Here is a 144,179-nt window from a genome sequence, read left to right on the forward strand (position 1 = left end):
TTCTATACATGTATGCCATCACATAAGAAAATAAAAGGTAGGTAATTCTCCCAAAGCGCAACTTATGGAAGAAATGTGAAAAACAAAATCTTTCCCTCCATTCCGCCTTGATAAGCAAATCAAACATGCGAGTTAAGAATTTCGGTGATTTAAGTAGAGCTATTGGCAGCTGACTCGCAACTACCGTTTACAGATCAACTGGTAAAGGCGTTGCCCTATACTCCTCCACTCCAAGCAACGTAATCGACAGATTGGCTGGCGGTTCGATTCTAATCGAAAAAGAAAATAACAAAAAAGCAATCTTGAAACGTCAACAAAGTACCGCCATATAAGCATAACAGAGAGGGAAGATAAAAAAAGGATGTACAATATATTTTTCGCATTTTTTTATGTTTGACGTTTTACCGTTACGCAACAGGCGTTACGTTTTATGACATTTGTAAATCTCCAAGCACTAATGTAGCCGGATATTTCGCCAAAACCGGCTTTCTAGCAGCTTTTTATAGGCATATTGAACTATGCTGCACGATATGGTGTGCACCATAGGCTAATAAAAAGCTAGATTTCTGCTTCTTTAAGTGCTCACTGGTTACTTGGGTTCCTCATTGAATCGTCGAGTGAAACGCTTCCATGGATTTGTTTCGACAACAAATCTGCTCGGCTGAAACGACACTAGTGCCTTTCGCAGAGCATCGCGAAACGGTCTTGGAAGCAATGGTTACACGATTTCTTTCCTTCGCTGACCCGCAGAATGAAATTGTACCATGAAGTGAAGCCAATTTACATCGACGACATCGTGGTTATCATGAATAGGATTTCTCGAAACCGCTGACCCAAAGGACGAGTGGTCGCTACCAAGGTAGCAACGGACGGACAAGTGAGGTGGGCTACAGTACAAACCATTAATGGCGTATAAGAGCGATCGACCGTAAAGCTCGCGATGCTCGACGTTGGCGTAGGAGATAATGCAACTCAGAAGGATCTCAGAGGATCAGAGAATCAACGGGACAGTGCTATTTAGGATCTCATACTAACACGAGTACGATGATTTCTCCTTCCCTATTAGCCTACAACCGAGATTACACAGGGGTTGGTTACCCGATCTGCCCTACGGCTGCTTGTACTCGTTAGTCGTTAGCATAGATAGGGATAGAAGTTACTGGACAAGTGGCAAGTACAGGTCGGACTCGATTATCCGGGTGAAAAAACATTTTTTTTATAATCTTAAACACGTTTTGAACGTAAGCACATTTCAAAAAACCTATTTAAATTCTGCAGGTACGCGAAGCACCATTGTTCAGTTGTTGACCATTCCATACATTACTTTTTCGAATTTAGCTCTGCTGAGGCGGTACAGTTGTATGTAGAATTGTGATATTGGTTTACATTCGATGTACTAACAAAACGTTGTCTCAAAAACATAAATTTCATATTTGCATTCAATTTGCTACTTACACATTCACCTTGACGTTCAGAGCAGCAGCAGGTACTGCTACTAGTTTTCAACCAAACGATTACAACATCAAATAAATATAACCTAATGAATTAACATGTTGTCCAAAACGTTGTTCCATACCGGTCCATTCATTCAATTCGCATAATACGGTTGAATCAGCAATATCCAAACCATGAGATAAGGGCAGTTATCAGCGTCAGTATGCTCAAACCAACATTCCGTCCTCCGATGGTAGTAGCACCATTACAAAGATCTCCTTGGCAGAAGCACATGTAAACTTTTTTGTAATTGTACACCGTGTAGGCGCAGCGGTCCTCCGAATCCGACGGACCCCGTTGGACACACATCCGCTGGGTGGCCATATCGTAGTCTACGAAACAAAGTTGGTTTATCGGTTAAACAATAGTCAATAGAAATCCGTGGAAAAACGTACCATCCTCTCGGAAAGAGCCCTGTCCTTCGATTACCTTTCCGCACCAGCCGGAAGCGCACGGCACGGCCGTCACTCCGTGCTCGGTTTCGACCTGCGTCGCATTGAAAGTGAACGCATCCTTACAACTTCCGAGCTCGCCCCGCGATCGGCATTGATAGCATCGTTTTAGCAGTGCTAAAAATGTGAACAATTAAATGTTAGATGTCAAATCGTGTGTGACCTTCAACAAACAAGCCTTTGTGGAATGTTTGGTTCGTTCTTCGTTGCTGTATGGAACTGCCACCGTGGTGAGTGGGGAATTTCAATGCATTATTTGAAACGTAAGCGACGAACTCCGACGTCGCCTACTGAGCAATAATTAAACCGAACAGAGACAAATCGCATTCTGATCGTCTTCAATGTTTACGTATTGAATTGGTTATTTCACTTACCATCCGTCTGGGCAATGTAATTAGAAAGTAGAACGAAACAAAACAAAACAAGGGTCCAATCTATCCATTTAGACATCACGGTGAAGTCAGTATTGCAAAACCGAAAAGAATTATTCACTACGACTAGGTCTAGAGTTGATTTAATTATCACAACAGAACAAGTTTGAAGTTGCTGTCCACAAAATTTACGATCTATTTTGATCTTTCGATTTTGAACCTTTCCATTCAGTGGTACGTAGACGTACGTCGATCTCGAACTCTTCTGATGTCGTGTGGGAGGGGGGTGTAAGCGAACGATTCTGCGATCAGGGTGTGAGTGAGCCGAGCTGGGCCCCTCTTGGCTCATACGTATATGTATGAAAACTAAAAATAATAGAAAACGATTTGCCATTCGTGCAGAGCAGTTTGGTTCTGGGCCCTTTTAAAAAGTTGGTGCCGCATTAATAAATTGATGGTTTATTCTCTCAGAATTTGAAGATCTCTTTACAATATTTTTTTTTGATTAATTTATTTTTAGGTCCTAATCAAAACTTCAAGCATCGGAACGTGCTAATAATGCTAGCATTAAAGCATTATTCTCCAGACTAGGAGCCTTATTCACTGTATGCGAAACGTTTTCTGAATGAACAGCTCTTGAAGTCATGCAGGTAAATAACATTACTAATCTTGATGAACTTTAGCAATGTTGTACATACGAACTCGGTCATTGGTAAGAAGAATAATAGAATTGTTAGTTTCGAACGGTTCGTTAGCATTTTGTAAGTGGCCTCCCATGCCAATTCCAGCATCGTATATAAACTTCAATAACACTGAGGCTATCTGGGAAAGGAAAGTAGTGGTCTGTGGGCATATTTTAAATGATTCTTCTTTAATTAGCTTGCCGTCCTAAGCCCATAGCCTGATGAACAAAACTTCTCGAATCCACCCGGTCGTGGACAACCGGTCTCCAATTTCTTGGAGACCCTCCAAGGGTCCACCCTTGGACACCCTCCATCTGTCTCCTCCGCCAGATCTCGCTGTATCTGATCTAACCATCTTGCACGCTGCGCCCCTGGTCATCTTGTCCTTACAGGATTTGAAGCGAACACCATATTTACAGTTGTCCGTCATCGTATCCGTCCACCTCAAAAGGGAAGCCGGTTTCCCACTAAGGCTGAGTTCCCTCAAATCTGTTCGCAATTGGTTCTAGTCGGCGTAAAATGATTTGGGAGAACACTTTGTAGGCGGCATTGAGGACGGTGGTCGCTCGATAGCTCTCATAGTCCAAATTTTCACGCTTGTTGATTGGGTCAATAACTCCATCTGCCCACTCCTCCGGTAGGTGTTCTGTATTCCGAATTCTACTTAATTCGCTGAATTCAATCAGCCGGTGAAGACATGTGGTCAGCTTTTCTGGTCTCATTTCAATAAGCTCCGTCAGTGTTTAATGCCAAAATCTTTAATGTTATACATTTGCTTTTCAAGACCAATCTGATTAATGCATTTAAGTGCTCTTAGGAGGGGCAGTGGATTATCGATAACACTGACAATATATTGTTAACATCGTGGCAGATCGATCGTGTATTGGAAGTAGTCAACATGCTGCAGGACACATAAAGCGCACAATAATCTGTATAATCCATTGTGCAAGCAAGACTGCAAAAGTCCTGAAACGACCGAGGAACATCGTATGGCTTCTACTTAAGAATTACCGTGTACCCCCGCTGGAATGACCTTCTTTAATCTGAACATTTTTAATCTAAACCCCGGCGATATGATGGCGTTTACATTAACCCATTTCCTCCCAGGTTTGCGAAAACGCAACGCACCTTTCTCTCGAATCCAGAGAAGCCTAGGTTTGAGATATTAACTTAGACTCCAAGAAACAGAGAAAGATTGGGAAAAAATCTAATCGACCTGTTTTTGTTCAAAGCTTAGATGTTACATAAATATAACAAAGTTACAGCCGTGTAAATATAACAGATCTTGCTAATTTTCAATCAGCTCAAACTAGAAACTTTGTCCTCGGTTGGTCCCGGTGAAAGCGGGAACGTCAGCGACAATATTTCAAGATTCAAATCTAATGTTTTAACCTCTCCGGAACAACAAAGCAATGTAAAAACTGCATACCACCCTCCCACCCCACTGTGGGCCCTTGAGTTTGCATTTTTTCAGCGTACTGTTGCACAAACAAAATAAAAAATACATCTCTGCGGTTTTTTTCTTAGTTAATCCAAAACAAAACTTTCCTGGAAGGTTCAGCTTTTAACTCAGGGCCGTCCAAACCTGTTCTATGCAGTTCCATGAGTTCTTCTCGATGGTTCTCGCTTCCAATCCACGACGGACGGCTATCAAAACACCACCGGCGTTAGATTAGCGTCTGTTGTTAGGGTTCCGATCACAGCGGAAAGCTTCGTAATCGGATCGAAAAACTTGACCGGAGATCGTCTGAGAGTTAAGCCACGTTTCGCATATGACTATGATATCATAGCAGCGTTCCGAGACGACTAGTCGGTAGTCTACAATATCGGAATTCATTTCACCGACGTTTTGAAAGACGATTCCGAGATTTTGCTTGCGACTTGGGGTCGGACGATCATTTTCCTCAATAATTACGGATGTGTCGGATGAATTTTGTCCATTAGCAAAGCTGGAGGAGCCCCCGCCATCGTTGTTGAGCTGCGTTATCCTCGCGTCAGTAGAAGGCCTGGCCGAGATGGAACTGTCTTCGCTGGGATTAACGTTGTCCGTAGTGCTGTGAATTGGACCGACATCAGGCAGCGAATGAACTAATTCTCGAGTACACTTGCCGGAGGTGGCAAGTTGGAAGACTCTTGATCCACATCTAGTCACAGTTCCGGAACGACTTACCTGAATACTGGTGGGAAACGGCAGGACTGGGTCAGAGGAACTAGGAGCTTCCAAAATGCAATCCAATGAACGTCCCGGGTGAACACGGGTGACTCGGGTGGTGAAACGGGTGTTGAGCATCGATGAACATAAAAGCAAAACGTATGTTGTTCGGTTGCGGGTGTGAAGTGTACGGTGGACTGTCGTTGCAAGAATTATTACTATGAACGGGGCGACTTTCAAAAAGCGAAGATGTACTGGTATTATGCTGCTACTTGCCCAAAGAAGCAAGTTGGAAATCATCTTCACCTGCACCGAGTATGGAAACGAAACGGCTCTGATGATAGGAATTAATTGTATGATCGAATGATATGCTAAAAACAAATGTGTATTTATCGGTAAATTCGCGGGAAAATTCTTGCAAGACACAAATTAGAGTCCAAGAAGTGTTCAAAAATAGTTCAGGAAGATTTCTAAAAGAGTACGAGAAAAGTCCAAGAAGACTAACAACAGTCCAGGAAGACCCCAAGAAGAGTCCAACAAGAGTCCAAAGAGTCCAGAAAGCGTTCAAAAGTCTCTGAAAAATCCAAGAAACGTTCAAAAGAGTCGATGAAGAATTCTGGAAAAGTCCAAAAAGATTTCAAGAATAGTCCATGTTGAATCCAAGACTCCAGAATCAAAACAAAGTTTATGAAGAGTCCAGGAAGGGTCCAAGAAGAGTCCAAGACAGATCCTAGAAGAGTCTAAGAAAAATCTAAGAAGGGATCAATAGTAGTCTATGGAAGAATCCGAAAAGAATGCAGCAAGACTTCAAGAAGAATCCAAGAAGAGGCTAAGAAGTCTCTAAAAAGGGTTCAGGAAGAGTCTAAGAAGCAGACTTGTGAATGCCACGCACTGCACCGGTTCTAAGTTTCTGCTCCGATCATAACTAGGACGCACCGGGCTTAGGTACCTTTTTGCTCGGCGGTCTGGTGCTTGCTTTCTCTGGTGGCGTGCCAGTACGCTGCGACGAAACTGCGTCAATTTTTAAAAGCAAGAAATAGAGCCCAATGAATTCAAACAAAAAAAAATTCAGGAAGAATCTTCGACCAACTAGATGCTCGACCAGGTTAAAAGCCATGTGCGACTTCAGAGACGCCTAGGCAGTTGACGATGAGTGGCCCAACCAAGATCGAGTTGAATGAAAACGGCTGCTTGAAACAACACAAACCACCCAGGCTCTATGCTGACGACGATAACGACGATAGCGACGTCGGAAAAAGCCCAAGAAGAGTTCAGGAAGAATTAAAAAACCTAGAAGACTTCTGGAAAAAGGAGTCCAAGAACACAAAGGACTGTTTGGTGTTTTATTTATTTCAAATTGATCAAATTGGTCCAGTTTGGTGAAATTCTCCAAGGAATTGAGGCGACAATGACGTTCGGATGAAAACAGACAACATTCTCAGTTTATTTTTTCATAATTATTTTATATTTGTATATATATAATATATTTTAAATTTTTCATATACTTAAGGACATACTTTTTGTTCTCCGATTTTCTTGTTTTCATTTGCTTCTTTCATTACAGTTACAACTTCCATTTAAATCGGGAAAATACGTGAAGTAACTTGTGTTTGCGTTTTTTTAATTCAACATCTTTTCGCTTTTTAGTTACTGGACTGCTCTAGCTTGCTTGCTTGCTTACGTTGCTACGCGTTGTTCGTTCGTTGCTTCCTCTGAGTCATTCAGTTGCAGTTAGTTGGTTTTGCAATCATATCGAATTTGGCACAATTTAATCTTTTGTTTTTCGTTTGGCACAAATTGCACACCGTTCAACGTTCATCAGTAAGTGAACTAATTAATCTTTGGAAGAATGAAATAATAAATCTCTCTCAATAAAGTTAATAAAAAAGTTTCAACGGGCAGATGTTAACTGAAAAATCATACATTATACCACGACGTACCTTTAAATAGATCTTAAACCTAGAGTTTAAAAAAAATAAAGAAGTTTACAACTACATTTTGGCTTCGGTTCTACCTTTTAGTGGGCTCTTCGTTTTCGCGCGCTTCTGTACAAACAATTTTGAAAACATTCGATCAAAATTAAACTAAGAGCACTAAAATTTTAGTTTCTTTGGATTGCTAGCTTTTGGGGGTCCGAAAATTGGGTTTTCGTTTTTCGCCTTATTTTTTGTACAAACAATTTGCTTGACTGCAACTTAAACGTACGTATACTACTTACGGTACTAAACTAAGCTTAGTTTTGGTTGAAAGAAGAGCAAATAAAACATGCTTGAGAGAAGAAAAGAAGCATCCGTTCAAGTTTCAAGTGCTGTGATGCTGGTGAAAGCCGGGAGAAAATCATTCTGTTTGTCCTGTTCTGTATTTGAGAATTTGGATGGGAGGTGAATGAAATAATTTTAAAATTTTAAAAGTTTCTGTTATTGAGCAAACCCAGTTAGTTAAATAAGGCAAAGCTAGCGATTGTGCTGCCCTCGCACTGCCTGATGCGTTCGGAAACGTGTTGATTGCATTAAGCGTTTGTTTGCTGGTTTATCGTTTGGCGTTTGCGTTTTGGTTTGCGCCTCAGCTAACTCGTATTATGTATGAGACGGCAGCAGTCGTCGTTGTCGATGTCGGAGTGCTGGTTGCTGCCTGCCTGCCGACGTTTCGGTTCTTTTCCAATTTGGCAAATTGTTTGTTTTTTTGTTTGCTTTTCTTCGCATTATTGTCTGGTGACCAGATTTTGGTTTTTCTATGCTTTTTTGTCGTATTAATCAGATACAAGAATGCAATATATTGTAATTTGTCTAAAGTAGTTGGATACTTGCTTGTAAAATGATTTCATTTTCAAGAGTGGCTTTCCCTCCCGTTTCTCGCTAATCAGCTTTTTTGCTTGAGTTCATCTTCTTTCTGCTGGAATGGTTATCTGGTATTTTCATTATTGTTTGCAAATTTTAGTTTTTTGTTGTTTTTTTTTCTTCTTTTCTTGTTGAGTATTCGTAGAAATATTTAACAGTACATTATTTTTAAATATAATATTTTTCACGAGTTCTCTTCTTTTACCCTTCTTAAGTAATAATTCAATAACTAAATAATGCTCAATAATAGTATTTCAGTAGGTAATAATAAAATTAGCAATTCAAGTTAATGTTAATTTAAAAGACACTTGTTTTACGCCCGCAAACGGAGTTTCTCGCTGGAGAAACTCGAGGCAATACGTTTTTTTTACTAAATTAACAGTTTCGTTGTCCGCTCGGTTCTGCGCTATTACTTATTTACTCTTTTTTTTGTTGTTGTAATTCTGCACTTTGTAAAAAAGATTTTCAATATAACTCGATGTTCTATTTTCATATTCTCAACCAGCTTCTTACGGATCTAATACGCCTTACAAAGTTATAATACAGCTTACGATTATACTTTACAGTAAGCAATTTTAGACTATTTCTTACACTTCTTCGTTCGTTCTACTGTGCTGTTTGTCCTGGTGCGAATTATTTACAAACACTTTTTGTTTTCTTTTTTTAAGGATTTTTTTTCTGTTCTTAGTAGAAATATAGTAAATCTGGGTAATCAGTGAAGCATTTGACTTTACACGCGTAGGAAAAAGGTTCAACTCTGTAATACCGAGGGGTGTTTGGGCGACGCAGCGTCTACTTCGATGCGCGTGTGTTATGTGCATTCTCCGTGAAACCATATTTTATGAATTGATATCGATCGAAGTAAACCTGCTGCGCGCGCGGTTCAATTTTGAACCGTTTTCTACCGATTTTTTTTGGTTTTGCAAAAGAGCACAATAGGATGAGTTTTTTTTTTGTTTTATGTTCAGGACAGGGAATTGCGAAATAGGTATTCAATTTGGAAGGAAAAGTAGGGAAAAAGTTGTTTTCTTCTTGTTTCATGTTAGCCTTCTAGAGAGAATTTGAATTACTTTTTTTTTGTTAATACGAGTTAAGGGTTAAATTTACTTTATTGTATTGTCTTGTTAACACCGTGTGGTCCAAAAATGCGTATATGTTTGTCTGGTTTCTTCCAGTTCACTTAAGGATAGTGTTGCGTAGGTTTTTTTGTAGACGTAAAATAAAATTAAACAAACAAAAATTGCTAGACCCAGCCTTTGATGCTTTTATTTGAATTTTGCAACATAACGGTTGTGTTAAACGCTTTCCTGTATGGCAAACAGAATTCACTCGAGTATTCTACAGGTGACGCCCACTAAGAAGAACAACGATCACTGATCGTCGATCAAATCGTAGTGTAACGTTGCTTAAAAATCTAAATCACTTAAATTTTAAAAATAAGTAAACTGGAAATTATAACGGATTAAGTTCTATACACTACACAAAAACCTTAGCGAAGGGAATGAGATTCAAGTTGCTTGCTTAAGAGTTTTGCTGTTGTTTTTTTTTCGCGGAACGAACCCCGCACGGGGCTCACCCACAAGAAACCTTGAACAAATATGAATTAAATGCACAGCTTTTTTGTTGTGTTACGGCGCAGCAAATCGCCAAGCCGTATGTCATACTAATCGATTGTTAGTAACTGGGATCAGTTCACTGCTTTGCTTTTTCTTCCATCTTGTATTCTTTCGTATTTTGAAATTTTAAGTACGATGATTCGTTGACTTGACCGTTTTGGATTGCGCCAAAAATACCTCGAAAACCTTACTAATCAATAATCAACACTAACTAAATGAGGATCCCCTACTTTTTCGGGGATCTTCTTCTTGGAGCAAGTTTTTTTTATGTACAACTTCGTTCAATGTACACCGCCCAGCCCACTTCCATAACCCAAAAAGTTTGGGTTCAGATAGCTGTCCACGAGCAGCCGTCGGTCGAAGTACGAAACCGGCATGGCGGGTGGAAAGGAACCAACCGGTGGTGGTCCCGTTCTCAGTGCCGGCGGTGGTGGAGGTGGCGGAGGCGGTGGCGGCGGCGGACCGGGATAGACCAGCGAGCCAACCGAGCCCGCTCGGCGACCTCGCCGACCGGGTCGATTGGCCTGCGGGTGCTGGTGGTGTTGAGAGACAGCAGCAGCAGCAGCAGCAGCCATCGCCGGGTAACCGCCGTTGATGACCGGGGACGGAACTTCCCGTCCCTGGTCCTCATCTTATTTACCTTCCCTGTACGGTTTGCAGTATGAGTATCGGTGGTTCATGTGCTGGCTGTAGGAACCGGAGTGCGAGAAGCGTTTCATACATTTGCGACACTGGAACGGCTTTTCGCCGCTGTGCAGCCGCTTGTGTTCCGTCAGGTGGTGCTTGTGTTTGAACGCTTTCGGACATTCCACGCACTTGTACGGACGTTGTCCTGCGGAAAGAAACGAGAGAAAAAGAAATGGGTTAAATTATTTTGCTCAGGATTCGGTTGGTGTGTAATAAGTAAAAGGGTGGAGCGGTGAAAAATTTGTGGAATTTGTCGATTAAAAAAATTGTACATGAACACCCCTGATTTTGCAGATGGGACGCACACATTTTTGTCATTTTCTATTCAGTTGTCAGTCAATCAGGTCAGGTCATCAGGTGTTGAAGCCAAAGGAACATCCTATCAAAATTTCGCTCGCGCATATTCAAAATCCCAATTATTTCTATACCGGTTTGACAAAATTGCTGCAAAGGTCGACTACGACAGATGTAATTGAAGTGTTCGAGAAACGTCTGACGGCTGCAGCAAGGTCAGGATCAGGAAAGAACCGAAATCAAGATGTTGCAATGACCGGAAGAATAGTGGCTAGTGTTTTCGAACGTAACCTTGTTCTTTCCATCGCAGATGTCGGGAACAAATAGGGAATATCATAAACCACAATGTAAAGAGCCAAGAAATGAGCCGGACTGTTAATATACAAGGTGATAGTGACAGCTAATCAAAATATGATAAGCCAAACAGCACGCCAAAGTAAGTGAGCTTAAGTTATTGGTCGACATTGTCGACCAAATTTGCAGGTGTCACTAGTGGACGATGAAACATACTCCGGACGAACCAAAAAGATTCGCACAGAATCTCTGGGATTCCTCGCATTGGAATCGTGTTGTGGAATTCCGCATAAGATTCGTACAGAATGCCTTGCTTATAGAACCAGGATTTTAGTATAAGAATCCAACAGGTGAATCCCGATGAAACTCGATAAAAGAATCCACTTCACTATGAAACAGGAATCCTCGGGATTCTGAAAGCAAGAATCCCATGTGTGTTAGTAAGGGACGTCAAGGCAGATTTTAAGCACTTCACAGCACAAGAGCTACCGGAAGAGGAAAGTTTGATGCAAATTCAGACAGAAAAAATTGTCAAAGTTACCGGAAAGATATTTGGTTTTGCTGACAATGGGGGCACGCTGTCAACCGCGTAAAGGAATGTAAAAAAAAGCTTTTCTCCAGATCTTGCTTTTTCTCACTACAGGAAAATGGCTCAGGAATGGTATACTGCCAACAAAGTGTAAGTCGCACTCGGATCACCGGTGCTGGTTAATCGTTAGGCGGAACTGCAAGAAAACTCTCAACTGGAAATGGGTAGCAGTTCAAAGCAAAGTCTGGTCCGATTGTGACTAGTGCTAAAATATTCGTCCAGCAACATTGGATGACCTTCCTTAAAGGCTCAAATCGTTGTGGCTGTGTTTCTGCGTATTGATCAACGATATACAACGATAAATTCTTAGATCCTCAATTGATTTGGTAGGAGTAACCTTTTGATTACCATGTCTGGCCAATTCTGGGCTGTCTGTCTTAGAAGCCAACTTATAAATACCTTTCTTTAAACAACATGGTTTGCTAGGAATCCTACGTTTTGGATAGATTTATCAATCGTCCTTCCTTTTATCAACTCTCCGCCAGCCAACTTCGGCGACTTTCTTAAGGTGCCCACTTAAGGACGTTACGGTCCCACTACTGAAATTCCGGCTGACGTAATTTTAAGGCGCGTATAGCCATCTTGCTGTTGCTTCCGCAGGAAGTTCAGTCAAGTTCAGTGTTCAGTCGATAGAAGCTTCTATAGAACCCTGAGATGAGTCAGACTAAAAAAAAAAGGTAAAGTTGAGTAGAATCGTTGACAATGAGTAGAGTGATAGTAAAGGAAGTGACTTCAAAACAAGACAAAGCAGCAGGCAAGGATGATATTGGAGCGGAACTTATTAAAATGGGCCTGGGCAAGTCGGCCTGCTGTTTGCATCAAATGATTGTTAAGATTTGGGATACGGAACGACTACCAGAAGAGTGGAAAGACGGGGTTATTTGCCCTATCTACAAGAAAGACGATAAGCTGCGTTGTGAGAACTATCAAGTGATAAATGCCGCCTAGAAAGTGCTTTCCCAAGTCATCTCACATCGACTGTCGCTAATAGTCAGTTGATTCATGGGAAGTTATTGGACCTGCTTCATGGATGGTCTGTCTACAACAGAACAGATCTTCACCTTGCGGCAGATCCTTCAGAAGTGCCGCGAATTCCGGTTCTGTTCATTGATTTCAAAGCCGCATATGATAGTGTAAACCGACGAGAGCTATGGAAAAGTCGGGACGAAAACGGCTTTCCGGGTAAGCTTACTAAACTTTTCATGGCTACGATGGATGGGATCCAGTGCTGTGTGAGAATCTCGGGTTGATTGTTTATTTGTTTATTAATTAAGAGTCAACAGATTTTTCTATCCTACTGACTGCTTAAAAACTAATAGCAAGAGTTCTAAATCGGTTTTTCAACATGTTGCGGCTAACGTCAAAGTCGAAGTAGGAGTAGGACACAAAACGGTTGAAGTTCCGTTGTAAGCCGGTTATAGTACCGAAAGTACTGTAATTAGTTCGCCGGTGCGGTATATGTAAGAAGGAATTGTTCCGCGTTAAGCGAGGCCGAGTTAAGATGTTAGTCTTTCTAGAATCCAAGGACAGCCAATCCGGAATGTCAGAACATCTGATACGAAGACGGCTCTAGTTACGTCCCGATGTGTTTGCAGGGTATCCAAGTTGATTAATCTGCAGCGCTGTTCGTAGCTCGGTAGCCGGAACGGATCATTACCATGGTAACCTACGGAGGGCAAAGCGGATGAACCTCCGTTGCACCGACTCTATTCGACTGACACCGTTTTGGTAATACGGGCTCCATACGGGTGCGCAATACTCGAAGTTGGAGCGAACCAACGCACAGAAGAGTGATTTCAAATAATAAATATCATTGAAGTTTTTGGCGATACGCATAAAGAATCCCAGGTTTCTGCAGGCCTTGTCGACAACGAATGAAACATGCTGTTTGAAAGTCAATTTAGAGTCCAGCAGTACCGCAAGATCCTTGACGCAATCTACACGGCGTAAGGGTACGCTTGATAATTGGTAATCGAATATTATAGGGTTCAGCTTTCTCGAGAACGTTATCACTTCACATTTGTCGGGGTTTAGTACCAAGCGATTGTGTTTGCACCAGTGGTTGGAGAATTCGCGAAAAAGTGATCATTTGAATCGATGAACATCCCTCATGAACATACACTATTCGCCTGCCTCGCCGATAATGCACGCATCAGCTTTAAACTTTATCACGAACAGAACCTCAATATGAACATCAGAATTCGTTCAAAAATTGAATATTGAACATTGAGTGTGTTCGATTTTTCGGATATAGAATGCCCGGGGACGTCGGAAAGTATTCAAAGTAATATTACCACGAAAAGGGAATAGTTTAAAGTAGTGTTAGTGGCTTTACAAGCAGCAGAAAGCGTCAATTGGCACTTTTGCGTTGCTCACGATATTCGTATATTCAGCGATGCTACGAAGTGTGAGTGTATGATGCTCATTGTTATAGGTGAATTGAACCACTCGCGTAGCTGTTTTATCATGATAAAAACCGTTTGCCGATGCTCGGCGTATCTATTCATTTTACGAGTTTTCCAATCTCTGGTTTGCACCATCCAGCGAATATCAACAGTTGCTCCTGGAGTGCGAGAGTCTCCGATGAATCGTTAACTTTCGAAAACAGTTTCAGGTCGTCGGCGAACACAAGCCAAGGACCTTTGAGCATTAAGTTGACGACATTGAAATAAATAAGAAAGACCAACGGACCGAGATGGCTACCTTGTGGGACTCCAGAAAAAGCCGGTGAGGTGAAGCCATTGATAGACACGTTAATAGGGCGGTTCGACAGATACGATTTAAACCACTGAAGCAGCGGCCCTCCAATGCCCAGTTTGTCCAGTTTTGCAACGGCGATTTGATGATTTAACTTGTCGAAGGCGGCGGTCAGTGAGATAACGTCTGTCTGGGATCGGTCGTCAAAGCAATCGAGGATTGATCATAAAATTATCAACAGTCAGGTTAGTGAGAGAATCGCTGAGATTTGAAACGCTGTCTAGAGCAGTCGATACTTCTGTTTCGGACAGCCTTTCATCGACAAAGACTCTGGAGAATTTCCGCGAGAACAGTTGACAAACCATATCCAATTTGATCGCAGTGTCGCTTCCTAGGAACATGGCTGATGGAAGACCGTCGTCTTTCCGTTGTGCACTAACATATTTCCAAAACGACAGGGGGTTACGCTTCAGTCTACGCTCAACGTTGTTTAAGTATTAGCGGAAGCAGTGTCGGCTTAGCTTTTTGTAGCGCTTGTTGAGAGCCTGATAGTGGTTTCGCAGAGATTGGGTTTTATACCTTGAATACCTCCTCAAGACAGCCTTTCTTTCAGATTTAAGGCGACGTAGCGTGGCGTTTATCCAAGGCAGATCCAGCTCTATGCGTATCGTCTTTTTCGGTACGTGGCGGTCGATGATGTAATTTAAAATAAGCGAGAAGGTCAAGGCGGCAGCATTTACGTTGTTCTCTTCCAAGACTGCGTTCCAGTCGATACTGTTTAATATACCTTGGATCGCATCAAAATCGGCACAGTTGAAAACGTAATAGACAGACAGCGGTGAGTCGGTCGTTTTGCATGGTGTATGTTGATGAATCGGAACTAATAGCGGTGGATGATGGAGAACATCTTTAACTAGTGGAGCAGGCGCCAACATACATTCTGGAGCCTGACTGCAAACACTAGCGAAGCAGAGATCCAAGCAGCGTCCGTTTTCATTGGTGATTTTGTTAATTTGCTGCACAGTGGCTGTACTATAGCAGTCGAACAATTTGGTGGTGATCGGGGAAGGAGTTACAGAACTGAAGTCGACGAACAGATAGCCGTTGCCGCGTTCAAATCTTCTAGAATTAGTAAATCATCAGAGCCGGAGGCTACCGAAGAAATTGTGGAGACCGATGCCATATGAGCCTTAAGGAGCGTCCCTTACTCGATCCGGTGGGAAATAGACAGCGATCGGATAAATTTACAGTCACCTGTGTTCTAAGACAGAGGCCTTGAGTGAGCGATGAACCGCTACTAAAACGCCACCGCCCGTTGATTTTCGGCTGTTGTGCGCACTCCGGTCACAACGGAAGACTTCGTAGTTCGTAGTTCCGAAGATTTGTGTGGAGGGGGTTCGTTCGTCTAGCCAGGTCAGGTTTCGGTTAAATCGATTATATCGTATGGACTATTGACACACGCTAGTAGATAGTCGTGAACGCATGCGTTCATTCCGCCTACATTCTGGTAGTACACGTGGATGTTTTGCTGGACGTCGCGCGTACTGTTCGGTAACCGGTTGGGTGATTGTCGGACCCATTCGAATATGGCTGGCTCACCAAATTAAAAAGCGACACAAAGAAGATCGGATTGAAGATAAATAGGTTTGAAACGAAGCATATGCGAACAGGCGGGACCGAGCGAGACCACACAAAACAATACAAGCCGTAAGTTTATAAGACGTATTATCAGCGGAATTCGTGCCTACTGTGGACAAAACACGTATTTGGGGTGAAATAACCCGACACTCCGTAAAAAAGTCACCTGCTGCTGTATACAAACTGTACGCTAATTCAACCGCACCGGCTGTGATCTGTACGCCTGAAATGTGGACGCTATTCGAAGTGAACCTCCAAGTGCTAAAACAATCCTATTATTTGTATCTCTATGTTTGTAAACCCCGGGCATGAGCCAAAGATGGTGCGGCTATGGCAGCAGATTATGCCAGAAAACTGGAACAGCTAGGTGCCAGCTAGGAAGCCATTGCCGTAGTACTGCACAGAATGAGGGTCCCCGACTACCTATGCAGAATTTCTAGGAGCTATTTCAAAAACCAGGTGCTGGTTTACGATACGCCAGATGGACAAAAATCCATCAGACTCACAGCGGAAGTTCGTCAAGGTTCCATGGTTCCAGCGCTTTGGAATAAAATGTACAACAATGTGTGGACATAGAAACTGCCTAAAAGTGGCGAGATTCTTGGTTTTGCAGACGATGTAATACTAAAACGGTCACAGGTGAATCGCTGCAAGAGGTGAAATTATTGTTGAACGATTGTTGAAACATCTGGGAATAATGTTTGACGACCGGCTGAGTTTCGATGGCCACCTGTGAGAAGGCGGCGATGGTCACCAACGCCTTAGCGAGGATAATGCTGAACAACTCTGGGCCAAGGAGTAGTAGAAGACGTCTGCTGGCCAGTGTATCCTCGTCTATACTAAGGTATGACGGTCCCGCTTGGATTGCAGCACTAAAAACTATGTGTAATCCAGCGAAGCTGGACAGTAAATTCAGACTCATGGCTATGTGGGACACGAGTGCGTATATGACCATCTTGGCAGAGGCAGTATGCGTCATCGCCGTCATGATTCCTGTCGGTATAACTTTGGGGGAGAATTAGGAAACTGGTGCGGGTGACCTCAATGGTTAAGTGGCAGCAACAGTGGAACAAGGCTGCGAACGGTAGATGGATCCATAGACTAATACCAAACCTCTCGACGTGGGTGAACGCTGAAATCAACTTCTACCTGACGCATTTTCTGTCTGGTCACGGCTGCCTTTGGTAGTATCTTCATCGTTTAGGATATGCAAGATCATCCCTCTGTTCGGAGTGTAGGAACGTAGATGAAACACCAGCTTATGTAATGTTTTACTGTCCTAAATTCGAGGCAGCGAGAAGAGAGAGGCTCACTCTTTACGCGAGGAATATTGTCGCCGAAATGTGTAGAGAAGAGGCCACTTTGAATACGGTTAGCAGAACAGTGACTCAAATTCTGTCAGATTGAGGAGAAAATGCAAGAACGAGCTCAAGCGTCAGCCAAATGTAAAATGATAATGTGCCTAGGTACACGTAAATGTTAGAAAAAGAACTGGATCAGATTTGGCAAATTTGATGAATTTACTAAAAAGACAAAAACCGACACTATCATCTTATCATCAGTTGTACAAGTAAATAATCAAATAAAGAACTGCTGATTAGAGAACAGATAACGAATCATTCAAAATTATTAGATCACAAGCCCAAATCTATACCTATAAAGAAGGATTTCTGTCTGTCTGTCTGTCTGTCTGTCTGTCTGTCTGTCTGTCTGTCTGTCTGTCTGTCTGTCTGTCTGTCCTGTGTTCCTTATAGAATCAAAAACTACTGAACCAATCGGCGTGAAAATTTGCATGTAGAGGTTTTTGGGGCCAGGAAAGGTTTTAGTGATGGTTAGAGACCCCTCCCCCCACTAAGAAGGGGGGCTCCCATACAAATGAAACACAAATTTCTGCATAACTCGAGAACTAATCAAGCAAATAGAACCAAATTTGGCATGTGGGTGTTTTCGGTGACAAGAATTTATTCTAGGGTAATTTGAGACCCCTCCCCTCTTTATAAGGGGAATTATAACTCCTCTCCCCTTTAAGAGGGGGGGGTTTCCATACAAATTTCCTCATAACTCGAGAACTAATCAAGCAAATGGAACCAAATTTGGCATGTGAAGGTTTTCGAGGGCAAGAAAATTTTCTATGTTGAATTAGGACCCCTCCTCACTTTAAGAGGGGGGGCTCCTGTACAAATGAAATACCAATTTCCTCATAACTCGAGAACTAATCAAGCAAATGGAACCAAATTTGGCATGTGTGTGTTTTTGAAGACAAAATTTTTTTCTATGATGAACTGGGACCCCTCCCCACTTTAAGAGGGGGGGGGGCTCCTATACAAACGAAATACAAATTTCCTTATAACTCGAGAGCTAATCCAGCAAATGGAACCAAATTTGGCATGTAGGTGTTTTTGGAGGCAAGAATGTTTTTTATGATGAATAAGAACCTCTCCCCACTTTAGGAGGGGGGGGGGCTCCTATACAAATGAAATACAAATTTCCTCATAACTCGAGAACTAATCAAGCAAATAGAACCAAATTTGGCATGTGGGTGTTTTCGGTGACAAGAATTTATTCTATGGTAAATTGAGACCCCTCCCTCTTTATAACGGTAATTGTAACTCCTCTCCCCTTTAAGAGGGGGGGCTTCCATACAAATTTCCTCATAACTCGAGAACTAATCAAGCAAATGGAACCAACTTTGGCATGTGAAGGTTTTCGAGGGCAAGAAAATTTTCTACGGTGAATTAGGACCCCTCCCCACTCTAAGAGGGGGGGCTCCTGTACAAATGAAATACAAATTTCCTCATAACTCGAGAACTAATCAAGCAAATGCAACCAAATTTGGCATGTGAAGGTTTTCGAGAGCAAGAAAATTTTCTATGGTGAATTAGGACCCCTCCCCACTTTAGGAGGAGGGGCTCCTGTACAAATGAAATACAAATTTCCTCATAACTCGAGAACTAATCAAGCGAATTGAACCAAATTTGGCATGTGTGTGTTTTTGGAGACAATTTTTTTTTCAATGATGAATTGGGACCCCTCCCCACTTTAGGAGGGGGGGTCCTATACAAACGAAATACAAATTTCCTCATAACTCGAGAACTAATCCAGCAAATAGAACCAAATTTGGCGTGTAGGTGTTTTTGGAGGCAAGAATTTTTTCTGTGATGAATTAGGACCTCTTCCCACATTAGGAGGGGGGGCTCCAATACAAATGAAATACAAATTTCCCCTTAACTCGAGAACTAATCAAGCAAATAGAACCAAAAATATTTTCTACGGTGAATTAGGATCCTTCCACACTTCAAGAGGGGGGGCTTCTACACAAATGAAATACAAATTTCCTCATAATTCGAGAACTAATCAAGCAAATGGAACCATATTTGGCATGTGGGTGTTTTTGGAGGCAACCATTTTTCCCATGATGAATTAGGACTTCTTACCTTTTTAGGAGGGGGGGGGGGCTCCCATTCAAACGAGATACAAATTTGCTCATAACTTTAGAACTAATCAAGCAAATGGAACCAAATTTGGCATGTGAGAGTTTTAGATGGCAGAATTTTTTTTCTGTGGTGTATTACGACCCCTTTCCCTTTTAAGAGGGTGGGCTCCCATACAAATGAAATGCAAATTTCCTTATAATTTGAGTACTAATCAAGCAAATGGAACCAAATTTAGCATGTAGGAGATTTTTGATTCTTGAATTTATTTTATGATAGTTAGAGACCTCTCACCCCTGTGGTAGGGGGATATGGACTCTCATACAAATAAAACAGAATCCAACTCGAGAAATTCGAGACTCTTCCATAAAACATTAATCAATAACAAGACCACAAAAACTATCTATAGTAACACTAGATCATTCAGGACGAGCCGGTCGCGAGTGTTGCCGGTGACTCGCCGTCGGAAGCGCCGCCCACTGGGGGGCTTGCAAAACTCGAGAAGTGACAAAGATCATCCGAGATTCATGATTTATGTACAACACAGGTTAATTTGTGGCAATACGAAGTTTGTCGGGTTAGCTAGTAAATTGTATAAATCGCATAGATAAGATTGCATCTTTGGCCTTTAACAAGTAAAACATTAACAAATTTGAAGATTTGGAAAATTAAACGCAACAGAGGAATTACGCACTTACTGCATTTTTAAAACCAGTTTTGCGAAGCAAAATATTAGCATACCTTCAACCTTAAAGGGCCAAACACAATGCATACGGATTTTACTACGTTGCGGTAATTTGACAGTTTTTCCATGGGTTTTCTGTCAAATTTCCGCAACGTAGCAAAATCCGTATGCATTGTGTCTGGGCCTTAAGAGGGAACAAACAGCGTTGCACAAAATCCCCGCCCGTATTTGAGTTGCCACTGCTCAAATAGGGGAAAACAAAAACAACACAAACACAAACAGCAGCGCACTGAACAAAACATTTTCCTAGCGTAAATCTTGAAACGTAGTAAGCGGCGGCTCCCGCCACCGCACCGCACTACTCCTAGGGCGCGCATAGACGGCCAGGCAGTGACGTCAGTGGTCGACCGTTTACGTTTGCCGCCGCCAAATGACACCCCAGGTCCAGGTCAGCTCTTATCAAGTGTATAGCAGTCGGAGGTCGTGCTCTAGTTTCTTCGATTTGGCTTGGCAGAACGGAATAGAACAAGAACAAGAAGCCACCCAGCATAGCAGCCGGCGCGCGCGGTTGATACCGCACGCCGAGATGTGAATGGACACACTTACCTGAATGTTCGTACTTGTGCCGCTGAAGGGAGCTGTGTTTGCTGAATGCCTTATCGCACTGGTCGCACACATACTGTCCCTCGGCGTCCGGCAGCTCTTTGACGCCGTGGTTCGCGCTGGAGTAGCCAAGAACTCGTTTCGGTACGTTCAGCATCGATTGCATCTGGAGCAGTTTGTGTTCGTCGTAAGGTGATTGACTGTGGAGTTTTACGGCCGCTTCGTACTGCTCTAGATCACGCCAGGCGCGTTTCTCTGCGCCGGGGCTAAGACTATCGGCTCGCACCGGCCCTCGTGCCATTTCCGGGGAGAACTGCTGAAGCAGTCGATCCATTCCGACGAAACCACTAGCGGTGGGTGTCATCGGCGGATAGTTGGGAACCGAGGCCGGAGGTCGAATTTGTTGCTGGCGCGGATGAGCGGCCGCTTCGTTCGGTGATGGTGTTTGGCGAATTAACATTTCCGCGGAAAATTGAGTGTACGACGGGTAGAGGCCCTTGTACGGTGTGGAGCTACGGGAAGACTTTACGCTGAGATTCATAGCTTCGTCCAGCAACGTTACGGTTTCAGGTTGAGTCAGCGGGGCGGTTCCGTAGCGGGGTGAACTAGACGGGTTGGAGTCGGTTTTCTTGATCGACAAATCAAGCGGTTGTTCCGCCGCTTCACCCGCGGTCGGCGCGGTTGCCGTCGGTCCTGTGGGGAAAATGGGTGAACTTTGTGTTTCTCTTGGTACGGGAGGACGTACCAAGTTGCCCATTTTGCGTTCCCTTGAACGGTTGTTCTGGAACCAAACCTGAACCACACGAGCTTCCATGCCAACTCGTTTGGCAATCATCTGAAACTCCTCCCGGTTCGGTTTGTTGTTTAGGGCGTAATACTTTTTCAATTCGTTCTGCTGTTCTTCGGAGATGGCGGTTCGCACGCGAACCTTTCCACTGCGCTCGGAAACCAGTTTGGAATTGTCGAAATCGCCATCGTCCTCGCTGCTGCTGTTCATTGGCAGATAGCTGTTTGCGGCGGCTGCCGCAGCCGCTGCTGCGGCCATTTGCTTTTGGAACATCAACGATTGACACAGCACTTGTTCGTGCTGAACCAGTTCCGTTTGATGGTTGAAGGTGGCCTTGCACTGTTGGCACTGGAGAAGAGGTGCTTTCTTTGCCGGCTGCTGGTTGTCGACATCGACGTCCTCTTTGTGTTCACGCTTGATTGCCATCATTGCTGGTGAAACTGGCGGGGGTGGCAAACATGTAGGGCTGTAGTTATCGGTATCGATGTTAAGTTCGGGCGATACCGATTCCGGCCGTTCTAGCTTGATCCGTTCGTTTTCCAGCGGAGCTGGAGGGGACTGTCTCTGTACGAGCTGATCTCCGGCCGACATACGATGAGCGACATCGAGAATTTTTTGTTTCATATCGTTCAAAATGTTGCGGTACTCGCTGTCGGATGAGATTTGTGAGAATGTTGAAGGTTGGGGTTCGGTCATTGCTGGAGAAATCTGAGTTGGATGCCCTGCGGACATTCTAACGGTGTCTTCTCCATCGTCATCTTCATCATCGTCGTCATCTACCTTGATGTCTTTTTGTTCGGACATCGTGACATCGGTTTCCTGACCACGCTCTCCAATGTCCTCCTCTTCTTCCTCTTCGTCGTCATCATCATCATCTACATCCATCACCAGTTTGGGTTCCTCCTCTTCGGTAGCATCTTCCACAATCTCGTCGATCATATCCTCCGCTTCCGATTGGCCGCTGGGGGTCTTGGAGTTGCTTTCGATGTCTTGCTTCAGCTGTTGCTGACTTTTTAGAATCACAGACTCCATGCCCTCCAGTTTGGGAGCAGATCCAGCGGCGGCGCCAACCGCCGAAAGCTGCAGCAGGCGCTGTATGCTATAGGGGCTGAATGCTGGATTGCCCGGATTGAGTGACGCCATCGGATAGAAGGGATTGTGAAACGATGCCAGGAAAGCTGCATTCATGGCTTCGTAGTTTGGCGGGTACTTGGGCAACATTGGTAGGAATGCGGTTGGATTTGCACTGTTGCTCGGGTTGTGGCCATTCGACAGCTGACTGTTGGACAGGCCAGCCGCCGCCGGACTACCTCCGGGTAAGTACGAACCGGAACGGCGACTACTTTTTTCCGATTTATTTCCGACCGGGCTGGTGCTGCCATTGTTATTGTTGTTGGTGACGCTGGTGCTGTTGTTGTTGTTCAGCTTCAGTCCCATGCCGATGCACTTTTTCGAGGTCGAGTGGCTCGAGTAGGAACCCGAATGGGAGAACCGCTTGCCGCAGTGGGTGCACCCGAACGGCTTCTCCCCCGAGTGGATGCGCACGTGCTCCTTCAAGTGATGTTTGAACTTGAACGCCTTATCACAGTCGGTGCATTTGAATTTTCGGAGCAGCGTCGATTCGTCGTGGGAGATCATGTGCCGCTGGAGCCGGTACACGTTGGCGAACTGCTTGTGGCACACTTTGCAGCTCTGAAAAGAAAGAGAGAGAGAAAAAAAAAATCATTGTGAGTGTCGGAAAAGTTTAAAACATTTTTGATTTATAAGATGGTATCTTCTTTGCTAGCTCTCAAACAGCATAGGCACAGGCAGAAGCGAGCTAGTTAATCATCGTCGCTGAGCGGTGGAAAAATGTTGGCTTCATTCACCTATTGAGGAGATAAAATTTTTCGTTGTAAAAAAGGTGGGACCGAGGAGACCTTTCAGATTTTTCTTTTTTGCGCTGGCCTAAAAAATGGAGTAATCGTAGGATGGCGAATCTCTGATTACTTATCAGCGTAAGTTTTAATTTACTTTTCTCTCACTTTCATAAAATAATTCCCAGCTAGAAAAGAATTGTCAACGAATTTGACGTCCTAGAATCACCCTTGAGAGTGTTTCGAGCGGAATCAGTACTTTTATCGATGAATAGCAACACTGCTTGAAATTAATCGTTCGTGTTCGTGTTTTCAGTTTCAATGTTCCGTTTTTCTTCGTTTTCTTTCCCATCTTTTCTTATGTTCAGCCCTGTTTTTCACTTGTTTTTTGAAATTTTATATCCCATTTTCTGGCTTCTCTTTTTTCCTTTTTTTTCTCGTTTCCAACTTTCGTTTTTTTACAACTCTTTTTATCTTATTTTGTTTTCTGACTCCGTCTGTTCCGTTTTTCTTCTTTTCGATACCTCGTTTTGCCGTCATTTCTGTCTCTGTCGTGTGTACTTTATTTCTGTTTTTCTTTTCTTCTTTTTCTTCCCATTTTAAGTACCGTCCTTTTATATCCCGTTTTGCCTCTTTTCTTTATTACGTTTCCTCGTTTTCTGTATCGATTTATTTTTTTTCTTGCGCTATTTTAACGTAGGACTACGTTTTATTGCAAGGTTTGGGGTAGGGTGTAATTCTAAAAAAATTAAAAAATGCGAGCGTTACAAAAAAAGGAATGATTTTGAGCGCTAATAGCTTAGTAGTTTTCCGATCGATTTCAAATATTTTTGCGCCAATCGTTCGGAAAATCTTCTACGGATCCACACCAATAAGGAAAACTAGCGGTTTTTTCCCTTGTTTTCTGTTCCGCATTCCCTTTCTGGTCTCGTTTTTTCTTTCTTTTTTCTCTCATTTTCCGTTTATTATCTGCCCGCTGGTTCTTCTGTTCCTTTTTTATCTTTTCTGTGCCGTTTTTCGCCCTTTTCCTGAGTCCCGATTTTCCGCTGTTCCATTGTTTGTCTTTTTCTTCCATTTCCGCTCGATTTCAGGCCCGTTTTTTCTCTTTTCTTGTCTCGTTTTGACATTTTTGTTCAACTCTCGACTTCTTTCGTTTCTTCGGTCTCGGCTTTTGTTTTGTCATTGTTGAACTCCCCTTTCTTTTTTGTATGTTCCTTTCTCGCTGTCATTATGTTCTGCATTTCCTCCTTTTCTGTCTTTTCCGTATTTAACGTTTTCTCCATTTCTATTTTGTTTCCGTGTTTTTCCTTTTCTGTACCATTTTCTCTGTTTTCATGCCCCGCATTTTCTCTTTTCCCCTTTCTATCCTTCTTTATTGTCCCGTTTTTACTCCTTTTCCGTTATCCTCATTTTCTTCGTTCCCTTTGTGTGGTTTTCGGCTTTTCTGTTTTGTTCTTCATTTTTTTCCAGTTTCCTCGTTTTTTGTTTTCCTTCTTTTCCCTCCCGTTTCCTTCTTTTCTACTTTTTCTCTTTTTATGTGGCGTCCCCCTCCCCTGTTTTCGTCTTATCTGTTATCTCTATTTTGTTTTGCTCCCTGTTTTCCCTTTCCTCTCCGGTTTTCCTTTTATTCTCCCTTTTTTCGGTTTTTTTCTTTCATTCCATTTAACTTTTTTCTTTAATTCATTTTTTCTGTTCCCATCTTTCTCCATTTATATCCCGTTTGATCTGTTTTTCACGTTTGCTCTATCTTTTTTGCTGTTCTTTTTTCTATTGCGCTAATTTTTTTTCTTTTGATTTCCTATGTTTTGTGTCCCGTATTTTCTTTCTTGTCTCGTTTTTTCTCTCATTTGCCGTTCTTTCTTCAATGTTCCTTTTCTTTTCTCTTTTCTGTCCCGTTTTTCGCCCTTTTCCTGCGTCTTGATTTTACGCTGTTTCGTTTTTCATCTTTTTGTTTCCCTCGATTCTAGCCCCTTTTTACTCTTTTATTGTCTCCTTTTGTCATTTTTGTTCAACTTTCGAGTTGTTTTTCGCTTTTTAATTCCTTTTCTTGCTCGCATTTCTGTTTTCGTCTGTTCCATTCTTCCTCTTAGTATGTCCTACTTATCCTCCTTTTTCAGTCACGTTCTGTTTTTCTTTTCCGTTTTATCCTTTTCGTCTTATGTTTTCATTTTTTCTCAATTTTATCCTCTTTTTTGTTTCGTTTTTCCACCTTTCATAGTCTCCTTTCTCCATTTTCATGCTCTCGCACTTTCTACTTTTCTTTTCCTCGTTTGATACCCTGTTGTGTTCCTTTTTTGTCCCGTTTTGCTCTTTTCCTGTCCAGCTTATCTTCATTTTTTTCGTTTCTTTAAGGTTTTTCATTTCTTTTCTCATTTTTCTTCTTTTCTCTTCATCTCTTTCTGTCCAGTCTCCCTCGTTTTTTGCTTCACGAACCCTCCTTTTTTCTCTCGTTTACTTCTTTTCCACTTTTTTTTCGTTTTTATGTCTGGTTTTCTGTCTGGGGAGACTGGATTGGGGTCCAATCTGTCAGTTTTTTCATTTTTCTTTTATTCATGCTGGTGTTTTTCTTTTTCTATCTCGCATTTTTTCTCTTTTTCTATCCCGTTTATCCAACTTTCGTGCTCTTTCTTGTTTTTCTCCTAATGTCAATTTTTTTTGACTTTTTGAATTAGGGAAAAATTGAGGTAAACCGAGTATATCCTCATTCTCTTTCTAGGTTTCGCAGTCTTCTTTATGGTTTTTCCTTATTTTGTTTCATTTTTCTTATTTTCTCTATCGTTCTTTATTTTTCCCGTCCAGTATCCTCGTTTTTTGCTACGTTCTCTCTCTTTTTCTCTCCCGTTTTCATCTATTCCACTTTTTTCTCTTTTTAGTCCCAAGTGTATTCATTGCATTCTTCTTGCCAATCTGAACACAGAGAACATATTTTCATAAACAGAATTTTTGTTTCAAACAAAAAAACTGCTTTTGAAAGCTTACAGAATCAATGACGACTCAATAAAGTCTAATTTCAGCTCTGATTTCTCAGTGGCGTGGTGGGGCACGTTCACCTGTGTGGCCCAGCCTCGGCACGCCAGTGACCATTTTTAGACCAATTTTAATGCTTTTCTCAATAGTGTTCGTGCGGAAATTAGTAGGCCCTGATTAGTAGGCACGCGTGTGGCCATAAGAACCAGTACCTAGTGTGGGCGATGTGTAAGCATTTGAAGCAGCAGTAGAAAAGTGAGGTTAGTTTAATGAAATGAAAGATTTGTTTGGAAAGATTTTGTGATAGGTGCAAGCGGGGTTACGTCGTGCGTCGTCGGTTCGGCGTGTTCGAACCGTTTGATAGACTTTATTTTTATATTTTTGACACCATATTTTATTAACCAGGCAAATCGGAGAGTATGTATGTAGTTCACTTTCAATCACGCGTGAAATGCGCGTCCATTTCGAACCCCGGGCGGATGGTGACGATAGCAGACACATGCCAAAACGCTTCTGTTCCGCATATCCAGCTGGATGATGAAATGGACGGGAAAATGTAATAAAATTCAAATAATAAAAATCCGAGAGCGGAAAAAAACGACGAATATCTGTGCGCAAACTACCGCAACGCGGCATTGCACCAGTAATTTCCGTTTGCAATCAAAATATTTTTGTTTTTACACGTTCGATTTCTGTATGTTGTAAATTAAACAAGCTCCTGGGAGCTCTCGCTGACACTACCGACCGGCCGAGGTGAGGTGGTGGTGCCGTGATCGAACGACGACGGATGACGATGACGGTATGATGGCAGGTTTGGGGGATCCATTAAATTTTTATCATTCCCAGCATTGCTCCGACAGTGATAGGGAGTTCAAAAGCATAACTTCGAAACGATCCCATCGTTGTTTCGGTGGCAACAAAGGCAACTAGCGGTCACTGAAAAAAAGACCAACGTAACCTAAAAATGTTTCTGTTGTTGTGCAGGGCCTTTTTTGATGGGAAAGACCCACCTGCATTTGACTAGTAACAAGGTCAGATTGCAACATTCTATTACATTTAAATTTTAATTTGTTCAGAAAAAGAAACAACCCACGGTTATATTAAAATAAAGTCCATAGTGGGTGAGCTCAGCAAAGGAATGGAACGGAACGCAGTACGTTGTACTTTTCTCCAAGTTATTAATATCGCCCCCGCCGTCGTCGTCGTCGTCGTTACCGTCGTGTTGTGTACCTTGGTTTGGTTCACATTTTTTTCCTGCTCGTCGCACCTGCAATCGAGTTTTCTCCCTTCCATTCAAGCATGACTAATGGAGAGGAGGTAATAATTTTTCCAATACGCCTTTATGGAAGCAGCAAAAGGCAGCAGTAGCAGCAGCAGCGAAAAAAACGGAACTTCTAAAAATAAACATCGATCGTTTCTTGGCAAGCTAACGAACGAACGAACCGAACGAACGGTGATGTTTCATAAGGAGTTTTTCCCCGGTGCGTATCTCCTCCAAAGAAACGAGTTCACTCTTTATTTCTGTTCAACTTTTTTTTCATAACAAACGATCGGCTCTGGAGAAAAAGTTGTACCGATAGGGTTACCAGCCTGCTGGCCGTGCCGGCCATAAACACTCCGACCGGGTTGTTCTACTCTGACAGGCTCTTCTATAGTCAAAGTAGTCAAAGTAGGTTTCGCAAAAAAACCCTGCAGAGATCGAAAGTGACAGGTGTAGAGCGTTTATTGTTTATGACGGTTCGGTAGCTTTTCTTTAATTTTCTTCCGCAAATAGACCCAACCCAATAGGAGCAGGCCGTTCACATTCTGTTCCTTTCCTGAAGAGCCAATTTTTCAATTTATCGTCGAATGATTTATGTGGTTCGTGCTTTTTCACCACTTAACCGCACTATTTTCAATCGGAAAATTTCAACCGCGGTCTCGGTCGGTTCGACAATCGGTCATCAAATTGAAGAAGTTTGCTAACCCCACGTGTCAGCAAAGCCATCCGTTATCCGTACGACACTCTGCTGGGAGGACCTGGTAGCATGGAGCGCCGGTGGACAATTTCCGTGTGGCAGTCGCAAATGATTTAAGCGTTTTACCGCCACTCGAAGCACCCGGTGTCGATTATTTTCCGCTGCCTAATTTTCCATCAGCATCAGCGGATGCCAGCCTGCCTGTTCAGGGATCAGGAGAAAAATGGAGTCTGCCTGTCATAAATAATGCGATATTTTGTAAATAATCGTAGCACATAATCATAATTAAGTAAATATTAGGCAAATAAATTTGTTTTTGTTTCCTCGCCGATCCTAACCTGGTTGTTGCCGCTGCTCCGGCTTCGGCTTCGCCTGGTCCAGACCGCGTCGCGGGCGGGCGGGCGCGGCAAATCACCGACGTTATAAAAATATTCACACAGGAAAATCCTTTCTCTCGCGCGGCGTCCTCCGCAGACGACGGTCTTCTGTCTGTCGTCGTCGCTAACAATATGTGTGAGAAAGAGCAATAAAGCGCGGCCTACATTTTTTTCGGCCCGAGCTGGGCTTACCAGAGTCAAAATAAATCAACACCGGCTCTTTGGTTCGGTGCATCGCGAAGCGATGAGCAAACAATCGTGTCACCCGCGAGCGACGGACGAGCACACCTGTCCTTGGCGGCGACACACGGCCGCGGCCCGGTATGAAAAATTACCGAAAGGTGTTTTGATTCGCGGCGGGAAAAAAGAAAGCAATATCAATGAAAAATACGTCTGCCAGCCAGTCAGCCAGGTCGACGGGGGCAAGAAAAATTAGCTCGCTAGCAGAAGGATGTAATTCTAGTCGTTTAGAAGGGGATCAACATTTTGAGAAAGATTGCAAAATTCGTGTTAAAAAATAGCGGCTGGTTGTTCTTGGTTCACCTGTCATTGCTCGTTTCCGTTTCCGTTCCGTTGAGAAGAAAATCTAGTTCGGTTTCTTTGCTTAAAGCGGTTTTGTGGTTTTTTGAACATTCTGTTTTTATAAATAACCTTCACAAACAATGGGGATGAATGAAATCAAAATGTTGTCGTCAACGATGTTCGGTTATAGAAGCGAATCGCAATATGATTACATTTGTTCCATTGTAGACTCATTCATTCATTCATTCCGAAGCTGTTTCGCTTTCAGCTGTCCCTGTACCAAATCTGAGTTTGACAGCGAGTGAGTCTGATCTGATTTCAAAAGTCAGTCATACGACATGAAGCTAGAATAACTACAGGAAGGGAAAGAGCAATAATCTTGCCTATTGCCTTTCTATTCTAGATTTAGGAAGAGATGGTCGTCGTCAAGTCTGCCGACGCCGACAAGAACTAGCGACTAAGATTCGATGAAGTCCAGCTAAATACCTAATCACGAGTAGTCCATACTCGAGTTTGTGAATGCTTTTGTCACGTTAAGCCAAGTTTCTGTTAAAATGATTATGCCAAAGGCTGAAGGCCACAATAGTAAAAGAAATCGTCGATTTTGGTTCGGAGTCCACGCACGTTGTGGTAGTAAATTAGCAGTCAGGCGCGGTAATCAACACACCGCCACCGCGAGATTGTCTGCTGTTTTGTTGATTATGTTTACGATCGCTTCTGAGGGTATGAAAGTATGAAAAGCGACTAGGAAGAAGCACTCGACATAGCCCTGACTATCTCAAGCCCCTACCTAGCGCCTCCACGTGGCCATACCTGGAAATACTCCAATTTGTATGATTGAGTAGCCAAGCTAGGAGCTGCGGGGACGGAGGTTTTCACTTCCTGATCTTAAAACTGTAGTCTTAGGCAACCATTAAACCACACGAATTTATTTTCGAGTGTCTCCTGCATATTAATTGGTCCTGAGGGTTCGTAGTATCACATAACCTTTGTTTGCATATAGAAAGCGTTAGTACGGGAGGTCCACACTTTTTTCCTTTCCCTTAATTTTATGGAGTTGGAATGGAATTGGGTATTATTTCTGGTTCTACTTGATTCTTTGCGTTTCTCTATACGGTCTTCAAAAATTGACTCCCCACTAACGCAACGGATTAGATTAGATTATGCTTACACTCGCGCTTAAAGACGGCTAAAAGGCGCCCTGCGTACATCTGTAGCGAGCAAATACTATCGTCAATCCAGATTTCCATTAGACGACTCCTTCGAGGTTCGAATTTGCAACAGTATTAAAAAGATCATCGATTTTGCTTCAGAGTCCACGCACGTTCTGGTAGTAGATTAGCAACAGCGACTTGAAAAGTTCTGTTGTGCACCGGTTACGAAGCTGGAAGCTGGAGCTGGGCACGTATCAACGAAAGATTGCTCAAGGGGATTCTTTTCAGTTGTTTCCATTTCCTAGAGAATAGATTATCAACTTGACGCGATAATAGGCATTGGATTTTGAACTCCACTTTTGGTCACAGCACGAACTAAGTTTTCTTTTTACTCCAAAAAGCCTTATTTTGTTGTCCATTCATGGGTTCGTCGTCGATGTCTGTATAGGGTCACGCTGTTTCAAACAGTTCGCTCCATTTAACTTGATCCACGCTTGTCTAGGCATCTCGGAATTTGAAAAACTCGCTTTCGACCCGTTCGAGCCTGTTCCTGATACCGGTGGGGTTGTGAAAAAGCACAGGTTTCGGTTTTTAGGCTGGCGTAGATTGCCTGTACCGTCCCAAAGTTTCTAGTGGTGATGTCAAGGTTGTCTGCGAAGGCCAGAAGTTGGCTACTTTTGCCGAAGATCGTTTCTCTTGTTTCTATGCTCTTTCAATCCACACTTTGAATAGCGATGTTAAATAACATAGAGGACAGTCCATCTCCTTGCCGCAACCCTCTGTGCGATTCGAAAGAACTCCAAAATGTCCCCGAGACACGAACGTACAGCATCACTAGCTCCTGTCAATTTATCCGGAAAACCGTTTTCGTGCATTATCTGCCACAGCTGTTCGAGCTTAACTATATCGTATGCTGCCCTGAAATCCACGAAAATATGATACGTGTTGTACATGTTGTACTCCCGATATTTCTGACAGATTTATCGGAGAGTAAAAATTTGGGCCCCTATGAAGCTCACCTGATAGTGCCCTACGAAATTTTTTGCTGTTAGGGATAGACGACGTAACAAAATCTGGGGAAACATCACCTCCGGTAGGTTCTCCTTCTTCCACATCTATGAATTATCTAGTGAATTACCGATCTATGAAATACCGTTGCCAGCGGTCCTTTTTCGGTGGCTCTATTATTCTTCAACTGACCAATTCTCGCCGGAACTCTTCGAGACCGGGAGCCGAAACGCTGTTATCATTTGAGGTACTCCTAGGTTTACTTCTAGTAAATTATCCGGAGTGATTCGCGATTAGGGGACAACTAGCAAAATGTAAACAATGAAGAATATCACTGTGATAATTTGCAAGTACATTTTCAAGTCGTAATTTAATAAAAAGTGACAAAATTCGAGTTTAAAGACATAAATTGATGTAGAATAAAGCAATCTTATAATTTCACAGCGATACTGCATTAAATCTGTGCATTCAGGCTCAAAATCTATGTTCAAGTCCTTGAAATGAGCCTCAAAGCACAATGACAATGAAATTCGCCCAGCTCTGTTTCGCCTTGTTTTGGTTTTTTTTATTTAGTTTCGCCTGTTTACATACGCCTGTGTTTTGGAAACAACGCAGTTTCGCTCTTTACTACCGCCTGTTTACAAAACGATTTGCAAATAAGCCTGTTACTTCATAACAAGGAAAGGGGCTAAACTGCAACTTGTCTTGTGTTTTGATTAAACACTTCTATCGCCCATCAGTAAAAACTTGTTTTAAATAATTCTAGCGATTAAAACAGAAGAAAGGATTCTTGCTATGGATATTATCAGCCTTTTTAAGGCTGATGGTGTGATAAAACGATTTGTTTATATTTTGCTAGTTGCGCCCTAATCGCGAATCACTCCGAATATGCTAAGATTTTCCTAACCTCTTTTCATTTTCATTTTTTATTTCATTTTTTTATTGGCCCCTGTAATTTGAAAGCATTAAACGTTTTTTTGTGGTGGGAGAAAGAAACATGGTTTCTTCGGCAAAGTTGTAGAATATGTAAAAACAGGCAACTTTGCTGAAGGAATGGTCTTTGTATCTTCATCGGGTGCAGAGTTATAGAGCACTTTCTTGGAAAATTCCTTACGAATTGTAAAATATGTGCTTGCCGTACTCCAATATGGGTGGGTGGGGACAAGCGGCTCCTGTACAAGTTTGAGGTACTTGACCTAAACTTTCAGATGAAGCACTGATTTTACGTCTCCACTAGTCTTATTCTCCTCCACATAGGTCGTGACGGTAGGAAAAAATAAAAGCTTAAATATTCGCTAACTTTACAAGGCAAGGCCCGGGAGATTTGCAGTTTTCTGCAAAAACGTGTGTTTTGAGTGTTTCGATGATTACCTAGAATAATATATTCTTGTAGGATGCAACTAACAAAAGTTAAGAATTAAAAAATAAATTTTTAAGGAACTTTCAAAGAAAATGCTCTATAACTCTGCATCCAATAGAGATAGGAATGTCATTTCTTTAACAAAATTGCTTGCTTTTACATTTTCTACAACTTTTCAAAGGCAAGATGTCTGAACACTAAAATTTTGGAATTTTTTCGCGGCTCAACAACAAACAAGCTCAGCGAGAAATGAGAAATGTATGTGTTAGCTCTCTCTCTCCTCTATTTGTTAATATATTTTGTTTTGTTTATGCTCGCCCAGTAAAAATGGCGTCGAAACAAGAAGCATTTCGGGAGCGCGTTGTATACTTCTACGAACTGCCACAGAAAACTCGGCAAAAACTATACGGTACAACATTTAAAAAGCAAATATGTTGCGCCTTCGACTGTTTACCATATCCTAAGATACCCAACCAAAGTGGAAGACCAGCCAAAATTATGCACGCAGAAGGACAATGTTCTCTTTCTCGTTTCTTCAACAACAAGCCCTCTGGTTGGCTATCAATTAAGATGCACCAGACGAATATTTGAAGAAAATTTTGAGCCCATTTCTACAAAAATATCATGCAGATGGACAATACGTGTTTTGGACGGATAGAGCATCATCGCATTACGCAAAAAAAAACACAATCGTTCCTGAATACTCATTCGATCCCATTTTTTACCCAAAAACCACGACCCGAAAAATCTGTCTCAGTGCGCCCAATCCAAGATTTCTTCGGGTTGCTTGGTGTACAAAAATAACTGGAGAGCCACGAATTGCAATCAGTTGATTGGTAGAATCAAGAGATGCATTCGCAAAGTTGACATGACGGCCGTACAACGCTCCTGTTTCAACGTCAAACGAAAGCTTCGCCGAATAGCCAATTACGGACCGTTTGCAAATGTATACTAATTGTTTTTTCAATAATGGATAATGTATCTTTAATTTCGGTAAATCAGATCTTCGTCATGTATGTTTGTATTTTTTTGACAGTTTGAGAAAAAAATTCCAAAATTTTAGTTGCCACCCGTTAGTAAGCCCTGATTAACTTTTGACTTTTTCATATTATAGGAAGTATTCATTGGAACAAAATACTCTATTTTGCTAAAATGAAAGCAAAAGACGTTAGGAAAAAGTTTCACTTTAGGCTTTTTTGGACCACAGATTAATGGCATGACGTTTTTTGGCCAGTTTCTTTTAGATAGCATGAATCAGTTGCGGGCCCATATTCAGAAACCTTAAAATAACATTACCTTTAAATGAACATTAACTACTGGAAAGTGCGCGTAATAAACTAACCGAAACTTGTGTTCTAACAGACCAGGATTCCTGCTTTTAGATTCCTGAGGATTCCTGTTTCATAGCAAAGGATAGCTACAGATATCCCGGAGATTTCAATTGTTGGATTCCTGGTTCTATAAGAAACGTATTCTGCACGAATTTTCAGTAGAATTCCTCCATACGAATCCTTCTATGATTGAAACTGGAGATTGCAATTAGGTTGTTTTTTTTTGTTTTGTACTTTTACCAGCAGAGTTGCCAGTTATTTGATTATGTAGAGCGTAGTAACAAAATCACTGTTTGTAATAGATGATTGTTGGATCACATTCGGAACAGTGACTCTTATTGCGGTAAACAATAAATTTATGTTTGTCACAACCAAAAGCCAAAATGATCGGTCCATATTCAGACTGAAATTGACTCCCCAATCCCCATGGAAAATTTGACAGCACCACCGCACAGATCCGGTTTGTTAGCGATGTCCACCGGAACATGGAACCGCGTGTTAGTGCCTTCCTGGTGGCTGATTAATCGTGGCTTACTTCATCGATGTCATTTGTTCCATCGCACCAGCACTAGCGTCCGCTCCTGGTTGACGATCAGATCGCAGGAGATCGACCGAAAGTGGTCATATTTATGTTAGCACCTTTCACTTAGCCATGTTTTGGAGGTTCCCCGTCGTATCTTCACATCGTACAAGCACGCAGCACAACGTATCATCGTCGTGCGTGTCACATGTGTGGGGCGATGCTCTCTCTCTCTGTCCCTCTGTCTATCTGTCTCGAAAAACAACCAGCCGGTAATTGAATCTCACCCAGGCCGGGCTGTGTGCTGTGATGTTCTGTTTATAATTAAAAGTGGAAATAATTAGCGTGAGGTGTGAAGTGAAAAAAGAGCGCACCCGAACGGGGGGCGTTCCCTTGCGCTTAAGGCACCACCACAGGAGGGCAGCCAGTAAAATCATACGGCTCTTTCGGACGGATGACGACGACGGCTGGCGAACAGATTAGAGCGCCGCCGCGGCCGCCGCAGCCGCGAGAGTGAAAGTGCCGAGCAGGTGGTGAAATATGCTGGATTATAAATTGAAGAATAAACGCCGGTTCTGCTCGCACCTCCAAAAAAGCGAACGCTCGCGCTTGTGATGGGTATATGACAGGTGGTAAAATGGCGCCCTGGCATGGGAGACGTTAGTGTCAGCGAGTGTGTAACGTGTCAAATTTAGCAGAGATCGCCGGCAATTCGTTAATAAATTAGCTCCTTCATTACATAAAAACGCGACGTGGGTGGCGTTTACAGCGGAATTCTAAGCTTATGTTTTTTCTCTAAACTTCCCTCGGCATGGTCGAATCAAAACAAAGGGAACTGAGGCGGATTCTAAGCGGTGTACGCATTTTTGCCTGTCGGCCCAAAGACACTTTCAAATAAAAATATTTTGATCTAGACAGTCACAGTTCGACTGCCCACCGAACGAAACGGCAACGGCAGCAGTAGTGCAGCATCTCGTAATCGAGTTTAATCCTTTGTTTGCGTTTTTTCCTACCGCGCAGCCAGAAGAATTTTCCGCTAGACTCATTCTCCAACGGGAGATCACAGCTAATTATAGTAAACTGTACGCATATCCGAGAGTCCCCTGGTCCGCTGCATTTTCTTTCACCTATTCGGAAAAATTCTTTCCTCGGAAACTCGATCGGATCTATGCCTGCATGCTCTGCTCAGCACCCGGCACAAGGCACTCCAGAATGCACCTCGTTGCAACATCGTTAATTGTTGATCTTTTTTTTATCGGCTCAACACGCTGCTCGATTCGCCCGTTGGAACTCACATTAGAACCACGTTGTTCACAGAAACAGACTGAAGTGACCTTCTTTCTCTCGTTGTCGCAGCCACCTTCGATCAGTCACCGTGTTGAATTCAGACAGTAGCAGCAGCAGGCGCAATAATGAATTAAACTAAATTGAAAGATTGAAATTTGTTACTTTTTATTGGCCCACATTTTTCGTCGTGCCGCGTACCGTGCCGTGCCACGCCGTGGATTAGACAGTTCGTAATCGATCTAAAAATATGCGTGGCAGCAGCACTACTACTCTGCATGCTATGCTGCGGTGACGACGGTGAGTATCATCTACCTTTCCGGCGAAGCTGCTGCACCACGTTCCGTCGGTCGTCGTGGTCGATAGAATTCAGCAGCTTGGGGAATCGCGCCGGCTCCGAGCGGGCGCGTGTGTTCGACTGCTCGTTAACACGGCAGCTAGCACTAGGCATTCGATGCAATAAATTGCGTTTGTTTTGAATTAAAAATATACCTTCGTTCGGGTGGACTTGACGAAAAACAATGTTGACAATCGATTAGGGTGTCCCTCGGACCGGCGGTCCCAGGGTTCTCAGGATGAGGCTTCAAAACCGTGGAACTCGCCCATTTGTCAGCGTTTTTTATTCCCGTAAGAAGATCTTTGCTCATGGAATCTGTGGCAACCGCTTAACGTCAATTCACTAGCAGTGGTTTTAATCCACAGTGCCTTTATCCGAACCGTTTTTGAACGAATTTCTGTACTAAATCAATCCTGGGAAATGTAGTAAAATTTCTTCGAATAACTTTAATGGGATCTGCAGGAAAAGCGAATTTTTCATCACATTAATCTGGCGATGATGATGATGATGATGATGATGGTTGCCTCTAGGCATAGATTACATAATTTATTATGGTGCACACACATTGACGGAATGCATCCCGTTTCGCCACTTGCAGCTGTTAGGTATCGCATTTCGATTTGCCGGCTGAATGCCGGCTTTTTAACAACTCGCATCTTTGAGGCTGCTTTTTTATGTTCTACCGATCAACAAAATAAAAAAAGTTCGGTGCATATTTCCCTGCAACTCAACCAGCTTACAGCTTTCGAGCGTTATCTATCGTTTCGCTTCAGCGTCTTTAATGAGTGATTTTATGACACTATGTGATTCTAGGTAGATGTTAATCCTAGATAGAATCCATTCTCTAAGGTATTGCTCATCGTTAGGGTTTATTTTGTCTCATTTTTTTTAATGAAATGCGGGCTTCATGGCGAAAAAGAGTAGGTAGTTAAATACCTTTTGAGGCAATCTACAAAGAATGCAAATGTTGCAATGTTGTAGTGATTTGACGGGTAGGTTTCAATGCCCCGGTCAATATGTCGTTGACAAAAACATATTAGCAATGTTCCGTAGCGGTTTGCTCAAAATGACGGTAAAATATGTCCCCATTTTCTCGTGACAACAATTGGTATGTGGGTTTAAGTGAAGTCTATCGATAAAGAAGGGTCAAGCCTTTGATTGACGTTTAAGTCCAAGGCTTTGCTATGTTACTGGAAACATGCTAAATTATGCTTTCAAGATTTAATCACATCACAAAAATAATAACATTCCATGTCCAAGATCGAAAGGCTGTGTCCAAATTCAGAGTCCAAATCCGGAGTCGAAATTCAGTGCTCTAATTTAGAGTTTAAATCTATAGTGTACAAAATCAAAATCTACATTCAAAGTCGAAATTCTAGTTCCAAATTCTAATTCTAAACCCAAAGTACAAATGCGGTGTCCGAATCCAGTGTCCAAATCCAGAACTCAGAGTCCAAATCCAAATTCCAAAGGCAAATACCGGGTCCAAACTGCAGTTCAAGTCTAGTTAAAATCATGAATACCACTTAGAATATCTATTTGCTTCTACTGGTATTGCTTTTCGGAACAAAGGTGCCCAGACAAGGCATGTTCCGGTTACCGTCTAAAGCTGCTGCCCAAGAAGCAGCATGTGTGACCACTTTTTAACGCACTTCCTGTTGTTCTTGCTTGATAGAATTTGAAGGAAATCAATATTTTTTGAAACCAATAATGATACACTTGCGATTCGAACCAAATTATTTAAGGACACTTACGCTCGACTTACTTCATTCTGATCTTTTATCATTCACCTTTCGTCTTTTTTGTTCGTCGTACAGATTTTTATCTTCTTCTTCCTCTTCTTCAGCGTAGAGGCGGGATGGCTCGTGCCGCTTCAAGCACTCGTCTCCATTCAACTCGGTCTTGGGCCACTCGTCGCCAATTTCCTAGTCGTCACAGAAGTCGCAAATCGCTTTCGACCTGGTCGAGCCTTCGTGCACGTTGGACCCCCTGTTCCTGGTACCGGCGGGGTTGTTGACGAGGACTATTTTCGTCGCACCGTTGTCCGGCATCCCTATGACGTGCCCGGCCCACCGACCGTAGCCTGCTAACTTTCGCTAGATGTACGATGGGAGTCTCCCCAAGCAGTGTCTGTAGCTCGTGATTCATACGCCTCCGCCACTCTCTGTTTCAATTTGTACTCCGTCAAATATGCTTTCTGATCGTAGCGTTTCACGAAGGGCAAAGTAGGCCAGATTTCCCGCTTGGATGCGCCGCTAGATCTCCTTACTAGCGTTGTTGCCCGCGGTCACCAGCGATTCCAAATACACGAACTCCTCTACCACTTCTAGTTCGTCGCCGCCAACGGTTACCGTCCGTGGGAGACCTTTCATGTATTTGGTCTTCGACGCATTTATTTTTAGCCCAATTCTCCTAGACTCCGCTTTCAGTCTGGCGTAGATTGCCTCCGCCGTCGCAAAGTTCCTGGCTCTGACATCGAAGTCATCTGCAAAGCCTAGAAGTTGGCTAGCCTTGGTAAAAATCGTGCCTCTCGTTTCGATGCCCGCTCGTTGGATCACCCCGTCAAGAGCTATGTTGAACAGCATGCAGGATAAACCGTCACCTTGTCTCATCCCTCGCCGCGTCTCGAAGGGACTCGAGAGGGTCCCAGAGATGCGTACGAAACACATAGATCCAATGTAGCTCTGATTAGTCACGTCAGTTTGTCCGGAAAACCGTGTTCGTGCATAGCTTGTCTCGATCGACTGTATCGTATGCTGCTTTGAAATCAACAAAGATGTGATCCGCGGCCCGTTGTACTTCCGATATTTCCGCAAGAAAATTTGATGATACAATGTCGGCTTTTGCTGTCGTCTTTTTATTCGGCTTTCTGGCATCTTTACATCATCTTTTCGTCCGTTTTCAGCAGTTTGTTTTAATATTGTATTGTTTTTTAGTTTTTTTTGTAGTTTTTGGCATCTTTCCTGTGTTTTTTCGGCGTATTTTTGAAGTTTTCTTTTACGTTTTAGCTTCTCTTGATGATGTCATTTGTAGTCTTTTTTTTGCTTTTTTTGTCGCTGTTTTATCGTCTTTTTATCGTATCTTCATCGCTTTTTCCACATCTATTAATAATCGTTTCTTCGTTTTTATTGTCTTTTTGGCGCTTTTTTCGCTTCTTCAACGTTTTTAAACGAGTTTCCATCGTATTTTTGTCGACTTCCTTTTGTTTGAATCATCTTGCGCCTACCATCCTTTTGTCATCCTTCGCCTTGTCATCCTTTTTCGTCGTCGTTTCGCAATCTTTTGCTGCCTGTAGTGTTCAAGACGAAGAGTCCGTTATAGAATGTTGATTATTTTCCGTTGCTAATGATATATCTAATTTCTATGCTGACTGGATACTATACACCGCCTCTTCGTTGTCTTTTCGTCGTTCTTTCGTTGTTTTTCCGTCTTATTATTGTTGTCTTTACGACGTCTTTTAGCCATCTCTTTGTTGTCTTTTTTTCGTATTCGTCATCTTTTTTGTCGTCTCTAATAGTGTCATATTTTTGTGGTATTCGGGGACAGGGATGGCACAACCGCTTTGACTCAATTCTCATTCATTTGACAGTACCATCTCAGTCATGCAGAATTTGAAAAAAAGTTATATATGGGAAGAATGAAGAACTAGTTATTATCTGAAACTTCTCTGAATAAAGTATTGCTGTATCTTTTGTATTAACGGTGCTACAATGCTAGTACCTCTTTAGTGACTAAGTGAACGTTCATTTAGTCATTAACGAGTTACTAGCATTGTAGCGCCGTAACTTGGAAAGATACTGCAAAACTTTATTCAGCAAAATTGTAGATAATAACTAACTCTACAAATGTCCCTTATAAAACTCTGTCATATTTTGCTTGGCTGAGACGCTACTGTCAAATGAATGTGAATTGAGTCAAAGTGATCGTGCCATCCCTGTTCGGGGGGGCTCCGTTGCCGCAAGTTTACCGAGTCTGCTTTGACAAGCGAGTGGTCCTGGTTTTTCGATGTTAAGTGACTCAGGTACCTCATTATCCTTCGTTCATGCTGAGTTCTGTAGTATTCCGATGAAATCTCTTCCATTGCAAAAGTCACTCTTATAGCACAGACAAATAAACATAACACTCGTTTTCCATTATTCGCACCGATTAAACCGTCATTTCAAATTTGGGCTCAGTTGAGAATGTCTCCGCATTTGTCAAAGTGGCGCTTTTTAACGAACGGAGGGGAATGCCCAATAAAAAATACTTGCTAGTTCGAGGGATACTTCTGTTGCTATTTGATATTTGGGAATGTCGATCATAGATGGTACTAGTGTTCAGGCAAACCGTGTGGCACGATAATTTTTATAGATTTTTCTTCCAAGTGTTATGTCTGTTTTTCTGTGCTTATAGTTTAAGTGCTCTGGTCAGAAAAACGCAATAAGTCCTCGTCAGGGACAGCTATAATCAATGCTTAGAAATCTTATATTCAATTTATGCAATACACCTGAATTGATGCAATATACTGCTCATTCTTTGCTGTTTCTAGTACAGATGAAATGAACGCAGAATTGCCAACCTGAAACCAGGCTTAGCATACACTTTTCGCTTTGATTTTGCTCTTTTGATTACTGCTCCTCAGCCAAGCAGAATTTGAAAAAGTGGTGTATGGGACATTTGTAGAGCTAGTAATTATCTATAATTTTGCTGAAGAAAGTGAAGTTTTATCTTTGCTATCAAGAGGGTAGCAGCCTTATAGCGCCATAAATACAAAATGCACAGTAATGCTTACTTCAGCAATATTGTAGTTAATAACAAATTCTACAAACACCCCATACGTAACTTTTTCAAATTTTGCTTGGCTGAGATGCAGTAATCAAAAGAGCAAAATCGAAGCGAAAAGTGTATGCCAAGCCTGCCTGAAACCAACGATCCGAGTGAATCACTAGCGTTCATGGTCGTGTTGTTCTGTACATTCTATAGTCTACATTCTGTTCCAACAATAGTGAATAAAATCAAATGTGAATCATTCATTCCTTTTGAACTACCGACAATGGCAAACGGAATTACAATAATCATAAAGATTTTTTAGTTAATTTCCTCTAAAGTTTTAATTAGTTTCCTCTAGCCAAAACTAGACTTTGAGATCTAAAATATCAGTCAAGAGCAAGAAAATTGATTAACAGGTTAGTCGAGTAATTATTCAGCACTGTAATTCATGAACATAGGCTAAAAAACTAAGAAAAACAAACACTGTCAGCAGTTCAGTAGTCACGTCTATGGGCTGACAAATAAAAGAACACTAGCAGGGGTAAAACTGTATGCGCTGCGTTTTATATTCGCCTTCATGCAGGGCTGTCATTTTTTTCAAACTCTGGCTATAACATGGGATAGTACTGGATAGTGAGGAACGAGTGTGTAAAGCTCTGAAGGAAGGGTAAACCCAATACACGCAAGCACGCATACAAAATATATAAGCTTGTTGCTCATTCAACAGCGATAATAGTAAAAAGAAATGCAGTGCAGACTACAAAAAACGCCCGGGACACAATACTGGACGCAGTGATGAGTCCATAGAGGAAAAAAATTCTGCCATCTTTTCATGGTCTGTTTGTCGCTTTTTGACGCGTTTTCGGCATTTTTTCATCAACTTTTTGCCATTTTTGTCATTTTGTTGCTGTTTTGTCGCCTCCTCGTCGTCTTTTTGTCATATTTTCATCGTCTTTTGTCTTAGTTTCGTTTTTGGTTGTATTTTCATTTACTTTTTTGCCATTTTTCGGCGTCCTGTTTTTTGTCAAGACAACAAATTAGTTGTCTCTTTGTTGTTTTTCCTTTTTGACGCATTTTAAACGTTTTTAGGTCGTCTAAAACAGGTTGGGGTTGCGCTTAAAAGGGCTAGTCGCCCTTTTTGCGGTTCCTGCGGCTTTGGACTTCACTATCCATCCGATTCATGCTTCTTGGTTGTCGACAAACGTTCCCCGAACACTTTTATCACGTTGGTGACCACATTTCACGCACTTTAGGCGATTTTACTAGCACAACATGCGAATAGGTCGAGTTTTTGCGATGCACGAGCAAAATTTTGACCCATTGCTCCTCTTGCTTGGACGCCATTTTGATGACTGAAGTGCAAATGTCTAAATTAAAATAGATGCATCATTCTTCCATGCACACACAGCTACAAAATGAGACGCGTTCAACTATTTTTTACGGAAATTTTGAATGATTTCGAAATTTTTCCATGAAGTAGAACATATTTTTTTCGACTTTTCTTTGACTTTTTCTACCGTCGTGGCAAATTCCTCCTAGATTGCTAAGAAAATATGCTTACAAGAAAATTATGCTTATGCTTGCAAGGAAATGAGCTATACCTATGAGATGTCAAACTCGAATAGATTCTACCTGCATAAAATGTCAGATTCGACAAACAGCAGGCTGACACTGTTCGCCATAATCTAACGCGAATAAGCCTTCGATCATAAATCAAATCTAACCCTAAAGTGGGAGTTTGCTATTGTACCACATTTAAGTACAAAATTTGGATTCAACAGAAAACTCACATCCGAATTGCCTGGAATATTTTCAGTAATTTTTCTTTCACGTTGACCGAATTTCTAAAGGAATCCTTCGACTTTCGCTTCAACTGTGGTTAGCGAAACAAAATTTTCTGAAAGTTTTTCGAAACCAATTGTTTGCACACTAATCGCTACCATTACGTACAGAGCAGTAGTACGTACCGTCATCGCATGAACTCGAGAATGGGATTCGTGGAATTTCCATTTTCTGCACCGCTCGACTCGCCTCGTATCTCGTATGGACCGGGAGAAAATAAAAAGCTTTGTTTTTTTGCGCGAATTTTCTTTCGCCCATTATCGGGTGGCAGCAGGAGAGACAGAGCCCGACCACGGACTGTCATTTCAGCTCAAGTAGTTGTACAGCCAGCGGAATGCGACTGTCTAATTACGAAACAGCAACGCGAACGAGAACCAGGAATGCGGGAGCCCCCGATGTCGGTCCAGTCCCAGTACTGGTTCGGGGCGGTTCCACTCATTTGGTGGTGTGTACGCTGTCAGTGTACCATGCCGCGTCCATATCCAGTTTTGCGGTCGGTGTAAGATCGCGCGGAGGAATTTTTTCATTAGCGTTCGCCACTCTTGTCTCGCGCTCGCTCGCTCGCGGATCCATTACATACAGCGCTTTCAGCACCTAGCGACCAGCGCCCGGGAATACCGCTCGCTCGTCAAGTGCATCTTTGTGTCTGCTTTTTCTGGGGCGGATGAAAATTTCTGGGGAATTTACAAACCACCGATAAGATAAGAGGTTTTCAGGTACCATCCAGCAGCTTCACCCATTTTCAACAAGCAACGTAAATTGTTTATTGAATACCGAAACACTGACCAAACCGAACGAAAACAAACAACTTTGACGACGCAAACCTCGATTTCGCAGTCGCAGTTGTGGTCGTAGTTGATCGGCACCGGTCCGGTTGGACCTAAGTGCGCAGTGTTGGCCCTGAACGGTCGCTCAACTGAAGAACTGGCCGACGACGAGATAACCCCATTTGAGCTGGCTGTGTGTTATTGACGTTCGATCCGATCGTTCTCCGGAGCCTTTGTTTACAACTTTTTCATCAATAATCTTTCTACTCTGTTTATCGCACGGTCGTCCCGTCCATCGGTAGATGCAGCAGGCGTAAATATTAGCTCACCCGGTGCTGCTGACTCGTCGCAGGCAAATTACCGATGAGTCAGCAGAGTCTCAGTTTGCAAGAAATTTGGAACTTTCTTATCACTACGGTCTGTCTGCTCGCAGGCCTGCAAAGCAGGCCCTGTCTGTGGGTGGCCGTATAAACATACGATCACCTTTAAATGAAGCAAGATGGCGATGGCGATGGCGACGGCCGCGTCCTGCAGCCATCAGTTATGCTTATGAGTAAGAGGATGAGGGTTCAGGTTTTATATCAGCTTGCTGAACGGAGAAGGCAAAAAACGGAAGATTAATGTATCCTTGAAAATGAATCAGACCTTTTCTTATGTGCGCTTATTTATCAGACATCTTTCGAAGTCTTGTAGGTTAGGTAGGTACACACATGCAACACAAATACAAAGCCGAACACAACAAGCCATCACCATATGTGTGTCTGAAAGCATTACCATTCATTCCTTTCCTCTGCCTTTCGTGCGAGGTTATTCCTACCGTCCGACCCGACGTAACCGGTGCCGAAAAAGTGTAGAGACGATCTGCTGGGCAAAGGTTTAGAGAGTCGTGCCGAAGAATGGAAGCGAACGAAGCGATAAATAAATCACTCAATAATAAATTAAAAATGAAAATTCATTAACTTCGCAGAGCTCTAGACTGTGAGTGAGTTTCCGAGGAGTCGAGCTAAATGTGTGGCGTGGCGGTTGATTCGTTTAACTGCGGTGTGCCAGGCCAGCCAGCATCGTGGGTTGAAAAACGATCAACCGACCCCTCGCTCGCTTGCTCGCACGGTCGGTTCCCTTCTGCCAAAGCCAAGCCGCAGGAGAGCCGCCGCAGTTCGAATCAAGCGATTTGTAGTGGTATCGATCAAACATGGCGGCTGTGTTGAAGCATGGCATGCTATGAGCGATTAAATTGATGCTGCCCAGCATTGCGGCGGACATCATGGATGAATAAAGAAGAAAAGAAAAGACGAGTTATGCTGTTCTGCTGGCGGACGAGCGAGTCATAATTAAAATTAATTAAGTCAGGAGCGGAGAAAACATTTGATCACACACACGAAAAGGGAGCAGAAAAAAGCAGTTCTAAATCATCCTGTCAGGACAGGAGCTGGAATCTTCGGACCGATAAAGCACCAGCCAGGGTGGTTGGTTGGGTGGGGGTGAGTTGATTGATCTTCCCGAACGACCAAGATCGACGACGAAGTACAAAAACATGGCCGCCGATAATGGAGCAAGGTGGTTCGCCGCGCTCTCTACCAGGCCAGCCGCGATGAGGTCACCGAATGAAATGCTCTTCAATTAAAACGCGGCCGTTAACTGGTAGCAATTTAATTCAATCAAAAGCTGGCCACTCCGGACAGGAGGGTGGTGTATCACAGACCGACAGCTTCCCAAAAGGTACCCGAACCGAACCGGCCAGCCAGCGCGCAACTAAACAAACAAAGGAAAAATCGAGAGTGGCCACATGCGTGTGAAAGAAAGAGAAAGCGAGCAAGCAAAAAATAAAATAAAATAACAACAACCATCACATCACATCACATGATGGGGTTTCAGTTAATTAGACGAATGACTTTTTAATTGATGATCTGCTGTGCCGGCCAGTCGGCCGGCTGGATGTCGTTTTCCTGCACGCCCGTCCCGGAGAAGATACCTTATCCGTGCTGGCTGGCTGACTGGTGCTGCGGGTCGGGTTTCCAACATGGCGTCACATTGTGCAGCCTCACAGTGGATGGTGGTTACTATTTCGTGATAAGCCATAGTACTGCGGGGTGACGTCAATATTTCCGATTTTGGTGACCGATTTACTGTCGGTATTAATTTTAGTATTAATAGAACAAACTAAAGTCTGACTGAAAGGCAATCCGAACGCCCCTCGTGCGTCACCGGTACGCTTCTTGCGGTAGGTACTGAAACCATCTGACGTAGCTTTGTTTACACGTTTATAAAGAACAGCTGGTGTAAGTTTCGTCAAAATATTCCACTACGTTGCGGAGCCGTACAAAATGGAACTCGAACGACGTAAATAATCTTGCACAAACACCTGGATAGTCCAGAGTGGGTTGGATCGAAGTTGGCTAAAGTGTCAAGAATGCTAAAATCAACAGTGAGTAATGTTCTGAACGGTTATAAGGTGGTAACCTAGGTGTAGAAAGGCGGCAAAGAAGTTTCCAGAATCCCCGGTCGAGAGGGGCGTAGGTTTTACAGTGCCAGTAGGCATCCGAATCGATATTGGAAGCAGAATTTGGTAGCCAAGAAGTGTGCTAGGCGTTTGTACGAGCAAGTTTTGATGCAATTCAACGGATGTATTTTGATGGACGACGAAGCATACGTAACAGTGGATTTTAAGCAACTTCCCGGTCAAATATTTTACATTGCACCTGAGCATGGCAACTTACCAGGCAAGTATCAGTTCGTGTTAGCTGATAAAATCGCAAAGAAAAATATGATCTGACAAGAAATATGGAGCTGAAGTGGACTGAAGACTGAGCCTTTCATCACTTCCTCAAAAATGACATCAAGACATCCCAAGCAGCAATGGAAGTTTTATTGTACTCTTATGGCGGTTTTCATGACCAATTTTGGTCTTAAGTGCCATCATAAGAGTGTAAAAAAAACTCAAATTGTTACTTGGGATGGCAGATTGTTTGAAGAAACGAAGCCATTCATTCGTAAATATAAAGGAAACGTTATATTCTAGCCTGATTTAGCCAGGCATCACTACTCTAAAGTGCAGCTAATAATGTCGATTTCCTGCCAAAAGAGATAAACTCTCTATATTGTCCAGAGTTTCGATCCATTGAAAAATTATGGGCAATTATGAAGCAACGACTTCGACGAAGCGGAGGACAGTTAACAGTGCTAAAGAAATGCGTTCAAAATGGAAGAAACATACTGTCAAACGAACAACAAAAACAAAAACAACAAGTAGAAACTAAAATTTTGTCACATCTTCCACTGTGCAGGGTATGATGAGTACTATTAAGAATAAAATTCGAGATTTTATCAGAACCATAGAAATGTAATGATGTAATCCAGTGAAACTTAAAGCTGAATAAAAAAAACTACAATCCAGTACCTAAAATTAAAAAAGAAGAAAACTTATCCAATTTAATTCTACTATGTATATTTTATTCACGACAGATACGTATTTCGCCTTCGACTTGCAGGCTTCCTCAGTGTCTGTTTTCGAACTTGTTCGAAAGTGCAAGTGCCTGCAAGTCGTAGGCGAAATACGTATCTGTCGTGAATAAAATATACATAGTAGAATTAAATTGGATTAGTTTTCTTCTTTTTTAATTTTAGGTTTCGTATTCTACTAAGACGCCCCAAAAACTTCAGTACAATCCAGTAATTTATGTGTATTTCGCGACACTCCCCGGGCGAACCAAAAAGATTCGCACAGAATCTCCTGGATTGCTCGTATTGGAATCGTGTGGTGGATTTCTGCATAAGATTCGTACAGAATGCCTTGCTTTTAGAACGAGGATTTCCTGGATTCTTATGACTCGGTAAAGTAAGGGACCAGTCTCGAATTATAGGTAGTTCTATAGGACCAGATTAACTTTTAGCCAGGCTTTATTTGATGTAAAAAAGACAGTAGGCTATGGTCGGAAGTGTACGTTAAAGTTTTCCGTTTGTGTGTTTTTTAAACAAAAAATTCAATTTATGTTTTTGTTAAAATTTGTCAAAAGTATTTCGTTCATGTCGTGTAACGCTGATTTAAGGAAAATCACGATTTTGTGTTTAAAGTAATCAGAATGTCAATAGAAAAAACGAGCAAATGCTAGACGTAAACTTGATGTTTCTCTGCTGATTTTTTTTTAAACAAACGATAAATCTATAGTGCACCAAATTCCAAAACCTGAGTCCAAATGCTGTGACCTAGTCCAGAGTAATATGCAGAGATCAAATACGGAGTCCAAATCTAGCAATCAAATTTGAAATTCGTATCTAAACTTTAAGTGCAAATTCCACATTCAGAGTTTGAGCCCCGAGACAAATTTCAGAGTTCAAATGAAGTGTCCAAATCCAGAATTAAATTCAAGAGCAGAACTCAAATTAAGATATTGAATTCAAAGTCCAAGTCTGAAGTCCAAAATGGAAAATCCAAATCCAAAGTACAAATCTTGTGTACAAATCCAAAGAGCAAATATAGAAAACGATTCCATATTCTGAATCCTAAATCCAGAGTCCAAATCCAAAGTCTCAATTCAGCATCAAAAGACAGATTACGATTCCAAAGTCTGAATCCAGAGTCTCAATTCAGCGTCCAAATACAGGTTTCAATTCCAGAGAACAAATCCTAAGTCTAAAGAGTTCGATTTCAGATCCACAATACTGAGTACAAATGCAGATTACATTTCCAGAAACCACATCTAGAGGCTCAATTCAGCGTCCAAAGACAGCCTTCGATTCCAGAGTCCAAATCCAAAGTCCTAATTCCGAGTTCGATTCCAGAGTCAGAAAACTGAGTCCAAATGTTGATTACAAATCCAGAGTCTGAATCCGGAGTCAAAATCCAGACTCTAAATTCAGCCCCAGATACAGATTCCAATTCCGGATTCTGAATCAAGGGTTTAAATCCAGAATCTCAATTTAGAATCCAATAACAAAGTCTGATTCCAGAGTCTAAATCCAAAGTTTAAAACCCATATTAGAATTCTAAGTCCAAATATATATTACGATCAGAATTGCCACATGCACAGATTATTCTGAGTTTAACAGATATTTGAAAGAAATCGCCTGTATAGAATCTGTATGTATCTGTATGAGAGTGAAAGAGACGGAAATAGTCAGCAAAATGACTCTCCGCCTCTTTCACTCTCATTGTTTTGCATTGGATAGATTTTTATACAGATATTTTTCCTCGCTGTACAGATGGCCAGATTTTTCCAACAAAAAACACAGAATTATATGTGGCATCCCTGATTACGATTCCAGAATCTGAATCCAGAGTCCAAACCCACAATCTCAATTCAGGGTTCAAAGATGGATTCTAATTTCAGATTTCGAATCAAAAGTCGAAATCCAGAGTCTCAATTTAGCATCCAATAACAGATTGTGTCCAATTTCAGAATTCGAATTCAAAGTTTAAGAGTTCGATTCCAGAGTCTGAATCCAGAGTCTCAATTCAGCGGCCAAATACAGGTTCCAATTCCAGAGTACAAATCCAAAGTCCGATGAGTTCGATTTCAGATTCACAATACTGAGTCCAAATCTGCAGATTACGTTTCCAGAGTCCACATCTAGAGATTCAATTCAGCGTCCAAAGACGGCTTTCGATTCCAGAGTCCAAATCCAAAGTCTAAATTCCGCGTTCAATTCCGAGTCAGAAAACTGAGTCCAAATGTAGATTACTAATCCAGAGTCTGAATCCGGAGTCCAAATCCAGAGTCTAAATTTAGCATCCAAATACAGATTCCAATGCCGGATTCTGAATCAAGAGTTCAAATCCAGAGTCTCAATTTGGAGTCCAATAACCGAGTCTAATTCCAGTATAAATCCAAAGTTGAAATCCAAAATCACAATCCTGAGTCAAAATATATATTACGATTCCAGAATCTGAATCCAGAGTCCCACTATCTCAATTCAGCGTCCAAAGACGGAATCTGATTTCAGATTCCGAATCAAAAGTCGTAATCCAGAGTCTCAATTTAGAGTCCACTAACTCCAACTGTGTCCAATTCCAGAATACAAATCAAAAGTTTAAGTCCAGAGTGTGAGTCCTGAGTCCAAATACAGATTACGATTCCCGAGTCTGAATCCAAAATCTCAATTCAGCGGCCTAAGACAGATTCTGATTCCAGATTCTAAATCAAGAGTCCTTATCCAGAGTCTAAATTCAGGGTCCAAATACAGAAGGAGCACAACGACAAGCAGAGCTAATATTTTCTTCGCACACTGTAGACACGAGGCTATTTGCTCCGTGTTGCAAAGAGAATATGCGATAGGTAATTATATGGACCGGAACGATTTGCTCCGTGACCTTGAGAGAGCATGCATTCGGTAGCGCTCCGGCAGAAAAAGAAAGATGAAACCAAACAGATGCTCACTCGCCGGCGGAGCAAAGCAGCAAACCATTGCAAAAGCCAAGCAAAACTCGTCGCGTCGGTGATGGTAACATCCGACTGAGAGAGAGAGCAAATCGATTCATCTTCTGTTCTTTGCCAGGAAAACGCCGAGAATTGAGACGTTTTGCAGAGCACGACAGAAGCCTGATTGCGACGATTTTTTTTCCAGTGAGTATTCGGTTATTTAGCAGTCACGGTCGTCGCTCTCGCTTATCATTACAACTCGAGCAACTAATACCGATTACTCGCGAGGGCCCACATTCCAGCCCGTGTGTAGAATCGAGAGCAAAGAGGAAGAAGAAAAGAAAAGTAACGCAAAATTCGTATTCCAGTGTGCTGTTAGGCCTCACGGTCAGCTTGCTGCTCACGAGTTGTTTACCTCATGAGTGGGTTATGCAGGCTGTGCATTCGCGAGTATGTAGGTAGCAAAATGTCTGCACACAGCAACGACGGCTCTTTGTCGTACGCTTGCGTCAGTGGCGTAAGCGTTGGATGCTGTGCTACTCATACTCGCTCACGTGAGAGTAGACATCGTTTGCTTCTCGTTCGATTTGTAACATTGCGATAAAGTCTATATCGTGAGTTCGATTCCAGCGTCCAAATCTAGAGTGCAAATACAAATTACGATTCTAGAGTACTTTCAACTGCAAGGAAATAGACATGTCTGTTAAGGAAAGGGATATTCATGGGTTTTCCTTGCTGGAATTTAGGGATAATTGCTCATACGGTCATGGAGAAGCATCAAAGCAGATCGCATCTGTTCAATAAAAAATTTTCAAGTATCTTTAATCCTCACCGTGACGGAACTATGCCCGCCAGGGCATTTTCGTCCACCGGAGTAAATGGTACAAAAAAGAACGACGAAGTGACCAGAAGGCACTCACTCACTCGGACAAACTGGCGGAGCGGAGTAAACTTGCTTCAAAATGACTGTCGCGCCCGAAGCAATTGAACTGAACCGAACCGAACCGGCCGCGGCCGGCGGCGCGGCGCAGAAGAATCGGTGTGTTATTTTTTATTGGCGAATATTCCCATATCGTGTCTTGTTGGTTTGGTTGCCCAGAGGAGGTTTTGCGGCCATTTCACCTTCACATTTCATTGGAGATGACGATGACAACGCACACGCCACGGGGACACGGGGACATGGGAACACGGGGACAGACTCTTTATTTGTTCAGTTGATCTGCACCGAGAAATGTATGTGGAAAGAGCGGAACGATATTTCTTCCTCCAGGCAGGCAGGACAGGCAAGCAGATCACCGTGTTTCTCCATCGTGCAGAACGCAAACAGTAAGTTCGTATAGTGCGAGACGGGAAAAAACTGACGTGCATAAAGGGACGTAACGGATTGTTTATATATTAATAAATATTTTTTACGATTATTGTTATGATTATCATCTTCCCATATTCTCCTATAGAAGGCTGCGAGTCTGGGTGCCCTGGTGTGTGGTCATTCTAATAGTGTGCGACGCTTTTTTTTCTCGAACTGCCCAGCACACTAGGATGGACGGAATGATTTACAATGACTAGGGCGAACTGTCGTTCAACTGCGATACGTCGTCTAGCTGTCAAAATTCACCTACATCCAATCGTTCGAGTTTGCCCCCTCCCTGCTTACAACAATCGTTTCTCTGAAATGGTTTATGATGATAACCGTGACCGTTGTAACTCAGTCCCAGTATCAGTATGAGAACGCATCGGAACCAAAATCAAACTCCGGGGAATTCGGGGCTCAACAAAAACAGCTACACTTTATCGGGGTAAAAGTGCCCACGCTTGAATGCGGTTGAGTTTCCCTATACGTTCCTCAGCCGAAGTCGATCTTGGTTGGCAGTCAATTGGTTCTTTTTATGTTATTTACACACCACCACTTATAGTGCGTGCTTATTTGAGTATGTATGTGTGTATATGTTTGTATACACTGCACGTTTCGGTAACTGGCGAGCGTTATCAAGCTTGTTATCGTTTCTGCCTGGTTTGTTTCGGCTTAAACTTGCTCGGCTGGCCCAGTCAGTCAGTCAGTCAGTCAGTAGTCGAGAAATTGAAAAACAGATCTGACACCCCTCCCGACTGACTGGAATTGACGGGTTCGATACGCCCACGCAGCAAAAACAACAACCGTCTCTCGTGTGCGTTCTGCGTTGCCAGCCAGTGGTTGGTTATGTCCGGAGGCAGCAGCCATGACGGTAGGCACAGGTTTTGTTTATTTTACCACCAAGTAGGAGAGAATGAGGATTTTTTTTCTTTGATTCGAACTGAATACTCTTTATTGGTTCACTGGATACTGCATGGATTGGCTCCTTCAAACGGGTGAAGTGAAGCAGCGAAGGTTGCTTTGGTTAATTAAGTAAATTTTCATCCTATTCTCTTGTCATGGGAAAAGTTCATCGGTATCGGGTTCATCGATGGCTTTTTTGCATGCATATTGAATTCTACACACGTCGGAATCAATTATAATGGAAGTATACAATAGTTGACATGGTCTCCGGTTCCTAGTTAATGGCAAATTTGATAAAATTTAGTGAGTTCACAGTAGCAATTGAAAAGCGAAAAAAATGAACCGCTTTGGCCGTTTTCTGCGGACCTGCTGTCTCGCTTGACTCAGCTTACTTTCAAGGACATGTCGTTTCGCTAAAAACCTTCCCCAAACAGATCTGTCCTATTTTCCCGCGGACATCCCGTCTCGCAAAAGTAAGTTTCGGGCAGTCTGACTCGCTAAATTCTGCGGACATCTCCTTTCGCTGAAATCCACTGGTCATCCTTATCTGTAGGTCATTCTGACGCACTTTAATTAATGCGGGCATTCCGCCTCGCTACGCCGCAGCATAAAGTTGACGATGTACAAAACGCTCATCAGACCGGTAGTCCTCTACGGACTTGAGACAGTAACTTTACTTACGGAAGACATACGTGCACTTGCCGTTTTTGAACGAAAGGTGTTGCGGACTATTTTTGGCGGAGTACAAACGGAAAGCGGAGAGTGGCGGAGATGTATGAATCACGAGCTACAGGCACTGCTTGGAGAGATTCCCATCGTACACCTGGCGAAAGTTGAGAGACTACGGCGGCCACGTCGCAAGGATGCCGGACGACTGTGTAGTGAAATCCGTTCTCTTCAAGAACCCCACCGGCAGCAGGAATAGAGGGGCTCAACGTGCTAGATGGCTCGACCAGGTTGAAGCCGGCTTGCGTGTGTCGAGACGCGCAACGTATTGGCGACGAGTAGCCCAGGACCGAGTGATACGGCAAGAGCCACCCCGGCTCTCGGCTGAATAAGTAAAAACTGTCATGGACCGAGTTAGTTAGTTATTCCGCCTCGCTAGGCCTGGTCTGTTTCAATAAAATAGCTCCTGGCAGGATCGCCAATTGGTACATTTGGCCTAATGTCATATATCCTACATCTATCTACTGAAAGCACACAACTCCTTCATTGTTTTGGCCGGATCTAGAATCTGTTCACTATGCTACTGCTGCTGCTGGAGAAGCTGGAGGATGGTGAAAAAGCTAACTCCGTTGATAGTTGCAGAAAAATGTGGTCTGCAGCAGTGCGAAAATGTCCGCGGAATGTTGAGAGGCCATCTTGGAGGCCTAATACTTTCCTAATTTGAATTCTACAGCAAAACTTGCTATTTAATTTATCCTCATTTCGTTTTACACTTCCTTCAATAGAATGTAAATACTGAAGATCTATCGAAAAACTTGCGACTACCAATATCTTTTGATACTTGAAACAAACACGTCACAGAATTAGCCATTAAACGAAATTTATACGGAAACAAAAACGCCCAACGTTCGACTAATTGTGGAAGTTTACAACAAACGTCCTGGTGGTACTAATAATATTCCGTTCGCAATACCTAACAAACACTGTGTCGGTAAAAACCACCCGAAACCAAAACTGCAAGTAAAAACAGAAAACATGACCGGAAATCCTGATTAAGTTCAGCAGCCATTTGTTTTGTGCGACACAGAGAGCAAACTAACCAAGCAAACGGGAAAAATGATAGATCCCAGCAGCGTCCCGGGGACAAGAAGAACAAAAATGAGCCGCAAATTTTATGGGATTTTTATTGAAATGTTTCGCGGCCAGTTTCTTCCGCTCGGGCGCAGCTAATTATTCAGTTCCTCGCGAACTTTGCGCCGTCGTTCGTTCGCAGCGGTTGTTGCTGGAAATCCGCCGGCTTGCGGCGTGCGGAAGTGATTTCGATTGAATGCTGCTTAACTAGCTTCGACAAATGGCGAATGGCCAGAATTTTCTATAACAATCTAATTTGATGCACAATCTTTTTGCATACATATATTGTACCTTGGTCATGCATACTTTGTTATCAAGCTGGCACAATCTCAATCGGCAAACGTTTCGGTAAGTACCCCCGCCGAGGATGTGGACACCGGGGACGGCGGGGTGGCTTAGTTCTAAAATTTGTCTTTACATATTATTTCATTTGTTGATGTTAATTAGAGAGAGCACGTTTGAATGTTGGCTCCCCCGAGCTCGACTCGACCCAAGCAATTCGTCACAGCTAATAAACGTCAAAGTCGAAATTTTATTCGACGAAACCAACCACCAACCATTGTAGTATCGGCGATCCACAACAACACACGGAGCACACGGAGCAGTCCGCACCAGTCCGTAAACAAAAGTTTGTGCCCCGCGGACCCGGGCCAGTTTGTCGCCCACCAGCGCCATTGTCACAGAATGATTAAAAAAGCAATAAATTCAATTGTCCCAAAATATATGACTGTTTGTTCGGGATTCCGAACTGCCTCGTCGAAGAGGCGTCAATTCGTCGGTTCGCAGAACCGGACCCGGTTTGCCGGGGCCATCGACACCCGATCGAACGCAGAAACGGAAACATCGTAAATGCCTAGTTTTCTGTTGAATTGTCGTAAAATGGTCTTTCGGACAGAAATTTAGTGTGCTAATGTGAATAGTTCTTCGTTTACGCGGCCATTCTTGGATTGCGCCTCCTAAATTTGAACATAACCTAACTGTTCCACACCGGAGGTGTGCGAAGAAGAAGCAGAAGTGTAAAGCACATGAGGTGCGAAAGAAATGTCGAAAAAAGAATTTAACGAAACAAGTTGCCAACGCGACCAGACATCGATAATACTTGTCACGTCATCCTTCGCTGCAGTGGCCCGCTGAGTTTAGTGCACTTCCATGTTTTACATCGCAGAAGGCGGTCAGATCGGATCGGAGGCGGGACCGTGCTGCAGCGGAGAAAGCGTGTACGCGGGAGAGAAGGCATATGTCTTGTGCCAATATATTAACTCTATAATTTATTGACCCTGTTCTGTCCGCCGCTGTATCAAGCCAATAGGTGTAGGTAGGGTAGGTAAGTCAAAAATGAAATTAAAACGAGCGAGCGATTTGTTTTCATCGAGCGAAAGTTGAAAGGTGTCAGTTGACATTAAATAACCTACGTGTGCTCTACAAGCACTCACTACACGGCGCAAGAATCCACTGACTTAATCAAACAGAGTGTCGAGGCATTTCCTTCTCAAATGCTGACTAATCTGGTTTAATTCGAGTGAAGCATGCTCCCAAAACAAAACAGTTATTGATGGGAGTGATCGGACTCGGGCCGTGACTAATGCTGCTTTCGTTAAGTACGACGAAGTGGCATTTTATACCGGAGCCAAAGCACTTAAAAGTGTTTATTAAAAATTAAATTAGAGCATTCTCAGACTACGGCTCGGCTGCGCTGCTCGTGTGGGGACAGGATCGTCCAGCCAGCTCCACCACGGGGCGGAGCAGGACTGGAAATAATCATCATAAAGGCAGTAAAATATTTTTCCAGCTCTTCAAAACGATTATTGTTTTCGGACCGAAAGGAACGAGAACAGGGGCAAACTTATATGAAGCGCGAAATGTTGAATGCGTTTTTTGACGTTCATCTTCGGAAAGTTCTCCGCGTGCTGACCCCGCCGTCACTGTGCTGCCCGAGAAACCATCAATTTTTAAGGGATTTTTATGTGAATCAAGCTGTTTGTTCGTCGTTTTGTTTGCTTGCGTTGGAACTGGCTGGAACTGCGGGCTTCCTATTTTGAACGAAAGCAAAAGCACCAGCACCACCGTTCCGTTCGTTGTTGGAGCGAAGTAATGATGCCGAAGGAAAATATGACCTCAACGAATTGAGCGAAAGATTTTTTTTTCTTTTTCGGGAGTGGTCTTGGTCTTAGCCGACCGACCGACCGTTGGATCTCTTTGGACTCGTTGTTTTCGACCCTGACGCGCGTACGCACAGGGCAGGAAATTTAAATCATTTTTAACGATAATCGTCGCCGGGCAACCGGACCCGGGCCTGCTGCTCCATTGAGCGATTAGAGATGAACGATTGATATTTTTTCGTTTCGTCAGGTTCGTTTTTTTCTGTGTCTTCTGGTGGTTCTAGTTGTGAAGATTTTTTTCGAGATCGTGCTGTAGGCCTAGAATTGCCAGAGCGATGGGCGGTTACTGTGGTGAGATCTAGTCGTAAAAAAAAGATACCATTCGTCGTAGAGTTTGGGAAGTTTTCAACAGCGACTATCATGGGCCAATTCACCTAAATTAGGTTATATTTTGTGGCAGAATAATTTATTTTATCATACATTGGATTTGTCACTGTTGTACTGCCCATAAATGCATAACAGTCCCATCTGACTTTTCACCACTTTTGAGATAAACCTGGAAATCATCTTTAAATTAACTGTTCTTTCAATATTTCAAACAAAAAAGTTATGTTTGTTCCCAAGATGTTGAAAAAAATATCAAACTATGTCAGTCCCATATTACAAATAAACGCATAACAGTCACAGTAGTGAAAATATATCAATAAGTATCTGTTTTTTGGAAATGCCTGGACCAATTCGACTGCAGCAACTACTAAACGGAAGATTTTATGGCCTAGAAGAACACTGTTGAGGAGAATTTGGATCGGATGTACGATTCCGAAGTTACAGTGGGAACAAGTTCCGGAATATATGGGACTTGAACATAGAAGCACCTTGAATTACAACAAACCCATCATGTGACATCTATACACGGCAAATCTAGACTATTGGTACTCGTGTTCAAGACGACATTGGCCACATCTAAACATGTCCGTGAATGTTCCAGATTCCTCTACGGGGATCAGTTTCTGAATTTAACTAGAATGCAACATGTGACTTCTCTAAGTCGGTACTCCAAATTGCAAAACTAGTTTGAAATAGTTCATTTGTTGTCACATATAGTGTCCAGGATCATACTCGGACACGTTATGGGACCTCACTGTAAACTCAAGATAACAAATTACAATAAAAAGGAGAAAATGCCAGGAAGAGATTTGAGTCTAAAACGACATTTTGAACAATTGAATTACAATAAAACAAATAAAACAAATATAGAACGAGCACGTGAATTATCAAAACAACACGTGGTCTTGAAAGTATTGCCGAGCCACCGACAACGCAAGGATCAAGGCATGCTGTGGCTGTGACCTGTGACTGTTATGCGTTTATTCTTGCTTATTCAAGCACAAATAAACGCATAACAGTAACTTCGGCAGTTTTTCTAAATTTTGGAATAAATTTTAGGTCACTTGTGTACCAATTGCTTGTAAAAGTATTCTGTTATGTACATTCAAGTGATTTTATGACGATTTGAACGATTTTTTTCCAAAATCGATTCAATATTAAAGAAAAATTGTCGTGGCTTCAACAGCGTTTTTCGTAGTTGCACGTTTTTGCAGATGTGACTGTCTTCCATTTATGGGCAGTGTAAGTACAGTTTAGTACCACAACTTTCACTTAAATTTGATACATGAAGAGTTTCCTAATCCTTCTAGGCGTATAGATAAGGTTTTAAAATAATTTCACATGGAATCATGCTAGTATCTCACACTTATTGGTTCGACTTCCAATTTCTTAGAAAAGCCACTGCGTATGAAGCGCTTCCATTAAAACGCATTTTCCTGCATTATTGTAGAACCTAAGAATCACACTCTTTATGAAGCTCGTTAGAAAACGAATTTTCTTCGTAACATTAGTCAAAAAGTGGTAAAATTAGAACAAGATTAAAATGGTTTGCACAGTAAATGGAATCGTACCATAGATTAAATGAAAGAGACCATTTCTACAGAAAATGAGACCAAAAATGACCGACGAAAATATTAAAAGAAAAAGATTTCATATTCAGATCTCGATTCTATAGACTTTTTCTTTGCTTATTTTGACACTAATTTTATAATCAAAGAAAGTGCATAAAAAAAGCAGCAGCCTAGTACACGAGTGATACACGGGGCAATCCGGATGCAACGTTTGGAAACTTATTTTTAACTTAGTTTTGCCTTCGTCCTATTTCTTCTCTTTGCGTTGCGAAATTTGCGACTCTTTGCGACATAAATTTGCGTTAAAAAGCGACGTAATTTGAAAACTAGCATGAAAAACTCAAGTATATTCCGAAATTGGCAACGTAAATTTCGAAAATCTCATGAAAACGCATAAATCCTAAAATTCACGTGAAAATAATTATGTAAAAAATCACATAAATTCTGAGAATCGTAAAGAAACAGCGTAAAATCCGAAAACCTTTTGAAAATCGCATTAGTTTTAGTAAAAAACCGCGTAAATTTTAAAATTTTAGTAAAAAAGAAACCGCGTAAATGCCGAAAAACTTGTAAAACCCTCGTGAATTCCACAATTCGCGTATACAGTCAGTCCACAATCATGGGTCTCACACAATTGTGGGTCATTTTAGCTTTATCTTCCGATAAATGCGTGAATATTATACAAATTGATTGATAAAATTGTTGCTCATAAGTTGCACTAGTAATTTGATCAATCATTAGGTGATATTAAAATGGCAATTAGCAGCTAAAGCCAAAATGACCCACAATTGGGTGTGACCCATGATTGTGAATTGACTGTACTTAGTCGCGTAAACTCTAAAATCAGCCTTTAACCGTTATGTGTGCGACAAAAAAAACACCTTTAGCAGGGCGACAAGGGTACCCGGGTACCCAAAATTGTTATTGTCATAACATCAACAATTTTAAACCGATTTTGATGAAATAAGTGTCATTTGATTCGTTAATTTATCTGGTTTTGAATTATTTGGTCATTTGGCCATTAAAAGACATACGGGGCTCAAAATTCCGGAATTCCGACAGAGTGTCCGCTGTGAGGTAGAAAACTGATTGTATTGCAGGAAAATCAGTCAAGCGGACATAAAAACTCTAAAAATTGATACAATGAACTATTTCATATAACGAGATGAATCAGGTTGGCCATTCCGGAGTAGGTTCCTGTGGGGTCATGGGTGGCCAGTCTAGGATTGGAGGTAAAACCTAACAATATGGGTATCAAAGTTCTTGGAATTAGTTCGGTAGGTGATATTTTTTACATTTCGATGTATTTTGATTGGTTATTTTGAAAATGGTTTCTACGGGGTCACAGATGATATCACAGGATTCAAGATAATGCTTAGCATTATCAGAACAGTTCAAAACGTAGAACCAACCGTTATACATTTAGAACCAGTTCCAAAATTTTTAATCAGTACTAAACTGGCCATATCAGTTCAAAACATCTAAAAGATGCGCTAAACCAATCCTAATATTGGGTTAGGCACTCAACTGGCCATCTGTAACCCTGCAGGAACCCAATTCTGGAATGGCCAATGCGATTTAAAGTCACCAATTTATATAATAAGATGAAAAAAGGGTCCACAGTGTCAAGTTCAAAGCTAATAGGTTTGCTGAAAGCTGATATTCCTTCAAAACAAGCGGCTTCCCACGTTTTACCGGACATTGCTCCGGAATTACCGATTCCCGGGAACTACATGTCATTTGATGGCCAAATGCTTTATTTAATCAAAACTAGATAAATGTACGAATCAAATGCCACTGGTTTCATCCAAATCGGTTCAAGATAGCCAATGTTATGAACATAGCAAATCATGGGTACCCGGGTACCCTTGTCGCCCTCCTACGTAATAAAAAAATTCAAGTGCCTCTCATTGCTAATCCCCTTTATGGATATGCACCAAAAAACCCTCAATTACTTAAGATCAACGAGTTTTACGATGTCGCAAAATTTCAATGACGTATGTTTTAAATTGAATGAGTTATAACAATTTTAAAACTGAAAAGGTACCCGGGTACCCTGTTGCACACATAACGGTTAAAACAGCGTTAATTCAGAACATCGTATAAAAAATGGCAATAAATCAAAAAATCTTTCAAAAAGGTGTGTAAATTCTAGAAATTACCTAAAATAATCGAGTGGAAAACCGCGTAAAGTCCGAAATCATACACGAAATAGCATAAAAACAGATCAAAACCCGAAATTTGGATGAAGCAAACCCCGTAAATTCCAAAATTCGTAAAATTTAAAAACCTTTTAAAAAGCGCATAAACTATAGAGGAACGGCGTAATTTCCAAAAATATCACAAAAAACTGCGTAAATTCCAAAATACGCGAAAAAATCCGCGTAAACTTCGAAATTCGCATAAAAATTTGCGCCAATTTTGAATTTCGTGTAAAAAACGACGTAAAAGCCGAAAATCTATTAAGGGGAAAACGAAAATGTCTCAAAGATGGCTGGATAAATGGCTACCGTTTGATGCATGTACTGTTTTGTGCCTTAAAAATGCATCTCTATTGACAGAGCACGCTTTCGCCACGTAGTCAGTGCTTCCAGTGCTGTTATAATTTCCTAAAACTTGTCATTCCATTTATCGATCCGCTAAATATCAACAAACGCACAGCAAAACATTATTGCTATGCCAATGGAAAATAAATTTAAATGGAATTAGTTAATAGATATTTGATTGCGCACATATTTCGTTGCACTAGCAATTTCCGAAAAAAAACAGCACTACGGTCTCAAAGTTTCGCCACATCAATGAGCTTATAAAGAGCTTTCAGCTTTCGCCGCATCGATAAACTTAGAGTGAAGTAAACAAACGAAAAACTGACCAGGAATTAAAAACTGGCCTTCAATGCAAACGGATTAATTAACCATCCTATTGATCCTATGCATTACTCAGTTGCTGCTGCAAATCTTAAATAAATCGCAATGTCTTGATAAAGAAAACGAACCATATTTCGGGATGTTCGTAGTCGGCGCGGTTGGCTGCGGATCAGCTGTGTTTATGTTTGCAAGCTTTGCTATTTGACATATATTACCAATACTAATGCAGCATTCAAATAAACGTTTAGGTTTTTAACGAACACATGAGATGTACAGTACAGCGTTTGTCGCTCTAACACAATAAGGCAAGCTACTTCCGGTTTCTCCTTAAAAATGAGCGTGTATTTTAGAACTTACTTGAAAATAAACATGTGAAAAACCGTGTATATTGCGAAATTCGCATAAACCTAGTGTAAATTGCAGAATTCGTGTTAAAAAAAGTATAAACTCTCAAATTTGCGTAAAAAGAGACCGTGAAATCGCGAAAATCTCGTAAAAATGCGAATGCGAAATTCGCATAAACCTAGTGTAAATTGCAGAATTCGTCAAATCGCGAAAATCTCGTAAAAATGGCGTGAAATCCGAACTTCGCGCAAAAATTGTTTCGTAAAATTCGAAATTCAAATTAATCGCGCGAAAAACCGCATTAACTCCGAAATTAGCATAAAAAGCAACATTAGTGTCGAAACTCACATTAAATAAACTGATTAAATTTCAGAGCTCGCGTAAAAAACAGCATGAATTCTAAAATTCGCGTATAAAACTGCGTAGATTCTAAAGATCTAGGTAGTAAAAATCACGTGAGTTCTAAAATTTGCGTAAAAATAGTTGAGTAAACTTTAAAATGTGCAAGCTCTGAAATTTGCGCAAAAAACGCGTAAACTCTCAAATTTGCGTACAAAACAATCTGTGTAGATTTCGGAAATTTCGTGAAACCGCGTAAATTGAAAAATTCGTGTTAAAATAGTCGCGTAAACTTTGAAATTCGCATAACAAAAACCGCATAAATTCCAAAAATTTGCGTAATATAGAGCAAATCGCGTCAAACTGACCTTTAAACCCCGCTCAAATTCCGTTAAAAAACCTTTCTGAATACGCCAGAAGAGTCGTCTCGACTTCAAGTGTACCGTTGAAAGTGCCAGGTTTGCTACTGTAGCGATAAGAGATTACAAAAAGCATTCGCGCGAACATTGTTGTACCTTAAAATTACAAAGAATTGGATTGGATTGGATCGAAAGTGGTTTGGATTCAGATTGAATTTGGAATGAATAGTTAAATTTAATATGGGTTAGATTTGGACTGAATTTGAATCAAATTGGATAGGTTTTGTAAGAGAACAATTTAATCTGGAATAATTTTGATTTTAATTAGATTTGTATGGAATTTGGATGGGATTTGGATTGCATTTGGATGGGTTATGGATTGAAATTGGGATGGATTCAGATTAAATTTAGGCTAGATTTGAATTAGACTAGAATTTCGTTGATATTGGGTTTGGATTGGATTAAGATTCATATTAGTTTAAATATGGATTGAATTTAGATTACTTTTAGATTGTATTTGAATGGGATTTGGAGGGAATTTGAATGGGATTTTGATTGGATTGGCTTGATTTGTTCGTTTGAAATTCGAACATATATGCGTGCACTTGGATTTGGACTGAATTGGGATTGGATTTCGTTTGAATTTAGGTAGGTTTTTGACTAAATTTGGATTGGATTTGGATGATTTTTTTTTGGGTTAGAATCTAATTTCGGTTGGGCTTAGATTGAAATTAGAAAATGGATTGAATTTGGGTTGAATTTCGATTAGATTCGGATTGGATTTGGACTGGATTTGGATGGGTTTTTGATTGGATTTGGATTGGACTATTTGTCTGTTCGTTGTTACAAATCAACAGATACAGATAATCCTAATGATGCTCAAATATTCTTAAAGTTTGCCTTAATTCTAAAACGTGGGGTGTGGTGGTCGAATCCAGAAGAAACTCTTAAAGAAGTGAAGGTTTGCAGAATCGTAGACACCGTAATTCGCGCGACGTACAAGAGTAATCTGAACAAGGCACTATCGCGAGAAGATCGGGAATGGACGTATATAATTGATTCACCGAAAAGAACGGCAATAGATGTAATTGGTCAGCATATCGGCATGGCACGAGAAACCTCTCGCGTCATTTGCAGCGAATCAAGTCCAGTAAGTTGTCCACGACTTTCGTAACTTGGATTGTTGCAGGGTAGCCGACGAAGCATATCGAACAAATCTTCGTTGGACCACTTTCATCGTGTGATACGCCGTTGAGGCAATACTGAACAATACTCAAGAACTGAACGGACAAGTGACCAGTAGAATTTGGTTTGGATTGGATTTAGATTGAAATTGGTTTGGATATAGGTCGAATTTGGGTTGGATTTAGATGAGATTCAGGTTTGATTTGAACTGAATTAGGGTTAAATTTGGATGGGATTTGGATTGGATTTGATCTGAATGTAGATTTGATAGACTTTGAGTTTTATTTGGATAGAATTTGGATCGAATTTATATAGGATTTGGATTGGATTTGCTAAGATTGCGATTAGATTTGGACTGGATTTGGATTATATTCGAAATGGAATTGGATTGACTTTCAATTCAGTTTGGGTTGGATTTGGGTTGTTTGCTCCTTGTTTGCCGTTATAAAAATGAAATTAATTTTTGAAAATATCTAAATCAGGCAAAATTATTCAAAACTTCAAACACCTTTGCTTGTAATGTTTTTGTGTTGCAGTGGATGTTTAAAACTGGGAATTTTTCCAAATACTTCAAGATGACTTTCATGCATATACATGAAAAAAAATGAGACCAATTTGAACGACCTATTAATTGTAATACGGGTAATATCAAAATACCAAAGGTTTCGAATCATATTCTCATAAATTAGCCTAAATATCATTTCACGACTTTATATTGTTCCTACAAATCTTGCTTTAGATGATTGCTTTAGCATTTGACTTTTTATTGAATGAGTGGAACTGGAAAGCAAACGTTGCTTAATTCTTTATGGTTAAAGAACTGAAAGTGAAGTTTCCATAATGTAGTACGCAATAAATGTTATTGATTTATGATAGGAACGGAATCGGCACTAGATTGCCCCCTTGAGGTACACTGAGCGGAAAATGATCAGAATCGTGATTTTGGCAACTTTTTTTGAAATCATAATGCGAAAGAACGCAAGAACAAAATTAATAAAAACATTTTTCTATCATTGCTACTGATCAATGGTGTAAACATAACAGGTCGTCCTCATAAATTATAAAAGGAAACGTTGTGGAGGGGAGGTTGCCTACGTGGAGAACCAAACCTGGTTCGAATCACTTGCTGGTCTACCTTGCCTGCAGGCAACTAGAAAGCTAGAGCTGAGCTAGAGCACGTGGGTTTTTGGACACGAACGTCTATCCCGTCGTTGAGTGTGGCGTCAATGAAGCATTTCGAGTGCCAGCACCCGAAGCCATACGACAATCGTGACAAACGATTAGCGCCCAATCGAGCGTTTACTGCCAGTAGCCACGCGCGAGAATTGGCATCTATCCTGCCTGCCGGATCGGGCGGCTGGTAGGGGTAAACCATATTGCGCTGCCGATTTCCGGTGCGTGCTGCTGAGTGGCTTTCCTAAGCCTGCAGTCCTGATACACTCTCCTCATTGGTTGGGCATCGGCTATCGATACGGATTCATTAAATTAAAATAAAATTAAATTAGTGGCAATTATCCATCGCCATAAACATGGGTTGATCATCATCGGTGCTTCGGCAACTGTACTGCACTGCACTGGTGGTGACCGCCAGCAGCAGAGAATCGTTGCGCTTGTTGTGTGTAAATAAAGTCGAATTAAATGTTAATTGAAGTGATGAAAGTGCACCCGCCAGGCTGGCACGCAGGCAGGCAGCAGATGCTGCCACATCGACAGGCAGGGGTTTGTTTGACGGTTAATTTTGCCTGTTTATGCGGTGGTTGGCCACCGTCAGCGGCCATGTTTTCCGCAGGGCGCGCGCGATTGTCACAGGTCATTAGTGTCGGAGATTTCGACGGACCGACCGGACGGAGACCCCGCGAGGAGACTATTCGGCGGGAGGGTTTTCCAATCTGGCCAACGCAACCGTTGCGAACTTTGTAACAATTAACTAATGATCGGTATCAATTTTACCAAGCCAACCGCGTAAACCTTTGCTCGCGCGTCGTCGGGAACCTGTCGTCAAAATGTTGCCTGCTTCGCAGGTCTTCTCCTTCGTCGTCCTCGTCATCGTCGTCGTCGTCTGTCGGTGGCTCATTGTTTCGTCCGCGCAAAATTAGTTGTTGAAATTAATTTATCTTACATGGAAATGTTTAATTAATTTCCCCAACCCACTCGGCCGCATGGCTTCGCATTCCGTGACCTTACCCTTTCGCGGGAATCCGCTGTTGACTCGGCACGACTCTGTCTGCACTGCACTATCTATCAAGCGGCTACTTCACGAGAAACCGGGTGACAAGTACCTCGTCCGGAGAGTCATCTTCTGGCTTCTTCTGGGATTGCCTGTGTATGTGTGTGCGTTTGTGTGAGTGCATACTTCGCTTAATTCCCATCATCATCATCATCATCATTCTCATTTTGTGTGCCTTGTCTGTCCGTTTCGTTCTTCGTTTCTTTCTGCACTTTGTGCCATCCTCCTGAACTGAATTTTACTTTCACAGTTGCGCCCGTGTCCTGTTTCCTATCCCTGCGGGTGTAGTCCATGCGTTCGAAGAACGCCTGGGCTTGGTTAGTTGGTTTCTTACAATAAGGTGGTTTCCTCTCATACATACGAAGCTGTGGCACCGCTGGTGCACCGTCATAATCACGGATGCAACGCAGCTGCAGCAGCACAAATTATGTAGAGTGCTTGAGGTACAAGTTTTGATTGTTAACCGTTGGTTATTGTAAGAAGAACGACAAACACGAACCTTTTATTGAAAGTTTTGCCGTGCTGCCATCAAAGTAAGCTGTACGTTTTCAGTCATCTTATTCTGTCAAAATACATAACCTGCCCAACCTGTGTATAGGTGTGAGCAGTGTTGTAGAGAAGAGGAAAAAATATACACCTTATATAGTATTAGCAGCGAGAGAAGAGTGGATTTTTTGGAGTATGAGAGAAAAGATAACGCTTTGCGATTTCCCAGGTCGATAACAGACTGTGGAAGCAGAAGCAGTGGCAGCACAAAAAAAGCGAATAAAATAGTCTTTCGTAGTGGTACTTGTTCTCACTGCTCGATTCGTTGTGTAAAATAAATATTCACTGCCGTGTAGCGTAGCAGCCGTGTGGCCAGTAGGTAGAAGGTAGACAGCTAGTAGAAGAGGTAACGAAAAGAGAGGAACTTACCACCAGAGCATTAGGTACGTGCATCAGCTCATGCTTCTCAAGTAAGTCACGGTTTGGGAATGAGGCGGAGCATTGTAAGCATGCGTAGGGTTCTCCGCTGCTGCTGTGGCCACCGCCGCCAATCCCGTAGCTGCTTCCACCTCCAATACTGCTGCTGTTGCTATTCGTCGGACTAATAGACCGCCCACCTTCGTCAGCAATTGCGGCAACGGTGGCAGCGCTAAGACCACCACCTGCCGAGGTACTTCTACTGCTACTATTGCTACTACTACTACTGCTGCTGCTGGTACTGCTGTTGCTGTTACTACTACTACTTCTGCCATTAGTCGCAAGCGAGGTTGGCTCGTTACAGCTACTGTCCAGCGCCGAGGAGGAAACTGGCGGAGACGGCAGGGAAGCACCTATTGATTGGAACGATTGCTGATAGAACGCCGACAGCGGCGGTGAGGGCGATGCGGAGCCATGCTCTTGCTTAATCATGGAATGCACTGTTTCGAGATGCTCCTTCAGGGCCTGCGAAATTAAAAGTCCTTTTAGGGGAAAAAGAATCCTAGCGTCTCAGAAGCAAAGGCATCTCACCTGAAAACCCTGCAGCGTCGCGTGACACTGCGGACACTGAAGGAAGCAATCTGTCTGCGGGGTGTTACTTTCATCGTCTTTCGGTAGCCCGGATGCCAATGGTGGAACTGCAAGGAAGAAACAGAAGCAAAAAAAGAAACTTTATAACTAACTGCCTGTCAACTGTGTGTTGTGCTTTGTAGTATGGTATTGAAAAAAGTTAAACAAAAAAAAAAAAACGCTGATGATCTCATTAGTTTTCCTTTCTGGTAAACACACACACACGTTCAATCCGACTCAATTCTCATACTACTCTTGAAACCAACCCATCCTGCCGCCAGGAGAACCACCTCGCACCGTCGTCGTCGCCATCGCCGTCGTCGTGTGATGATGATAGCAATCATATAATATAATGATAATCTCATATTTTCTTCTCGCCTCAGTAACATCAAACAAACGTGGATGCACACGATTGCGAGGAGGGCTCTCGACTTTCGCTGCTGCTGCTCTCGTTGGTCTATTCAAATTCCACGACCCGCTTGCTCCTGTAGTGCTCGGCTCCTCGACTAACGGAACGGAACGGTACCGAACCACCGAGAGTCTGGGGTGAGTCACACGCAACCACCTTAATTTATATCAATTAACTGGACCGCAAAACAAGAGGACCGACCGAAGCTTCATCAGCAGAGATCAGCAGCGCCCGTCCGTCCGTCTGTCCCGTCTGCCGGGTTGCCTGCCTGCATGCAGGCATGCATGCTGGCGGCATGAATGATGATGGGGGCAGCAATTTAGAACTTTATGCCTTCGTTTTTATTTGCTTTTTCACGTTTCGATTTCCCTTACCCGACCGAACGCACTGAATGCTGTGTCTCAGGGCCGACCGCTTGTTTACTGTCACATGTTGATTGCTTACGAGCTGCCTGCCTTGCTAACCAGCAAAGGAAAAAAACTTTATACGTATAGTATAATTATTTTGCAGAGTTTGTTAGCAATCCCAACGAAAGTTCAAACATTCAGACATGTTTTTAGTAAACGGTGCATTGTAAGAGAAAGACGGGATTAGAAACCCGTCAGTTTACTTCTCCCCGAGACGACGAAGATCGCCCCCACTCGCAGCCGGTGCAGTCGTTAGCTCTTCCCCCACGGGACATCAACAGTCGAGTCGCCTTTAGCGCAGACAACAACCCATTTATTTGTTTTGTTAGGCGGTAGCAGCGCGCGTGACAGGAAAATCTCCATGCAATCGGTTCATTCGTTACTTGCTCAAACCCCGACTCACTCAAAGCGACTGCGAAGAAAGTTGAATAATGAAGCTCATTATTTACTGAGGTTCGGAGAACCGGAGCTCCCTCCGATAAATTTGATCGGAACTGAATGTTCAACAAACAAAGTGAAAGCATCTGTCAGAGCGCGCCGCTCGGCCGGTAAGTTTTGTTTAGACAACCACTCTGTCCGGTAGATTTTTCAATATTCTAATAAAACTTTGTAATAATATTTCATCTCAGTTCGCACACACACACCGCTAGGCCGGGTTGGCTTGGCGGCCCTACCGCGAGTGAACACAAGCCGTCGGCTCGCCGAGTCGGACGGAAGCAAAAAATATTATGCACAGTTAAAGCCAATTTAAAAATATGCCTGTCAAGCTATTCATTTGTCTCCTTTGTTTCTTCTTCTACCACCACCTCCACGACGGAACCGGTTTCAAGGCTATGAATTTTACCCCACCGACCGCGTCGATCCCCGCTTCTTCTGAAATACCTGTCTGTCAGTTTACTGTTCTGCCTAATTGACCCAACCGCTTCCTTCGCCGTATCGTGTGCTCACGTTCCTAGCGCCTCCTCCTGCTTTTCCTTCTGAACCGAAGAAACCCAGCCATTAGATCACCCCACGACTGCTGCTGATGCTGATTCATGTGACCGCCATTTTTATTTTCTCAAAGTAGCATTTCAGCTAGCATACTACACACTTTGTGAGTTCGACTAGTCGAATATTCGAGATCAAACTCGAAAAAACTAATTGCGTTACTGCGATAATTGAAGATTAAACTGGTGCAGGGAGGTTGGACCCCGTTAGTATCGAACAATGACCTCAATTTACGTCGCTGCTTCGCACCGACGGCGTCGCGGCGGCAGCGACGACGGAAGCGGTTTCGTTGCTTTCTTTGGATCAGCGTTTTTTTTCTTCAACGAAGGCGACAAATTGATTGCTTGTCGAGTTCGACGAGCGGCCCCGCGACCGCGATTGACGGTTGGTTATGGAAGCTTTTGGTTTCGGGAAGATGACGACCGTTCCGAGCTCCGTCCGTTCGTTCGTGCGTCCATTCGTCCGCCCGTCGGTTGACGGTGGTTTTTTCAACCATCAACTCGGACTGGACTGCTCTACGATGATCACGACGATGATGAAGCTAACGATGATGATGACGAAATGATTACACGTATCTATGGCGTAAATTGTCGTCGCCGGGTGATGAAGTTTTATGATGAATGGGTTTTTTCTTAGTGACCGACGTCGTCGTGCCGGGGTAAATCCACCCGCGAGGAACGCAAATGGTGGCGAGCTTGCGTAACACGATTGAAGGGAAAAAATAATGCTCTCAAAACCGCTCTGTTGAGTCCTATTTGGAGTTTTACTGTGGTCGGAAATCTCCAACGTTTGACTCAACGAGTTCAAAGTGATAAAAATTCCTGACTGTTGAGCTGCTAATTACAGGATCAGTATCAAAAATGTAGGATTCCAAATGGCTGGTAAAAATAAAGGACAATTTGCCAATCGTCTTTGAGTTGAATCACTGATTCAATATAGTGACTTCGGAACTTTTGTTCGTAGCCCAGCTAGCACCAACTCGTATATCAATGTACAAAAACTATAGTAAATATCCCCTAACAAACTCGAAACCGTAACTAAAGCTGGATAAAGTTGGTTCAAGTTGATTTTCTGTCGTATATAATGATAATGACTGACATACATACGATTTTCAGCACAAAATCGTAGAGCAGTCCGGAGCGACTCGCGCTTAATCGGCTATTATCGTATATAAATACCTATGCAGTCGTAGCGCTCAAAATTATTCGTAATCACGTATATCGCCTCCAAAATAGTACGGATATTTTGCGCATGAAATACGATTTATTTAGCATGTATATCTGTACGTAATGCTGATTTTTGCCTTTTTTATACATATGAAATTGCTAGCTGGGAGGATTACCCCCATAATCTGAAACTGTCAAAGGTTACTTATGGCTTCGTGTGATAAATATAAAATAACTTTTTTGGGAAATACAGACATAGTTCCTTCGGAAAAGCTGTAGAAACTATTTTGCTGAGGAAATGATATTTCTATCTTTTTCGGGTGTTGAGATAGAGAGCATTTTCTTTGGAAGTTCTTTAAAACCTAGTTTTTCATGCATAGCTGTTGTTGGTTGCATTTTACAAGAACATATTGTTCTAGGCATTTATCGAAACATTAAAAACACACAGTTTCTGCTGAAGGCTGTGAATCTCTAGGACCGTTCTTTACAAAGTTATCGCTTTTTTAAATTTTATTTTTCTTTAATTTCACGAACATGTTGTAAACAAGTAAATTCATAGCTTCCATAACCTTCTAGAACATTGTAATCTTTGAAAACGAAAGGGAAACAACACGTTCACAGAAAGCTTGATAAAGATAATTTTATTGATTCATTGAAAAAACTATCAAAACATATTCTTTCCGTACTCTAATAGGGGTGGGCCACCTTGTTCACCTATACAAGTTTATAGTGCTTGATCTGAGATTCAAGATGAAGCACTGATTTCATGTCTTCACGATAACTTTGTAAGGACAGGTCATAGAGATTTGTGGGCTTCTGCAAACATGTGTGTTTTGATAATTGCTTAGCGTAATGTGTTCTTGTAAAATGCAACCAACAAGAGTTAAGTAAGAAAAATTAATTTGTATATAACTTCCTAAGAAAATGCTCAATAGCTCTGCACCCGATAGAGACAGGAATGTTATTTTTTCAGCAAAGTTGTTAGCCTTTACATATTCTATAACTTTACGGAAGAAACCATGTATCTATCTACAAACACAAAAAGTGGACGTGTTTTGAATCTACGCCGGAAGCAACATGCATGCTTGACCTACTCTTATTTATTTATTTATTTATTTATTTATACACAGTGAACAGGTTAAAAACAACCCCAATGACTCCACTTAAATTAATTTACAAATAATACAAACATCTTTTAACATCACACCGATAACGCTCTTACAAAATTACTTTTAATAACACGTCTACACAAATTAAAATCGAAGCACTCGAAACAATTCTCAAATACACGCCACATATTTTTTATTGGCTCATGCATCGCATAGTTTGTCCTGGATCTCCCTATATCGAGGAACATATGGGAACGAAGAGCACGTCTGCGGATGTTCACGTCCAAGAGACCGAGAAGTTCTGGGCAGTCAATGTAGGACGTTAGTAAATCGCTGATGAAGCAAGCCTTGGCGACATATCTCTCCTAACGCTGAGCGAGTCAAGGTGGATTAACTTGCAGCGATCAGCATAACGAGGTAGGTTATTCCGGTCGTTCCATGGCAGGTGTCGTAGTGAATAACGTACAAATTTGCGTTGGACGGCCTCGACTTTGATGATCCCATTTTGATAGAACGGTGCCCAAACGACCGACGAATATTCGAGCGTTGAACGCACTAAAGCACAGTATAAGGCTTTGAGGCAGTAAGCGTCCTGGAAATATTTGCCCAACTGAAACTTGAAATATATCCCAACTGCGACGAGGCCTTGGAGACAACATATGACACTTGATCTTTGAATGTCAGTGAGGAATCAAGAAGTACACCAAGATCTTTCACGGTGTTCTTACGTTTTAAAGATGTACCATCGAGAATGTAATCGTGAAGCATTAGTGATCGTTTGCGGCCGAAAGAAATAACACAGCATTTAGAAGCGTTCAAAACCATCCGATTTGTTTTACACCATGCTGCAAATGCTACTAGTTGTTGTTGAAGAGAGAGGGCATCACTTGGTTTGTTGATGACGTAATAAAATTTCAGGTCGTCAGCGTAAGATTTTTTATAACAATCCAGGATCAAGTTTGCGTCATTCATGTATAACAGGAAAAGAAACGGGCCAAGATGGCTGCCTTGTGGAACTCCGGACTAAACTGGAAACGAAGGCGAAACAGAATCTTCTATCTTTCTGTCCATCTCTTATATGGATGGGTGGCGACAAGTGGCACCTATGTAAGTTTGTCGTACTTGACCTAAGCTTCAAGGTGGAGCACTGAATTGATATATCGACTAGCCCCATTTCATCCTATTATAGACTTGTGAAGCTACGACAAAATAAGCATTGAATATGCGATAACTTAGCAAGTAAATGTCATAAAGATTTACGGTCTTCTGCAAAAACGTATGTTTTGAGTACTTCGATAGTTTCCTAGAACAATGTGTTTTTGTAAAATGTAACCAACAAATGTTAAGCATGAAAAATTAATTTTTGAAGAACTTTCTAAGAAACTGTTCTATAGTTCTGCATCAGATAGAGAGAGAAATGTTATTTCTCCAGCGAATTTGCTTGTTTTTACATTTTCCAACTTTTATTAATACAAAAATGTTATTTTTTATTTTTATCTTAGTAAGCCATGACTAACTTTTGGCACTTTCAGATTATGAGGGGTATTTATACGAACAAAGGTGGCGAAGACCCGAAATGCTAAAATGACAGCAAAAGACGTTAGGAAAAAAGTTTCGTCCTTTTGGATCACTGTGCGATGCTCTATTAAGAGGCATAAAGAATTGTGTCAAATTTTGGTCATTCTGTCGATGCGGACATTCAATTTTCAGTTACAAATTGTATTGAACTGAAGACAGATAGTAAAAACTGATTAGAGAGAAAGAGAACGAGAGATGACATTGTGATATAATAACGATAAAAGGGAGAATGCCATTTAAAGACACATTGAGAGAGAAAGGTACGAAATGAGAGCGAGAATGATAGAATGAGAGATGGAGGGAAAGAGAATAAGAGAATGAAACAATGATCATTCTGATCGATCTGATGTGATCAACTAAATGACAGAAAGATAGCAGAATGGTGAAGAGAACGAGAAAGAGTGAAGAGTGTTTATTATGAGAGAGAGAATGATAAAATGAGAGACAAATAGATAAATGAGAGAGAATGACATAATAGGAGAGAGTGTTAGAACGAGAGAAAGATAGAGAGAGACTAAGAGAATGATAAAATGAGAGACAGTGAGTGAGTGAATGAGAGAGAGAGAGAGAGAGAGAGAGAGAGAGAGAGAGAGAGAGAGAGAGAGAGAGAGAGAGAGAGAGAGAGAGAGAGAGATAATGAACTTCAAAAGTACGTTAAGGCAAAACCACGTTATGGATTCAAACATTCACCGAAGAAACAACGGCAAACAGCCTCACCTGGTTGGTTCTAGAAGTAGGTGTGTACATGCGATCGCACATTCGTTTTTGTGTACTACCAAAACGTTACAACTTTGCGGACTAAAATCGCTCGGTTGGGTTTACTATTATTCAGTGTATGACGTACCTGTCTTCACGGAAAAGTGGCATTATCGGATGTACTCTTTCGAATGTCCCAGTCAAAGGGTTTTTCTTTCTGTACAGATATCATTGCAACTAGATTTTCGACGTAGGACTACATCTGACCGGAAGGCAAGGAGGTATGCTGAAAAAGCTTTGGGTAAAACGTCTTTAAGACCTGACCCTTCTTTATCGACACATACTTTGCAAATTATTAGAGTAGAGGCCTATTCCCGGGTTAGTGCAACGATCCTACTGACTCCACAAGCAGCGTCAACCGAGATTCGAACATACGACGACTGACTTGTTAGACCAGCGTATCGTAGCTCGAAGCTAACGGGCGGGCGGAGTCATGCCAATAAATTGAAATTGCGAGCAATATTTTGGCACTAATCGATCGGAAAACTTTCACTAAAAAACTATTAATTTGTAAGTGCTCGCTACTGTCATTTTCAGTAAGTTTGCCAAGAAAATGAAGTGTTCAACTAGCGCAACATTAGTTTGATCCTTGCCGGCTGCAGCTTAGACAAACGTGTACTTGAAAGTAATTTACAATTTTCTCACTTTTCAAAATTTAGCTCCAGTGCTCGCACTCGTGCAGTGTAATTTTCATTCTATCGAACACAATTGTAAGGGAATTATCTTTCGGACTCCCTTTCTTGTTTTCCCATGCACTGCGATGAGCTTTTGCGAATTTGTGTTTAGTTTCGGTGGACGAACGACACATTTGACCCAAGCAGTTGCTCCGTATGAGGGTCCACACTCTTACCGGCGTGTGTAAGCGAGGGCGTAAGATGAAGAAGCAAAGAAAAGATAAAGCTAAATATGTATCCATACATGCCAGTGTGTCACTCGTGCTTACGAGCCGTTTTGGCAGTGGCTTGCCTCGTGAGCGGGCAGTGCAGGAAGGCGCTACGAACAGGCTTGGATTTTTGCGAAATCTGGCAAATGAGAATGTTATTGTCTGGCCTGGCCTGCCTGGCCAGGCGTCAAGAAGTCTGGCGAATCCAGACGAATTGCAATGCTGGCTACGAGGATATGTGTTTTCGAGTGTGTAGATAGCAGAATGTATACATACACAGCACCAGCGTAACGCTTGTTAGTCGTACGCTTTCGTCAGTGGAATAAGCGTTGGATGCTATGCTTCTTACACTTGTTTGCGGGCATTGTTTGCTTCTCGATCGATTTGCAATATTGATTTTATCTACGATTTCTCAACCTTCCAAGAGCAGACGTGCAGCTGCAAACAAATGTGCGTTTTTCTGTATTCCGCACTTCGTTTTTTCAGTATTCATGACGCATGAGCCGTACATCTAAAGTAATAATGAGTTCACTGGAGACGTTTTCTCGCAAATTAAGAAGAAAAAACTAAAATTTCAAAGCTTTTTGCGACGCAATATGTTGTTTTAGAGTGTTAGACTACCATTTTCAATTATGCTTTTTTTTAATTCTTAAGGCCCAGACACAATGCATACGGATTTTACTACGTTGCGGCTATTTGACAGTTTTTCCATGGCTTTTCTGTCAAATTTCCGCAGTGTAGTAAAATCCGTATGCATTGTGTCTGGGCCTTTAGTTGACTGACCGGAACACACGACTAAAATCAAGTGAGAATATATTTGTAAACTATTAAATTTACAAAAATCATTTTAGTAGCACGAATTTTGAGCCTTGCGACGTTATTTCAAGAGCAACACTCCGTAGTTGGAATACGAAAAGCACCCGGTTGATCAAAATTCAACTTTAGACATCGATAACTTTCTGTTTGTTGAGTGTCTCTTTTCTGAAATCTGAATGTATGTGTCAAAGCAAACTCGTGCCATTCTCTCAATGTGTTATGTCTTAAGGTTTCTTTGTTTATCCTGAATCTCAACGCACAACGAAAGCATTTAATAGCTAGACACTACTCCGAAGATAATTGTTTTCCTCTCAACCGGACACCATTGAGAAAACGTTTCCGGTATGATTTGTTTTGCATCGTGCTGTATTTTCTCCTGAAATCCAAAATAATCACAGCCCATCCCTGCCCAGCGGATGATGGAACAATGGAAGCAACCCCCAACTCCGACCGTTGTTGTATGTGTATATTATTTTTTGTCCAATCCCTCCCAACCGATCCCGAAGATAAATGGTTCCGCCCTGCGTGACCAAATGTGGCACGTTGGACGGTGCAAAAATTTATTTGTTTACTACCGAACTACCTACTGGTGCTGCTGGTGCGGCTACTCCCGGCAGGCAAGCTATCAGCCAAACAGGCAAGAGTGTCGCTGAAAAGAGCTGAGTCAAAATTTATTTACCTATGTCCCGGGACGGGATAATCCTTTCGGCCGCCGCCGCCGTGTGGCGGTATGGTCAAAAACAAACCGAAAAGCCGCGCCAGAGTCGCCCAGAGGGGTATAAATCTCGCGCGTTCTTCGCCGCGATGTGGCTCTCTGTCTATTATCACTGTGAATTATATGTTGGACCGTGCGAGCCGCACTGTAACCCAATTCCGTGAAGGCAACTATATAGGACGTGGTCTCAGATTAATCACCGCGTTCGTAGAACTGACGGCCAACGATGAACCGGTGTGTAGCGGCGTAACTTACGTTTGAAACACGGCATGTTTACAAAACGTGACGTGCACCGCCAACAGCATCGCAAGGTGCATCGGGTGGATTTTGTTTATAATTCACGCTTCATCTGCCGTGCGAATCAGCAAGCTCGAAATTCATGAAGTCTCAAACTGTCAGACGTGTTAATCCACGTGGTCGGTCGGGTTGGTACGCGTACGCATCGGCAGCAGCTGCCACTACAAATCATGCAAAGTGTAGAAGTTTTCCTTGTTTTTATGAATCCGTCCTGAAATTTAAGCCCAACTCGACCGACCGGGGCAGCAGATCTTTCCTGATGCGTGACGCAATCCGGCCACTATCGGTAACCTCATCCGGGGCCGAAAAGCTATACGGGCTATTTCCAAATACAAAACCACTTTGCCGCGCCGGGTAAGCGTAAGAAGAATACAAAAACAAAACTTTTGGAACTGCGAGGCCGCCCGCCTGTGCGCCACCCCCGAAGCAAAAAGCGGTTTGAATCTCACCACGGTCTAGCTCGTTGTCCACCACTTGTGTAAACAAACGCTACATTCCCGCTCGGGTGGACCCCCCGGCCGTCAGCCCACTAGTCAAGTCAATCCCCAGTCTGTCCTCTCGATATTTGTTTGGAAAAAGAATAACAAGCAAGAAAACAGTGTTCTTACCACATTTTCCTGTCTTATTTTACGATTGGTTTTCCTCTCGACTTTTGCGCGCAGCGCATGAACAAAAAAAAAGCGAAATACAACAAAAAACAACATTAAACTCTTTCACCGCAGATTGCCCCCTGAAATAGTCAGGTTTGGCGGAGGTATTCGTGTTTACCTTTGCCTGCATCGATCCATCTACCGCACCTTGTTTTCTTCCCTGTTGGGTGGGTGGTGCACACCGGCACCACACGGAGGAGTCCTCCCCGATCGCAGCATGCGTCGGTTTTCTTGTTCCGTGTTGTACAAACACCGCTCGGCTATGCCAGCCAGGCCAAGCGCCATTAGTTACCGTCCGTTCGTTCGTTCGTTCGGGAAGCGCACATACATATGTGTCAGTCACCTCAATCAAATGTCGATCGCGGCGATGCCGTGCGTCGCACAAGAGTGGAAAATTGACGTTTGTTTTTTCACCTTTTCCCGCGTGTAGATTATATTATGTATGCTGCGTGCGTGCTTGCTTGGCTTGCTTGCTTGTAAGGGGATTCGCCTGATTGATGTGCGAGCAAGCGACTTTAGTCGCCGAGGTCGTCATATTTCGACTAATTATGAGTCCTTCCCGCTCGCGGTTAACATTCTTGCTGTTGCTGGTGACGAGCCGTTATAGAAAATTAGCCTCGTGGAAATTGACGTGAGTATTAAAAATCCATTTCACCACCCGCAACCTGACACGGAACGCGTAGGAGCAACGGCCTGCAGGACGGGCTGCTGCGGTGCGGGTGACTGACAAGTGGTGCAAATACTTCGAAGGAGGCTAAGTAAACACTCTTTTCTAGCGACTCGTCGGTTGACGCTTATTACCGATGACATCTTGGCTGACCATTAACAATTGTGTTTATTGTTGTAATTTTTGCTCGCCCCGTGGGGTCACCCCGCCGGTGGTCAACGAAAGGAATTGATGGAGTTCAGGAGAGAACAAAAAAAAAAAAAGGTGGCAGCAATTGTAGCGAGAGTGAGATGCATCCCACCGTCCGTCCGTCCGTCCGTCCGTCCGTCGGTCGGTTCTCCAATGTAGCAAAAGTCTAGGATTGCTGGCGCCCACGCCTTTGCTGCTGAATCGACAGCGCAGCGCAGCGCAGCACCTGCCACAATGTGGAAGTGGCATTATGAGCGCAGCATTTTATTACCGTAACGTGACCGATCGATGAGTAAGCTCAGTTAGCCGGGAAATCATTTAAAAGAGCATAAATCTAATGTGTTACTAACAAGGCCCCGAGTAAGAGATACCGGCCGGCGGAGTTTAGGCTAGCAGGGGCGCGCTTCGGAATAATGGAAGTGTGACGTTTGCTTTAACGAGAGCCGCCGCTTCCGGCTGGGCTGTGAAACGAAACCTGAATTGAAACGAGAAATCACGAGCCAAAAAAAAAAGAGCAGGAAAATAAAGAAATACGAAGCACCATTTTATTAATGTAAATCGTGAAAGAAATTTACTACCACCGGGCGATGAAAAGCGATCAACGCGCCAGCAACGCAACGGTGTAGAAACTGATCCGGTCTTACCTACAGCTGGATAGCAGCGAGAGACAGACCGTAGAAGAGCACACATGGAGACGATTTGATTTATATGGTCCCGGGAAAAGCCGACTTTGTGATGCAGTTCGAGGTGACCATAATGTTTTTCAACTCGCGTCGCAGCTGCAGCAGCATCAGCAGATCACCTGCCGTGGGAAATCGGATGTTCGGATGACAGCATTGTGTCTAACGAACGTAATGCGCAGTGGAAGAAATGTGTTACCGTGATTGTGTATTCTATCTGGGGTGGTTGCAATTCTTCAGAGTAAAAGTCTAGAGAAACAGGATAGATTTTACTGTGTTTCAGTGTCAAAGTTCTTTGAAACAAATTTTTAGTCAAAGTTCTAATTTTTGACAGCGTCGTCTCGCGTCTAATTGAGAGCGAATCGAAGGTACTCAACCAAATTTTCTATAACTTCAACGAAAGAACACTTTTTTTCTGTGATAATCTAATTTCACTATAACGGAGATAGCCGGAATGTTTGAACAAAACGCCCAAATTTACCTCTTACGCTAGATGCAAGTTACTGTAACGTGCTAACGATGCTTGTCTTGACTGCAATTTGGCATAATTGGTTTGTGTCTTCGCTTGATACGCGATGGGGTTTTAAACAGGGCACTGGGGTTTTGTCATAAATATTGTTACGTTTATAACACCAACTTCTGCGTCGGACGCACAGCCCACAGCAGAGTGTTCCTGAGACGCCACCAGCTGTATTTTAAATGCAAATGTATTAGTTTCATCTTCGAGTAAAGCATTCAACTAGCGAACCGCGTTTCATGCTACGAATATATGGGATCTGGTTTCGGTTACAGACGAAATAAGGCGCATATAATATTAGATTGAGCTCTCCGAGAAAATTTGCAGGAGAAAATTCAAACTTCCAAATAAAAAATTTGTAGCGATAATAAAAGCCGTAGCCTGATTACGCTTCACCAAAACTTTAATAACTAAGCATTAAGCGTACGTTTGTCCACACTGGCAATCCGTCCAAAACTGTTCCTTGCTTTTCGAACATGAAATTGCCTGTCTGCTTGCTTATTCTTAAGCTGCAGTGGCCGTGTCCGTGTATGCAAGAGATCATCCGTGTTTGAGGAGTTAAGAAAAATTCCTCAGAAAACTCAGAACTCGTCAAACCAAACTTCGAATGTAGCTGCTGATCTAACAAGCCGTGCGTCCTGGATCGGAACAGCAGGCAATTCGATAGAGCCATATCTGATGAATAAAGCGGGTGGGACAAAACTTCCCATGTTGGCGGTTTCCAACCAGATTTAACGACTTGGGCCATATAAAATTTTGGGTTTTTTTTCTCAAGCTGTCAAAAATAGACATAGATACATGAAGAAGATCTGATTTACCGAAATTAAAGATACATTATCCATTGTTGAAAAAAAGTTAGTGTACATTTGAAAACAATCCGTAATCGGCTGTTCGGCGAAGCTTTCGTTTGACGTCGAAACAGGAGCGTTGCACGGCCTTCATGTCAACTTTACGAATGCATCTCTTGATTCAACCAATCAACTGTTTGCAATTCGTGGCTCTCCAGTTATTTTTGTACACCAAGGAACTCAAAAACCCGAAGAAATCTTCGATTGGCCGCACTGAGACAGATTTTTCGGCTCGTGGTTTTTGGGTGAAAATGGGATCGAATGGGTATTCAGGAACGATTGTGTTTTTTTGGCGTAATGCGATGATGCTCTGGCCAAAACACGTATTGTCCATCTGCATGATGTTTTTGTAGAAACGGGATCAAAATTTTCTTCAAACATTCGTCTGGTGCATCTTAATTGATAGCCAAACCAGAGGGCTTATTGTTGAAGAAACGAGAAAGAGAACGATGTCCTTCTGCGTCCATAATTTTGGTTGGTCTTGCACTACCTTGCTTGCGAATAGTTGTTGGGCGTCTTAGGATAATGGTAAACAGTCGAAGCCGCAACATATTTGCTTTTTAAATGTTGTACCGTATACTTTTTGCCGAGATTTCTATTGCAGTTCATTGAAGTGTACAACGCGCTCCTGGTTTCAACACCATTTTTAACAAAACTGGGCAAGCATAAACAAAACAAAAATATTAACAAAAAGAGGAGAGAGAGAGCTAACATATACATACTCTCATTTCTCTCTGAGCTCGTTTGTTGTTGAGCATAAGGGCCGTGAAAAAATTCTAAAATTTTAGTTGCCACCCGTTAGAATCTGCCATTGTCGAGGAGCTGAGTAATCTTTTGTCGTGTCGATACTCAAATTGTGGGAGCTTTTGTATTGCTCAAACGTGTCATTGCGATTCGGTGCAATTTATGCCTTAAAACTTATCAAACCAGCCCTGTTTTTGCGTTCTTGGCCATTTTCGCCGCGTCTCTAGATGAAAACTATGGGTTTGAAAAGGGTCACTCTCGAATGAGTTTTAGGATTAGCTGCCTTCGCTTTTCTGTGCTTTAGAGCTGAATTTTTTCGTATGCAACCTTTAGTTAGTACTCGATGTAATAATCCCTTTCTTACCTGCCGTTGGAGTAGCTGCTCGCAGGTGGTTAAGCGCCATTCAATGTTTCTTGGCATCAACTCATGCGGAACCCCCGTTTCTTACTTGAGCAGTACCGAGGAATTTCCTGTGAGTGCGCCTGCTCAAAAGTTGTAAAAGCAGTTGTCTACGACCATGTAAATGTATGTATATGTATATGTGACGGTTATTTTATGCTGGACTCACTCGGTTTGTTTACATTTTGCAGATTGGCCCTTTTGAAAAGTTGGTGCCGATTTGTTAAAGTGTTTGTTTAAAGCCTGGTATCGACCTGAAAAGAAATGGGCAAAAAGATATGCCAAGAAATGCTATAGAAAAGATTTTCCGTTGCGATTTCTTTACCAGTATGCACTTCACAAGAAATATTGTTTCATTTTCAGATGGCGCAGTTTTACATGCAAGTGAATTGAAATGTCACTTTTCCGTACGGCATAATATCCGGCGCAATTTTTACCATTTTAGAAAAAATGACAGATAATTGCTTGCCTTGCAGTTGTCAAAATTTCTTGCGTTATGCGTTGTGGAATACTTCATCCACAAACTCATCTTCTAGTATGCCGCCGTCAACGGTTACCGTCCGTGGGAGGCCTACCTTTGTTTCCTTTTGAGGCTCTTTCTTTCATGTATTTGGTCTGCGACGCCTTTATTTTTAGCCCAATCCTGCTAGACTCCGCTCTCAGTCGGGCGTAGATGATATCCAAGTCATCCGCAATGCCCTAGCCTAGGAGTTGGTTACCCTTGGTTTAAAATCGTGCCTCTTGTTTCGATGGCCGCTCGCCGGATCACCCCCTCAAGAACGATATTGAACAGCATGCAGGATCCACATCCAGACTTTGACGTTTGAACCGCCAACGATCTGCTGCTTTAAGGATGTATACGAATAGGCATAATCCCACAACTAAACTTGCTTTTTGTCATATTAACAATAAATATCGAATCTACAACCGACATATTTATTCCTGCTACGCTAGACGTATGCAAAATGATCTGAAACAGCATCCGAAGTGATTCTGGTCTTTCGTTAACAAAAAACGCAAACATATTGGTGCAGCATCTAAAATTTTCCTGGGAAATTCTAAATCTGATAGCTAACAGAAAACTAGTGTTTGCGAAGCATTTTTCCAGCGTTTTTAATCCAGCTACAGCTCCTCCTTCCCAAATTGACAAGGTGATGCGGAATGTTTCCGAAACCCTGTTCAGCACGAGTCCTGCACAATTCTGCAAAGCTTACATTAAAGTCGGCCTTTCAAAGTTAAAATCAACGTGCCCTGATGGAATACCGTTTATACTTTTGAAAAAATGTGCTAATGTGTTATATAAACCACTATTGAAATTTGTTTCTTCGACAAAGCAAGTTCCCGGAGTCCTGGAAAAGATCAGATATTTTTCAAGTATTTAAAAAAGGAGATAAATGCAATGTCGCAAACTCAGTGGAATAACATCTTTATGTGCTGGTTCTAGGTTAATTGAGATCTTCGTGAGTGAGCTGTTGTTTATACATATATTTCGATGGAGCAACTTGGCTTTTTTCCCAAACGCTCAATTAATACAAACCAACTACAGTTCTGTTCATTTTGCTTTCACCAGATAGAAGACGCAACGCAAGCGTAGACCCAGCATAAACAGATTTCAAAACTGCTGGCTTCAGACTTACCTAACAAATCGGCTACTCTCTGTTAAATTAGGCTCAACTGAATCGTACTGTTTTTGCAATCAATCTGGGGTTCCACAAGGTAGCAACCTGGAACCATTACTGTTCATCGTTTTAATTACGTTTGTTTTGATTCACAGGATTGGGGTGTCACAGAAAGCCCTATAAATAACTGGAATGCAGTATTTTTATTCAGCTTTAAGTTTCACAGTGTTAATGATTGCATTTCTCTGGTTCTGATGAAATCTCGATCCTTTTCTTAATAGAACTCATCGTACCCTGCACAGTAGTTGTAGAAGCGACTGAATCAGAATGTTTCGTTCACTTTGGACGCATTTCTTTAGCACTGTTGACTGTTTCCCCGCTTCGTCGCCGTCGTTTGACAATTTCCCAAAAAAATTCAATGAGTTAAAACTCCGCGCATTTTAGAGGGTTCATCTCTTTTGGCATCAAATCGACATTAACCGCATACCAGTTTAGCACCACTTTTGATTTTTATCGGTACTGTAAGACATTTTGCCTTCTCGAGCGAGGAAATTCCGCGGGGTTTAATAGTTGGCATCGTATCTTCTAGCCATATCCCGGATGGAGATGCCAGGATTGTACTTAACGCACCTCAATATCTTTCGCCTCAGCTTTCGATCCCTAGTTCTGGTTTTTTAAAAGTTCTTTGCCGCCTTTCAACACCTACTTAGGCTCTCCTTATAACCTTTTAGAACATTACACATTGTTGTTTTTGGCATTTTAAGCACTTTCGTCACCTTTGACCCAGGCCACTCTGGATTTTCCAGGTGTTTGTGCAAGATTTTTTCACGTCGCTCGAGTCAAGCATTTCTAAGTCAATTATTCTTTATTGGGGCTATCCAGATTTGTCATGGAAGAGTTGAATTTAACGTCCTAAATTAAAGTGTACATATCAGGCTGAAATTAAGTTAACTCGATTGACAGATCGAAGATAAATTGACCGTTTCGGATCGGAAATTCACAGAGGACATCTTTCAGATACGAAAATTCGTCTGATAAATGAAGAAAACAGTTTTCGCACGTTTCTGATTTAGTAATATCCTAATTTATCTTGATGATTTTTGTTTCAATAGATTGGGAATATGCTTATAAATCTAGTGCAATACATCAGCAATTTGTTACAGTATTTGTAATATTTGTTACAAGCATTTGAGTAATTGTAAAATACTAGTCATTGTTTAATCTAAACAGTTTCTTTGGAATGTTGGACGTGATCGAACGTTAGCTGATGATATAATTTATGATCACCCAGACTAACATAGTCCTACGTAAACCATGCGGTCGTGTCTTGTACAAAACCCCTCTAATTTTTTGAAGATAAGCTACGTGTGCGTCAGCGTCGGCCTGATAGTCGCCTCCTCATCGTATTGGTCAGTGTGAGTGCGAACAATTCAGCATTCAGCTGCTCGTGTGTGTGCGTGTTGTATCAATTGAGGAAGCAATAATTCAATTGGGCCGGGCAGTGTGTAGCGCCGACGACGACGAGTTTGTTTGCTACAACCGAACAGGTAAAATTCCCCGGTTAGCTTCGTTTCGTTCGCAATGGTGGCGATGGATTGATACATTTAAACCGGTTTTAAAAAGTCGGATCGGAGGAGGCGGAGCTTGGCGCTCATTCAACCAACTGGCCGGCAGGCTGGCTTCTGGACTCCGATGGGTGAAGAAGACGCTTAGCCTTGACGTGTGCGATCTAAATTCAATCGCATCTAATTCTGCTGAACTATTGGAAATTGAAATCAAATTTATTTTGGCAACGTTGCATTCAGCCGAAACAGAATTCATTAAAGGTCTATTCTAATCGCATTGTTAGCGTACCTTTTGTTCCAGTCCGAATGCACCCTCCTCGGGTTCGGAGCTGCATTAAAATTAAAAATACTCATCCAGAAGGGGTGCCTACCTATACGGGAACCCAACCCAAGGCTGGCAAGGTGCGCATCTAATATGTGCGTGTGTGTGCGTCGAAACGGGGATTTAAATTGTCGCCCTCTGCTCTGAGTCAGATGTAGCATTGGGCGATACTGCGAAAAGCATCGATATTCGAATATCGATACAATTTTTGTAAAGGTATCGATCCCGTTGAAATATCGGGCGGCAAGTATCGATACCAGTTGTATCGATATCGGTATCGATACACTGACAGGGTGCAACGAAAACCACACTTTTGTTTATTATTTAGCTTAATTTTTTAGAAAATTATATGCGTGCGCTTTTACTACTGTTGATTCTCTTTCGTTCTCATACGAAATCTCGTTAGGAACGAAATAATGGCTGATGTCGGACTGGTCAGGCCTGCGGTTTTAAACTCTTTTGACCGGAAACTGCAACGAATTGCTCAGGATTGCTACAAAATTTATTAGAAAATCTAGTGGAATGATGGTAATGAAAAATAACTTTTAAAAATCGGACAAAAAGTACAAATCCGTTTTTTTAAGTCGGTAAACCGACTTTTTGCCAGATTGATCGGTCACCGGCTTCGCAAGTGAAAAACCGGCCGGGCCGACCAGAAATCGACCACTCAGCCAAGCGCTAGCAAATGCTTTTATATTTTGCGTACGGTTTATGCTTCTTGATAGAAATGACTTACGAAGGGAAAAGTAGACCTGACTTAGCTAGAATGCGTCGTTGAATCTGCTTACTCGTATGATTGACGGCGGTTGCCAGAGATCCCTAATTTATGAATTTATCAACCCCTTCCAGTTCATCTCCGTCAAAATTCATTTCATGCACTCAGGGTTTCTTCACTTAACAACGCAGTTGCGGCTTCATTGACGATCTAGCGTATCCAACCACATCCATCTTTGAGTGCCAAGACAGCTACCTCCCTTGAGGAAAGCAGAGCTTCACTCAGCAACTTGCGAGTTGTCTAATTGATCGCATTTGAAATTAATTTTAAAATCGGAGCTGGAATTGCACTTGAAATTTTGCTTAAAATTGAACCTGAAATTAAACTTGATATTGAACTTGAAATGGGAACTGAAATTTAACTTAGAATTGAGTATGGCATTATGCTTAAAATTGAACTTCAAATTGATATTGATGATCAAATGACATTGGACTTCAGTTTGAATCAATTTCAACTTGAATCTTTACTTTAAATAGAGCTGGAAGTAAGACTTTAAATTTAACTTAAAATCAAACTTGAAGTGGAACTTGAATTTGGACTTCAAATCACACTTAAAATTGGACGCGAAGTTAAACCACAGAGAACAGACATCCATTCAGGAACAAATTTTTCTTGAATTTTTGGATAAAATTTCAAATTAAAATCACCTAATATACTAGCGACACCACCACTATAGTTTCCCAACTAAATGATTCTTTTGATTTGCACACTGACAACCTTTGGCTCCTCTGGCGCTAGTATATATGGACTATATGCGTTATGCTAGCGCCAGAAGCTAGCTGTTGTGAGTTTAGTGGAGAATTTTATGCGCCTATAGCGACATCATCACTATAGTTTCCCAACTAATTTGACATAAGTTTTATCCAAGTGGGGACCTTTCGCTTGGATGTCTGTTCTCTGTGGTTAAACTCAAGTTTGGACCAATTCAGACTAGAATATATAAATTGGACTTAGAATTACACATGAAATAGGACTTATAATGAGACATGAAATTGAACTTAAAATAGGACATAATAAAGAACTTGAAATTTTACTAGTAACTAATAGTGAATTGGATGTAAAATTTGACTAGAAATTATACTTACAACTTTGCCAGAAATTGGAATTAAATCGGACTTATAATTGGACTTGAAATAGGATTTGAAATTGAATTTGATTTTTTTACATCGCCCAAGAAATCCGACTTTAAATTAGATTTCAAATTGAAATTGAAGTTTTACTTAAAATTTGATTTAAGACTGGAACTAGGAATGCATCTATTTTTGCAGAGTTTATCGAAAAAAAAAATTAGCTGCCGCATTAATTAGGTACACCTCTTATTTCAATTTCTACGAGTTCGAGGTGGTCGGATAATATCTGCAGCAGAGAAATACGCAGAGGTATTCTTGCCGGAAGTCGTGCTTACTACGGATTCTACAAGACCCTAAAATCTGGCAAGCTTCATCCCTGTACCAAATGTACCATGTACAAAGCGCAAATAAGACCGATAGTCTACGGGCACGAATCGTGGACAATGCTCGACGGAGACTGGCCACTTTTGGACGTCGTGTGCATAGGATCATCTTTGGTGGTGTATGTGAGTACGGTCTATGGAGGAAAAACATGAACCACAAGCTGACGCAGCTTTTCGGCCAACCCAGTATTCAGAAAGTTGCTGAGGCTGGAAGAGTACAATGGCCGGGACATGTGGTGAGAATGCCGGAAAACAATCCCGTAAAAATGATGTTTGCCTCGAATTCGGTTGGTACCAGGCGCAGAGGTACGCAGCGTGCTTGACGATTAGACCAAATGGAACAAGTCCTGGAAAGTGTGGGACATTCGAGAAATTGGAGGCGGACAGCCATGGATCGAGTTTGTTGTCGGAACATTGTTATGCAGGTGAAATCCTAATGGACATCGCATTAGGATAAGTAAAGTATTTTAGTTTCTCTAGCATTTACTATAAAGGTATCGATACAAATATCGTCGTTTTAGCATCGATACTGGCCGGTATCGGGACGCTCAGTATCGATCCAAAATATCGATGTATCGGCTCAAAAGTATCGATTTTTTCGATACAGATACAGTATCGCCCAATGCTAGTCAGATGATTACGTGGCCAGCACGGTAGGCTGCCGCCGGACGGACACGCGTCGAAGGAATGAAATCCCCTTTCTAAAATTAAAATCACTTCTACTTTGGGTAACGATTATGCCCTGCAAATACTGCATGTAAATAATATCGTCATTGGCTTGCGACGGCAAATCAGACGACCCATAAAATTCACGACAAGTCATCCCAGCTGCCGTGAATCCGTGTATGATGTTAATACCCTAACCAGCCGACCGACGGGATGGCACGGCACGGCACGGCACGGTGATGCAGTCGAGAATTACCCGCACCACGCTAGAATCACCTGTCTCTACGTCGCCGTCGTCGTCGTAGACTCCTGCCTCCTTCTGAAACCACTTGTCCCCTCCAACCAACCACACACACCCAGCATCCAATCAGTCCCACACGTCGTCGCCCCGACATCGTGTCGCCTCTCGGGACGATCAAAATATACCGTTTCAAGGTATAACCCTCCCAAATTAGACCCATCCTCCCGGTAACTTTCCTCAACCGAATTTTATTTCCTCTCATCACGACAAGGAGTTCTCCCTCTTAACAAAGCCAAAGAAGAAAGACGAAATAACCTTCCCTTTACAGCACAGCACAGCACAGGTTCGGTTCTCGACTCGACGGATGACGTAAGATGGGACACACAAAGTCTAAGAGTTACACCGACCCCGATAGTGGCAGAATCTGTCAGAAGTGGTACCGACCGACCGCATCGCAGCAGCCGTTCCGAACCTGGCTGGGGGAGAAATAAATGATTCTTCAATTTGCGTACACAATCTGCGGAAGCGAAGGGCGCCTGGCTGCCTGTCGGCGAGCAACCTGTGAGTCACTTCGGCGTCATCATTTCGATTCAGGTCAGGTCCTTTGCCTGCCTGGTGAGACAGCTTTTTTAACCTCAATCGAACGGAGAAAGAATTTGCTAAAAGGACAGGTTTACCCCGGAGGGAGGTAACGTAGAAAAGAAAGAGGTATTGTCCTAGGATAATTGACTGCTGCGCGAAGACTCGAAGAGAGAGAGAGAGCTGTCAGAGAAGGAAGAACTGACAGGAGGGGCCCACAAGAAGACAAGGAGTCGACAGGTCACTCAATGAATTGCAGGACAGGCAAAGAAAAAATTAAGTCAGGTACGGGCAACAGCTCACTGTCGCCCCCGGGAGAGGTTGTTTATTTTTTTCTGTGGTCAAATAATACCTTTTCACACCCTCTGAATGTGGGTCTGCCTGCCTAACGATTTCACTTTTGTGAGTGGAAGCAATTAGAGTTGGTCAAACCTTTTTTGCAATCGTCGTTCGTCGCTTACCGGGTTGACCCTCCGCCGCCAGTAGCGCCAGAGTGAGAGAAAGATACCAGAAAGGTTCACGTAATTAATTATCCTCAGCTTCAATCAGAGAGGATATTTGCCTCGGCAGAGCCAGAAAAAAGCCAGCCACATATGACGCTTTCGGTTGTTGTTGGTTCGGAACGGTGCTGTTGTTGGTGCGTTGGCAGGAGGAGTTAACCTCAGGAGAACCGGAGGTTAACATTTTGATTTTCTGCTCTATGCCTCAACGTTCCTAGTCGGGGTTCTCCGTGGGATGAGTAACCTGTGATTAATGCTTTGTTCATGAGAGTGCGAAATTGGTTTAATTAAATTTCGAGAGCCGTTCCGGCATCTACGGGAGCACACCTCTTTTGTTTTGGCTAGTGCGATCATCTGTCATCGGTTTAATTAAAAATTTACCACCGTGTTGTGCACCTTTTGCGGATCGGATGCTCACAGTAAACGTTCGAAATTTGTTTGCTGAACAAGCAGCTGCTTCATAAAGCATTTAACGGCTTATCGCCCTCTTCATAGTGCTGCTAATGTAAACAACGCGAACAGATTGGAAAGAAACAAAAGGGGTCTCACCTTTTCTGCACCTTCGACGATCGACGACGGGCAAACCTTTTGTGTTTACAAGGAGTTGAATTACCTTGAAATTGCTCACACTTGCATCAACCGACGAACGACGGAGCACCTTGCTTGCTTGCTTGCTTGCCATGTGTTTACGAATGGCGTCGAGTTTCTTCGTTAGCACCGGGCACCTCAACAACGGACGGAATGGATTGCAGCTGTCATGCGAATAACGTTTTGTGTCCAGATTGGAGCTACCGCAGGCAGCCAGGCTTCAGCGATAGGAAAAATGAGTTCCTTCACCCAAGACTCGCTCGCTCGTCCGTCCGCCTATTTTTTATCTGCACAGAATGAAAACGAAACCGAACTAATCAACAATATGGCAAACACTTATTAACTGTTAATTATTCCTCCCCTTCCCCCCATCGCCTCTGCACCTCTTCCATCAATTCAAGCATCATTCATACGATGTGTGCTCCTCGAATGCTTCATTATTTATTTATTCGGGAAATTACTTCAGACGTTTCGTTTCTTTCTTTGGCTGCTGCTGCTGCTGCTGCACTTTCAAGAAAGAATTGCATTCATAAACTCCAGCAGTCTCGTCTCCACTCACTCCTGGATGATTCCGAGAAGGAGCAAGTTTTCTCAAACATATGCATTGCACCGCGCCGCGCCGGCCGGTCGGGGCTTCCCCGTGAGAGGTGAGTTTTGAACGGTAAACCCGTAAACATCACGTCTTCGCGTCGAATTCAACCGGCCGGGGTGTAGACCACGGGCGGACGCGACGGGGCAGACAGCAGGTACCGCCGCCGAATCGGGCCAAGCCGGCCGGCCGGCACGGCGGTAGCGCGGGTAACATACGCGAAGAGCACTCGCAAGCGAAATACTATACATTTCCTAAATATTATTTTCCCTTTTTCATCGTTTTTCATCATAAGCATAATAACAACGGGCAACAGCGTCATAAACATAAACATGTTTGAACTTTTTTCTTTGTTTTGTTCTGTCTCTCGAGAGGCAGCCAGGCAGGCAGGCAGGATGCGTTCCTGCTGCAGAGCCGGCCTAAATGATGCCAGCCTAAATGCTGCTGCATGGCCGATATAGTTGGACGCGAAGAGGTGCGACGACGTTGATCGGCCGGCTGGCCGATCTGCAAGCTAGCTCCGCGAGTTCCCTCTGGATGATGGAGATTACCTACCATTTGATTGGGTCGTTTCTAGCAATTGACTGCAAAGGATCATGAAATCATATAACTTTTTGAAATTTTATTAAAACAAGTTTTTGGCAACAAATTACAACAAGGTTTGAAACAGATTTAAAATCTCCTTGCTCTTCTGCTTATCCAACCTTTACCCAATAAAGCAATAAACATAAACATAAACATATCCTTTGATTTTTAATTGTTTTCTAATTGAGTTTTGCTAATCAGACAATTTCTGCTAACTTTTGACATCTTCAATTGTCATGTGCATGAAATGTCTAACTGGAACAAATGCCACCTGCATAAAATGTCAAAATCGACGGCCATTGCCACTCATGGAAAGCTCATCTTGATTATTTTACATACATTTTACTCATCGGGGTAATTTAGAAAATTTACTAAAAATTATTAAATGTTTTTGTCACCTTAGTGCACCCAAAATAAACAAAGAGTGAGATTAATACCAATCGTGAATCCGCGACGCCATTTGTTTATAAAGTAAAAGCTGTAACCAAGGTAACACTCACGGATTATGCTGTGCGCTGTTACTTTCTAATAGCGAATAATTCATCAATTAACCTGGTTCAGGATAAGAGCAAATTCCCTAATTACCCTGGGTTTGTGCTAACTCAAACCCAAAATTATTAAACGATACATGCAGTCAGTTCGACTGATCGACCCGTAAACCATAATGCTAGACAATTTTAAATAAATTAATCGGGATTTCATACCGGTTAAAATGACAGTATTCATTTTATAGCGCAGATTGAAACTGTCTAGCATTACGGTTTACGAATAGATCCGGTCCCATGTCATCAATCCACTCTCACATATACTTTGACGGTACTCCCATCCTGATGGACCCCTCGATGCTTACTTAGCCCTAAACAACAATGAAGTCTTCCACCACGCACATATATAAAGATTTTTTGACATTAGCTGTGGCCCTCGCTCAAGCTGTTTGCAGTAGGAATAAGATCAACAACATCAAATTCCAAACTCCCGGATCCTCTTCTCCACTATTTGCTCCCCTCTCACTCCACCATAGACGAGCTCCAGCTGACGAAAACGCAAATTACTTCATTTGGGATCGCTGGTGATCGCGGACATCAACGCTCACTGGTAAGAAGATCCAGCAGCGCATTCAAGCGGGAAATCGAGCCTACTTAATCCTTCGCAAATTCTTGTTCAAATAGAAAAGCACAGAGTAAGCTTGCTCGATCGGCGGTTATTAAGTCATGCATACTTTGCCTGCATAACTAAGCGAAATACTGTTGTTTAATGAGTTCTTCTTCTTGTCTCTTGGTAACTTCCACTGATTTTTGGTGGTATTCTGCACATGCATTGGTTTGCGTTAGCTTCCTTCGCAGCAGAAAGCGCGTCCGATCAGTGAGAAACGATAGACGATAGACACAGAATGATAACGGAGCGGAGTTGGAACCCTTGTTTTATTGCAAACTTCCACGTAAAATTTTAGTCCGTCCCATTTTTCATCTTTACTGTTCCGTTACTTATGTAGCCGAACTTTTTCATCGATTGTTGCTCTGGGATATAGTGAGAGGTAAGTTTTAATAGTGCATACTTAGGAATCAATGGTTCTCCTTATTTAAGTCGAAGTGCAGAAGATTTTCCGATCGCTTGGTGCAAAAATGTTGAATATCGATTGTGAGGTCACTAAGTTATTAGTTTTCAAAATCTGACCACTCTTCGAGATAGATTTTTGGAAATTGGATTAACACTAAACCTAAACCTTGCCATAAAACATAGTCCTACGTCAAAATGTTCTTCGGCATTATGTTTTGAATCAGAACAGTACCGTCGGTCGGACGGCCACCTTAGCTACGGACATAAAATGGACGCTTCATTACCTGCTCCATTCAAAAATGTGCTTAGCTTTGTCGGTCCTTATCGCAGAGTATATTTTTTTCTAAATTTAACTCCATCGATGTGCTGCTGCTAATGTTTTGCCTGGTGCACCAGGAACTAACTGTACTGGAAATGGGATTCCGGCTTATCATCATCCGTGCGCGTTGCTTCCATGCGGAACGCAGACACCATACCTTGCTCGGCTTATCACCAAGCAAGCGCTTAGCGCTCTGTGATCGCGCGCGCATAGTGTTGACCGCACCCGTTGAGCAGCGGTTCTTGGAAATTGGGCCCGCTCTCAATCAGCCCTAATTGATCGAAATGGCGCACCGGCGAGCGGGCTCTGCTGGTGGACGCGGAGCGGGAAGATTTGCTCTGTCATGTCGGGTCGGAACAAAAACGAATGAACGAACGAACGAGTGCTCGAAGCAATAAAAAGTAGAATTTTATTACCGCGTCGCGTCGCGGTGTGCTCGACCGATCCAAGATGGCGTTTGTCACAATTTTTCCCTGTCACACGGCGTGATGATCAGTGGCAAACACCGCGAGATCAAAAGGTGTTCTGTATGGGTGCAAATAGCGAGTGCTTTGCCTAGCTGCTAAGTAAGTACCAGGTTGATCGATCGGAGATGAAAAATATTTCCGCCTGCTTTTTTTCGGTGTGCGTTCTTTTGATCACTGCTGGTACGACGTGTGCAATTCCTGCCACCGACAGCATCGGACAGCACAGAGCAGCAGCTAAGCAGTGGTAATTGCAACTCACCGATGAGCGATCGAATTTCCATCGCCATCGCCGTGACCGGCTGGCGGGATGACCGTCGCCGACGCCGTCGTCCAGGAGGCCCCGTTTCTGGCAGGTCTCGATGGCGTCAGTTTGTTGGCGCGTGATTAAATTGCAAGCTGTCGATCTGTCCGAGGTTGGAATGTGGGGATCTGCTTTTATTTTGCTCGCTTGCAAAAATCGGAAAGTTCAGCAGCGGTGTCAAACTTGCCGGAACGGGGACGGAAGTAGCGGAAATTTTCGCTAATGAACAAAATAATCCAGTTTTATTTACACAAACATTGCCTAGCGCTGCACTTATGACAAGATAAATATGAATCTAAAGCGGTACTTCGGTATAGCTAATTTTGATTCGAGCTGATCCTCCGAATTGCTCTGCGCCAAGCGCAGAAGAATCTTGCTAGGTTGGCCTCATTAGATACTAAGAAAAATAAGCAATAAAATTCCAACAAAGATCAATTTATTTGTTTCTTTTCAACGCAGAGGCTTTGGTGGGGGCTGAAAACAAAACAACCAATTTCCGGTTTCAACCTAAGGGTTTCAACTACGGAAGGACCAACGTTTTGAAAACAAAACAAAACGATCAAATGATTAGATTCTTTCTGATTATACTGACAACACTGCTACTATAGCTGTTATTTATTGAAATCAAACCTACAGTTTTGAAAAGCATGGTTTGCTATTCCTGTGCCACCCCGCAATTTCTAAACCCGCAAAACCCTGAACACCAACCAAAGCTATTCTTGAAAAGTAGGTTAAATTTTTGCGAAAAATCAGCGTTGCACAAAATTCAACTTATTCGAACTTATTTATAGCAAATTTGCTGCTATCCTGCTACCTGGGGCGGCTCTGGTGTCAACCTGGACACTTCTTTTTGTTAAATTGAACCCCCGAGACTCTTGACGGCGGCCGGCGGTGTCGAAACCAAAACGCGTTGGGCTAATTAATGATATTTTTGACAACGTCGTACTGTGCTGCAGCCTGCCTGCATGCGTGCGAATCTGGACGAACCAGGCTAAACAAATGAATTCCTCAGTACTTACTTTTGGTTAAAGATACAGTACTTGGATTGTATGCGGAAAGTGTGTGGGCATTCGTTTCTGGTAATTAATCCGTCATGCGTTGTAAAATTAGGACAGACCCAGGGCGCCAAGACGGCCGAAGATGTCCAAATTGATGGAAATATTGACCAACAACTGGTCGAACTTGGAATTTCAATTTCACACTGTTGATGGTGGTGAACAAACCGACGTCCCAAACGATGGAATAAACAACTAACAAAATACAGTCAGTCGTAGAAATTGAGTGCAGGCAAATGTCGTCGTGGTTGGGCCACCTTTCGGCTTTTGCAATACAAGTACAAGGCATGTTTTTGCAATACGTCGTACTGATTGCTAGAAAAGTAATGAATAACGTATAGGTAAAAAAAGGGAAATGGAACACTTTATTTTAGTGATAGCGACGCCCTCAGTGGTGTCATATGTTAACTTTTGACAGCAAAAGCCAACTTCCACCAAATCCTGTGGTCAAAATCAACTAGATTCCTGTACGCGACAAGGTTCCAGGTAGATTTAAGTTTGTTTTCACGGATAATTTCACGAAAAACACCATAAATTACACATACCACCACGGATAACACCATAAATTTGGAAGTAACGGGTGGCAACTAAAATTTTGGAATTTTTTCGCGGCCCTTATGCTCAACAACAAACGAGCTCAAAGAGAAATGAGAGTATGTATGTGTTTGCTCTCTCTCTCCCTCTCTCTCCTCTTTTTGTTACTATTTTTTGTTTTGTTTATGCTTGCCGAGTTTTGCTAAAAATGGCGTCAAAACAAGAAGCATTCCGCGAGTGCGTTGTACACTTCTACGAACTGCAACAGAAATCTCGGGAAAAAGATTACGGTACAACCTTTAAAAAGCGAATATGTTGCGGATTCGACTGTTTACCATATCCTACGATGTCCAAAAACTATTCGCAAGCAAGGTAGTGGAAGACCAGCCAAAATTATGGACGTAAAATGACATCGTTCTCTTTCTCGTTTCTTCAACAACAAGCCCTCTGGCTTGGCTATCAATTAAGATGCACCAGACGAATGTTTGAAGAAAATTTTGATCCCGTTTCTACAAAAACATCATGCAGATGGACAATACGTGTTTTGGCTGGATAGATCATCATCCCTTTACGCCAAAAAACTCAATCGTTCCTGAATACCCATTCGATCCCATTTGTACCCAAAAACCACGACCCGAAAAATCTGTCTCAGTGCCCACAATCGAAGATTTATTTGGGACTAGCTGACCCGACAAACTTCGTATTGCCACAAATTAACCTGTGTTGTACATAAATCATGAATCTCGGATGATCTTTGTCACTTCTCGAGTTTTGCAAGCCCCCCAGTGGGCGGCGCTTCCGACGGCGGGTCACCGGCAACACTCGCGACCGGCTCGTCCTGAATGATCTAGTGTTACTATAGATAGTTTTTGTGGTCTTGTTATTGATTAATGTTTTATGGAAGAGTCTCGAATTTCTCGAATTGGATTAGTTTTTGAGTTTCGCAAAAATTTCTGTTTTATTTGTAATGAGAGTCCATATCCCCCTACCACAGGGGTGAGAGGTCTCTAACTATCATAAAATTCAAGACTCAAAAATCTCCTACATGCTAAATTTGGTTCCATTTGCTTGATTAGTACTCAAATTATAAGGAAATTTGTATTTCATTTGTATAGGAGCCCACCCTCTTAAAAGGGAAAGGGGTCGTAATACACCACAGAAAAAAAATTCTGCCATCTAAAACTCTCACATGCCAAATTTGGTTCCATTTGCTTGATTAGTTCTAAAGTTATGAGCAAATTTGTATTTCGTTTGAATGGGAGCCCCCCCCCTCCTAAAAAGGTAAGAAGTCCTAATTCATCATGGGAAAAATGGTTGCCTCCAAAAACACCCACATGCCAAATATGGTTCCATTTGCTTGATTAGTTCTCGAATTATGAGGAAATTTGTATTTCATTTGTGTAGAAACCCCCCTCTTGAAGTGTGGAAGGATCCTAATTCACCGTAGAAAATATTTTTGCCTCCAAAAACCTCCACATGCCGAATTTGGTTCTATTTGCTTGATTAGTTCTCGAGTTATGGGGAAATTTGTATTTCATTTGTATTGGAGCCCCCCCTCCTAATGTGGGAAGAGGTCCTAATTCATCACAGAAAAAATTCTTGCCTCCAAAAACACCTACACGCCAAATTTGGTTCCAATTGCTGGATTAGTTCTCGAGTTATGAGGAAATTTGTATTTCGTTTGTATAGGACCCCCCCTCCTAAAGTGGGGAGGGGTCCCAATTCATCATTGAAAAAAAAATTGTCTCCAAAAACACACACATGCCAAATTTGGTTCAATTCGCTTGATTAGTTCTCGAGTTATGAGGAAATTTGTATTTCATTTGTACAGGAGCCCCTCCTCTTAAAGTGGGGAGGGGTCCTAATTCACCATAGAAAATTTTCTTGCTCTCGAAAACCTTCACATGCCAAATTTGGTTGCATTTGCTTGATTAGTTCTCGAGTTATGAGGAAATTTGTATGGAAGTCCCCCCTCTTACAGGGGAGAGGAGTTATAATTCCTCTTATAAAGAGGGGAGGGGTCTCAATTCACCATAGAATAAATTCTTGTCTCCAAAAAAAACACCCACATGCCAAATGTTGTTCTATTTGCTTGATTAGTTCTCGAGTTAGGAGGAAATTTGTATTTCATTTGTACAGGAGCCCCCCCTCTTAGAGTGAGGAGGGGTCGTAATTCACCGTAGAGAATTTTCTTGCCCTCGAAAACCTTCACATGCCAAAGTTGGTTCCATTTGCTTGATTAGTTCTCGAGTTATGAGGAAATTTGTATGGAAGCCCCCCCTCTTAAAGGGGAGAGGAGTTACAATTCCCCTTATAAAGAGGGAGGGGTCTCAATTTACCATAGAATAAATTCTTGTCACCGAAAACACCCACATGCCAAATTTGGTTCTATTTGCTTGATTAGTTCTCGAGTTATGAGGAAATTTGTATTTCATTTGTATAGGAGCCCCCCCTCCTAAAGTGGGGAGAGGTTCTTATTCATCATAGAAAACATTCTTGCCTCCAAAAACACCTACATGCCAAATTTGGTTCCATTTGCTGGATTAGCTCTCGAATAATAAGGAAATTTGTATTTCGTTTGTATAGGAGCCCCCCCCCCCTCTTAAAGTGGGGAGGGGTCCCAATTCATCCTAGAAAAAAATTTTGTCTTCAAAAACACACACATGCCAAATTTGGTTCCATTTGCTTGATTAGTTCTCGAGTTATGAGGAAATTTGTATTTCATTTGTACAGGAGCCCCCCCTCTTAAAGTGAGGAGGGGTCCTAATTCAACATAGAAAATTTTCTTGCCCTCGAAAACCTTCACATGCCAAATTTGGTTCCATTTGCTTGATTAGTTCTCGAGTTATGAGGAAATTTGTATGGAAACCCCCCCTCTTAAAGGGGAGAGGAGTTATAATTCCCCTTATAAAGAGGGGAGGGGTCTCAAATTACCCTAGAATAAATTCTTGTCACCGAAAACACCCACATGCCAAATTTGGTTCTATTTGCTTGATTAGTTCTCGAGTTATGCAGAAATTTGTGTTTCATTTGTATGGGAGCCCCCCCTCTTAGTGGGGGGAGGGGTCTCTAACCATCACTAAAACCTTTCCTGGCCCCAAAAACCTCTACATGCAAATTTTCACGCCGATTGGTTCAGTAGTTTTTGATTCTATAAGGAACACAGAACAGACAGACAGACAGAAATCCTTCTTTATAGGTATAGATTTTGAGTTCCTTGGTGTACAAAAATAACTGGAGAGCCACGAATTGCAAACAGTTGATTGGTAGAATCAAGAGATGCATTCGCAAAGTTGACATGACGGCCGTACAACGCTTCTGTTTTGACGTCAAACGAAAGCTTCGCCGAACAGCCGATTACGGACCATTTTCAGATGTACACTAATTTTTTATCAACAATGGATAATGTACCTTTAATTTCGGTACAGATCTTCTTCGTGTATCTTTGTCTTTTTTTGACAGCTTAAGAAGAAAATTCCAAAATTTTAGTTGCCACCCGTTATGCAAAAGGGAGTACCTTAATGCCCTTCATTAAGTCCCGCAATATTTCATTTAGAACTTGGTCAGATCCAATCAGTTGGCATTACAGCAAGGACGTGTTACAATGGCACTACGACAATAATGGAGTTCAGTACTAAAAGAGAACTAAAATACTACTAAAACTACCCAGTTCTATCCAAAAGAGAAGTATTGGGTGATAATGAAGCGAAAGTTGAAGATGAAGGAAGCAGTCAGATGAAGTTTGAATGTAATTACTTTCGAAAAGGCACAGTGGTGTATTATTTAAAATTCCCAGCACTTTTACTCTAAAAAAATTATGTTAATGAACAGTTTATGTTGCTGCATTATTTCTCCACTTCCACTTTATTGCCTCTTCAATGAGAAGATTTTTCGTTTGTTTCTTATTCTCGTTTTCGCACTCTTTAAAAAAACTTTAAAACTCAAAAAAAAAAGTTCCATATGACACGATCGCCAGGCCACCATAGTTTCATGTGTTTCGCTTGCTCCACATGCTGGATCCTCCTTTTTTGCATTCTTGAGATTCATAGTTTCGGGACGAGCATAAATTGAAATCGTCACGTTAGTGTAAACAATCACCAACTTCGCTGGAAGGCCATTCAAAAGCTTCCATTCGAAAAAAGGAAACATGTTGGGACGAGTTTGTAATGGCGGTAAGAGCAATTCAGTTCCATTTATTTGAACCTGTGCTGGGCGAGAACAGTTTCAAACACTTGCTGGCTGTGGATTTCCCTCACTAACAGGCTAGGATTTTCAAAAAGCCTACCAGAATTGACACATTCAATATAAGGCTCCTTCCACAGGAAGTGTGCCCGAGAAAAAGTTCAAACTATTCTCAGTTTCTACTGCTCTTTACTTTTACGGTGGTCCAAACAAGCAAAAAGTAGAACAATTTCGTAACGACTTATGCTTACATTTCGGCAGTGTACAACATTTGGAACATTTTGTTCCTGCAAATGTCTTCAACAATGTGCAGGGGTCAAAAGTTAGCCTGGGCTTACGTTTCTTCATAGGGCATAGAGACATGGTTTCTTTGGCAAAGTTGTAGAAAATATGAAAACAAGCAACTTTACTGAAGAAATGGAACTTTTATCTCCATCGGGTGTAGAGTTATAGACTGCCTACTGCTCTAATATAAGGTGCAGAGGGGTTGTATTGAGAAGCGACAGCCCTGCATTTACCCCCGGAAGTATTCTTTATCCCTTTCCGACTGGCACTTTTTTTTAAATTTTGCGGAAAATTGTTACTGCGAAATAACTACTACTCCTAGAACGTATTTAACTATAGTAATACGAAGTGCAACGATTCAGCTAACGTTGCCCAACTTTTACACATTGTAGGTTGCATGAACGATTCTAGGTAGAATTTTCACCTCAAAAGCTTTCACCTACACGATTGTATAGGTTGGCCGTGTACATTACTACTGAACTGCTGACATTGTTTGTCTTTCTCAGTTTTGTACCCTTCAAAAACATTCATTCATTAATTGCAGGACTGATCAGCCAATTTTCTTGATTGATATTTTAGATCTCTAAGTTTAGTTTTTTTAAATTGCCTGCTTTTTAAAATCAACTAAAACCTTGAAACTAATTAAAAGTTGGGAGCAATGTTTACGTTTGCGTTGTCGGCAGTTTAAAATGAATGAATGATTTACGTTTGATTGCATTCACTATACAGAATGAATGAATGCAGAGAACAACACGAACGTGAGGGTAAGGGATTCGCTCGAACGTTGGTTTCAGGTTGGCAATGCTATCTGTAGTAGTATGTAGTAGTAGTAGTATCTGTAGTAGAAACAGAAAAGAATAAGCAGTATATTGCATCAATTCAGGTGTATTGCATTAATTTAATATGAGCTTTGAAATCTCATCTCAGAAACCGTATACAAGTTTATGGTACTTCACAAAAAATAAAACTTAAATATGCGATAACCCTAGAAAAGAAAGCTTCTATAAAATTTTCATCTTCGGCAAAAATGTGTTTTAGGTGCATTGATAATTACCTAGAATGATGTACTCTCGTAAAATGCAACTGACAAAAATTAAGCAGGAAAAACTATACCCCTAAGCTCTTGACACTTGAAACATTAGGGCGTGTACCAAATACCTTTCCATTTAGTTAATATTGCAGCTTTGCGTAAAACCACAGCCGGGGAAAGTCACATTAGCGTCTCTGAGCTTTCCACCTGTAATTGTCTGTAACAGAAAATGGACCCACAGGCTGACAAATAGATTTAAAAGTACAGTAATGTTCCGGTTTTGTCAGCTCCCGATTTTGTCTACCCCCGATTTTATCAGCTTTTTATCCCGATTTGGTCAGCCTATAAATTTTGCTTAACTTTTGTGCTTTTAAACATGATTTATGATACTTTTCAGCCTGGTTGAAACTATTCTGATTCTCTGGGAAGAGTTTTTAATAAAATGATGCCTTCTTGCAAGAAATTCAGGATCAAAATTAGGGTATTTTTATAGTAAAAGTTCTATAGTTCCTAAACAAGCAAAGATAGAGGTATACTATATTCAGGAAAGTTGTGTATTTTTACTATTTGTACAACTTTGTAAAACAGGAAAAAGTCATTCAACAACTACAGAAACAGCTAAACTAGAAAAACTGATTTTAACGATTTTTCATTTACGAGAAATAGCATTTTTCTATCTTTGGTGAAGAGATAGAAGATTACTGTCTTCAGCAAAATTACTTGTAATAATATGCTGTAAAACTTTGCAGAACACATCAATGTGTTATATTGAAACTGAAGAAAAATAAATTGCACTTTATTGCACTTTTAATTTTAAGTAACTCTTCCGAAGGTTCCATAAACCTAAAGCCAAGTTTTCCCGCTCAAAGCAAATGCGCACCAAAAAAGGTTCTGGACCAGTGTGCTGTGCCCGGTTCATTGAGCTTTCGGTTGACCAATTGAGGGTTAAAATTTAATTTTTAGTAGAAGTTTTCGATATTGCAAGGTCTTGGATCCTGAATTTTGAAAAATTTTCGAAAATTTTTTTCCCGATTTTGTCAGTTTCCCCCTTTTTGTCAGCCCAAAATTCAACATGGGGCTGACAAAATCGGAACATTACTGTATCCTTATGAGTAGCTTGCATATTATTTTCCAGATATCTTAAAATAATGGTTTTGTTATGAAAACTACGCGACTGCAATTGAAATTCCTTAACATTGCCTAACAGTTTCAGAATGAAATTAACTTTTCATATGTAATTTCCTGGCTTTTCCAGATTTTCCAGCTAATCGATTTTCTGAATAAGATGCGATCCACAATCTTTGATGTCGTTGGATCATATCGAGCACATAGTGCCGAGCGAAGCTTAATTTATTTGTGATGGAATGGAAATCTGAAAATTTTGTGTAGGATTAAGATTGATAGGATTGACGCAACTTTTGGGTCGATATAAGGGGAAAGTCGCCGAGAATATTTTGCTATGAACCATCTAAGAAACGATGTCTTAAGCCGCTCACCTCGTTGATCACAATTGCGGTACATTCATTGCACACTGTGGCACCTTTTTGGTATCCAAACTTTAAAATATTGGGATCTGGCAGCTCGGCCCATTTTTTACATTTATAAACTGAACAAATGAGCACATGTTTGACGTGATCGGCACCTTGCCTTCGGCACAATAAGGCACACATTGAAAAAATTGGCACGAATGATTGAAAAAGTCGCATAATTTTAACAATTTTAAATTGTCACACCTTTCCCGTCGATTTGTCGAAATTTGAATTGCATAAAGGTGGCTGAAATATGTACACAGTAAAACACTTCATTCAGCAGTTTTGTTGTAATAAAACTATCATATAATAAATTCAGAAAAAAGAGCAACTCCTTTTCGGTAATGCAGTAAACTGAAGTGCTGCAATTTTCACGTAAAAAGATACTAAATCGCAAAAGCCATAAGGAACACATAAAAGATTTCATTGTTGTTTTTATTTACGTTTGCAAACATGTTCACCTGTAGAGTGTTTTCAGTTTCAGTTTCAGCATACAGGCTAACTGTACGTTGAAAATATAATGATGAAATAAACTCAAGTTCGTTTTTTTACGCAAAGCACAAATAAAACGCGTAAATACCGCGTAAAAAGTGGAAAAAAGTCTTTCACAATATTAAATTTGATATTTTGATTGCAAATATTACTACTAGCAGTTTATTTAGCAGCTGAGAGTAGACTCCAACTGTGTAATCTTTAATTGAAATTCGTCACGCGACTATGAACTAATGAAGCTTGAAATTCTACTAAAGTAGTTTTGATTAATCTCAAACATTGCTTACGTCTGGATCAATAAAACGGATTTCAATTCATCTTGACGATCGCGTTTATCGCTTCATTTATGTGCCTTGGATAATAGTACTTTAAAACTGGACAATGATTCCACCACATGTCAACGAGTTTCCTAATTAGTCAAATACCTGACAACAAACTGTCGATCGCAAACGAAACAAGCGCTCGCTTTAAGGGTTCAGTTCTGAAAACAGACTTATTTACTGTTGTTGGGGTCTGAAACGAGTGCCAGAAAAAAATATATTTAGCTTCATTTATTTGCTGCGAATTAAAGCAAAAGTTTCAGAGGTAACGATTTCCTTTTTGACACGTTTTTGGCAACAGAAAATAGTTCAATTCTAAATATACCATAAAATGTCGGTCATTTTTAGCGTGCATGTTCTTAATGACAAGAAGGATTACGATTGTATTAGGGTTTATTTCTAATTCCCGTCGTAGTAAGCAAAGCCATTCTAATTTTCATCATTTGTTGGATGGATTTAATGAATGCTTCAAAAGTTCTTGTGCTGATTTAACTAAAACACACTGACCTTCCGATCCGTGAGCTTTGAAATCACTGAAAAGCGATTATTAAAGCATATTATTGAAATTACGTAACTGACTTTATTTCTTAAATTCGTCGTACCGTTTTAAAATCCGTCTATCAAAATTTTTCATTGTCCGAACTAGAAATCACAACAATGTTTACGAAGCTAACGCGCATGTATTTGTGTAGGACGGCATGACAAACGTTATTCTGCAAAATTTCTGCAGGTCAGGCAAGTTTTCCTGGCTGTAGAATAACGACAATGCCTTGCATGAGTTATTTTCATTTATGAATGACGGAAATTAAAACGATTAGCCGTCATTTTCTTCTTCGTCGCACGAAAAAACATAGGAAATATGGCTGGTAAGACTTCTTTAATGATAAAAAGCATTAAAATAGATCTCAGCTTACTTTGATTGATCGCGTATGATAGACAACAAACTAAAATATTGGGGAATAACTAGTTTTGCATTGTGTGTCATAAAAATGCTGATAATTTTAATACTTTGTGTTGAATAGGACGGGAATAGGCAATTACGACGAAGCAGCAACATATCCTAGATGCCCTTAAATTAAATGAAAAGAAAACTTATCCAATTTAATTCTACTATCTATATTTTATTCTTGACAGATACGTATTTCGCCTACGACTTACAGGCTTCCTCAGTGTCTGTTTTCGAACTAAATCATAGGCGAAATACGCATCTGTCAAGAATAGAATGTACCTCCATAGTAGACTTAAATTGGAAAAGTTTTCTTTTTATTTAATTTCCAGATCATTGGAATATCAAGCGTAATCCTCGGCATTTGTACGCACTAGAACCACAGTTTGCTGGAAAAAGTGGGCGCATTGAAAAACTTCTAGTGTTCCAGTTCAAATCGAGTAAAATCTAAGGTTGTGCTACCGGAATCAACGTGAGTTTCTAATAAATGGTCATTTTAAGCCGCTAGACCAGCGTTTCCCAAATGGAGGTTCGCCAAAACTTTAGTTCGCTGCAGAATAGTATAGGGAATTTCGTCAGGGGGTTCGTGGACCAAAAAAAAAAAGGTTGGAAACCGCTGCTCTGAACTTTAAAACACTTTGCGTTGTTTAGGGGAGATGCATTAGCCTTCGCCTCCTCCTCAATCTTTCGCCCCCCCCCCAGGTAAGGGTTGCTTTTATTATATATCTCAACCTTTAGGCATTGTAAAAAATGTATATCTCCTTTCAAAACATTAAATCTATTTTCATTTTACATCAATTGCGTAGAATTTTGTAATTTATTTATGTTGAAATTTTGAAGTTTAAAATGCCGCCACTATTTTCATACTAAACAACACTATTTTCTTCGGATGTACTGAGATTATTTTGAAATGCTTTGAAATAGTATAAATTAATGCTATTTATGATACGTTTCATCTGTGATATTTTTTTAAATAGCGCAAAAAACATTTTGAAGTGCTAATAATGGTGAATTTTAGAGAGATTTAATTGTGTTTAAAAGGGGGCGAAAAATAGCACACAAAAATTCATTCGTTTTGGAGTTTCGTCCTCGTGTTTAAATCATAGTAAAACATTAGTGGCTGCCTATAATTAGTTGGATTTTATGTTTTATCGCCTATTTTATTGGTTAGTAATGCAAATGCAAGTAAATATGCAAAATAACTAAATTTCTGCGAGTGATAATTTCACAAAATCATATAGGTAATTCCACTACAAATGACCCAGGAAATATGCAACCTGATGCTGTGCCTGTGATAACGACAAGCCCTGGAAATGTATGGAAGCAATTGCGTTGCAAAAATCGAATGATATCGGGAAAAAATAAAAGGCGAGTTTGATTCATTCATATTAAGATCCACAAATCCTCAATTAAATTTGAATATTTCTATGTAAAAACGGCTCACAATCTTTCCGCATGGGGGCGAAAATTAGTACATACGGGGAACCAAAATTGAATATAGGGGGCGAAGATTAAATCATTTTTGAAGATTTTAAATGTCCAATTCCAATAATAAAACGTAGTTGATAATGATAAAAATCATAAATTCTTGTAGAGAAAACGTTCATTGACCATAATTGTTAAGAGAAATTTAAAAGAATCCAAACTAAGCTAGCTAAACTCTGAAAGTTAATTGGAAATTAGGTTCTAGGGAGCGAAATATAATACATTTACCCTATGACCCAACGTTCCGGTGCAATCATTGGCAGCACTGGTTCGATTATTCGCGATTAATCCAAGTAGGCCGATTACCTTTTATTTTTATTTCACTTTTGAACTTCTGTCAATGTTTGTTTCGACTATACACAAGTTACACGAACAATATTTTTGATGGTTTCAGAACCTAGCTTGTACAAAAATTGTTACCATTTCAGTGTAAAAGCTAAAAGTTTGCAGTGAAACCTGTTGATGTAGATCACACGTTTGAATTTGAAGTAAAATTTTCTTACTAAGGTAATCTTCAAGCTTGATTTAAAATCTTTTCAGATTGCTTTTCATAAGAAAAAACTAGTTCAGTATTCAGTTGCGGCAAGTGCGTAGTTTTAGGCAGAGATTTATAGTGTATGATTGTGGCACTAGTTATAAAAATCTAAAATCAGCTGTAAAGTCTATACAAACGCACGTTTTGCTGAATTAAAATATCAAGCCTTTGTTCCGTTTTCAGGCAGGTACCGGGGCAGGGTTGAACGACTTTTCTATTATACTTTTTTTTAACAAGCGATGATAAGAACAATTATTCTTTATTTGAAGCTGAGTTCGGTAGAGTGCGATGACACCAGCAAAGTAAATTCAAGTACCTAATCATAATCATTTTTATTTCCGAAAAACGCAGAAAAAATCTTTTTTTTATGCACTAATCACGTTACTATTTCGTGAGCTTCAACATTATGGATTTCTTGAAGCCAAAATTTTCTTCCAGAGATAATCAACCTTTAAGGTACGGCTCAATGGAACCCAGGTATCCTAACTAACCACAACAAACAACAATCGAACAAACAAACAAACAAGAAAACAATTGAAAGTTGTGCAATAATAAATACGTACACTGCAGGGCGAACTTCGCCGACGACGGCATGATACAGTCCTCTTGTCCAAAGCGGGGCGGCACCAGGCAAGACAACATTTGGAATCACTTGTGTTTGGGCGGGGGTTGATGCCCTTACCGCTCCTCGCTGCTTGCTTGCTGACTGGCCCTGGTGATACACTTCTTCTTTTTCTTCCTGTTACGCACAGAATTAAACGGGAACAACCGAAAAAAAAAAACAGAACAGTAACAATTCTTCTCACAAGCTAGTCACCAAGAGACGTGGATTATTTCGTGGCAGCAATAATACACAGAAAAAAATGAACTATCTAGGTACTTGCTAAAACAAGCAAACCGAACTTTTTTTCTAAATCACCGTACTATTTTCAACAACAAATCATACTATCACGCGAACGCAATTGTGTCAATTTTTCTCTACGTTGATGACGATGGTGATGAAACGGACAACGGTAACCATCCACAATGATCTCGGTGCAGGAGTGCAACACTGCCGGATGATTCCATTTTGTGGTAAACTTATTCTTGTTTTTTTTGTTTCACTCAGCAGTCACTGGATATTCCACAAGTAACGCACCGCTTTCGTTTGCTGATTGGTTGGTTGCTGTCTCTGTTTTGCGCGTTTTCCGGATGGTTCATAGGAACGGAACACTGATAGAGAGGTACGCGATCACCGGACGACACTTGAAAACCTCACTCCGCGAGGATCACCTTCTTTTTTTTCGTTGTATGGTTTACGGCTTTTGTCATTAGACGGTAAATTTTCGTTGTCAACTCGATTTGAATGTGGCAGATTGCATCCGCATTTGAATGCGACTTTCTTCTTTCTAATACAAACTCAGAACTTCTCACTAGTCAGGATCTATCTTAACACTTTCCGTATTCCTTTGTTCCGTGACCACCAACAAGCAAGGTGCGATTCTTTGTTGGACCGGCCAATGTTTCCTGCACCAATCACGAATAATGTACTGTACCTTGACTGCACTGCTTGCTGTACAACAATGAAGCAACACACCCGCGGTGTGTCGGCGCGTTTCGTCAACTCGACAACCGGAAACGGATTAACCGCGCGATATATTCACCTACTGTCGGAGACCGTGGTAGTGTTCTCCGCTACCTTGGGGGGATTCACGGGTCCGTGTCGTTTTTCTATGTATAATCAAATCACTCTCGGAACACTCTACACCTCTAACAATTGCCTGTGTACATCTCGTAGAGCACCCATAATCTCGTGTTTACGCTGCGACGTTTCGGTCGCTACTAAATTGTATGTACTATAAGGTACAACACACCGCATCAACGCCAGCGGCAGGCGTATATCTCACACGATGAAACGGCCGACGACCATCAGCAGAATCGTCCTCTCTCTCCTGCTGCGCTTCGCTTCCTCATGCCGTCGTAAAACACGTTTCAGACAAGATTGTGTAGAGTCCATCTACCGTTCGTTCGTTTGGTTGCGTCGTTCTCCCTCAGTGCATGAGCTTGTGTTTGTGCCGAACTGCGTTTGCTGTCGAAGTACCGGTGTGCCGTGCAGCAGCACCCTCATCTTTTGCAATCCTGCCTGACTGAGAATAATACACGGGCCAAAGGAAAAACAAGTAATTTACCAGATGATGCTTTGCTGTAGTAAGCTGAGTCCGTATTGTACAATACACAATAAATCTGATCTGCGAGGTTCATTACTTGAACGACAGTCACTCAACGATACTCACGTTACCATTCACTGGTGCGCAGGGGAAAGTTCATTCGGCGCTCACTATCAAGTCGGCTTTGCGTTTGCATTCAACAAACCCTTCTACGTTTACTATATTCCGCCGTGCTGTGTGTAATGGTAGATGAACTTTCATTCAACATTTCCGCTTCGTTGTGTGCCCCGTATTTCAGTGTTGACTGATACCGCGGCGGAGTGAAGATGTTTACATACTTTTGCGTGCACCGCTGCTTGCTGCTGCTGCTGCTGCTGTAGTATAAGAAGAAAAGGAAGGTGGAGTTTCTTCTCCTTGTGTGGGTTTTCTTCTCCGCTTTTGCCGTGTACGTACACGGACCGTATCGGTACACACCGAAGGAGAAGTTGCGCATTACGTTGTGCACACCGGTCGAAGAAGATGTCCACCGAAATCTTTCGATCCGCTGCTGAGCCGGTGTGTGATGGGAAGGCATGGTGCTTGGTCTCCTCCGGTGGTGTGTGCGATTAGGTGCGATACGAGAAAGAAGAAAGCATTCTTTCACTTTGATTACCGCTTGTATCACACACTGCACGAAGGGGTGATAACCTCTTATTCTGGAGTTGGTTTCGGGATCACGTGTTCAGTTACAAAGCTTTCCAAGTGAAAGCTCCCAAGGAAAGTTGCAGCATAGAAAGCTTATGTATGCTTTCGTTGTAAAAGGAATATGAAAATGCCTTGATTGATTTAGATCAACATGAATGCGACATCGAAACTAATCAGCAATAATTTATGTACAAAGTACAATGTAGGGTATGGGAGAGTATTTTCAGCAGGTTTCTAAATTCAGCCTATTTGCCTTTTCTTTCGCCAATAAAAATACTTTGCCGACATACAATTTTGATATGTTATAACTATTTTCTCAAGACTGTAAGTAATCTACTATTTTTTATTCAAAGAACGTCAAAACCACCTGTTCTTCCACTAGAAGTAGTCCATAGGCCGAAAAATAGATGCCATCGCTTAATGGCTGAAAATACCCTCACGTGCCCTATAGTGTAATTATTATAACTATTATTAACAATAAAACCTTTATTGTTCGAAAAATTCTATAACCGCATACTTTGAACACACTGAGGGCACTATTTTTTTGTTATTTAAAGTATTATGCGGAAACTGACTAAGCTTATTTTTGGAAGCAAAATAATTTGTGTTGCCAAAAACGGATACTTTTGTTGCCAAAATCGAACCATGCCAAAATTGAACCATGCCAAATTTGAAATCCCACTGTATACATAATGGATTTGCTTTTTACCTTTATACAGCTGATGTTAATAAATTTGAGAAAGATCGAAGTAAGCCGCGATCATGTACAAACATCAAAAAGGTTCATGTCAGGGGAGGCAGGGCAAGTTGTGACTCATTTTCTAGTTCTAATTTTAGTTTCAAGCCTAATTCCAGCTCAAGTCCATACTCAGTTCTCATATCATGCCCAATTTCAAGTCTAGTTTCAATTCAAGTCCAATTCCAAAGACTATTTCATGTGCAATTTGGATCTAATTTACATCCAATTTCAACTTCAACTTAAACTTTAACTTTAAGTTTAATTCAATACACAGGTGAATCCATCTGGATTACCGATGGGTCTAGAGCTAAAAACACAGAAAAGAGCAAGGCGTGAAAAAAACTGGACAAACAGAAAAGCAAAAGAGGAAAAACGTGGGATATGGGAGCAGGAAAATTGAGAAACGAGAACAGAAAAAGAGAAAAATATAGGAAAAAAGAAGAAGACGGAAGACAAATGGTTTAAAAGGAAAAAAAAGAACGTGACAGAGAACAAGAACATAATAAGAGGAAGAACAAAATATAGAAAAGGTTTTGACAGGATAGAAAACAACAAAAAAAAAACGAGCCAAACAAAAAAAAACGAAATGAGGAAAAACGTGCCTGAATGGCAAAAATTGCAACACCGCAGAAGCATTTCTGGTAACACTGCGGTACGTCAAATGGGTGCTGCTGGTAAGAAAGAGATAGAGAGAAGATAAAAATAAACATAAGGATGGAGTAGGTTTAGGTGTAGTAGTACAGGCCGGACTCGATTATCCGGGGATTCGATTAACCGGGGATTCGATTATCCGGGTTTTTAGACTCGATTATCCGGGTGAAAAAAAAAATTATTTTTTTCAATGATTTATTTTAAACCTTAATGTTATAGTTTTCATGCTACATGAGTATTCCAACTTGACAAGTATTGATACACCTCCCTAAAGCTACAAAATTCCTTTCTTATATTCTTTTTATCGGCGAACAAAACAAAAATAAATCCTGCGATGATGGAATCAATTTTTTTACTTAAAAATCATCATCATCATCACCATTACCATCATCATCATCATTGTAATCATCAATAAAAAAATTGCAAAAAAGGAATTTTATGACTTTAGGGGAGATTGATCAATAATAAAAAAATACTTAAATATTGAAAAACATAACATACAAAAAATAATATTGTACCAAAAAAAATTATCATTGGAAAAAATCGTAAGAAAGGAATTTTCTGACTTTTGGGAAGATAGATCAATAATAAATAAAACATTTCTGATACCTAAAAGTCAAAAAACTTGATATGCCTAAAAAATTTTTGTACCAAAAATGATGATTCGATTATTCGGGTGATTCGATTATCCGGGCTGAAAATAAAAATTGTCACCCGGATAATCGAGTCCGAGCTGTAGTAGTAATGCAATATACTGAAATTTTTGGAGCGTCTTAGTAGAATACGAAACTTCCTCTGAGGAAGCCTGCAAGTCGTAGGCGAAATACGTATTGCGGAGATTCCACCTATTTAGATTCCCACGCGAAAATTATTACCGTGGTTTTTTTCTGCGTCTCCCACACACCGTTGTAATTTAGCAATTTGAACAACCAGTTTTTCGTCATTGCCTTATCTCTGTATCCCTCCTTATTTCACAAGCTTATTTTCAATTTATTAGTAGGTACGGGATTATTATTACTCAAATATGAATTTTCGTTGGACTCGTATAATTGCTGCATGGCACAATATTTGTCAAGAATAAAATATGCATAGTAGAATTAAATTGGATAAGGTTTCTTTTTATTTAATTTCCAGAATGCAATGTAGTCCATAAGATAAGCATAAAATCGCCAACGTAAATGCTACTAAAAGTAAACGAACGGTGATTTGTCAAAAGTGAAATTTATATAACCTTTTTTCGAGTTAAATATTGTATTGTAGGAGGAACAAAATCGTTCCGTAATCCTGTGCCGCACGGGCGTAGCCAAAAAAGTTTCTTGGAGGAGTTTTACAAGAAGAAATCTCACATAGCTTTACCGTTTAATTAAGAAGAAGTTTATTCAGGAAATGGGGATTTTCAGTTAAAAGTTGTTTTGGTTGAAATGGAATGTTCTTCAACTGATAAAAAATTAAACTGAAATAATAAAAGACGAATGTTACAATTTTGGCCTCCCAGTTGGCACGTACGTACCTCAGTTGCATGTTCGAATCTCGGCTGGATGAGGCTGTTAGAGTCCAGAGTCTTTTCGAGACGCGACGAGGGTGCTACAGACAGCTTATCCTGCATGATTTGTAACATCGCTCTTAAGGTGATCCGACGAACAGGATAACGAAACGAGAGGCCTGATTTTCAGGAAAGGTAGCAACCTCCTTGGCTAGGCAGGTCAGTTAGATATTAAAAACAGAAAATTTGCCACGGGGAGGCCAGCTGCACTAGATTGAAAGCGAAGGCTTGAAGGATTGGGATTGAAATAAACGTGTTGATGACCGAATATATGAATGATATAGGTTCTAATGAGACGAACGTGCCTTTTTCACGGACGGTAATCTTTGACGGCGACAAACAAGAAGTAGTAGTTGAGTTCGTGCATGTGGGATCGTTGACAGCCGTGGACAACAACACAAATCAGGAGATCCTGCAACATATTCAAGCAGAGCATCGAGCCTACCCTTGCTAACACTCCAGGAATCCTGCTTTTAGAATATAGAGGATTCTTATTTCATAGTACAGGAGATTCCTTTACCGAGTTATAGGTATCCCGAGGATTAAACTCTTGGATTCTCATATATGAATCTTGGTTCTATAAACGAGACATTCAGTGCGAATCCTCTACACAATTCCTTCACACGATTCCAGCGCTAGAAATCCTAGAGAATCTGTGCGAATCTTTTTGGTTCGTCCGAGTACTTTACCCTTCGCAAAACACTGCGATTAACATGCGAACCTGACAATGTACAAACCCCCAATTAGATCGACAGACCGTGCTCACGAAGGACTTAGGCGCCTTTGCGGACGACATTTAGCGGAGTACAAGCTTCGTACAGGCACTGCTTGGGAAGATTACCAACGTATATTTGTCGAAAGTCGGTAAACTACAGTGAAACGGACACGTCGTAAGAAAAACGGTTCTACACAACAACCCTACCAGCATCGGCACAGAGGGACTCAACGTGCGAGATGACCTAAAGGCCTAAAGCGACATTTATTTAGTAAAAAACTGCGACTTTAGAGACGCTGGGAAATGGCGACGAATAATCCAAGATCAAGTTGAAAGGCGCTTAAAACAGCACGAACCATCCCGGTTCTAAGCTGCTGACGACACCGACGAGGATTGAACAACCAGCCTCGAACATTTTCCTGTGCTCTAAACAGCTGGTTTTCCTGTGCTCTAAACAGTTTGAGTGTCGTTAATAAAAATAGTTGACTGCTTCAATAAGTTTGGTTCTGTCCCGGAACATGAGGAAAAATTAAAAAAAAGAAAGGGAAACAGAACAGGAAAGCATAAACCAAAAGAGAAAATCAAGCCTGAAAAGGCGAAAACGGGACCAGAAAAGAAGATAGAGAGGAAACAAAAATCGGCAGAAAAAAAGAAAAACGAGAAAAAAAAGGTGAAAAAACAGAACAGGAAAGCATAAATCAAAAGAGAAAATCAAGCCTGAAAAGGCGAAAACGGGACCAGAAAAAAAGATAGAGAGGAAACAAAAAACGTGAAAAAACAAGACGGGGAAGGTTTGACAGAAAAAGAAAAAACGAGACAGGAGAGAGAAAAAACGGGAAAGAAAAAAATAGAATACAAGACAAGAAAGGGAAAACGGAACAGAAAACAAGAGAAAGCAAAAGAGAAAACAAGAAGAAGAAGGAGAGAGAGAGGAGAGAGAATCCGATAAACAAAACGAGGAGTAAGGGATAAGCGAAAGAGGACAAATCTATACCTATAAAAAAGGATTTCTGTCTGTCTGTCTGTCCCTATGTTCCTTATAGAATCGAAAACTACTGAACCGATCGACGTAAAAATTTTCATATAGAGGTTTTTGGGACCAGGGAAGGTTCTTATGATGGTTAGAGACCCCTCCCCCCACTAAGAGGGGGGGTTCCCATACGAATGAAACATAAATTTCTGCATAACTCGAGAACTAATCAAGCAAATGGAACAAAATTTTACATGTGGGTGTTTTTGGAGACATGATTTTTTTCTATGATGAATTAGGACCCCTTGCCTTTTTAGGAGGGGGGACTCCCATCATCGCACCTCCTTGCTTGGTTACTTAATAGAGCATGACCGGGTAAAGAGAGATAGAGATAGAGAGAGAGTGTGAGAGAGAAAGTGTGTGTGTGTGTGTGTGTGTGAGAGAGAGAGAGAGAGAGAGAGAGAGATAAATAGCAAGAGGAAAAAAGGCTGAAAATAAGAAAAAATGGGACACGACACGAAGAAAAGTGCAGCAATAAAACAGTAAAGACAAAACGGACGAACAAGAAGAAAAACAGCAGGAAAAAGCAGTGAAGTAAAAGGAAAAAAACTGAAATCTGATAAAATATCTGGTTAAAATTGTTATAAATAATCGTAAATTCCAATTGCGACTGCAACAGATAGGAGATGGGACAAAATGGGAATGAAATTGGAAAATGATTCAGAAACAAGATATGAAAACAAGACAAACGGACAAACCAGGTACAAAGAAAAAGACGGGAATTAAATTTGAAATAAAGCATCCAGCCAAATGAGACCAAATTCCAGGTTATTTTAGTGCGCATTAGCTTTGAGCGGGAAAACTTGGTTTTAGATTTATGGAACATTTGGAAGAGTTTCTTAAAATTAAAAGTTCTATCGTCCAGCGGAATTCAAATTTTGATTAATCCGCCTAAAAGTGCAATAAAAAATTATTTTTTTACAGTTTCAATATAACACATTAATGTGTTCGGCAAAGTTTTACAGCATATTATTACAAGAAATTTTGCTGAAGGCAGTAATCTTCTACATCTTCAGCAAAGATAGGAAAACGTTTTTTATCATAAATGAAAAATCGTTAAAATCAGTTTTTATATTATAGCTGTTTTTGTAGTTGTTATATGACTTTTTCCTGTTTTATAAAGTTGTACAAATAGTAAAAATACACAAAATTGCCGAATGTAGAATATCTCTATCTTTGCTTGCTTAAGAATTATAAAACTTTTACAATAAAAATACCCTAATTTTGACCCCGAATTACTCGCAAGAAGTAGTGTTCGACATCGGAACGAAAATTGAAGTCCGGGTTCCGGTCCGGTTAAAAATCGGCTCGAACTTTGTTATTCCGACTTTATTCCGGTCCGATTTGGCTCTGCTCCGGTTCCAGAACCTGAACAGAGCCTAATCGGACCGGAATAAAGTCGGAATAACAAAGTTCGAGCCGATTTTTAATCGAACCGGAACCCGGACTTCAATTTTCGATTCGATGTCGAACACTAGCAAGAAGGCATCATTTTATTCAAAAACTCTTCCTAGAGAATCAGAATAGTGTCAAGCAGACTGAAAAGTTTTATAGATCATGTTAAAAAGCACAAAAGTTAGACAAAATTTATAGGCTGACAAAATCGGGATAAAAAGCTGACAAAATCGGGAGCTGACAAAATCGGAACATTACTGCATTATCATTGGGCTGCCCCACCTTCGATTTATTTCTATTGTCTTAAAATATAACAATACATATGGGTAATAAAGTTTTTATAATTGTTCTGGTGGGTCAGTTTTCGACATTTCGAATTGTGCTGATTGGTAAACCAGATATGTACATGTGGTCGGTGTTAAGTCAGACCGAACCAAGTGACAAAACTCTGATTTCGAAAAAACGCGTTCAAAGTTTGCTTACATTTTCATAAAAAACATAATTATTCTATGATGCTTGGTCTATATCCGAGAAAATTTGAAAATTTTCAAAGCGGGAAATTGAACAATGAGCTCCAAAAGCGGGCCAAAATAGCTTCGTTGCCCTATGGTTGCATCAACAGGCAACCGTAGGTATATAGTGTTAAGTATTTCGCGTTTTATTTACATACACAAGAAAAAGTTACCTACTTTCATTGTGTTATGTAAATTTTTCACCGACTTCATATCGATACCGAATCAACCTCCACGAACTAGTATTCATTCACGATCGTTCTGTTCATCCAGCAATTAGAATCATTAGGTACACAATCGTTAGGTACACGAGTCTTCTTTGCACCAGGTTCTACACGGAGTCATCGATGGACATGGTAAAAGTAGCAGTAAAGTACCGTTATTCGATTCGGTTTGTCACGATCAGCAGTAACCCGAATTTGGCATGAAATTTGCACAAACCAACGGTTTTCTAATGATCAGCGATCCAGTTGGTGTTGGCTTGGCGTCGGATTCGGTTCACTGTGCGTGGCGTGGCGTGGTCAAATCGCGTAGTTCGGTCTTCGGTGTCGGCGGGTTTGCGATTGTGTCAGTGCAGTTCGTTACTCGCGTTGATCGTTGACTGTGTTGATTCCGGCTATATTGTATAGTGCTATGCGATAAAATTGAAAGAAAATTAGAAATATTATTTTAATCTATTTTGAAATATAGTGAGAATGTTTTAAGGTGTTGCTTAAGTGTTTAAATTGTATTTAAGAAGTGTTGCTTCTCAGTCCAAATGTTATTCCACTAAGATCAAGATAGTAGTGTTGGTATGACCAGAAAAGAAAGTGGTCCCTGCCTACGTTTCTGTTCCTGTGGTTCAGGTTCAACGATAGTTACACTTTTATGTAACTTTGCGATTAACATGGAGCTGGGTCGCCAGGCGTTCGACTGGTAAATATGGGTATGTTTTATTTTTTAGTATACTTTCATTATTTTATTTTTGTTGATTTAACTTTAAAATTAATCGTACAATCCCTCTTGGACTGGTATTATTTTCTGCTTTTTATGGTTGTTTCACAATCAGAAATATGACAAAAACCCTTTCGCAAATGACGGCGCAACCATCGAAATCATTTTTATATAATTCGCTGTTACCTCGTCTTGTTCGAACGATCATGGTTGGAAATGGAAGTATCGTAAAGTACCGTTACTCGGCGCCCCCGGCTATCGTATTCGTATGTGAACGTGAACTAGACACGAAAATGACCGACCATTAGCATTTACCGAAAGTGAGTTTGGAATGAATTTGTGTTCTAAATGAATGTCCTACCATTTGCCGATGATCACCGACGTGGCGTTGAGCTTGGATAAAGAAACCGAGGCATAGGTTGAAAGTTAGCTTATCCGTTGTTTGTCGCTATCCGACTGACGACGTGGTTTACATTGAGAAATCATTAAAAATATAAATTTTCTTAGTTCAGATCGTGAATACAAATAGCTATAATCTTTTTTTAGCACCAAAAATGATTTTATGTATGTCGCTCATATGAAGTTCCATCTGCTCAGGATCAGATGGTGTGAATTTAAACATAGAGGATGTGGATCGACATGAAATTGGGTCGATTAAATCATTCGAAACATTTTCTGAGTAGTGCTTGAGGTGAAATTAGTCGTCATCGATTCTACCAATTCCAAAAGCAGTTTTTTGTTTGAAACAAAAATTCTGTCCATGAAAATATATTCGCTGTGTTCAGATTGGCTAGAAGAATGCAGTATTTACATTTTCATGAACAGAATCCCGCTTTTGGGCTCAAAAACTGCTTCCGAAATTGGACTCCGACGAAAATTTAATGACTGCTAGTTTCCCGTTAAGGTTATTAAAAGAGATCTGTAGCCCTAAAAGTTAGTAAAATACGTTATGTGGAAGTTTCGATACAAGTTTTTGGAGCGTCATTAATTCCAGATTTTAATTTCTACTTTAGTTGGAGCTATAGAATCAGGTTCCAGAATATAAAAATCAGAGTGCAGATCTATGGAGATATTTGGTCAGAAGAATTATCAGTATGAATTTGTCGCACGACGTCGGACAGATGCAAGCAAAAGGCTGGCTTGTGTCAGACGATGTTCGGCCGACAATCCTTACCTGGTTGTGATATATTTGCAACCAACCTTAGTTGAAGCTCTGCTTTCCGGGCACACGTAAGACACCAGCAGCGGTGCAAAATGGCGCAGGATCGTTTTGAAGCGGCGATTGTAGTCTTCTACGACATCATTCGTCTGTAACTTTTCGGCGTAGAGCAGAGTCTGCACATAGCCTAACAATAAATAGACCAACAGTGTTAAAATGCATGATCTCAGGATCTAGGAGGAGGATAATTGACGGGTTTATTACGAGAAATTATTCGGTTGCCGAAAGTTTCTTTAAATAAATTAGGTTAGGCGCCCGACTGCGGTGTGGCATGTTGCGCTGTCTTGTTGAAAGTATAGCTCCTCCATATTAAGAGAACTCAACTACAATACAAAAACACAATAAAACAACGACGAGCGCGATGGTGTTTTCGAACAGAACCATGGTTGCAATGGACAATTTTTACTATTTGAAGGCGTTGTCTTTTCATGATCGCTGACGGTCCCAGGCTGAGGTACACTGGGGCACGTGCTCCACTTTCTCTTTATAATCTAATATGAAACGAAATAATTTCTGAAACCCACAAATCCGCTGTTTTTTATTTAATTTTCTTTTGCTTTCTTGTCAATTTTTTATCCTCCAATGATAACATTTTTTGTTGTATCTTGTTATTGCTGAGGCCGGAGGGGCCTCAGCTGAGTTCACCCCAAGTTCCTGGTCGAACCACTGGGAACAGTGTAGGGGCTGGGCTCTCACGGCCTCTTCTCTGGCTAGCTCGGCTGTGAGAAGCACGAAGGCTCTCAGAGTCGGCTCCGGGTCTACTGATTCGATCAAGGAATCAAAACACTACTCATAACTACTTACAAAACTACTTTTATTCAATATTTTATAAACTTCTGGCTAGAACGCACGTAACCTCGAAGGCGGGGATTGTTCGAAGATGCGGTGTATATGAGATGTCCGGATGATTATCTGGGGCCACGTGTGCCAAGTGGCTGCATACGTGGAGGTTTTGCCAACGAATACTGGTTCCGTACCGGCTTTTCGACTGCTGCTAGGCTCTTTGCTGTTGCGATAATAGCAATAATGGGTCCTAGTGCGAAAAGATAATTGTTCTTTAGCGTGACATCGTGCAGGGTAGGGTGCAACTCGCTCTAAACTTTGCCACTGATCCTACCTGACTGGAATACTAGATGATTTAATCTTCGTTTTGGAGTTTATCACACTCTATTGTCACTTTTATACTTCGTACTGACACCTTTTATAATTGTAAAAATATATTATGCAGCGAGTTAGATTTTTACACCTCGCTCTATCGACTACTTGATCTGAAGTGATCGACTCTCATTTTTCCATGGCTAACCGGATCCTTTTCGTAGTAAGTTCAGGCTCTTTTAGCCACTGAACTGCAATTTTATTTTGCGTTTTGCAACGCCCTCTATTTCAGATGGAGGTCTATGGGAGTTTCGTTAAGCACAGTGAGCTTTCTTAACCTGCTTAATTTAGACTACTTATGATAACTCGGAGGAATTTTAATTCAGCTTTACTCGTTTTCTAATGTATATATTTCATTTAGTCTCTAAGATTTTAAGTTTACTTATGTTCATTTTAATTTATAACAATATTGTTTTAACAGCAAATTAAAAGCGTACCCAATCTACCTCTAAAATTATAGTATAGGTATAGTATAAAGGGTATAGTATAAAGGGTATAGGGTAAAGAAGCGAAGCGATAACAAACTGAGCGGTAATTCGTCTCCTGGTGATCCTGGAGAAAAAACAGAAAGGAGCACGGAAGAAAATTAGTGACAAAAACTAGACAAACGGGATATAAGAAGAGGAAAAACGTAACAGAGAAAAAGAAAAAAAAACTGGAATGAAAAAAAAGAAAAACAAAAGAAAAATCATGACAGAATGCGAGGGGAAAGTGGAAGAGAAGCATATGGATGAATAAAAGGGAAAATCAGGCAAAAACGAGGAGTCAGGACAGTAAAAACAGGAGAATGGATAAGAAAAGACGAAAAATGACAGAGAAGAAGGAAAGACGATACAGAAAACGAGGAAAGTAAGAAAGTAAATGATCGAATACTGGACAGAAAAGGAGAATAAATGGGATAGAACAGGAATAAAAGAAAAGGAGAAAACATGGGAGCAGGAAAATTAAAAGAAACGGGAACAAAAAAGAGGAAAATGAAGAGAAAATGTGAAAAGGGTAGACAAACGGGATAAAACAGAAAAGAAAAAGAAAACGTAACAGAAAAGGAGAAAAAGCAGGACACAATAAGAGGTACAGATAAAAATGAATAATAGAAAAGGAGTCAACGGGACAAAAAATCAAAAGCGAGACGGGAAAAAAAGGGATTGAGAAAAATTGGAAGAAGCAAGGAGAAAAACGGAACAGAGTAGTGAAAAACAAGAGCAAAATCAGGACTGAAAACTGTGAAAAACGGGACATGGAATGAGAAAAAGGAAATATTCTCTTTTAAGTACGATGTCATGTCTAATGCCAAGTAAAAATTCCAGTCTTCAACTTTAAGTCCAATTTCAAATCAAATTTTAAGTCAACGCCAATTTACAGTTTGATTTTAAATAAAGTTTCAAGTCAAAGTTAGTTCAAATTCAAGTCTAATTCAATACCTACGTCAAGTCCGATTTCAAGTCCAATTTCTAGTTTAGTAGGTACCAAGCCTTATTTCTAGTCTAATTCCAACTTTGATTTTAAGGCCAATTGCACCTCAAAATTTGTTTTTTTTTGTGATAAATAATAGTAGATTCGTTTTATAAACCTTTTAGATTCTCTCACTTTATTCTATGTAATCCATTAAATATATATGCCCATTTTAACGATACATTAGACGATACATAGTTGCTTTTTAAATGAAGATTATTTACACATAATATACTGATATGTAGTTCAACAGACTGTGAATTCCTACCAAAATCAGAAAGCAATGATAAATTGAATTGTAAAGACTGGATTCAACGTTACGTATCTGATCGTTAACTTTTTTTAAAAAAATCGAGAAATATATGAAAGAGTGTACCTATAGAACAAACACTAGGAATCCGGGCAAGTTTATTCCTAAATCTGCTTTTAAATAAACTCCCGAAACTTGAAACTGGTCCTCTCGCACCCTCTAACCAAACACATGTTAGTTCGAAGCAAACGATATTTTGCAGCAAAAGAGGTTTTTATCGAAGGACCTAGCCCCTGTATGGTGGTAGGCAGTGCACGGTATCAACTTACCGGTAAGGTATGCCGCTGCTGCTGCTGGCTGCTGGCTGCCTGATTGCATGGATTTATGCATGCATATCCAATGCAAAGCAACGACAGGAAAAAAAACAAAACTATAACAGCTTTCAACCCTCATCTGCCACTATACGCCGCTGCTGCTGCTGCTGCTGCCAGGATCCGGTATGGAATAACGCACGACCCCGAGACCAATTCAATACGATTTATCGCCAATTTACCTATGTATGAACAGGCACACTTTTCGGCCGTACGGATCCCTAGGAGAACTTGGCCGGCTAGAGCCGAACCGTTTACCTTTGTCTAGTTCGTGAATGCATCTACGACGGAACAGTAACCTGTGTCCGCGATTGTTTTCCAATGGGGATGTTCCACATACACCATGATTTCGCTGATACCTCACAATGTCATTTAGCAACAATCTGCAATTGATCATCCCTAGGCAAGTTGCCAAATACGCACCCCAACCCACTGAGCAACATAGTCGCTACCCGTCCGTTCGTGGTCCAGGGGAAACTATTTGAAAAGGAATAAATCATCCCTCTGCTGGCATCGCAATGAGGTGTGCGTATGACGATGCAGGTAGGGGCGCTCCGTGACAGGGTGGGTGAACGACTTTCGTCTTGCTCGATCTGAATGCTGCACCGTCACATCGATACGGCAACAAACCGGTCCGGCGGGCCGGAGGTACGTACCTCTTCGCTGCGAGGGATGATGGGATTTAAATTTTTACCGGTTTTACCGTGCGTCCTCGTCGGGGCTTGCGGGTGAGACGCTGCTAGCACGCGAGGACGACGGTGGCGGAAAAAAATAGCAAGGCCGATCAACTATACAATAGAGGAGATTCCATTCATTCTGATATGTGGCAAATCAGGCATTCATCGGCGGGTGACGTCGACCGACAGCAGCGGAGCGCCAGCAGCGGTCGGTGTGCAGGGTAAAAGTTGACGGTTTTGGTTTTTAATCGGATGCTTACCAATGTGTGTGTGAGTGCGCATTTGAAAGGTAACCGTTGTACACAATGCCAATAAATGTACGTTGCAGGCAGGATCAGGCCTGGGCGCAGGACACGCGACACGAGGGAAGGTGCATCTCGTATGTCGCAGGAACCTATCAAGGGTGAACAAACGAGTGAGATATTGGGAATTGATGGGATTGTTGGCCGGGATTTGTCTGCCAAATGCGATCAGCAGTGGCACGGTGTGAAAGGTATTGTCCGTTTTTTTTCTGTCGGGAGTCCTGCTCCTGGCTGCAGCATCCGCAAAGGAGATGAAGGGAGAAACGATTTCGAAATTATAACGCTTCCGATTCGCATTGTTCCGCTTCACGTGCCCGTCTGTATGGGTAAGACAAATTGGTTTGTGTTCGCTTTTGTGCAAGGAAAGCACACGTGCCACGGCCGTGTAACGAATTGATTGCTCTTCGAGCTGCTCGTGATGATATGGGAACAGAGAAAAACCCTCGGTTCGAGGGATCAAGGTGAGAATTTCACGTAAATTTTAATCGACTGCTTTGGGTGAAGAAAACGTTTACCAACCAGGCGTGCGAAAGTCAGTTTGTTAGAAAGTTAAGTCAGAGTTATTGCTAGTGAATTACTGATTGAACATTTAACCAATCACCAGAATCACAGTAAACGTTTCTCACCCTCAGGGGAAAAAGAAACAAACTTTTTTCGTTATCGCTAACCAGAAGCGACGACTATCAGGACCACGATAATGCGGTAAAAGTGAACATTGTAGCAGCATCGAATGTGTACCGTCTGTGGTTACGTTTATTTTTAATGTCTTTTGCGATAAGAATAAATTGGAAACCTCCGACTGTGGCCAACATCAACTGAACCGCCACGTCGTTGTCGTCGTCTCATAGTGACATTCTTCCCTTTGACCTGTACCGTCGACGGTCGTACCGTCATCGTCAGTCGCTCACTACTTGTCCACGATGGTTAATTACAAGATAAGCCCATATGGGTGATTGCACATAAAATCGCTGTAGTCTTCCTTCCCGGGCCACTGCCAGTTGCCAGGAAATTAATTAAATTGCCTCGTTCTGTGTTGTGAGTTTTCTGCTAAAAATGTGCAACAGCACTTAAATCGTGCCAGGGAAGTGCCATTTGTGCGCGGCTCAATTCGATTGCAATAAATTGTCCTCCCTCGCGCGTTTCCGCTCCTTGGCACAACCCACTCATACTCTGCTTCGAAATCGAAATGCTTAAGCAGGCAGGCAGGCGGGCAGGCCCAGGCAGGCAGCGACACTCGCGACCGATGATGGATCAAATCCAAAGACACTTCTGCTGGCTGCCCTGCGCCTGCCACCATCGCCCAGTGCAAACATATACATTTTGGCACTTTATGAGCCATCATAACAATAATAATAATAGTTAAATACAAGTTTCTGTTTCGGCCAAGAAAAAGATGTCGAACAAACCCGATCTGTTCGTCGCACGGTGGGCAAGATTGTTTTGCTTTCGACACGTTTTGTTTACACAAAAAGATCACTTTCGATTTTAAAAAATTTACTTCAGTAAATTTTTCTTAAACAGGAACTACATTCTAGCTTATTTTAGTCGAATAAATGTTGCTAAACGCCATTGCCGCTTGCTTTTTGGCCTACAGCAGGTGCTGTCTCGTACATCTTCCTCGAATCCGCCCTGCCATCCCATTGGCGGATTGTGGGTTGGAAACAGCGCCGGGCGCGGAAATGAAAATGACTTTTGCGGAGTGTCATCGCTTGTATCGAGATAGCAATTTTGTTTTGTTATGAGCATTATTAAAAATTATAAGATTAACCCGAGCATCGTTTGTTTTGCTATGTAGCCCGTACCGGCAATGATCGCTGGCCGATTCCCTGTTCGTCTTCCGGACGAGAAAATGGTGGATATTGTTTCCCTATATGTACAATAACATTTATGGCTGCAAAATAACATTCCAAATGTATCAACCAACAAAGCATTAAGTAGAATGTTGGATAAAGTGAAAGAGATTAGTAAAGTTTACTTAATATTTATTACAAAAAATCTTTAAACGTTATGCATATTATATTGTTAACAAGCTTTTAGTCAATGTCACGTTTCTCATACTCCCTCTAGTAGGAAGGAAAAAACAATTCTTTCTCAGATGGTTAGATGTCTAAAACGGAAGTGTTTATCAAACTGCATGTCAAGTTTGGTAAACTACTTCTCATCTTATAAACCGCATCAATCAATTTTCAGTGCGGAAAATAACTTATAAACACAATGAACATAAGCAAACTACTTATTTCCTAGAATTTAAATACTTTTTCGAAAACTCCTGCGCTTGTAACAACCCGGAACGAAACATTCTACATTCCAACATCCCCGGGAATGCCCAGGGGACACAATTTGTCAACGGTTTTGATTGACACAGTACATCACCGTCATCCGCGTCACTGCAGCAACTGTCATCCACTGCCATCCAGCGCAGGTGCGTGGATTTGCTTCATTTCGTCCGCGTTTGTTCTTCGAAATCATTTCCTACATACATATATTGAACCAATAACATCGCAAGCTGCTAGCATGCCCGTTGTCTGGAAATGGATTCCTTTGATCTACTCCTAAACTCCTGCCCGATGCCGAGCGATCCGTCGCGTCGCTTAAAAATGACAAATCGAGCCACTTTGGAAGAGGGAACCCTTCCCATACAAAGCGTGGAATCGGCTTTCAAGAGGCAAACAATCCGGAGAATGCTATTTACCGTGTCCTTCCATTATCGTCAAAGCGGGCGCTACCGCTCGCTGGCTGCTAGCTGCTAGCTGCTACACCGGGCTTAAAGGGTGACGGTTAGGATTCCACGCTGTCACCTTGTGGATGGATAACGTTCCGAACGGTTTTTGGCCGAGTGTCAATGTATGTGTATGTAAAGGAGATGATAGTACGCGAAAACCATACCTATCCGCTGCTGGTGGAATGGGAGGGTGGAATCTGGAATCTATCTAATGCGGGCACCTCGTGCGGCTGCATATTTCCCATGGCTTTGCGGAGGTAAGTCGCTGTCACCCTCTGATGAGTTATCTAGCAGTCAACGTAACAGGCGTGCCGCGATTTCACATCGGTAAAAAAGACCAGATTATATGCTGACAGCATAGTTTGCTTCTGTTAATATCTGTTGTACGGTAAAAAGCGAATCTTTAATTTCGTGAAATTATTCTGGCGTCCAGCAGACGTACATGAAAATTACCAAATTTCTGGGAATCGAAGAATTATATATTGAAACTAGGGTAGATGCTCCAGTAATGGAGGGATTATGTCGGGGGATAGTGTGTAAAGACAATTTGAACGCTCAATTTATCAGTTTCCAATTGAACTACATGATAATATGGTGCACCATAATGTTGGCTTTAAAAACCTACCAAAATTATAGGATTCTGCTGGTTGATATATCTAAAATATTGCTTTTCCTGACATTTGTATGTGCTCCCAAAGTAGTGGTAATGTTCCTCTAATAGTGGAAAATTTGCATATAATAATGGAATGCTGTTTACCGACTTAGTAACGCTTTCAGTGAGCATGAGACCAGGTGGATAACAGCGTAGGCTTGTTAAAATGCTATGTATTGTTACGAATTTCTTAAGCAATTCATCTTTATTGGTCTGCTAATAAGGAATTTGTTATTTTTGCACCAACGTCTTGAATTTTAACTGTGTATCTTAGATAAAACTGTTAACAAATATATATTCAACAATAGAAAACTGAAATTATCTCGAAATCCGCCAAAATTATGATATATTTCGAGTTGTGGTAGAACAACTACTGTAGCATCTACCTTATTAACTGTTTTACCAGCTTACTTTTGGTGATTCATTCCCGCAATATAGTGGTAATACAGAGAAAACTTAGGCGTAGTCTACAGATCGTATTCTTTCCCATATTTCTCGAAGCTAACTGTCGCATATCCATTGTCTCTAGAATTGGAGGCATTTTCCAGGATGTCGTAGGAGTTCGGGTGATTCGACAGTAACTTACTGAGATTCTGCTTAACTGTACGGAAAAGACGGTACTGAGTGTGTTGCAATTTGCAAGTGTATGGCACGGATGGTTAGACAGGTCGCTATCACTACCCAGCAGTTCTCTGTTTTACGGTTGGTGGAATCCAAGATCCGTCCGAAATAATCCATTCCCAATTGTGTAAACGGACCAGAATAGGCGGCCAGACGTGCTGGTGGCAAGTTATTCATGACTGGCGGTCGTGAGGTTGCCGCGTCGTTCAAACATTTCTGGCATTGTTTCCGGAACGTATTGTAGACGGACTTGAGGCGGGAAATCTTGTACTGCTGTAACACCTCGTTGGGTGTTATGGTTGGACAGTGTTATGGTTCTGGTGGTGGTACTTGCGGTGGTAGTAGAGCACTATCAGACGAGATGTGTTGTAATTGATTGATGGGCATGCATCGGTCCAGCCACGGACTCTCAATGGGTCATTTTCATCAAGGAGAGGTCAGAAGTAGGCGATAGAGCTGCTCTTTGGGATGGACTTCACTTCAATTCCACTCAGGCGATTACCGTAGCCGTAGAAAATGGCTATTTCGTCAGCGTATTCACTCTGCTGGGCGAGATGATGAAGAAAAGTTTCGGCTCTAATTAATTCTTGCTGCGTCAGAAAAGGCGGACCTTTCGTTGATTCGTGCTGGTCATCTGCTTTGAGTTTGCATATGTATCGGAAAAAGAAACCGTGGTTGTCCAGTTTGAGAAGTTCTGCGGGTCAATGACATGTTCTGTAGCGAGAACGTGCATTAACAAGTGAGCTCGCAGCGCTGTATCTGTCGCTCCACATCGAGGAGTAGCAGGCTTTACATTTTCGAAGGAACTCCGGTCCTTAAACCAGCGGCTGGAAGGATTGAGATCGGGAAGCGCGGTTTCTACCAAGTTCCCTTCTTCCGAAACGGAGATACACGATAGCCGCAAAGCTACCCTGACTCGCGTCAACAAATGTGTGCGTCTGGATGTCACTTTCTAGGGATGTAGACAGCCTATAACATCGGGGGATCTGGACGTAGGTCACTTTCGGCAGAACCTTCAACCACATCAGCCACTTCTGGAACTGTGGCTCTTCGATTGGCGTATCCCATTTAACCGAGGTTCTCGAGATCTCCTGCAGTAGTACATTCAAGTACATAAGGAAATGAGAAATGAAGCCGCGCAGCTCGAACATCATCATGAGCGTCCGAAGTAGCTTACGTTTAGTGGGTCGCCGAGGTCCCGACAACAGGACTTGGTCGTATCGCGGAGCTATTTTGAAGGTGAAGCAGTCTGTAGTCGTGTTCTACCAAAGCCTCAATAGCTTCTCAGTAGCGTTCTCTTCCCCGACTCCTAGGTTCTTCTCAGTTGTCGCTTTTTCCGGCAAGTCTGCCAGGACAGCCGGTGAGTTTGAGAGCCGGTTCCGCATTTCAAACCCTCCAATAGCGTGGATGCGTTTCACGTTGTGTGCCAGCCTCACAGTCTCTTCCTCCGTTGCTACGCTAGCAAGCGTATCGTCCATGTAGTGTTTACTCACGATGGCGTCGACGACTTGCGGGCACTAGTGTGCTTGATCATTGCAGCTTTGCATTGGTGTTCTTGACGTATTGGGCAGTCATGGGTGAACAGCAGGCGCCGAATGTCATCACTTGCATGATATATACGTCTGACATACTTTTCGTCGGTGTCTCTTTCTTGTAGAATAGCTGGCAGTACTGATCTTCCAACCTCATGGTTACCTGGAGGAACATCACTCGTAAGTCTACACATACTGCAACCCGAAACTCTTACTTATCAAGAATTCCTCTCCATTGTACTCGGTCCTAAGCTACTCGTCGCCAATTGGGCCCTTCTATTCCTGGTGCCGATGGGATTCTTGAAGAGAACGGGTTTCACAGTCGTTCGGCATCCTTGCGACGTAGCCGACCCACCGTAGTTTCCCAACTTTCGCCAGGTGTACGATGGGAATCTCTCCAAGTAGTGCCTGTAGCTCGTGACTCATACGCCTCCACCACTTTTCGCTTTCCGTTTGTACTCCGCCAAAAATTGTCCGCAGCACCTTTCGTTCAAATACGACTAGTGCAGGTATGTCTTCCGTAAGCAAATGCGGCGACGTATGCTCCTTGGTTGAAGCGTCTTGCGAAGGGAAAAGTAGGCGCGACTTCCAGCTTGAATGCGTCGTTAATCTCCTCCCTCGTCTTACTCTCAGCGGTAATTAGAGATCCCAAATATACAAACTCATCAACCCAAAACTCACGGAACTGGATTAGGACTGACAACAGAGATCCCAACCAGTTGATTGGGTCCTTTCAGTAGGACTGAATTCAGGGAGATTCCTTGCACCGTAGCTGCTGCGTCCCAAACTAGTCTTAGTTTTCCCGGTTTATTAGGGCTATATACTGGGAACTCTGGCAAATACCACTCCCGCTTACGGACCTTTTACCTTTTTTGGACATACTCGACCATTTTTTTACGTCTTTTACCTGTCATCGCTTTACTGTCCGGAAGCCCGGAAGCTTCATACTTGAACGGAAGTTCCGTTTCAAAATGGCCGTCTTTACGTGTTGTTATCGCTTTCAGAATTTTTTCAGGATTCATAGCACGCTGATCTTCTACGGAAAGTAGCTGCTTGTCGGGCTTTGAGACACCCATGCTATCGACTCTATCGAGAGTGAAATAGGTTTTCATCGTTGCATGTAGAGTTTCGACGGAATCTTCGTTATTCTCGCATACTTGTACGGCATGTTAATCGACGTGGCTGCCGAGGTGCTGATTCGACGAGCAATTCTCGTATATGGTCAATCCTAGACGGGGTTTAACAGCTATCGGTTCAAGGGGGTTTCCTTCCCGACTCTTGAAAGTATGAACCAGTTGCGCGTTGTCTAGTCCAATTAGAATTCGCGGACTGATCTCAGTGTTGGAATCGAAGGGAATTCAATTCGGATGCCGCTAGAGTTTGTGGCCGGAGTTTCAGCTCTTGTATAGTCCGCACGTCTGCTAATTCTGGGATATGTATTTTTCACGGAAGAGATCACCAGGTCTACTTTTAAGCGATTCGTTCTCCAGTTTGCTGGCTCCACCAGTTCACTATCAAGCACAGTGTTTTCTGGGTCCCTCGCAATCCGTTGAACCAGTAGTGAAGTTGTGAAATACCATCGACGTGCTTCCCCAGTGAAGAGAATGTACGTTGGTCTAAAAATCGATCGTTTGGGATACGTTCTGCCATCATCAACTCATTGACTTGGAACACAAAATCGGAGACGTCCATTCCTTGCGGATCGCCGCTAAATTTTATGCCCCATCTGTCTAGGCGGTAATGCGATATGCGCTCTTCTCGGCGGTGTCTATGCATCACCACTTCAGGCACGCTTCGTTCCTACGCAAGTGAATGTTCCATGAGTGTGAGCTCGGATCCGTCGTAGATGTACGCGTAAGTTTGAATCATCTTCAAAGAACCCTAAAGCACCACTAGAATAATCCGGAACAGTACATCGTACGTCTGGGCTTCATGGACGTTGCATCTAGTACCGGTAGCAGCTTCCGCTTGGGAGAACCTTCTGGAGGCATCATTTTTCTCAAAGTGTAGCAAGAGCTCAATTGTGTGCGTGACTCGCAAATGTCCACGAAATATGCGAGTCGGGGTGTGTTCACATTTACGCTCATGATACACCATAGCTGTTTTCGATCAATTGTATCGTGTGCTGCTTTGAAGTCAATAAATATGTGATGCGTGTACGTTGTACTCCCGACATTTCTGCTAGACCTGTTGGATAGTAAAAATTTAGTTCGTAGTTGCGCGAGCCTTCATGGAATCCACCCGATAGTTCCTTATGAAACCCAGTGTAGAACCGTTGCCAGCGTTTCACGGCCACGTTTAAAAAGCTCTGCTAGTAGACGGTCCTTACCGGCGACTTTGTTGATTCTTCTTCTTCAGTAACCCAGTTTCTCGTTTAACTCTTTGAAGATCCGATGCTGTGACACTACTAAGTATCTTCCATAAGCCCTAGCGACGTCAACTTCCGCTCCGCCTCCTTCTGCAACATAACCGTTGAGGTGTTCATTGAAGAACTGCTTTCGCCTGTCGACAACTTTACATTCGCCTGTGATCAGTTTTCCTTCGTCCACAAATCAGATTTCGGTTTGCGACCTGTACGTGATGAGTTCACCTTCTCGTAGAACATGGGCGTGTGATAAACCCGGAAGAGTTATTCTAATTCTTCGAGAGTTTAAGCACCTAACTTTTTGGAAGAAGGTAGGGCCTCATCCAGAATTCGCGCGCAGTTCTCAGTAGATTGCGGGTTGTATGGCTGCCTAATGTTCAGCTGAGGAGGACGACTTTGACGTTTCTGGTATACGGTTGACAGTTTTGAGCTCACATATACTGCTACTAGGTGATGGTTAGAGACTATATTCACACCCCGTTGGGAACGTATGTTTATGATACTATGAGAAGAATTGGCCATCTATGACTACGTGGTCAGTCTAGTTCATTATTGGTTGGTCAGATGAACTCTAAGTGACTTTGTGAAAAACTCTGGCGTAGCAAATAGATGCTTCTGACCACCAGATCTCGAGGTGTATAGGCTATGGAGTCCTATTAATGGTCTACACACCTATCCGGGTATTTACATCCTCGATGACGATCTTAATGTCCCGTGGCGAACAACTGACGTACGTTGTCTCCAGCCGCACGTAGAACGCTTCCTTATCATTGTTGGGTTAACCTTCGGGCGGGTAAACGGCTCTATTTTCTCGATAGATTCATCCCGTAGACCGTCTTTCAGTCCACACGGAAAGAAAAATCATGACTGAACTGCCATATCAGACAGCACAAAATCATAAATAATAGTTCATGATTTTGCGTTGTGTTGTACTGCAAGAATCATGATTATTATTCATGGTATATTTTCATAAATCATAAGCTAGAAACCTGGAATGATGAGTCATTTTACTCGTTTTGGAGATCAGGTTTCTATCCGTGCATCACTTCTTCTTCTTCTTCTTCTTCAGTATAGAGCCGGGGTGGCTCGTACTGTTTCAAGCACTCGTCACCATTCAACTCGGTCTTGGGGCACTCGTCGCCAATTTCCTTGTCGTCTCAGAAGTCGCAAATCGCTTTTGACCTAGTCGAGCCAGCTTGCACATTGCGCTCCCCTGTTCCTGGTGCCGGTGGGGTTGTTGAAGAGGACTATTTTCGTCGCGCTGTCGTCCGGCATCCTTACGACGTGTTCGGCCCACCGTAGCCTGCTAACTTTCGCTAGATGTACGATGGGAGTTTCCCCAAGCAGTGCCTGTAGCTCGTGATTCATACGCCTCCGCCACTCTCCGCTTTCAGTTTGTACACCGCCAAATATCGTCCGCAGCACTTTCCGCTCGTACACGGCAGGGGCGCGTATGTTCTCCGTGAGCAGCGTCACGGCTTCAAGTCCATTAAGAACTACCGGTCTAAAAAGGGTTTTGTACATTGTTAGCTTCGTGCGGCGGCGTATGCTTCCTGATCGTAGCGTTTTACGAAGGGCAAAGTAGGCCCGATTTCCCGCTTGGATGCGCCGCTGGATCTCCTTACTAGTGTTGTTGTCCGCGGTCACCAGCGATCCCGAATACACGAACTCCTCTACAACTTCTAATTTGTCGCCGTCAACGGTTACCATCCGTGCGAGGCGCGCGTTTGTTTCCTTTGAGCCTCTTCCTTTCATGTATTTGGTCTTCGACGCATTTATTTTTAGCCCAACTCTCCTAGACTCCGCTTTCAGTCTGGCGTAGATTGCCTCCGTCGTCGCAAAGTTCCTGGCTATGATATCAAAGTCATCTGCAAAGCCTAGAAGTTGGCTAGCCTTGGTAAAAATCGTGCCTCTTGTTTCGATGCCCGCTCGTTGGATCACCCCCTCAAGAGCTATGTTGAACAGCATGCAGGATAAATCGTTACCTTGTCTCAACCCTCGCCGCGTCTCGAAGGGACTCGAGAGTGTCCCAGAGATGCGTACGAAATACATCACTCGATCCAATGTAGCTCTGATCGGTCGCGTCAGTTTATCCGGAAAACCGTGTTCGTGCATTATCTGTCATAGCTTGTCTCGATCGACTGTATCGTATGCTGCTTTGAAATCAATAAAGATGTGATGCGTGGGCACGTTGTACTCCCGACATTTCTGCAAGATCTGCAGGATAGTAAAAATTTGGTCCGTAGTTGCGCGCGTCCCCATAATTCCCTTCGAAACCCGCCTGATAATTCCCTTCGAAACCTTGGGCTATCGGTGACAACTGGCGTAACAGGATCTGGGGGAGTACCTTGTAGGCGGCGTTTACCAGCGTAATACCGCAATAGTTGCAGCAGTCTAGCCGATCACCCTTTTTGTAATTGGGCAAACCACTGCTTCCATCCGTTCCTTCGGTAGCTATTCCTCTTCCCAAATCCTCGAAATAACCCAGTGTAGAGCCTTTGCTAGCGTTTCTCTGCCATATTTGTAAAACTCTGCCGGTAGGCGGTCCTTCCCAGCGGCTTTATTGGTCTTCAGCAGCCCGATTTCTCGTTTGACTTCTTTGATATCAGGTGCTAGGACATCACTATCTTCCATGGGCGCTCCTAGGTTAATTTCCGTTCCGCCTCCTTCTGCGACTTCGCCATTGAGGTGTTCATCGAAGAACTGCTTCCATCTGTCGATCACCTCGCGCTCGTTTGTGATAAGATTCCCTCCCGAGTTTAGTTCACCTTCTCATAAAACTTGCGCGTGTCATTAGCTCGGAATAGTTTTTCTAATTCTTCACGATCTCTGTCCTCTTTTGGCGCTTTTTCCTCTTCAGGAAACCTGGTCAACTGGTTCCTAGCTCGTCGATATTTGGCCAGGTTCTCTCTAGTGGCAATATTTAAATAATTTTTCCTCTCCGATGACCGAGCGTATTCTGCCCCAACCTTCTTCGAGGTTTGAATCACCTAACTCCTCGGAAGAAGGAAGTGCCTCATTCAGTATTCGACGGAGTTCTCGGCAGCTTGCGGGTTATCTAGCTGCCTAATGTTCAGCCGAGTAGGGCGGCTTTGACGTGTCCGGCGTTCATATCCCCGATGACCACACAATCTTGAATTTTGCCCATCACTACAAAGCCCGGCCGAAGTTTGTAGGTAATACCTTGTTTCTGGTAAAACTGAGTATTTTCGCCGCGGATGCTCTATACTAAAACATTATTTTCATAAAAAGCACTGCTTCTATGTCGCGGGATGACTGTCCCTTCGAGCAGACCGACGCACGGTCACTGCCGTTCTTTTCGTGCTGTGACGCCGTGGCTTCACCGAGGATTATTGCAATTATTGACGCTATTGTCCGTGCGCTTCGAAACGTCGCAGAGTCGCCGGCTGTACCTTTCATTCTTGGGCAGATAAAAACACCCTGTATTGTTGCACCTCTTTTTGTACGTACCACGTGCCACGTATAGTTGTTACCTCTGCTGCCGTAGAACGCTCAAACAATAAAATTAGGGTAAATATTATTCCTGAATTTCCATCCTCCTTAGCGCATCGGCGGCGGCGGTGGAAAAAATGCGAGTTGAGAATCAGCGACCCTTTGTTACCGTCGCGTGCCATCTCGGGCGGACTTAGCAATTCAATTAAACCCCTGGCGGCTCGAAGGGTTGCTTTGTTGAGTCCGTTACCGCGTTTCAGCCGCAATCTAACTATTATTCAAAGTCGCAATCACCGTCGCAGTCGTCGTCGCCGTCGTTACCAGGACAACGCAGCATACTGTGTGTGCTGGAAAATGTCACACACAATAATGTATCTGTTAATTAATAAAACATACTTCGCGTAAGCGTACCGCCATTTTTAAATGCCATCCGAATCGTAGCAAGCAGCCCGGTGTGGTTGCTGGCGTGTGGGAAAGTGTCACCCACTTGCGTACGTATACGGTTCCTCGCGCCTCGTTCGGATAATTGTCAAATTAAAGGCGGAAAAGTATCATTTGTTTATTTTAGTATCTCATTCTTTTCTCAGAATGCTTCCCGCTTACAGGCAGTTCACCGTAGGACAGGCACGGGCTGAAATAACCGTCAACAACCGCACAATTACCGACTTCACTGTTTTTTTAATGCGTGTAAGATGGTAAGTAACATTCGGCAATTCGGAGATGACAAAACCAGAAACGACCACTTTGTTCAACAGGTCATTTTTCGGCACTCGGTTTTGTTTGTTTGCGTTTTCTCTGTCGCAACGTTAGATTCGATGAAAGATTTCGTAAACCTTTTTTCCATCCGAAAGTGGGACTAGCTAAATCATGTGTTTATTAGTAATACAGGAATAGTTAGTTGTTGATTTATCTATTTAATCAACGACATAATTAATGAAGAAGACCCCACATGTCTGCAAAGTCCATTGCCAATTAAACCGATAGCAGGTTCCCCGGTTTTCACGCTGGCAGTCCTGTTGATCGCCGTTGTGCGGTTAACCGGACGTGTGTGGTGCCAATGACCGCCCATCCCGGGTACAATGGGTCCAACCGAGAAGCGGGTGCTCACTCAACCGGCAAGATCCACCGTAAACGGCCAGAAGCCAACCGAGCCTGAAAAAGGGATTCACTCGCTCCCGACCAACTCCGTCGTCGGGAATGGTTATTGATGATTACGAGTATACCTTCATTTAGTATTAAATTGATTTTAATTGAATTTAATTAACTTCTACTCTCGTTCTCTGGCTTTGTTGAGCGGTAGACCCCGGGAACCGGGTTTTTGCAGAACCAGACCAGCAGCATACTTTCCCGCACCAAACCATAAGCAACAGCAGCAAGTCGTCGTCACCGTCAGCGTCACCGTCGTTTCGGCACCATATTACTACCCTTCCTGTGGCCCGACCCGACCGAACTCACGCACCATTCGTTGTCCGTGAGAATAACCCGAGAGGAATCGTAAGAAATGAAATGTGCCAGCACCACCATCATGATTGTCATCTGTTCAGTTTATCCTTCCCGAACACCGCACCGCACCGGTCGGTTCGGTAGGTAGTGTGTGAGCTACTGCCGTTTCCAATGGTTAATGGAGAGTTTTTATCGCCTCCGGCAATCGGCAGATCCTCTGTTTAAAAAGCCCCGATGAATGGTTTTCGATTTGTAAGTCCTCCTCTTGTTGTGAGGGTACCGTTGTTGCATGCAATCAATTGAAACAGTTAACTCTCGTATACGGACGAACGAGAACCCTTGCTCGAGCGAGAGGAACTGCGGAGAATTTAAGAGGTTTGTTTTTCCTACGGAAATGGTTTGCTACTAAATTTTAGAGGAATTTAGTTCTACTTTAAATGAAAAGCTTACTAAGCAAGCTATCACACAATCGGTGCCTTTCACATTATAACTCTTCATTAGCAGTGCCATCAACACAGGAATTCCGCGATAAACTAATTTATTTCTCCCCCAGGGACCGAGGACGTCGCCATCGCAAACAGCTTGCCTGCTCCATATCACCTCACATACATATAAGCATAATGACTCCCTGCTTCTTGAGTTTGAACCTAACACCCGTACCCCCACAGAAACTGTTCAAGTGGCCTGGCTGGCATCTGCGTTAATTGGCTGCATTAAAGATAGCCTGAAATGACCACCATGATAACCACTCTAGATAGGAAAGAAAAAATCGTCCGTTTAATGTTCTCCGGAGCAGAGCAGAGTACCTACTGAAACGCGTTCGGTTCGGTGCGTGAAATCGAAAACCACCATCTACGGGATACGGTCCGGTATACGGACTGTTGAAAATGGAGCATCATAGGATCCCAGTCTAAAGCATCCCGGTCAGTCTCCGGTTTCTTACCATTATCGCCAGGGAAGCGAATTGAAACTACTGACCAATTAAACTGACCTCTGAACGAAACGGCGTGACTCTGTCGCCAAAGTCCACTGTCCGCAGAAGACGGTTTCTCGTCTATATGCAAAGCTTTCAAGGCACATACCGAGTGAGCTAGTTGTCCGGCAATTCAAGCCTCTGATCCGGTTTTCATCAGCACACGACCGTCCGACCGAACCGACCGAACAGGCAGGGAAACAGGTTCACTCCGCACAAGGAATCCCGATCGACAAGAGTGTGTAATAGAATAACAATTAATTTTATAGTTGCTCATAAATTTAAATTTACGTCTCCATTCTCGGGCCGGCAGTGTGTCCGTTTCTGGTTACCTAACTATCACCCAATGCCTTCAGCTAGCCAGCGAGGATTGAAAAGATATCGCCGTCGAGCCTTCGTATAATAGGCACGCGTGGAGAAGCACAGGACCAGGAACCAGAGCAACCAAACGTGGCCAAATGACGCGGTACGCGTCCTCGCGCAGAACGGTCGTTCTTATACGGCGACGACAATGTTGGTGGTTGGGAAAGTTGTTTGCAGAAATCGACGCGCGTTCAAATGATATTTTAACAACAGGCCGCTGGCCAGTTCACCAGGTGGTGTACCTAAAGTTGCAACCTTGGAATCGTTAAGTTTTCTTTAACATTTTGCTTAGTTCTCAAAATTTGGAGAATTATTTGGGTCAACATCAGCAACAGTTAAAGAACAGTCAAATCACAGTGGTTATAATCTAAAATAATAAGCAGGAATCCTTTTTTTAAGGGTTTTGCTTTGCTTTGTTTTTTAACTCAAGAAACGGTTCCTGAAGAATTAATGGCTGTAAACGGTATCCCACATCAAATTGCATCACGGAAAAAACGATGTAGAAAATTACCCATTGGGATTTTTTTTTGAAAATTTGGCTAGAAATAGTTTAGAGTGTAATGTTTACATTATATTTTTATTACTGTCAGTTTTTCGAAAATTGGAAAAAATGGCGTCACCCGAAAAGGAACGTTGCGAATCGATTTTGCGTAAGCACCTGGAAAATCCTCAACTCTCTCGTTGGGACATCGGAAAACAACTCGAAATCGTGCAGTCAACGGTGAGTCGTGTGATTACGATACTCTGAGTATCGAACGGAAGGAGAAATGTTAGAATGGATGTTAGTGATCAGGATCACAAGCGTGTCGTAAAAGCGTTCAAGCGGAATCCCAATGCTTCGGTCAGGTATGTGGCCAAAAAGTTGAATCTGTCCAAGTATTTCGTTCAGAGAGCCAAGGACCGGGAGGGACAGCATACGGACGAAGTGCAGAATGCTCCAAATCGTGACGAACAGAAAAATACGGTGGGAAAGTTACGGGCCCGGAAACTGTACACCTAGATTCTGACGAAGGCTCATTTTCTCATCACAGATGATGAGATTTACGTCAAGGCGGACTTCCGGCAACTTTCGAGGTTACTGTTCTTCACCGCCCAGCATAAGTTTGATGTTCCGGAGGAAGTAAGGAAGCAGAAACAGTTTGTCAAGAAATACATGATTTGGCAAGCGAATTGCTCATGTGACAAATGAAGTGGGCCAGTACTACCGGGACTGTAAACGGGCAGTCTACTTCAAGGTGTGTCTACAGAAGCGTCTGCTTCCTCTGTTGAAGCAACACAAGGGCCCTACGATCTTCTGACCAGATCTAGCTTCGTGTCACTATTCAAAGGATGCCCTAGATAGGTACGAAGCCAACGGCGTCGCCTTCGTACCCAAGGACATGAACCTGCTCCCCGCCTCAACACACCAGAACTAAGACGCATCGAAAAATATTGGGCTATTATAAAGCAGGCACTACGGAAGCATCCCAAGCAGGCCAAATCTGAGGAAGACATGAACAAAAAATGGGTTTCCGTACAGAAGAAGCTGCAGCCAGATGTTGTACAGTTGTACCTTATGAGTGGAGTTAAGCGTAAGGTGGGAGCATACTGTTATGGTATTGAAGTTGAATGAAATGAATATGCCAAAAGCTTACTAATGGCTTATGCGTACGCAACTCATCACTCGTTCCAATTTAGCTCTGATCGGTTGCGTCAATTTGTCGGGAAAACGTGTTTTCTAGTATTATCTGTCATAGCTGGTTTCGCTTGACTGTATCGTATACTGCTTCGAAGTCAATAAATATGTGATGTGATGGCACGCTGTATTCCCAACATTTCTGCAAGTTCTGTTGGAAGGTAAAAATATGATCCGCATTCTTTATAAAACTTTATGCTATCCATAACAGTTGGCGTAACAGAATCTGGGAGTTTATCTTGTAGGCGGCATTTACCAGCGTTGTGCCGCGGTAGTTGCAGCACCTTTTAACCATTCCTCCGGTAGCTTCTCATCCAAAGTCTTGGGAATTACCGAATGTAGAGTTGTTGCTAGCATTTTTCGGCTGGTAGGCTGTTCTTACCGATACTGCTTTGTTGATCTTCAGCAGCCCAATTTCTCGTTTAGCTTCTTGGATATCAGATGCTAAAATTTTAGCTTCCTTGGGCATTCCTAGGTTTATTTCCGTTCCGCCTCCTGCTACTACTTCGCCGTTGAGTTGTTTTCGCCACCCTAGTGGAGGGCACCAGTTTTCGGCTCCCTAGTGGATGACAGGTGTTTCATTGCTAGTTGGCCTACGAGAATTGGCATAACATATTTATTGATTTAAATAAAATTATATACTTAACCAATAAAATACGATTCCAAAACCTTGATAAATGTTCAACTTAAGTTATCATTATTTTCAGTTTGTGTTCTCCGATTGGGATGATTTTTCTCTGCTGTACAGCTATGGATGAAAAAAAAATGTTGGAAAAACAATATGTTTTGTGGTTACAGTAGAAAATTTAAAGATATTCCCAATCGTTTATTTATTAATTTCAGCGATTGTGTGTAAATAACACTTAAATTACTGCTTATTTACTGGATTTTTAGAAAATTCTAGCTGCCGAAAACTGGTTCCCATTTTATTCAGGTGATCCAGTTTTCGCCATTGGCGAATTTCAATAGAGCGTTATGAGCGCTGCACAGACACCAGTTTTCGCCATGTTTATTTGATTGGGAATACTCCATCCTTACCAAGCTGATTTAGTTCGTAGAGGTTATTTTCCAAATTTAACGTCCCAGATAGCCAGTTTCAGTTTCAGAAAATTGTGTTTAACAGATATTAATTTGATGGATGGATACAGAATTAATTTGTCGCCATTTCTACCTATCTCGTAAAAACGCTATGTGATTTAGCTATCTGGACGATTAGAAAAATTATTTTAATATGAATATGAAAAAATAAAAAAAATTAAGCATTCATTTGAAAGTTCTTTGAGTAGACCTGGAGATACCACAATGATCTAATAAGCCAGTCGTTATTTGTTTGAACCTCGAATGGGCGAGACTGTAAGGAACAATATCATAACAGTAACACCGAAATTGTCCTACACTCTAACAATTTGCTTTGCTTAATTTATTTCAATAAGTTATATCAAGTTTTCTCTAGAGTCTGTGCTCTTTTGTAACCAAGAGCACAGACTCTAGAGAAAACTTGATATAACTTATTGAAATAAGATTAGATATAATGTGTTTTAAATGTACGCAATTTATTATTGATATGACAACTCAGATTTTACGAGCACAGGTAAGATAACTAGAATTAAATGGATCAGAAAAAATTTTTCATTTACGTTTGTAGAAGCAGCACTACTATCATCTGCAGAAAGTCTAATAGATTTTTGCGACTGCGATTCAAAAGCACCGTCCATTCCTACTTTCTACCATGTTCATAAAATGTGGAGATTCCATCAGTAGAATCTGTTCTGTACTGCCCATGGATGCATAGTTAACGTAACGACCAACACCATCATTGTTGAGAAAACGCATTTTTATCGGAAAAGGCCATATAATTTAAACTGTATACTTTTTCAACCAAATAATCTGTCAATTTAGTAGAGGTTATTAGTCAAAAGAGGACCGATGGGGTTTCGTGATTCATTTTTCGTTTATTGTACAGTTGGATTTCGATTTTGGCATGGTTTGATTTTGGCATGGTTCGATTTTGGCATGCCTCGATTTTGGCAACAAAAGTATTCGTTTTTGGCAACACAAGATATTTTACTTCCGAAAATATACTTAAATATCAATCAGTTTCTGCATACATGCTTTAAATGACGAAGAAATGATGCCCTCAGAATGCTCGTGAAAAAAAGTTATGTGGTTTCGAACAATAATATTTTTATTGCCGTAGGACTACGTCTTACCGCAGGGTGTCAATAACTTATTTGCATCGGACGGATAGCTCTTAGCGGACTTTTTGAACAGAAAATGGTTGCAATCGTTGATTAATGATATTTAATCAATTTCTAAAGCATTTACAATGAATTTTTTCATATCGAAAAAGGGTCTCGATTTTGGCACGGTTTCGATTTTGGCAACATAGGCGACACGCATTTGTTGCCAAATTCGAAATCCTACTGTATTCAAAAAATGCATACGCACGTTTATGCGAATAAACAGACTGTTTATTCTCATAGTTTGGCGTAAAACCCGTGAAAAGCAGGTTGCTATGCTAGATGATTATGCGGGGTGTTACATCAACTATGCAGAGTAGCTCTATTTTCTCAAATATCTCGAATATTTTCGAACAAACAAGTGTTGATTGAGCATTGAGCATGTATATTACATAGTTAGGAATGCGTAAGGCCGAAAAAGTACATTTTTATCATTTTGGCTTTTACGCCTACTATGAATCCATGGGCAGTATGGATTCTTGCTTGTAATTACTGCATCAAGCAAATTTGAGGAGGTGGGAAGGGGGGATTTTGGGGGTTCAAACTCCCCAGAAGAAAATTTGTTCTACACTTTCAAGCTTGCAATTTCACAGTCAGCTGTTTAGAGCACAGGAAAATGTACGGGACTGATTGCACGATCTTCGTTGTCATCAGCAGCTTAGAGCGGGGGTGGTTCAACTCAATCTTGGGCAACTTGTCGCTCATTTCCCAGGCGGTGTCCCTCCGTGCCGGTGCCGGTGGGGTTGTTGAATAGAACCGTTTTCTTACGACGTGTCCGGTTCATTGTAGTTTACCGGCTTTCGCCAAATGTACGTTGGTAATTTCCCCAAGCAGTGTCTATTGCCCTTGGTTCGTGCACCTTCGCTACTCTTCACTTTCAACTTGTACTCCGTCAAATGTCGTCCGCAAAGCTGCGTAAGTCTTCCGTGAGCATAGTCTACCGGTCTATTAGGGGGTTTGAATGTTGTCACGTGCGTACGGCGGCTTAAGGCCCTAACAGAATGCAGCGTTAACGCATCCGTCAGCGTCAATTTGACAGTAACCCCATGGGAAAATTGTCAGAATACCGCTGACGGACTCGTTGACGCAGCATTCTGCTTGACCCTTTATGCTTCTAAACCGCAGTGTTTTGCGAAGGGTAAAGTAGGCGCGATATACTGCTTGAATACGCCGCTGGATCTCCTTATTTGTGACTTACAGATAGAGATACATTCTTATGTAAGAACTCATTAATGCTATTTTTGTCGAGTTATGTATAAATTGAGCAAGTAAGTTCATAAATTAGATAAAATTAGATAAAAATTCAATTGCCTAGCCGGTTGCATTCGCCGAGGTACATTTTCTGGTTCTTCCTGAATATTAGGATATCGGAAATTATTAAAAAAAACAGATTTCTTCGGCTTCTGCACGTTTATATTTCTTGAATTGTAATTCGACTGATGAAAAGTAGCCCTAAAAGTAGTTCCTAAAACATTGCCAATACTGTTTATGGCCATTTTGGAATGACTGAAACTATAGCTTCATGGATGTGGATCTTTAAGGTTTTACGAGACATCAAAGTCATAGAATTTGACACACATATTGATATGATTTCGAATATATCTTAAAATGAGCACTTCCGCCGGGGTACTCCGAATCTGCTACAAGGTTGCCATAGAAAGCCGTGAGCCTGGAAAAGCTTTCAGTGTCAGTAAATTATAAAATCTTGAAGTTTGACACCCATGCTGATACGATTTCGGTCATGTGCCAAATTAGAGACAGACGCTACTGATCCTGATTTCAAGTAAAATGCCATATCTCGGTTATTTCTCAACGGATTTCCATTTTCTTTTTTTCATTGAACTGAAAACTGATTCTAGTTTTTGAACAATACATGAATATATATGAATTTTCAGACTAGAACATCCCGCAAACGATGCTCCTAGGGGTGGCGAAAACTGGATCTTGGGGGGTCGAAAACTGGTGCTTGAACACGCATCACAAATTTTACATTTACAATTATATTTTTAAACATTCAGTCTTAATTTTTTTCCTGAAAACATAGCAAAAATGTTTCTGTTTATTGTGTGCTTCAAACTGCTCATCGATATGCAACTATATGGCAGTAAATCTGGGTTTTCCAATTTTATGCCGATAAAAGTGGCGAAAACTGGTGTCGTTACCCTAGTTGTTCTAATTCTTCACGATCTCTGCCCTCCTTCTGGTGCATTTTATTCCTCAGATTCGTGGTCAATTGGTTCCTTATTCGTCGATATTTGGTCAAGAGAGAACTCGAGTGGCTAATCATTTCAGCCGCGGAAATACCGTGGTAGCGGTTTTTCCAATGGCCGAACGTATTCTGCCCCAACCGTCTTCGAGGGTTGAAGTATCTAACTCGTCGGAAGTCGCTTCCGTTTTATCGGCAGGTCTACCTTCGTGTGGGCAGTGCACATTGATGATGCTCTAATTGAAGAAAAGGCCCTCGTCGGTAGTGTCACCTTATTAACTTACTTATTGGTTCATGTCCGCCGATCCAGTAGAATTAATAGATGATTTCTACTGCCGACGATTATCCGTCATGGTTTTTACCTGTAGCCAGAAAAAGTTCTCGTCACCAGCTCGGATGTTGTAAACAGCGCCGTAGAGTGTGCTTGGCCAAACATGCCTCCGTCAAGGACTTGCATTTCAGTAAAGCAAGCAGATACGCTCGATGCTTTGTTCGTACTGCTAGCTCCATCCCGTAGCGAAGAAGTTGGATATAGTGAAGCACTTCGTGCTGCGCAGCCGTAACGTGCAGCAGAAGTTGAAGATGAAGATCGAGAGCAAGGTGGTTTCAGCGCTCCGCAGCTTGGGCCGGGAGGTCAAAGGAACCGGCTAAACGGTAAAGAAGTACTGGGTCAAAATGGACATTTTGATGCGGAAGCGTCAGTCAATGCTGGTTGTGTCTGAGTAGCTCGCAAACGCCCTGCGAACGGCTGAAGATGCTGAATAAAACATCTTTTCGGCGAAACACGATGTGGCGGACATAATGGGCGACGAAAACTACTTGGGCGGCTACAACTGGCAGAGGACCCAGTATTTTACGTTCCCCACCAAGAAGAATAGCGATGACGTCAAGTGTATCCTCCCAAAGCAGACCCTTCTGTGGCTGACGATCAGTGAGAAGAGAATGTTCAAACCGCTGTTGTTTCGTTCGGGGTTTACACAGCTCACAGTTTCCACAGCTCTATGATATCGCTGTCGTCCGCAAACCCTAGGAGTATATGAGATTTCGTGATGATGGTACCGTTTCTCTGCACGCCTGCCCTTCGAATAGCATCTTTTTTTTTTTGTATGTGGATATTATCACTACGACCAGCATTTTGATCTATTGTGATTTTATCCAGGTGTTGTTCCGCACTTCGTTGTTATTGCAGTATCGCTATAGAGTGAGCGAACTGCTTATTATCCGTGCTTTTCGGTGTGTTTTCACCCCTTTTTCCCTCTACGCTTCTTACTACTTTTCAACCAATCTAGCTCTAGAGCCGGGAAGTGCGGAGACTAGTTATAATTTGTCCTTGGACAAGAGGCTTCATTCGCACCTCGAGCAAGTATCATTCTTATACCCAGCCCCGGCTAAAGGCTTCATGGTCGGTAAATGCAGAGTTCAGCACAGAGTGAGGGTGTGTTTTATGTGTATGTATGTGTTCCTTACTACTACTTATTATGCATTACCAATCTCGTTCCTAGAACCAGGAAGTGGAACAAGCTATAATTTGCCCTTGAACAAGAGGCTTCATTCGCACCTCAAGCAAGTACCACTCTTATAACTTGCCCTGGCAAGAGGCTTTCATTGTTAGTTAATGCAGAATGCAGTAGGAAGGATGTGGAGGGGCCTGAGAATAAACCCATGCTAAAGTCACTTGACAGCGAATGGCCTGATTCTACTAAGATTCGAACCCACGACCACTCGCTTGTCAAGGCAGACTCGGTAACCTTGCGGCTACAGGGCCCCCCTGCATCTAGCATCTTCTAATGCAACGATGAACAGCAAATGCGATACCGTGTACCCCCGTTGTTATGACCTTCTTTAATCTGAACATTTTTAATCTGTACCCCGGGGGTATGAATGCGTTTACATTAAAAACCGATCAAGCGTCATACACAATTGACGTTAAAGTTGACCGAGTTGATTAAAAAAAAGCAAAAAAACTTAATACGTTTCCTCTTGCTCAAGAGCTTTGGCAATATAGCTCATATAGAACTTACCTTCCGCTAGCACTCAAAATAGACCATTTTAGTCGAAACTGCCAAACCAATTGCCTCTTCTACAAACCAGACGTTTAGAATTCGCGCATGTTTGAAATGTTTTCAAAATGTTTGTTTTCGTCAAATCAAAACAATAAATTCATAGGGTGCGCGTCTTGCGCATATATGAATAGTATAGAAAATGAATAGAGTTACCAAATATTCAGATTAAAAATGAACTCGTCCAATCTGAACGAGGTGTTTTTCATATTAGCGGGGGTTGAGTGTAGTCCGCCACCTTGCTTCAAAAAATCCAATGCCACAAACCAGTTCGCTAGCACGTATCAGCGTAATCAGTTTTGTTGAAAAGCCATGTTCAAGCATAATCTGCCTCAGCTCATTTCGTTTAACTGAATCGTACGCCGCCTTGAAGTCTGTACTATAAAACGATTTGTCGCAGTTTGAGAAACAGGATGCGTGAGAGAATTTTATATGCAGAGTTGAGGAGAGTAATGCCTCGATAATTGCTGCATGGGAATGAGAATGGGAATAGAGCATAAATCACGTAAATATTTATCAACAAATTTTTTCTCAACTACAATATTCGATTGTAACGAGCAGCCCAAAACAATAAGAATTTTAAAGATTGTGGGTAAATTTGAATTTCAGTGTAGGGACATCATTTGTAAATAATAGAGGGCGGTTTAGGATAATAAATGAAAGCGGCGAGGATACAAAAATTCAACTTTGTTTTATCATTTGCGGCGTTAAAAAGTAATATTCACCCTGAGCCGCTCACCTCAGAAGTGCACAGAATAGTGGCTCGCACGAATATTGGACATCTTTAGTTTCCACTTAATCACGAAGCAGGTCCGTTCCCTTCCCACCGACAATATTAGGCAACTGCGAGCAATTGAAGATGCATCTCGGTGCATCGCCCCAAGTTCTCTAATGATCCTGCTGAAAGCCGCACAGTTGCTTTTGCCCGTAATTGGCTATTAATTCTCGCCTATCAATTGCGTGGTAAAGCTTTGGAAGCGTTGAACTAGTCGTTCGGTTCGACTTTGTTAGTTTAGTAGGTAGAACTAGATCGCTTCTTCACTGTTTAAATCCCAGAGAATATTTTCACTTCATAAATGACTAATTTCTCTACCTAAAATC

The 144,179-nt window shown here is 41.9% G+C and overlaps 2 protein-coding genes across 2 annotated transcripts; both read right to left on the reverse strand.

Moving 5' to 3' along the window:
• Positions 1-1,407: 1,407 nt before the first annotated feature.
• LOC128745158 (uncharacterized) lies at positions 1,408-2,610 on the reverse strand. Its single transcript, XM_053842161.1, has 3 exons — positions 2,321-2,610; positions 1,890-2,063; positions 1,408-1,826 (listed from the first exon to the last, which is right to left on the reverse strand). The coding sequence occupies exons 1-3, from the start codon at positions 2,394-2,396 to the stop codon at positions 1,612-1,614; spliced, it is 465 nt and encodes a 154-aa protein (XP_053698136.1). The 5' UTR covers positions 2,397-2,610; the 3' UTR covers positions 1,408-1,611.
• Positions 2,611-10,152: 7,542 nt separating this feature from the next.
• Positions 10,153-106,709, reverse strand: LOC128737209 (zinc finger protein 1). Its single transcript, XM_053831803.1, has 5 exons — positions 105,562-106,709; positions 66,623-66,729; positions 66,044-66,556; positions 20,527-23,002; positions 10,153-10,437 (listed from the first exon to the last, which is right to left on the reverse strand). The coding sequence occupies exons 1-5, from the start codon at positions 105,638-105,640 to the stop codon at positions 10,238-10,240; spliced, it is 3,375 nt and encodes a 1,124-aa protein (XP_053687778.1). The 5' UTR covers positions 105,641-106,709; the 3' UTR covers positions 10,153-10,237.
• Between the last annotated feature and the right edge of the window lie 37,470 nt (positions 106,710-144,179).

The sequence above is a fragment of the Sabethes cyaneus genome, chromosome 1 (genome assembly GCF_943734655.1).
Source record: "Sabethes cyaneus chromosome 1, idSabCyanKW18_F2, whole genome shotgun sequence".
Classification (NCBI taxonomy): Eukaryota; Metazoa; Arthropoda; class Insecta; order Diptera; family Culicidae; genus Sabethes; species Sabethes cyaneus.

What these genes read in the sequence shown, in the direction of transcription:
- LOC128745158 (XM_053842161.1), bottom strand. Translation starts at nt 2,396, where the DNA reads ATGTCTAAATGGATAGATTGGACCCTTGTTTTGTTTTGTTTCGTTCTA. An exon ending in TTACATTGCCCAGACGGATG is followed by an intron (nt 2,064 to 2,320) that starts GTAAGTGAAATA and finishes TCACATTTTTAG; the next exon opens with CACTGCTAAAACGATGCTAT. An exon ending in GGGCTCTTTCCGAGAGGATG is followed by an intron (nt 1,827 to 1,889) that starts GTACGTTTTTCC and finishes TTTGTTTCGTAG; the next exon opens with ACTACGATATGGCCACCCAG.
- LOC128737209 (XM_053831803.1), bottom strand. Translation starts at nt 105,640, where the DNA reads ATGTTGTCTTGCCTGGTGCCGCCCCGCTTTGGACAAGAGGACTGTATC. An exon ending in GGCGAAGTTCGCCCTGCAGT is followed by an intron (nt 66,730 to 105,561) that starts GTACGTATTTAT and finishes TCTTCCTTGCAG; the next exon opens with TTCCACCATTGGCATCCGGG. An exon ending in ACGTACCTAATGCTCTGGTG is followed by an intron (nt 23,003 to 66,043) that starts GTAAGTTCCTCT and finishes CTTTCTTTTCAG; the next exon opens with AGCTGCAAAGTGTGCCACAA.